This window comes from Indicator indicator, chromosome 3 (assembly GCF_027791375.1).
Source record: "Indicator indicator isolate 239-I01 chromosome 3, UM_Iind_1.1, whole genome shotgun sequence".
NCBI classification, from domain to species: Eukaryota; Metazoa; Chordata; class Aves; order Piciformes; family Indicatoridae; genus Indicator; species Indicator indicator.
This window is the reverse complement of record NC_072012.1, coordinates 29234586-29348923: the sequence shown is the minus strand read 5'-3', so window position 1 is coordinate 29348923 and position 114338 is coordinate 29234586. Positions and strand designations below refer to the sequence as shown.

Sequence of the window (114338 nt, the reverse complement as noted above, 5' to 3'; positions counted from 1 at the left end):
CTTCTTCGTAAATGCCAATACTCCAATGGGCATTTTCACTTCCCCCTCCTTTAGCTTTGGGGAAATCAAGCCCTAAAACCGTCCACTATTGGAGGTGAACTTTTTCCTCTCTTAACTTAGTATAGGAGAAACAACTAGCTCACAGGAGAATGACATATGAACAAAATCTTAGTTTTCCTAGAAGCTGTAAGAATACAGAACTCTTAAAACAACAGAAAAGAAGACCTTGATGCAGATGCCAGCAAAGACAGAGGCTCTTCTGTGCTGTTGAGTCAGCAGTCTGTAAGGTAAAATAACATGGAAAGTTTGTCACATCTTGGCATGATGTTGCTACAAAGAGTTTGAAATCTGTAGAAATGGCTCCAAACAGCAATAGAGATTATTGGTATAAATGGTTCAATAAAAGAAATGAGGTAAAAGCAGGAATACTTTGCATGGTAGGCAGCTTCTGCTTCAAAGGGAGAGAAGGTTTTATTACTGTTTTCTACTGGTGCTAAGCAACTCAGGATTAAGAACCCATTTTCTGTTTGCCTTAAAGAAAAATGTAAATACATTCTGCATGTACTTGAAATGTACTGTGACAAATAAAGTTTTAGGCTTGTTTTTTACACAATAATGGTCTTATTTTCCCCATGTGTATTCCCAAATGTATAATCACTCTTGAAAATAGTATTTTTGGAATAAAGGAACTGTATGAAACTTAATATTGAAGGTAGATTTCATGTAATATAAGGTGCTAATGTAGTTATTTTGCAAGTCTGTCAGATGATAGATGCTAAAATTTTCCCCATTTTCCAAACTTCAAGTCAGCCGTAGAGTTGATCTGATTGTTCTACTGACACCTCATTATTTCAGCATTTTGTGTTATTACAGCATTGGGTTTTACGAGACATCTCAGCTTTGTTCTGAAGGACAAAACTTCAGTCCGTAAGTGCAGTTGAATTCCTTAGCCTGATTTTAAAAGCCAAAGTCAGGTTGACAGTCATCAAGCACATACATTTTTAGTTAGGGAAGTTTGAGTTAAGAAAGCTCTAGGATATATGGGACCTTTGCGCTGAAAACCCATATGCCCCCTGACTGGTTTAGAGCAGGATTCTCCCCTTAAATATTATTCTTCATTACACTGAAGACTTACTGTTCCTGTTGCAGTGGTGTGGGCCAGACGTGGCTCACAATTTCACTTCTTATTTCCTGTTTTGGTTGGGTTGTTTTGGTGGTTTTTTGTTTGTTTGTTTGTTTTGGGTTTTTTTCAGGATAACACTGAGATGAGTAATACTATGTGTCCTGCCAAATGTGTCCAGAAGGTCTACTTTGTTCTTGATTCAAAACTAGCAGGCATATGCATTGGGTGGGATTCTAATCTGCTGTTCAGATACAAATACCAGATGCTTCTGGTCTGTTTCAGCTAAAGTTATCAGAGAATGAAGCATTTATATCATTCACTGGATCTTTGGATGAAATACTCATGTAGGGCTTTAGATGGTCCCTGCAAGTACCAGAGAAAGAATAGAAGTTGTTTAAGAACAACCTTGTTGTTGTTTAACAACACCTGTTGTTTCTGCTTATTAATTCTCCTGAATACACTGTAGGGCAGCTGGTTGTGTAAGTCAAATAAAACCAGAAGCAGTTTCATGGACTAAAGCACTCAAAATCTCCAAAGTATTTTTAAGAATCAGAAATGTGAGCTGGTGAAAGATTGAGGGAGGAGGACTTTCATCATACAGACACTCTTTAAAACTTCATGGACTACCAGTTAATGAGGAGCTCTCATACATAAACGTATTTGCAGCCCTTGGCACATAGCAACCACATGCAGCTCTCAGGCATGCTAATGATACATGCCTTTTAGCTACTGGGATCATCATCCCAGTGCAAGGAAGTATGTTTGGAAAAGGACAGGTGCTCAGGGATTCATTATGTATGTCTGCTGCTACCCTGCTCTGCAAATATTGCTCCTTTATGCATAACCTCATTACATTTCCATGCTGGAGTTTTCTAGTTCACTTCAGGGTCTGCTTCATCAGTGCATTTTTCAGCCAAGTCTGAGTGGTGCAGGCATGCAAGTCTTTGGCGTTTCACTGAAGTATTTTTAGCATGCTGTTATTTTTGAGAGGCAAAATAAGGCAACCAGTGAAGCAGTAGTGTAGCGAAAGAAATTACTCAGGTCTCGTTTGAGAATGCTCTCAGTTTTGCCACGCAGTGTCCTAGGGGCAGATTCTAGTCTGTAGAAGGAAATGTCTTGCTGTGTTTGCATGGTGCCTGCAGCAGCAAGGCTCTCACCTGAGTGACATCCGTAATACCAATGCAACCAAAGACTGCCACCTAATCCAATTCAGTCTGATCTTAATGGGAAATTCATTATTGCTATAACATTAATATTATCACAGGTTTTAACTATAAAATTATACTGCTTGGAAAACCATTTAGTTCCGTGAGGGCCTGGGCCAAGGAAGTTGGGGGTTTATAAGCCCTGTTTGTACATGACTTGCTTGTGCCCCCAAGTAGTACCACCTTGGCATGTGTCCAACCATTTTGCTGTTCCTAGGAAACTCCTTGTGTTTTGGGGTTTCAGTTAAGTTTTTATTTCCTTTTTGAAAAAAACATAGTGTGGAGTGAGATATATCTAAGAAGTATAACGAGAAAAACAGCTGAAGTTTTCTCTAAAGCAAACATCTCTCAAGATCTAGAGTACGTTATAAAATAAAGGTCAGTTACAAGGAATCAGAATTGCTACTTAGGAAAACTCCTGAGCCATGATTGGAATAACCAAGTATTTTTGGTTAGAATTTGAACTCTTAAAATTTGAGTCCCAAATGGAAGTATGACTGGTGCACACAAAATGTCTCCTAGTTGTGAAGCAGGGCACCTTTTTAAGAATAGATTTGTATCTTGACGAGGGAAGCACAACACTCAGAGAGCATCCTTCAGAAATTCAGATTCACGTAGAAACAAGTATGTTGTTCTATTTTGCTAGAATAAGATGATCAAATCAGGTAAATGTTTGATGCCATTTAAAGTATTACATTAAATATAAGGCATCTTCAGTGAGTATGTTAGCTAGGGTTCTTAATTCTAGGTTTACAAGCAAAAATGTAGCAATGGGAAAATTCATCTCAGGGGCTCATCATAGTCACAGCAGTCTCCATCTGTCCATATCATCAATACAGTTTACCTTGGTGATTGTGAGTTCTTTACCTATGTGTTTTATCACATAGGTTTATGTTCTTTTTCTTCATGTAGTATCACCTTCATTGAGGGCAGTGACTAAATCTTCTCCAGAATGCTGAACTTACACACAGCAAACTGCTCCAGCCATGGTTAATATAGTACCACAGACATGGCCACAGAGGTAACAGTGCCTAGAAAATGATGCTCACCCCCTAACTGATGGGTGCATATAACCACAATCTCTTTGTGCTCTTGTCCTCCAGCCATAAAATAATAAAAATCAGCCTTTGTGAAGGAGTTGTTCAGGAGAGTGTGGTGGCAAGCTTTGCTGTGAAGGTTGTGAGAAAATCCCTGGGGGATCCTGGAGGTTTGGCTGACAGGGTTAGGCACCAAGGAGCCAGTGCAGCCAAGGGCAGCCCTTCCCTGTGATGACCCTGGGGAGATGCTCCCAGACACTGCGGGGCCAAACCCTGGCCCGGGGTTCCGAGCTGAGGCTCTGACCTTGTGACTGCCTGAGCTGCAGCTCATTACTGCCCCCAAGCTGTGTGCCCAGCCATGGGTCACATGGAGCCACCACCAGCCACGGGCTCATCTCCCAGCCTGGCCTGTACCCATTCCTAGAAAGGTCCCCCACACACAGGGCTGGAGCTATTCCCAGCTGCCTTCTCCCTTTTGCAATGACCTGGACATGGTTTACATTAAATGAGGGTCCAATTGAAAAGATTTATTGGCAGTGCTCAAAATAAAATGGAAACAATATGTATTTTCCCTGCCATTCAGCAAATCTGCTATAAGTTGCTGTGAGCCTCACATTTGTTATTAACAGTATTTTGACCAAGTAAATGTCATGACAGCATTATTTGACCTACTAAAGTTTTTTATACATGATGTGTTTGTGCAAAAGGTAGTGATGTGATACAATGGAAAATACCAGCAAAGACACCACAGATTTCCTTCTAAAGAAATAAAAGACAACATAGAAGGATTTTTGAAGGCATTACTAATATCTTAAATAAGCAAGCTGACTTCTCAGAAAGGTAAAACAACAGAGTAAGAATAATGTGGATGCTGAGGCTGAGTCCTGCCTGCTGGCAGAACAGGAGGGCTAAGGCATCAGGGATACAAATATACTCACAGTCGCATGTCAGACTTTAAATATGACTTCCCCTCAACAGCTTCTAAACACTCCATTAACACTTTACAATCAGGTCAGCAAATTACTGGAACGGGTGTGAAATTATGACCAGATGTAAACAAGTCACTGTCTGGAGACTCTAAAACAAGTTTACTATAATTACTATAGCTACTCAGTATTGACATTTTAAGTTCCTAAAACAGTCCCTACATGATTTTTCTTTTTTTTATTTCTCAATGGGTTTTATAGCCTTTTGTGCTTTATGGGTGGATTAGTGGATTTGATCACCTGGATGTGACAAGATCATTGTTATGAACTTGCCCCATGTCTTCCAACTTCCAACAGCTACTCTTTGGCACCATTAAAGTACTTTAGGATACAAATAATTTATGTAAAGGGAAAACTCACTTTGCTCTGTAACCTCAAATCTAAACAGTGGATAAGCAAGACCACTTGTGAGAATATGCTCAGGAAAGGCTGAAGGGCCAAGCTGAGCATGCAGAGAGCACCATTACGGTCCAGAGGTTGACTTGCCTTAACATGCCAAGGGATATACCAGAGGATGCCTGAGGGCTTCCTTAGGATTAAGGAATTCTTCCCTAATGATTTGGCATCATCAGCTGGTCCATGCATCCTTTATGACAGTTAGTAGGTTAAAGAAGATCTGGGCTTGTCAGAAAGGCTGGTTATCAAGAGCCTGAAACAGAAACGGTCCATTCCTCTTAGAAAGAAGAAAAAATAAAATTTAGAAGTAGGCAGAATCTGAAGCAGTAGTTTCCCTCATTTTTCTGTGTTAATTTTATCTACTCAAGAAATGTTCTTACCAAATAAATCAAATGTCACTAGTCCTAAAAGATATTTAAAAAAAAAAAAAGTAACTAAGTGAATGTAATCATGCCTCTGGGCACAGATCCAAGCTAGCTTCTCCTATTGGAGTGAAGGCATTGGAATGCTGGTGTAAGGACTCCAGTAAGCACAGGGAGAGAAGTTGTTCTCTTTAAAGCTCAGCATATACACCTGCAGCGTCACTTTCTGGGGCCACGATATTAGGATGAAGATGTTTTACTCGGTTGGCTGGGCAGGGCAAAGTACCTGCCATACCAAATCCTTTTTTTAATATCACGTTCCCAAACCAAACTTTTTTATATAATCTGCTGAGAGATAATTTACCAAAAAGAGTGGAATGGATGGCCTGTTTTTGTTGGCCATCATTGTCGGTCTTTCTTACATCAACACATGCCAACTCCAGTACTTCTATTACATACTACTCTGCATAAGTGTGGATGGGAGAATCTCAGGCAATTGTTACAATTAATAGAAAAAAAGTAATAAATGCAGAACATTTACCCACACAGCCACATACTCAGGTACTCTCTGGATGTATTTTCTAAAAATATTTTTCTCTCTCAGCAAATAAAAAAGTATCTCCTGTCCTAGGACATTTAACAGTAGTAATGCTGTAGTAGAGATGCAGATTTAACACAGCAAGGCTTATAGGGAGTGGTGATAGCTTTTATCAGGCAGACTTTACCAGGGGACAAAAGCTAAGAAGCTTTTTTAAGCTGTCAGGAAAATATGCTCCTTTTAAGGTCTGGAAGTAGAGCTGCAATCACAAGTCTTTTGTCTCTGGATGCTCCTTAGTCTCATTTCAAAATACCTTCCCCTCTAAACTACTTGCTCCTTTATGGTTTCCATAATGAAAAGAGTCTCCTGTGGATACAGTTATCAATCTTTGGTCACTGCAACCAGCATGAAAACTTCAATAGTATTTAGAGAATGAAAATTGTTCCTAAGACACAAAAAAAAATCAGCCTCACCTGGTTAACCTTAAATTTAATTATCTCTGTGGTTCTGCCTCCCTGAGCTTCATAAACTAATTAGAAGTAAACCACAGTTTTCAAGATCATTTAAGTACTGTTTTATTTGGAGATATTTCTAAAGGATTGCCCTATAATTTTTTTGTTATTTATTCAGCTCCTGCTGTTGTATAGCTATTTAGGATGCATTCATCTCCATTTCATTTCCCGTTATCACCCCTGGAAGAAGAAGATTGCCCTGGGATGAGGGTAAAGGGTTGTGAAAGCCAAATGACTTGACATTCACAAGCAGGCCATGCGTGGTCTGCATGCTGATTAGCAAATCGTTGCTGGAGTCAGAGATCCTCTAATCCTGGTCTGCAGACTGAGGGCCTCTGCCTGGGTACTTAAATCCAAATAGAGTTTAATAATTAGGGTGGAGACTTCTTTATCAGTGAACTTTTCCTTGAGATAGGGTAGTAGAAACCAAATGTCTTTGATCTAAATAAAGGCAATGTGTGACACAAGCAACAGTGAAAAGGAATGAACCTGCCATCTGAACTTTGGGAGTCTGAAGACCCAAAGAAAGAAAAAACTTATTTTTTTCTCCATCACTTTTAAAGCGTGTTGCATCTATGCTATCTGTTTGAAGACTGTTTTGGTTTGGTTTTGTTTAACTGAATGACAATTGAATTGCAATTGAATTACAATTGAAGCACTAATACAAGGTGGGTGAGGAGTGGCTTGAGAGCAGTCTCAAGGAGAAGGACTTGGGGGTGTCAGCTGATGAAAAACTCAACAGAGTGAGAAATGTGTGCTTGCAACCCAGAAGGCCAACTGTGTCCTGGACTGCATCAAAAGAAGTGTGAATAGCAGGGCAAGGGAGGTGATTCCCCCCCTTCTACTCTGTTCTCATGAGACCCCATCTGGAGTACTGTGTCCAGTTCTGGTGCCCCCACCATAAGAAGGACATCAAATTGCTGGAGTGAGTCCAGTGGGGGGTGGGGGGGGGAGTGTTTCACGAAGAAGATCAGAGGGCTGAAGAACCTCCCCTATGGCAACAGGTTGCAAGAGCTGGAGCTTTTCAGCACGGAGAAAAGAAGGCTCTGGGGAGACCTTATTGCAGTCTTGCAGATCGTGAAGGTGGCCTGCGAGAAAGCTGTGGAGGGAATTTTTGCAAGGGCTTGTTGTGATAGGATGAGAGGGAATGGATTGAAGCTTGAAGAGGGTAGATTTAGACTAGGTATTAGAAATGTTTTACAACAAGGGTGGTGAGATAATGGAACAGACTGCCTGGGGAGGTTGTTGATGCCCCTCCTTTGGGGTATTCAAGGCCAGGTTGGATGAGGCCTTGAGCGACTTTGTCTAGTGGAAGGTGTCCCTGCCCGTGGCCCTGGGAGTTGGAACTAGATACTCTTTGAGGTCACTTCCAACCCAAATGATTCTATGAATCTATGAATTCTTTCCATTTGCAGAGGATTGAAAATCTGTTGTGAGTACCAGGGGGGCTTTTTTGAGGAGTGAGGATGGAGCAGTTGAGTTGACTCTCAGGCCTGCACTGGGAATTCCTATGGCAATGTGAATACTCTTGATAGGAGCAGTTGCTGAGCCTTTGCAGATTTGGAGGGCCTGGCATCACAGTGTCAGGAGAAGGCACTATGCAAGCCCACTAGGATGTATATAAAAGGCTTTAATCAGTGTGTAAGATGCAAAAACTACTTACTTTTACGTAATTGTTCTACTAGATGTCTTCTCAGGTGGACAAGAAGACTTACTATTTACAGGGACCTATTTACAGGGTACTATTTACCAACCTATATGATAACAAGGTTTGATTCCAAAAGCAGAAAGTAGATTAGTGACAGCTGTCAGAAAATGTGTCTTTTGGTAGAGTAGGAAAGTGCATTAAAGGCTCTAAAGGGTTGTCTTTTGTGGTAATCCTTTTTCAGGTGTGTGTAAGGAAATACCTAAAATGGGGAGAGTGAAAATAAGTAGAGAATATTCAGACTTTCAGCAAGTGTCTCTCCCCCTTTGACCACAGAGGGCAAGTAACAGAAGAGACAACTACTTACACAGCAGTCAGCAATAATATACCATGCACCTATGAATGGGAACAGATACTTACAAAGAAGCAGTTGTTCTCTTGAGTGATTTGTAATTGCCACAATTAAAAACATTTGTTCTTTTCTGTGAGTTCCAAAACAGTGTTTTGAATATTGACGCTTTAGTTAAACCACTCAAGTTTTAGTAGGCACATATGTCCTTGAATGAAAACGTTTGTAAATGTTTTTAGAAAAATATATATATTTTAAAAAATATTCTGACATATAGAAATAAAGATGAGGATTTGTCCAGAAAATATTCTTTCTTTTTGAAATTTTAAAATGTAAATCTACACTGATAAAAATAACGTTGAGTCAGAGCTTGGAGAGAAATTTATAACAACAACCACAAAAACAAACAAACAAAACAAACAAACCCACAAAACCCCCAAACATGACCAGAATCTGAATTTCATGTCTAGGATGTATCTCTGACTATTTCTTGACAAACGTTTGTTTTAATCTGAGTTTACAAAAACATTTGCAACAGGAGCAGGTTTTTTTTTATTGTCTAGGTTTAAATACATTTGCAATGCCTGGAAAGAGATTACATTTTACCATCATTATTCAAGAAAAGAGTACACTAATGCCAGAGAGAATTTTGCTTGAGAATATTTTTGCTTAGAGAGTATTTACCCATAACATCTAATTCAGATATTTGAGTCACATTTTATTTATTTGTAAAGCCTTACAGACACTATTTAATTTTGCTTAATCAGCAAGGCATTTAGGCTGAAGTTTGACTTTCAAACAGATGCTTCAGGTTCACTGACTCCTGCAGTGTTAAAAGAAGGTGTGCCTGGCCTGCCTTGACTGTTACAGCATCAGATGCTGAGAGCCTTTCCTCTGAGTAGCTAGGGTACATAGAAGTTAGATGCAAAATGCCATCAAGGGACTTAAAAGGGATGGACTGCAGGCATGCTGGAGTCAGTGGAGCACTCACCATCGGTTTTACTTAACTGATAGAGCTATCTCCAGTGACAGCCAGAAGCCAGACATAATTTTGAAGACTTAATGTTTCTGTCTTATCTTGATGATCAGGAGCTGGCTACAAGCCACAGACAAGGAAAGAATTGACAAGATGACCCTGTTTACTTTCTCAGTGGACTACAAATAGTTGGTATGTACTTGCTGTTTACTTGTAGCCCAAACAGCTGTTGTCCTGCCTTCCTATGGAACAGTCTTGAGATGATTTTTACTCTTGCTTGTGCACAAAGGGGTTTGGAAACAATTTGTGGCACTCTCTGCTTCTCCTTGCTTTTATTTCACTTGCAATTGCTTGCACAAATGCATAAATGTGGACTCAGATACAACAGAATTTTGATAGAGGGAAAACCAGCATCTGCCAGCTGCCAAAAGGCTGCAAAAACTGTTTAAGTCTAAAAGAAACATGACCTTTACTGTAGACTAAGAACTGTGTCTGAAAATTATGCCATTTGTCAAATGGTCCTTGTTCCATAAAATCAAACCAGAGCAAAACTAAATTGAAACTCAGTGAAACTGACTAAAAACAAAAAGCAAAATAAGCAGGATTAGTCAAACCAACTAACCAATACTAACCTTAAAACAAACAAACAAACAAAAAAAAAAAACCAATCGAAAAATCTAAGAAGTTTAGTTTTATTTTTACCTAGGGAAAACCAGGCTACTACTACTGGCTTTCTGTAGAAAGTGCTTATCTGGTACCTGATGAATAGTGTTGAAAGCTATATTCAGACAGACTGTGTTTTGCTCAGATCTGAAAGCCGTCATTCAGAATTTTCTTACCCATGGAGCAAAACCAAGCCTGCTGTGCTGCTTAGGACTGAAGAGCAAAATTCCACTTCCTTAGTGATAATCATTCTACCTTGAAAGCAAACTACGTCACACAGCATTTAACCAGTATGGTGTTCACTAAAAGGCCCTGCCATGAGGTGTGGCCTGAATGAAGTTTTGTGAGCCTACTGCTAAGTTAATACAAGATTTCAGTTCTTCCCCTAAAATCTCTTTATGTGGCTCGTCCTGCTCTTCAGTGACCAAAATACTGCTGGGCAGGAGACCCAGAATCCGAATAGGTCAATGCATACTGTGACTGCGAAGCTCAGAGTTGTTAGCCACTAGCTGGTTAGTAGGTTATGTAATCATATGTGTTTTTCCCATCCTTGACTTAGCTGGCCTACTTAGGAAATGCTACTTTCCCAGTTCTCATACAGTAATTCTACACCCTTGTGCCTTTAGGTGATACTGTTGTAATGTGTGTAGGTATTTACATGCTTCCTCCCACCCTTGTAATATCTGAATGCTTCATATTCAAACACATTTAATTTCCAACATCCTTCCCTCCCAGTACTGTTAACTGGGACAGTCAAAGTGCAGAGAACCACACAGCAAGGTTAAAGCTTCAGCAGGAAGTTTGTTGCAGTGAGAAGCTAAGTTTGGGACAATTAAAGGATCATTTTTCACTATCAAAACAAACTTTCCTCTCATTTAATCAAATGACAGTAATAAGGACAGAGCTCAGCATGCCAGGGTAGTGAGCCTTTAACAATTTGCATTACTGATTTTTTTAAAGAAATACAATATTTCTATCCTTAAAAAAATAAAGCAATGCTAAAGCCATTGTGACAAACTAATTAATGAGCCTTTTCAAAACCATCTATGACTCGTCCTCAGCTGTATTATAGATACTCTATGTGGCCTAATTTTTTGTTTTGTTTGTTTTTCATAACACAAGGGAAAATTTATGAAATAAATCCTGCCCCACAGAGTGAGGACATTGGTCCAGTAAAGCTGTCATCAGAATGAGGACCACAGTCACCTTTGGCAGCTCTGGGCACACAGTTACAAGCTTTGATCCTTGTCTGAGAGGCTTGGGTCTCTGCAGTTTGACTCCAGATAAAAATGACTCCAGACAAATATTGCAACAAATGTTTAGATTAAACTCCCAAATCCCTACATCTGCTAGCTTGTTCTCAAACCCCTAATTTCTTTGATGAAAAATTCAGTCCCATTTCTTACTGGGTCTGGTGGATGGCTCCTTGTTAATCTGTCTGTCTCCCTGGTTAACAAAGGAGACGACACAGAGGTGGGCAGGAAGGGAGCCTCCAGCTGCTGTTACTGTTATCAGGATCCATCAGCAGGTGGCTGTTACTCATATCCAGGAACCATAAATACAGACCGTGGCTAAGGGAACAATCACACAGCTTTCTTCAGAAGTCTCAAAGAGCGTTAGCTGGACTTCAGATTTCAAGGCAGAAATCTCTCTAAACCCTCAGGTTTTATAATTTATTCTGCCTGCTCAAAATGTATGCAAATACTGCCATTCCTATGACAGTTTGCCAAATTAATTATTTTTTTCTGTTTTAGACAGTCTTTATTCAAGCAACCTCTACACAAATATATGCAATTTCTACAATTAGAAATACTGTGCCCAAGCAATCTCTGAGAGTGCACAAGAGCCTGGTGATACTTGGGAGCCATTCAGATAGGCTGTGTAGTTGGGCTTGGTGTGAGGGTTTGTCCTCTCCCTGTGCTGAGCAACTTTGTGTTATTATGTTGCAAAACGGTAGCAAGAGCAGTTATTTGAAAGTGTGGCTCCCATAGATTTAGCAAGAATGGGACTTTTACTGAGTTTTAATAAGGCTCTTCAACTTCTTATGGAATGCATGGAACACCTGGCAAAAGGAGACTACCATCAGGCCTAAACCAGCCTGGCTGGGTATTCATTTTGCTGCTTTGATATGATGTAACAGATACAGAGAACCCATATTTATTGGAAAAAACACAGAGCTGGCAACAAAACATGAAAACCTGGTAATTCTTGTAAATGTCTCTAGTTCCTGGAACCTTGCATGCTGTCATTTTTTCTGAGTTACTTAAACAGATACTGTAATTTTCCCAGTCACTTGAAGAAGATAGCTGAGGAATCAATGGGGGTTTGTCATTGGTTTCAAGACACTAGGAATAATAATCTAACATTTAGGTATAAACAAATCATATGTAGCACATTGACTAAGTGTGCTGCATCCAGGTAAAAACATGAAAACCTTCTATTTCTGAAAAAATGTATTTCAATTAAGCATCAGTAATGATGATACACTATTATGAACATAGTCATTTTAGCCCTGTAATCAAACCAGATATTTTACAGTAGATTCACCTACTTATTATTAATGTCTAAACATTTCTGCTAATGCCCAATGTAATTTGAATTGGGAAAAAAAATAACACCTATAACTATTTGGGAAAATGTTTTAGTCAAACCAGAAATTTCCAAAAATTAAGTAATAATCTGACTTTTTCTATTCATAATAGGGAAGCTACATATTACACAGACCCTCTGTGACCTTAACTGATTCCTCAACTTCTCTACAGTGAAGAGCTGTTTATTAGGACTATACTAATAATGTACTCAGTAATGCTGTTAACTTAAGAAATTTAATGCTTTTTTTTTGTGCTACAAGCAGAACAAGTACATATCTGGTGTCATTTGCTTTCATGCAGCTTAATGCATTTACAATTTATTAGGTGAAATACTGCATTATTTGAGCAACCTTAAGTGTAGCCCACTTGATATGAAAAAATGTAAATGTTTCTTCATACATGTAACTGTCTTTTCACTCTGAATAAATATTGACAGCCACAACAGTCCTACAATATTAAATTCACCACTGAATTTGAGTAAATGAAAGATGCAAGTTCTGTAGCCATCTGATAAGAACATAATCCAATCAGTAAAACAATTCTGTATTTTCAGGTACCTATTAAAATTAATAGCAGTTAGGACCTCTAGCATGTCACAGCATAGGGTTCCAAATTTCCAGACAAAAATACTTGGTTAATAGTAGGAGGCTGTCACTTTTATAGGTCTTGAACAAAGAAAGTAGCTCTTCTACATTGTAAAACAGTGGAAGAGACAGGCAATTAGCACAAGCAAAACATTTTCACTTGATAAGTCAATCTGGGCTGTTTTTTCTGCCCTGTCAGCAGTGTCTGAAAACAAAGGAGACACAGCAGCCCCAGGAGACAGCTTGTCTGCCCAACCAGTTTTCCGTGGGATCTCTTAATTTCTTTTAGAAAGCACATAACAAACCTTCTAGGTGTCAAAATTTAATATGCCACATAGCATGCTGCAGCAACTGACATCCTGGGTCATGTGAAAGGCTATATCACATTGGAGTCTTTAGGGAACATACTTCTATACTTTGTATCCACCCCCTTGGTTATCACACCAATCCCTTGAATAGGCAATAAGACCTGGTCTTGTCTGAAGTGATTTGATAAGCAGTTGATACCCAACAGTTCATTAAGCTCTTGGGATATATAAGCCACAAGGCTTTCAGCAGGCCTCTGCACTCAGAGGGTTTGACAGATCCCTGCTCAGCAGCCTGGGAATCACTGGAAGATGTTCTTGACTGCAACAATACTTGGTTTTGCTGTGAGTGGTTTCCTGAAAGTGGCAATAGGCTTTGACATCGGATTATCCACAAAATGCGTAGTGATACCCAAGGAGATGGACATGTGCCACAAGATTGGATACTCTGAAATGAGACTTCCCAATCTGATGGGACATACAAGCATGGCAGAGGTTATCCTAAAATCCACCACCTGGCAGCACCTTGTGCACACAGACTGTCACCCCCATGTGAGGACATTCTTGTGCTCCTTGTTGGCACCCATCTGTTTAGATACGTAAGTACCACAGGATGGCATGAACTCCAGCATTTATTTGCCAGAATAGGGATCAAACAAATTGCATGTTTATTGTAATCTAAAGGTGATCTCCACTTTTTCTGAAATAATTGTTAAGATTTTTTTGTACTCATGAGAAAGAGAGGTACTGAAAACGTAAACTTTATTTTACCTTGGGAAAATGAATGCTGCTGTCAAAATATATCAGGTTTTATTTTGTTACAGTTGAAATTTAATTCTCTTTAATAAATTTGTAGTGGGAGCACCTATTGTGAATAGGATCAGGTTCATGCTGAAGTTTTTCTCAGGTTGGTTGTAATAAAGGCATTTTAAAAACTGTCACTTAATCTTGTAAACTCATCCCAGTCCATATGTAGACCAGTTGCATAGTTTGCACAGCTGCCACTTCTAGAATTATATTATTTTTGAAGGATGTTAAATACCAGTGAAGATGGTGTGCTTTGCACAGAAATCACTGTTGCAAGAGTTTCTGTTATCACTGAGTGAGTTTATCTGATTCAGTCTGGTATTTCCTCTGGCAACAGGTTTATCCATCCCTGTAGGAGCATGTGTGTTGCTGTCCGTGACAGCTGTGCCCCCATGCTCGCCTGCCATGGACACTCCTGGCCTGATGGTCTGGACTGCGATCGATTCCCTGCAGATGAGGACATGTGCCTGGCATCTCTTACAGAGGAATATAAATATTTGCATAAAGGTAGCTGGAAGATGGCAGGAGGGAGGGTGGTCATGCTCTGTGTTCCTGGGAATCAAGGAGATACAAGCACTGTTTTGAGACAGTCTGCATAAATGGAGTCATGTCTGTCTGTACTGCTTCACCTGGTTTGTGCAGATGGCAGGGGAAAGTGCCAACACTTGCAGTGTAAGATGCAGCAGGTATCAAATAGTGTAAAGCAGCATCACTTAAAAAAAAAAAAAAAAAAAAAAAAAGGTGATTATCACCCTGCACAGCTATGGACAGTATCATACCCACAACAGCACACTGTGGCTGGTCTATTTTGAGGTCTCTTTATGGGCATATCAATGGCCCGTATCATGGATAAACGTATGTATACAATGAACTGGCTCTCAGATCAGCTTAGAAAAGTTGGGACGATTTATTACCTGATTTTCCTTAGGGAAGCACAAGTTATCGTGACATTAATGTTCAAATTCTCAAATGCATTCAGGCTATTAACTTTGACAGGTCAGTTGCTGCTAGCACACTCAAACTCATGTATTCACAGTCCTAGCACAGCTGCACCCAGAGTCACTGACAGAATCAGCCACCTAACCTCTTTCCCACCCATCATAGCTGTGTGAAAAATAGTACTGTATTTGATGCTGATAATTGAACTTGTCAGACTGAACAAGAACTGAATGATGACACTCCTATACCTAGCCATGTTTTCAGAGAAGTGTGTAGGCTTTCTATATTATCACTGACTAATTGTGTGTTTTCTGTCATCTCTGTGGTTAAACAGTGGGTTCTCAGCTTTGACAGCGGAAAACCAAAACCAAAAGACTCTAAACAATAATGATGAGACTTTGTAATTTCTTATCAGTTCTACCAAAGCCTGCTTGCCAGACCTGCCCAGCAGTGGAGGAATTCCTTCCGCACAAAAGAATTCTAGAAGTTTTCTGTGACAGTAACTTTGGTAAGTCCTTGCTAATACAGGTGCCATTAAAGAGACTAACAACTCTTCTTCTAAAATGCTTTAAAATTGAGATTACAATAAGTGATGGTTTCTGATGGGATTTCAGAGGATTAGGAGTTTGGCTGCTGCTAACTTTCAGTTGTTTTGCAGAATATATTCTCTCTAATCAAAATATAAGGAGGATTTATTTTGCAGGAAAGATTTATTAATAGCTCTTTTATAGTTGGCTACATTGTAGTATAATATGTTTTAGAAAATACTTCTGGCAAAAACAGCCAAATAAGCAGGTTTGCCTTTTATTAGTGGTTAAACCCAAAGTAGATTTTTGGTGTTTTACCAATGAATAGCATATCCTTGTTACTTGCATGCGTGAGTTTTTTTGTGCTATATAGCTTACTGAAAAGGAGACACAGAAAATTATATCAGTTAAATAAATTCTTACTTTCTGTTGTCTTATTGGAGTGACAGGAAATACTTTTGAATTTGTCCTAGAAATGTCCCACAAAAACCTTTGGTGTCCATGCAGAGACTCCTTGCAATTTTTGATGGCTTTAGATCAAATGGTATAGAAAATTTCTTGCTAAAAAAATATTGGTGGAGTCAAGTGGGGTAGGTAGATGCCTATAATGAAAAGGGAGTATCTAAAATGGTGGTCTAAGTAGCAAGTATTACTGGCTATTTCTTCTGAGAAGTTCCTAACATGGACTCTATTAGCATAAATTATGACAGCACTTTTAAGGAATCATCCTGCTTTTATTGGTAATGTTTCTTTCTGTATTTAGGTAGAGTGACTTATATCTTTCCCCCTTTTTCCTCCCCTTAGCAGTGAAAGTAAAGCTGTCCAAGAAAAGAACAGCATTTGGTGACCAAGAGTATAATATTGAATGTCAAGTGGAATTCATTACCCAGGGGTCACTCTTGCCTTATGAAACTCAGAGTATGATAAAACAGTGGCTGCTTGTCAATGAAAACTGTACACAGAGGATGACTCCAACCCATCATCCCGTGGTGTACCTCCTTGTGGGCAATATTGAAGAAGACGTCATTTTAGTAAACCAGGTTTACCGTTGGCAGAAGAGGGACTCTCAGCTGACTTTGGCCACTCAGAAGTGGAGATACCATAAATGTTTGTAATTATTTATCATATTATTTGTAAAAAGATTATTATACTTATGCCCAATCTATGTTGTAAATAAGAATGTATTATAAGTGGAATGTAAAGTCTTAATTTCCTTTTAAATTGTATTATACGCTGAACTTAAACCAAAGGCCTCCCCTCTGTAGTGTTACAGCTATTCAGATCAAGTCTGAACTTGTCCAACCATGTATAAATGTTTGAGTTATTGAAAAACCCTCACATTTGTAATGTGTGCAAAAGCTGGCATAAAACAGTGCTAAGATGGCTGACTACTTTTAATTTATTTCTCTATACTATCCACTGTGCCATTACCTAAAATTTCCCTTGCTTAAGGATTTATTAATCCATCTCATTTTCTTCTATTAGAGTACTTTAAAAGAAGGCAGCCCTCTGCTGGTCGCTTTTGCCAGAATCACAGTGGAATACATATGAATAAGTAACTGTGGGCATGATATGATTTGCACCAGCTACAAGATCTCAGTGTAATAACTGAGAGCATGGGCTAAAGGCAATTCTAAAAACTTTTTATTCTTGCATGGTCATCTTGAACATAACATGATTCAACTGGAATCTAAATCAGGTCCCTACTACTGAAAGGTCCTTTTTCATTTTCAGACACATTACAAAAGTCAATGTATAAACTTTACCAGTTGTCTAAGTGGTCTGCATGGAACTAATGGAGTGATAATATTAAAGAAATGTGCAATATTACAGTGGCCACATGATTATCATTCTCATTGTGTGATACACTGACACTTAAGATCTCATGAAGATGGACAGAAATTAACTTTAGTTTTATAAACGTGTAATAAATGCAAGAAAAAGTAACTGATAATACATAAATTTGAAGCTACTTCAGTAATACAGTGTCTATTATGGTCACATTTTCTTGAAACAACCATAAGAAAAGTTTATGGTCAGTAGCATTCTGAAAGCCCCATCTGTAATGTGTGTTCTCACTATGTTCCCTTGAAGTGCAGTTTTGTATGCATGCTCCTGATGACACCTGCTCCATCACTTCCTAACTTGAACTGGAAAACGAGCAGAAGCGGGGTGGGGGGTGGGAAATTGAAAAAGACTGTATTCAGTGTATATTGTGTAATGAAATCACTGCTCAGGAAAAAGTAGGTTGTTCAAAAGGTCAGTTCATTTGATCCTGCTGAATCTGTGCTGGTCTCTGCAGGACGAGCCTGTGATTATTTTATTCATGCCAACTGCCCCAGGAGGGCTCCGAGGGAGGCTTCCCCAGGGACATGGGCAGCCCTGCAGCCAGTGACCCACTTAGGAGCGGCAGGAAAAGCTGGTGTGGAGGGAAGAGGCATCTGATGTTATCTGCTGAGATTAATGTCCTTGTTAGTCTGCAGAAATGAGGGAGCAATCGTTTTAGTGCGAATTTTTATTTACTTCTCTTTATATTAGAGGATACCATACAGTCCAGGGTTGTGAAGTTTGTTTGCTCTGAGATTTGTTGCATACTAAACAAATACCCGTGGTTGAACTTTCTTTGACGTGAAGACGTAATTCAAACGGTCAGGCCTACCACAGAGAGCTCTAGCAAAGTAAAAGTTTGTCTTGCTGTGCACTTTAAGGCCGATTATACACTAATGAAAGGTACAGCGGTATCAGTGCCGGCCCAAATTAAATGCAGGAATTTAAACTCCCCGCCGGCCGTAGGGCGGGGACTCCGCTCGGCAGTACCAGCGCCGCCGCCGCGGAAGCAGCGGGAGGGGCTGAAGGTGGGGCTGGGTAGTTGTGGAGTGCAGGCCTCCTGCTCTCGCCTGCCCGCGGACCCGCTCCGAGGCGCGGGACGCTGGCATCGGCTCACTCCGGGGACTAGGCCACGCCGTGTGAGGGCGTTTGGGGCTCTTCGGTTTCCCCGTTTGGCGGTAACGCGACCTCCGGCGGCTTCGGTGAGGCGGCGCGGCGGCTGGCTGCGCGCTGTAATCCTCTTGACTCGCATCCGTGTCTTTGTCTCAAATGCGTCTGTCTTGGGTTTTGAAAGAACGATCAAGTTTTGAACATGAGGGGTCCGTCTGACTGTTTTATCCGTGGTGTATATAATCCTGTCTTTAATGCTTTGTGGCTTTATAACAAGTTCTCACAAGCAGCTGTTTCCTTTCTCGCCAGTCGTGAAAAATAAGTATCTGTGTAGTGGCAGAGGGAGGAAGCCAATGCACAGATCCTTAACAGTCTTTCAAAGGCCCTGAGCATGGGCTAGAGACGAATGGGGAGCTGGCTTAGTCCTGTCACCTGAACTAGAAATGCCTGTGTCGAGGTTTTGAGAATTCAGGTAACAGTGAATCCTGCCAGTGTGCATCCAGTTTCAAGTTTTCTTACCTTACTTTCATACTGCTGCCTCTCTTTGCAGTCTTGTTGGGAGGAGTCCAAAAGTGCAAAGTGCAAAATTGTTGTGCAAGCAGATACCCTCTGTATGTATTTTCTCACTAGCTAATACAAGTTTGGTTTAAGATATATTTATTTATTGACTGATTATATGTCTGGATTTTTTGTTTTGTTCTGTCTGTAGCAATGGCTTCAGGAACAGCACTGATTTATGATGAGGAAATGACCACTCATAAACTACTTTGGAGTGAGTAAGTCACTGCTCCCCTTTTTATGAGCAGATTCTTATTTGGACTTCTGAGAGAAGTACTGAGTAAGCATAATAGGAAATAATCTGGTGATAGATACGCTGTTGCTTTCCTAGTACACAGGAAGTCTTTCCTTTTGGAGAAATTTTTAAAATTTTAGTTCAATTTGCATCCAAATGCCATAATGTTGATCTGAAGCTGCATTTGAGAAGCTGTAGGCCTCCAGTCTGGTAGGCCTTAACAAGAAGTATTAGCTTTAGGTGTGTTAGTAGCCCCCTATTTTGAGCTAATTAAATTGGTTATAAACCCCAAAGAATCATTGATCTTGGAAAAAATACTTAGATATACTCACTCAGCTGAAACCTGTCAGTTAAATTCATTTAGAAATGGATATATACCACTTGCTTAAATTGACATAAATAAGACCAGTACCTTTGCAGTGCTCAGGGTAACAGTCCTATGTTGTGCTGTCTCCCAAACCTGCATCACCCTTCACCTTTGTTGTAATCTACAGCTCTTCAGCATTCCTGGTTTTGTAGTTAAGGATTGCTACTTCCAATGGTGAGACATGGAACAAAAAATCATGCAATTGTGTTTCTCTTTCTTTTTTTCCTCTTTTTTACCTCTTTTTAAAAAATATTAAATTCTCTATTTTCATATTTTAGAACCATTTATTTGGCTCAATTCCAAACCAAAAAAACCCAACCAAACAAACAAACAACATTTGAAGATTTTGGTTTTCTTTTATTCTCATATGTCCCCTTTGAGTGTACTGACTCTTCTTACAATGGGAAGACATTAGGAAGTGCATTTGTTAGCTGTGCTGGTATGGTATTATAGTAATTTGATTATTGCTCATTTTTAGTCCTGTGTGTGATATTGAAGTGCCAGAAAGACTATCATCCTCCTATGAGCAGCTTAAATGTTACCATCTTGTGGAAAGATGTGTCCATGTGCCTGCCAGAGAAGGAAGTGAGGAGGAGATCCTGTTGGTTCACAGGTCTGAAATTTACTTTCATCACCATTTGGATTAGTTCAATGAAATAACAGTTCTCATACCTCCAGGTCATACATTGTTCTATTTTAAAAAGTTTGTTCCAAGCCTCTCAATGAGTTCTAGTAATTTCAATGAAAAATATGTCATGCTTTAAAGATAGACAAATAATGTTGAGTGTGGTGTAAGTGCTAAAGTATGAATTCCCATTCTCGCTTTTGGGCTCTTAGGCAATGAACACATAGGATTAAAAGTAAAAAATTGGACAAGACTTCTAAAACTATAGAAAAAAGGGTATTTATTTAGAAAGATAACTTCCTCTTTCTCCAAGTATCTTTGAGATAGAGCAAACTAAACAAAAAACTTGGCAGCTAATTCTAAATGGGGGGAGTTCAGAGGAGCAGCAACCTGCCTGCTTTGAAGTCATAGCAATGAAGTCTGCCTGGCATTTGTCACCTTGGTGTGATGATTCTGCAACCAGCTGCAGGTGATTGATTCTGAGTGTTACTTGTGTGCTCATTTGCTCTTGTCAGCCAGTGGCAAGCGGAGTCAAGTGCATAGCATGAAGATAGAGCAGCCAGAGCCTTCATTGGCAAGGGCACAATCACACAATAACCAAGCAAGGAGAGCAGCACAGGTCCGCTGAAGGTAACCAGATTCAGCCGTGAGTTTAGATTGCTCCACAAGGCTGTAGTATCCTGGCAGGTCTGAGGTCAAGGTGGAGAGTCAGTCCATGGGTCCAGATTACTAGTGTTCATGGCCAAACACAGACATGGCTGCACAACACAACTGCAGTGTAGTCAAGGGTGAGATACTTATCTTCAAAGCAAGTGCCAAGGGAAGTAGAGGGAGACCCCTTAGCAGAGATATTTGGAGGAAGCCTCCACTGAGGCTCCTTCTAGCTCTCTCTTTCAAGGTGACCACTGTACTACTATCTCTGCTCTTTCTGAACCCAGCAGCCCTAGGAGGGAAGGGATACACCCAGGGCCCTGACACGAGGACCATAGCTTGATCCCAAGGCATACTTAAGTTTTCAGATTGCTGTACATAATTTTTTCCTAAGAACATACTTGATTTTTAGAATGCAGTTAGTTCTGTGTATCAGTACAATTTATTTTCATAATGTCATGCTACAGGTAGATCCTGATGTCTGTCTGCCTCAGAGCCCAGGACTATTACTGGAACTATTTGATAAAATTAATGTTTGTGTCTACTTTCTCCAATGTCCTGATAAGGACTTGCTCTGATACATGTTCACAAAGTTAAAACAATCAAATGGTTTAGTTTATTAAAGTGACAGATAAAACAGATTCAGAATTGCCAGTGCTAAATACACTGACTGCAAGATGATCTCAGGACAATAAATCCCAAGGAACATCCCACACCATCAGAGATGCAAACCTTTGCTGTAGCTCTATGGAATAGAAATGCAGCAAAAGTTAAGCCATATATTGAAGGTGCAATTCTAACCAATAAGGATGTCCCTGTCTTGGGTGGAAGAAAAGTAGCACAGCCTACTGATTGTCCTCATCTCAGTCTTTCCCTCCCAGCTGTTGCTGTTTCTTCACCCACTGCTGCACCTCTTGCTGCTGCCCTCACTGCACCTCTGTTGTCCCCAGAAAGATGTTCTTCTCATGGGTATTATACTCTAGTCCTGGCTGGCTGTGCCTTCTAGGTGTCATTTAGTGTGATTTGGGTGGAGAGTTGATTAATAATCATATGTTCATCATGTATTTAGCTTGGCTCATTATCCTACTGAGGAGTGTCAACTTTAATATTAAAATTGTAGTTAATCAGGCAAAGGTCTTTGTTTGGGCACTCTGGCCTTCAGAATCTGTTTTGAAGTTGGGTGTTTGTTGTTTTAGCCAAAACAGGGCCATGTTACCCTCACAAGACTCCCTCCTTCAGCCACTTTTGCAGCTCAGATTCTTGGATCTTCATTTAACATAAGCATCTATTGCCTGTGAATGACTTTGGTCCCAAAGCACACTAAATTAACTTGCATTCCTGTCCCACAGTAAACTAGGCACTTATCCCATGTGTACTAAATACATTGCTGACTGGGAATGGAAGAGTGCCAATTGCTACTTCCACTTGAGTTGCTCCTGCTAGATGACTGGGGACAAATCACCAAGACTTGTCTTGGTTTCCATAGGGAATCTAGAGATAAAAGAGCTCTTTTTTTCTAAAACACTTTGATGTAAATGTTTTGTTTGTGTTCACAGTTAGGCACAAGGCTTATGTGGTCTTTAAATTCTTGGTAATGCCTTCATTTTGAAGGCATCATTTATCTTTATTTTCATTAGACAGCACTAGTGTGTCTTATTTTGTTGTGAAATTCTAGTTACTTTGGCATTGTCCACCTAGAGGACCACGTATATGGTCACTGTGTCCTAAATTAAGACACAGATGGGAGAGTAGGTGCCATCAACCTCCATTTCCAGCTCACTACACAAGGGCAGGAAAGCAATTACAGAGAACTGGGGGACACCGACACTAGTGCATTAGTCCTTATTACACTCTTGAACCAGTCAAAGATGGAGTTAATACACACCTGATAAAGGATTAATTCAAGTACTTGTTTTCCATAGAACAAGGGAGTGTTATAATTCACACTGATAACTGTCAGACTCCTAGTTCAGTTCTTGTTGGGGTACCATCTATATGTAGTGTGCATTGAAAAATAGATCAATACATGATGAACAAAGAACCTTTTCTGGAAAGCAAAACTATTGTCACCACTGCAAAAGGGAGAAGAATGTAGAATTCCTGAGACGTCCAATAACCCTTACTTTTATAGCACTCTTCTTTTTTTAATTTGTTTTCTTCCCTCTCTATATCCTGCAACTAATGTTCCAGAGTACAGATTAGACTTGTGAAGTCTCACAGAAAGTCTCTTTTAACATACGTTCTGTTACTTTTCCTTACACTTCACATTTAAGCAAATCTTTCTAGTTGTTTGAGTGTTGTGGTAATCTCTCTCTCCTCTGCAGTTCAGAACACTTGGAAGTGGCTAAAAGCACCCAGACTATGAATGAAGAGCAACTGAAAAGAGTCTCTGAAAATTATGATGCCTTTTTCTTTCATCCGGTGTGTAAGTTAAACTGCTTCCTCTGTTGGGAGTTACAAGTGTTTCTGTTTTTGCATCTGAGTGGCATGTTTCTTAGTAGGGGAAAATTGATGATACTTTTTTTTGCTATTTAAGTAGACTTATTTATGATATTATTGTTGCCTGTTTCAAGGTTATTATAATGCTGTAATTTGAGTGTCCTGTCATTTATTCTGTAATTATATTGTGCCAGTATAGCTCCGTGTTTGTAACTTACTGTCACTGTAGACCATTAGTGACCTGCAAATCATATTTTGATAACAACTGCTCTTACATTTTGTGCCAGGTAAAGCCTTTCACCTTTTGTTTCTGTAAGGTTTTATTCCTTATTTTCAAAGATGCTGGGTTATTCCACTAATCAGGTCAATATGTCCATCTCCTGTTTCTTAACTCCTCTAGAGAGACCATATTCATAAAGGATGTGGTGATCACAGGTAAACCTAGTAGAAAGCACACTGGAATTTGTGTTGTAAAATTCTGCCTTCAACTATCTGCATACATCCTCAGGCAGGTAGAATTGTGTTGAGACTGGTTGCTGTTGGGATGCAAAAACACATCATATGTGATTAGTTTAAAACAAGCTGATCAGTGAGTGATGACAGCTATGCATTTCTCTTTTCCAGAACACTTACCACTGTGCCAGGCTAGCAGTAGGAGCGACTTTGCAGCTGGTGGATGCTGTGATGTCAGGAAAAGTGTGCAATGGAATGGCATTAGTGAGGTAAGAATACACGTGAAAGTTTTAACTTCTTCCCAATATTTCTTTTGTTGTGAGTAACCTCATAAAACTTTGGTTTAGACCTCCAGGTCACCACAGTCAGAGAAATGCAGCTAATGGGTTCTGTTTATTCAACAATGTTGCTATTGCAGCAGAATATGCCAAACTGAAATATGGTCTACAGAGGTAAGTGCATTTTGAGAATAGTTGTTGTTGTAACATATTATTTTAATATCTAGAACTTTCTGGGTGTCATGTACCTTTTGGATCAGAAAAACATTATTCATCTGTTCCTTCTTTAGCTGAAGATGCTGTTGTTCTTCCACTGAATGTTTTCTTCTACTGTTCTATGCAGAATCCTAGTTGTTGACTGGGATGTGCACCACGGGCAAGGAATTCAATATATCTTTGAAGAGGATCCAAGGTTTGAAGGACATGTTATTTTCTTTTTGTTTAATGTTAGATGGTTAAAGGTTGTTTGCCTCTGTAGAGAATAAGATTTCTTAGATGTCTAATCCTAGAATCTTACAAAACACTCTTCTTGCTTTTTTTAGTCACTGTTTTTGACTTGTAATAAAATAGAGGGAAAAATCTGAAAACAGCAGCAACAAAAACCCAAAGTGAACAATATGATTACATTGGTTTACGAGTAGTAAGATCTCTTCATGCTAATATTCAGGCAATACTTATACCCTCTGATTTTGTGAATCTCTCAGTTGAAGTATTCATGTAGTAGTTGCATAAAATACTTGGGCTTCATACTGGTTTTGGAAGAGTCATAGAAACAGACTCTAGAAACAAGTCTGCTCTCCTAAAAATGCCCTGTCTTTAATCTGAAGAGAGTGCATGAATGCAAGAAATTTTTAGCAGGTTAATTTTGACATCAGGCCTGATGTACCAAGTTTCACAGTCGATGTCCATTAAGAGAACTAAGTAGAAAGGAGCATTCTATTTTTTTGCAAATACAAAATTAGTTCCAGAATCTTTTTGTCAAGTTCATTTTGGTTTTTGTACCTTTCAGTGTTTTGTATTTTTCCTGGCATCGCTATGAACATCAGGAATTCTGGCCGTCACTCAAAGAATCTGATTATGATGCTGTGGGTCTGGGAAAAGGAAAAGGTTTTAATGTAAATTTGCCTTGGAATAAGGTAAATGTTTTTGCAGTACAACAAAATAAGTGCCACAGCTTAGTATGTCATGCTTTATGTAACACTCTGAGAAGTGTACCTAATTGGCAGGTGTCTTAGCACAGTGTACCTCCTTCCTGGCGGCAGAATGTCTGCTAAAAATGGTGACTTAGAACGTGATCATGTCTAAATAAAAATCAAAAAAGAGGAAGAGAAAACCAAATGTGTGTTTTCTCTTGAATATCTTGCCTAGCCATCAAATTAGAAGGTATTTCAGGAGATGATTACATCCATCCTTGTTCAACAGAAAAGTGAAGCTCATTCTTAAGACTGAAAATGGTGGATATTTATGTATTTTACTTAAATAGAGTGTATTTTACTTGACCTCATAAGATTGCCTTGTCTTTAACTTTCTATCCTGTATTTCCCTGAAGTCTTGAAGAATCTTAGAAAATTTATTCCAACAGGAAAGTACAACCTATATTTCTCATATTCTGCAGATTGGGATGGAAAATTCAGATTATCTTGCTGCATTCTTTCATGTATTGCTTCCCATGGCTTTTGAGGTAATTTTTTTACTCCTCTGCTATTTGAATAGCAAACCCAAAGACTATTTATTAAGTACTTCTTAAGCAGGTACCGTTGAATATTTTTCTAGAGATGCAGTACTTGCCAGTAGCACAGTTAATACATTATTTCTTCTGATCAAGTGAATAGTATTTATGGAATATTAGTTTTTAAATATTGAATACAATGATCTGCAACTGCTCCAGCAGAACTTAAAATAGTGTGAAAGGATAATCTTAGTTTTTATTCAAGGAGAGTCTTCATTTGTGTTCATATGCTAGTTGAAATAATTGAATGGTTATTATAGTTGAAGCACAAAATTGAAAATGAAACATAAGAATATGCTACAACACTCTCTGTTTTCTAACAGTTTGATCCCCAACTGGTTCTTGTCTCTTCTGGATATGATTCTGGAATTGGGGACCCTGAAGTAAGTAGCTTGTGCCTTTGTGTTCTTAGTTATGAGCCTGTTCACAAAATATTCCTGTCTCCTGAATGTCCTGTGACTGCTAGGTGAAAGGCACTTTGACCAAGCTAAAAATACATGCTTGAGTCCTTAAGCTGACCCCAACCCACTAAATACTACAAGAAGACACGTAAAGACATTATCCCATGGGTGTAATTACTGTGGTGTTGGTTTTTGCACCTTCCTTTAAACCAGTTGTTTCAGCATTTTGTTAGATACAGCAAGAGGCAAGCGTTACAGTATTCCAGCTGGGACTTTTGTATTTCAGATTTATATGTATATATATTTTTTTTTAACAAGTGCTTTTGATACAGGGTTTTGTCTTTTACACTTTTTTCTTTTTTCATTTAGGGTCAAATGAATGCCACTCCTGAGGTTTTTGCCCACCTTACCCATTTCCTGAAGCAGTTAGCTAATGGAAAGCTGTGTGTTATCTTAGAGGTAAAGACTTCAGAAACATACTCCCAAGGGTAGGGTCTTTGTTTTGAAGCCATAGTGGGCGAGCTAGAAGCTAGGAATTGAAACTTCGTAATAAAATAATGTTTTCTTTTGATTTTTCTTTTGAGAATCAGGAATGCAAAAATGGTGAAAGTTTTGACAGTGTTCCTGTACGCTGCAAGAAACATGTGTCTTAAACGATTTTATTTCTTTTTGAAACAGAGAAGCCCTATGCTCATTCTTTAAAACAAGATATTGTCCACAGATACATTCAGTTCTTTTGCACAGTGATTAGTCTGCTGCTCCGGACAGTCCCAAACTCATTAAAATATATTTGATTAGTAAGCTGCATTACCAGTGTTTTTACAAGTATGTCTTACTCCAAGAGAGCATAAAAAACCCTTTAAACATACTCTAAATAATGGAGCTCTTCCTAACTTCCCTCTTTTTTGATTTAAGCCTCTGTGCAAGCTCTTTTTTGAAGAGCTGCTTTTAATTTTTTTTTAATCAAAAAATTGTTTCTTCCATTTGAAATCCAGATTTCAACTCCCTATTTCTGCAGCAGGTTAGAAAGATGGTGGCTTTTCAGATAAATAAGTGTATGGAAATAATTACTGCCAACAAGGTCTCCAAGAATGAACTTTTAATGAATTGACTCACATGACTTCTGTTTTGCTGACCTTTATTCCATCATCCTTTTCTCCACCAGATTATTACAGTTATTTCTGTCTACTAGATGAAGTGCAAATAAGCATGCTCTCCTAACATAAATGATGTAACTGCTCCACAGGTGGTATGCAGGAAGCAATCTGTCATCTGCAGTCTATCGGTCTTAAATATGTCTTCAGTTGTTCTCCAAATTCTGCCAAATCATTTGGACATCAATATCTCAAAAGGGTCAGACCATAGGAGATTTGCCTTGTACAGACATTTTAGAGGACAGTGATAGTATTTGCCTTCTAAAGAGTCTTCCACAAGAAAGATGGCATGTTATGGATAGGAATGGAGAAGGCACACGTTTCCAGGGTTTTCATGGCAACATCATGAATAGTTTATGAAGTTAATCAAATAATGATGAAGTGAATTGACTCATAGGATGCCAGTGAAGTTCAGAAGTAGCCTGTTTTCAGATGAAAAATTCTTGACTTGTGTGTACTTGTGTACCCTGTAAATTCAAATATATTTGGGAAAAAAATGTTCCTTAGGTGACACAAAATATTTTTTTTCTAGGGTGGATACCACTTAAAGTCATTGTCTGAATCAGTCTGCATGACTGTAAAAACTTTGCTTGGAGATCCTATACCTCAAATAACTGGAGAAATGGCACCTTGCCTGAGGTAAGCATATGAAGAATTTTAGAACAACCCATGTATCTGTCAGACTAAAGACATAAGTACGTTGAACATTTTGCTGAAGCAAGGTTTTAATATGATGCATTGTATTAATTTTTGCTTTGGATAACTTGCTTTCCAAAAAAGGTCATGCAAGGTACAGTCCTGTATACTTTTGTTCCAGGAAATTATGTCAAGTTGCAAGAACTTAATGGGTTATCATTTTGTGCTGGAACAGGTTGGCCAGGGAGGTGGGTGAGGCCCCATCCCTGGAGATACTCAAAGTGAGGCTCGACAAGGCTCTGGGCAACCTGGTCTAGTTGAGGATGCCCCTGCTTACTGCAGAGGAGGGGGTTGGACTAAGATAACCTTTGGAGGTCCCTTCCAACCCAGACCATTCTATGATTCTTTAGATCCCATATCCCTCCACCTGCCTTTTTCTTCTCTACAGACTCAGGATAGTATCTGTTTACTATCATCCTGGGTAATAGAGAGCTGATTACATATTTATTCATTATATCAGCCCAACTCCTGAAAGCCTTACAAGTAATCTCAAAGGTGATTTGTCCAGTATTAACATGATTTGAATTACGTTTTTATGATAGCTAATGTAACAGGACCATTTACCTGTAGTGCTGCAAATACCAGTGATAAAAAGAGGCTGTGATACAAAGAATATCAGGGAACATGATTTACTTGGTTCCTGAACAGATAATCTTGCTTTCATGTGACTTTCGTTGCATCTTTATATTTTGTAAATAAAATCTGTCAGAGTACAGAAAGACAGTGAAATTGTGCCTTTCCTGAAGGCAGGGGCAGGTGTGCTTCTTTCAACAGCAGGACTGGGATTTCACTCAATGTGTGTAAACATGTGCATGCCACGTGTTCACCACTTTTCTTTTGTAGACTCTTGAATCTAGTGCTTCCAAGCAATTTGACTATTAACTCTCATCTCTCTGCATTCTTGTTCATTTTCAGTTGGGTGTTTTGGTTTTGCTTTTTCATTGAGGTAAGCTAAGTTTCCTGTGTTTTTCAATAGTGCTGATACTGTTAATCCTGTTTCTTTTGTAGTGCTGTTGAATCTATTCAAAATGTGAGAGCAGCACATAAGCCCTACTGGAAATGGTTGATGTATGAAGGTAATTACTCTGCTCTTTCTTAAAGCAAATGTGATCGATAAATGGATTCATACAGCAATTCAAAATTATTGACACCAGTGGATTAAAATAACTGAACTACCAGTTATTAATCAAGTAACTATGAAGCATTGTGAGGCTTCATTCAAGGCCATGTCTTCAGCTGGTCTGAAGAGAACTTCTGAAGCTAGCAAACATCATGCCAAAAAGTAGCACTTTGAAGATTTAGTTTTCTGTGTTAAAAGTACGGGCATAAGATTTATTATCATAATGACCTTTTTCCACTTTAGAACAAATGTGGCAACACTGAAAAATAACACCTGTGGCAGTAAACAATGTAGCTAGTGCATGGAAATGGAAATAAATATGCATACTATAAATACAATGTAGTCCCGCTTGTTAATAAAGGTCACTAAATAGTAACACACTGCTCATGAATTAATACATATGAAACCCCTCTTTTTTTTCTAGATACGTCATTTTTACAAAACTTGAGTACCAAATCACACCTACTGAAGAAGGCTAATCCAAGTTCTTCCACAGACCATGAATCTGAGATAACTAACGTCAATGAAACTGCCCGAGTAGAAAGGTTTTTGGAAATGCACATGCAAAATACTCTGTTTCCAGTACCTCCTATCAAAACAGCAACAACTGACCCTAAAGGTTCAGCATATTTACACCCTGTTCATTTGGTGAAGGAAATGGACAAAACTGAAATGAAAGCTCTTGTCAGGTTGGTCCTATTCCTATCTAATTTTCCACGTAATTATGAGGATAAGAAGTCTCTATACAGACCCTTATCTAGCTTTGTCTCTGCCATGGTCATCTTTTAGGCTTTAGTCTACTCAATTATAGCCAGAGTTTCTTCCTTTGAAAAATGAAGACATTGGTGTTGGCTGTCACTCATGCCTTGAAGTCCTTTAAAGAATGGATAAGAATACTGTCAGAGAAAAGAGTTTCACTGGAGGTAGATCAAATAGTGCAAGCGTATTCATGTAGAGAGAGATTTTGCTAAAAACTGCCTTACAGCTCTGTGTTCACTTTTAGCTGGAAAAAAAAAAAACAAACAAAAAACCCAAAACCTGTTCTGATTGGAGAAGCTTTTTGTCTTAATCTAATTTTGACAGAACTTTATTTCCTAGATATTGTCAGATGTTTTTGTTTTCTTCCTAGTGCAGGATGGAGGCATACTTAGAGAGCTCAAGACTGTCAAGGCAGCAGTGTTGTAATCTTCATCATGTTAGAGCTAGGATTTTGAGAATCAATATGTAGCAACTATATGAAATGTAATTGTCAATGATAACTTGAAAGTAGCATTATCAGTGTCCCCAGTGAAAGCATTATTGCTTGTGACCTAGTTTTTCTTCATACAATTTATTTTACAGTGCTTTTTATGCAGACCTTGTGAAAGAGGACAAAACTTTGCTCTCTCTTGGCAGTATGTTGGCAATCCTAGATAAAATACTTAAGAAGGAGGTAATAAACTGCTATAATCTTGGGGAGTGGGGAGAGATTTGGATTCCTCTGATTTCTGCTTCTACTTTACTGTTATCCAGGTATTAGTTACTATGTAGTTCACAGCCTCACTAATCTCAGCTAGAATGTGATTAGCTACAAAAGTGAGTATGGAAGGTGAGAAAACATCTAGTGAGGGATCATTGTTAACCCTAAGATATCTTTTATAACAATCTTTGGCAAGACATTGTCCTGATTTTCTGCAGTTACAGTCTATTAGAAAGTGGGAACCTTCTCATCACTGTCAAAGAGGTGAGCCAGACATTCATTCTACCAGTCAAGGGCAGCAGAAGTTGGTATATCAAGCATCAGTGAGCAGCAATAAGATATCTGAACAGGAAACATCAAAAAATTGTCCTGCTTGCTGCACAATTTTACCTTTTGTCCTTAGGGCAGTTTACTTCTGCATTACTGTTCATTATGAGATGGCATGCTATGTGCAGCTGCATGCATTTACCATTATTTGTACAGCAGTTTACTCAGAGTAAATTTTGATTTTACAAACAGACACTGCAAGCACATTGCACATCCTGACCCCCTTCTCACTTTGGTGGAGCTGTATGCTGTGATTCCAGTTCAGCGTTTTGATTCTTCCAGGGTCAGGAACGTAAAGGCAGCAGGCTTGTGGGGTGCATGTGTGTATTTATGTATAAAAGCTTGGAGAAGCAAAGAGGAAAATCTGCAAACAAATGAAGAATATTACTTCATAATAAATAGTTTTCTCCCTCTGAGTGAAAAGCTCTCTTAAAGTACCAGGCCTGTGAGGAAGAGTAACTGCCAGAATGGCCTTTTACTTCTAAGCCATTTTCTTGCTGTTTGAAATCATATATGTAGATCTCAGATACTATTTTCTAATGTTTTAGGCTGTACATCCCTCTAGGACAACCTATAAATAGATCAGGGAAAAAAAAAGTTAGCTGGAAAAAAACCAAAACCTTTCATGAGTTGCAGATGCTAAGCTGAGCCTTTTTTTGTTGACATACAAAAAGGAGGATTGAGGAAATGGAGCATATGTTATCTTTTTTGTTAGCTTTCATGTCGAGTTCAAAGCATTACACAACACAAATGAAAACTGAAGTGCTGACTGAGTAATAATGTCATCGTATTTTCCAGAAAGGAATAGCTTTCCTAGGCTAAAAGAGTCAGAATCATAATTCAGGGACGACCTCTTTTTTCATAGGATGCATTTTCTGGTGCAATTTGCCTACTGTCACGCTGAATGTTATCCGATCTGCAGATGATCAAGAGAACCAGTGAGGAAGTCCTTCCCCTGCAAAAGCTATCTTTGCACTTGCCTTTCATCACAGAACCATACTTTAGATGTCATAGAACAGCTCTTGGTGTAATAATAAAACACGGCCTTTCTGTAGAAAATAGACTACAGTTTCTTAACCCTATGATACTAGATCATTAAGATCTCTTTCATACAGCTGTAGTTTTGTTTGAATGATACATGAAAACAAGTGAAAATACTATTGTTACAAATAAATTACATGATCTTGAAAAATATATTCTGCAGGTGTGCAATGGGATTACAGAATCACCCACAGCTGCTGTTTCTGTTGCTGTTGCACTAAGACATTCTGTTCATTTTGGATTTCAAAGGTGAATTTGTACCTTTTGCATTTGGGGCCCTTTGACAAAATATTAAGTGTGCGAAATATGACAAATTGCTTTTGAAACCTTAATTTTAAAACAAAATATCTCCATACACATAGCATTTTCAATTTGTAGTACAGACAATATTGTACATGCCAGCAAAAACTTTTGCCATCCCAAGGACAAAACATTTGTAAGGATGACTGCTGTGCTAGCCTACATTTTCTTTGTCAGATTGAAATTGGTTTTGGCCAGAGGACATTTTCTTTGGTTTTGGTTGGTTTGGGGTTTGTGGAGTATTTTCTTTCCAGTATTTGATGGGAGAAAAGACGTTCCCTTGAGCTGTCATAAATGTGTTTTCTTTATGCTTCCAATGGACCAGATTCAGTAACAATATACGTTCTTTTTATTTATCTAATCTACATGCAAACTTTTTGAGCAAGTTGCACTAATTGGAAAAAAAATTATTCGTGTATATTTTTCTTTGTTTTCTGCAGAGTGCTTTGTATATTTGTTGGAGACATGCAAATCATACCAAACACAGAAGACGGGTGAGATTTCCCTTTACCTTCCCTTTGCCTTCAGGCAAATTCCAGAGGCTTAATAAATGTTCATAAGTGTCCATATGTATGGTGAAATCTACATTAAGGAATCAGTCCTGTGCTGATGTTCACTGTTTAGCTTGAGACAAAATATCCCCAAATATATTTCAAAAGACAAATCACTATCTTCTAGTGCCACTTCATGAGTTTAGTGGTAGGTATAAAGTGTGATCCTTCTATATTCTTTGATATTTAGATTGTTACTGAAAATAGAATATGGAAAAAGTAATAAAGAAAGCAACTATTAGTTATGGGGTAGCCTCCTATAATTGAAGGGAGTACATACTACTGATCCTGAGTTCCTTGTTGAAAGTCATCTTTACTTTTCTGTAACTTTTTTGCCACTTTCCTTTTTTCCTTACAAGCAATTTGCTCATTGTGTTTAATGGTCTCTTAAAAAATACCTTAAGGAGGAATTAAGTGTTAATTGGTGTTTACATTATGTCATATAGTAATGAAAATAGTTATTTGCTCCTGTGTTACAAACTATTACTTGGAGAATGATGTAAGAGAAGGATATTTTATCTCAATTGAAGTTGTTGGTTAAATACTCAGATATGGGGTATTTTACAGAAAAATACTAATTATACATATTTGTGCGAAAGAACAGACTGGAAAGAGCAGCTCCAAACACTATATTTCTCTGAATTGGAAAGAGGTAAGGTTTATTTTCTGGAAAAACTTTTAACAGAAATGATATATTTATAAATTCATAAACTGTCATTGAGAATTATACCGCTCACTGCAGTTTTGACCTTTGAAAATATTTCCTTTTCTTGCCCTTGCCCAGGGTGTACTACTCCTTTACAGGTATTTAGAGTGTATTACAATGCATAGGTTTGAGGCAACCTTCAGTAGCTATTGCAGTTCATCTTCAAAAAGACAGTTACAGTATGAAGACTGTAAGATGAATAATCTGCATGTTTAATATCAACATTTCTGAAAAATGTGAAAATAGCTCAGTATCCTGTTGCCTAGATCAATCAAAAGCTTTTTGAGAATTGCCTTACTGTTTTGTTTCATATCTGGGGCTTTACATTCTTGCTAAACAGTTTCTCATTACTATTAAAGGATGCTGAAGGAAATGACTTCTTTTCTGCCGTACTTGGATTCATTCTTCCTGTAGCATATAGTTATCAACCGAACTTGACAGTAATAGCTGTTGGACCAAACAGGAGCCTTGGAATAAATGGGATTTCTCTACTTTTTGCTTTACTACAAGGGTTAGCAGAGTCTCGAATTTTTGCAGTGATTGAGGTAAGAAGTAGTGCTAAGTTGTGGTACCTCAGAGTGCCTGGGCAGAACTCAAACCAGTCAGCAGCATGCTTGGTATGAACAGCTTCAGGCTGTCTGATAGAAAATACTGACTGTATCTATACTGTCTTTGCTACCCCTGAGTTCATGATATCGATAACCCAAGTTTCTTTCTTTCCTGAGAACATGACAAGATGATACATACTGAGTTGTAGGCAGCCTGCATGACTGAGAAGCTGAGGCATAACCATGAAGCCCGTGGTTATGTCTATAGACAGTAGATGTTCTGGTAGTTTGCCACAGTTTGAGGATTAACTTCCCTTTCCACCTGAGATTCACAGCTCAGAGCCGTCTTCTGAAGAGAGACACTTACTGTCTGTTAATGATGTGGCCTCTTTCCATCAAATGTGATTGAAAGCAGCCCACTGTTAACATTTATTATAAAACACTAAATTTTCTTTCCCCCATGCTGTACTTTATCACACACAACTTCCTTCCTGAGGAAAGTAAATCCAAATAGCACATACCCTTTAAGGGTACTGAATTGCTATAATACATAACTGAAGACCAATCTACTCAAGCTTTGTGTTTCTGGTAAAGAATATGGGAAAGGAAATAAAGAATATGTGGATCTTCCGCCTAGTCCAGTGTTTCCATACACTACCACATGAAAGATTTCTGAATTTAGGAAGCTGGAGGTTGTATTCAGACCAGTGTGTGGTAAGTGCCAATGAGCATATCTTCCATGACTTTGTCTAATCTCTTAAAGAACTCAATGCTCTTGGCCTCTGCAGCATCCTGTGGCTGTGAGTGACAGTTTCTCTGTGTGCTCTGTAAAACAGTAATTCTTGATTGGTTTTGTGCTTTTTAGCTCTTCTTTAATGAGAACAACAAATAATTGTTTATGTGTCCAATTTTATTCTGCAAGTATCCAGTTAAAGCCATACTATTAATTAAGCTGACAATGAAGTAGGTTTTGACATACTTTATGCTGTTGTCTTCTCAAATGTTTTTTGTTTTACTGATACATAAATTGTCCAAGATAAAAATAATTTGTACAGGATATATAGTATACAGAAATAGTGTATTTGCACATTACTAATTAGGAGTATAAAATAGAAAGAATTATTGGTATTCTTAAGGGTAAACTGAGAAATAAAAAGGAATTTAGTCATGCATCTTCAAAACCAAAAAATGACTGATACTTTTATATTGGTACTCTGCAGGTAGCTCCATAACAGGATTATATGATGTGTGGGGATTTTCTAATGCATGTGTGACTTTTTAGAGTAATTGAAAAAAGTATTTTTATCTCTTAAAACAGAGGTACAGTCTTCCAAATGATAATCTTCATTTACTATCAATACTTTAGAATATAATTTATTTGAGTAAATGGTATTGATTTAGGCTGTCAGGAGTCAAAACAAGGCATTTCTAGATGAAGCAAAATATTTCACTGTTTTTTTTACCACAAAATATATCACTATTTTCTACCAATAGAAAGTAGATGATCCATAAAGTAAACAAGCTCCCCATCCCTCCTAACATTTCCTACCTCCTTCTTTTCAATTAGAAACAGAAAACTGAGATTTTCTCAATTTGAAAGAAACAAGTTTTACAGGAAATAAAATTTAACTTCTTCAGAAAAAAACTTCCCCGTTTTCACACATTTGAAAATGTAAAGTTGCTCATTTTTTGCTACTAATACTAGCAACTTAATTACAAAAGCTTTGTAATTAATACATATTCATGTAATACTGAAATAAAATTTAGTTTCTAGTAGTATTTTTTTTTCTTCTTAAATAGGACACACAGATAAATTTAATGCAAAGTGTAGCCAAAATATTACTTGGTGCTTCTATACCTCACTTTGGAGTTTATGTACCTCCTACCCAAGAGAAAGTAAATAAAATTAAAATATTAAGAGAGCAGTTTCAGGAGGAGTGGAAAATGCTTCAGTGCTCAGGTAAGTGGTCTATCTCTAGTTCTTATTAAAACATGCAAGTTTCTGAAAAGATGATAAAATGTAACTGGACCCTGTAAGTCAGTGGGATATTAAAGTCAGTGAGTACACATTGAACTAATGTGAAAAGGACAAACTCTGAATGCTTTAATTATGCTACTGGAGCCAGAAAGTACAAATTTCACAGCATAACAACTGTACCTATGGGAGCTTTGAATAAATGTTACTCCAAATATTATGTGCTTAAAGAATGGTTGATAAGAAGTGCACTGGCTGCGATTGCTAACATGTTTTCTGAGTGTAGTGCAAAATCAGGTGATATTTTTTAGGCATTTATCTTGTCCGCAGTGATTATTATCCTTAAAATACATTCACATATAGCTGAAACTTGGATGCTGCATTAGTACAGGAATCAAGATAGGCAGGTCTATATGCTTTCAAGAACACTTGTAAGGAAGCCTTTCTTTACTGAATAAGTTGATTTTTAACAGGAAAAGCAATGATAAAGGTAGGCATCTCTGAAAGAAACAGCCAAGAGCAGTGGTCTGGTTCCAATCAAAATATTCTTATGGGGTTGGGAATTGTGCTAACTATTTTTATTTATTGCTCTTTTCAGTGAAAGAGGGGATTTCAAGACATTGACTTCACTTCAGAATCATTTTACACAGCAGAAGAAAGAGTGTGTTGCTGTTCATGTTGCTTCAAGTCATCAGGAAAAGAGGTGGTCAATCCTATAAATAAGAGCCATTTGCAATTGTTTATAGTTTAAAAAATACTTAAAATTTGTATTTTCAGATAGAGAGCTTCCAAATCTTATACTGATATTAATTATGCAAGACTGAAACTTGAAAACAACTCCTGTACTTCATTCCTTAGGGCCTGTGGCATTGTAGTCTCAGGCATATGCAGTAGCTTGACTACATCAGTGTTGAAGAAGCCTGAAAGTTAGGCATCAGAGCAATCATAATAGCAAAAATATTATAATACTCAGTGTAATACAAAAGTGCTTGCAGTGCTGCTGCCACCAGTACTTTTTTTGGATTTTAAATTTAACAGATCCTTCAGATTAATGACATTTGGTTTCATAATCTGATTTAAAGGATTCACCTGATGTGGTCTGTTATTTTAATTTTTCTAATGAGTAACTGTCAGTTGCAAGAAGAAATAAATGCAGCTGAACATCAAATAGTGTATGCATTCCCCCATCACACCTGTGATACCTTATCCTTGAATATTTTGAAATGTTTCAAAATATAAAGCGCTGTCAAGCATTTTCACAAACAAGTTTTTGAAGAGTGTAAAGATACTCAATTTCTTTAAACTTAAATTCAAACTCCAAAACAAACTTAAAAATTGGAAACTTTGCCATGGTCACGCTTTAGCATCAAAACTTTCTGAAACAGGAGATAGGGGATTGTTCATCTCCCTCGCTTTTTTTTTTTTGACAATTCACCATTTTCAATGAAAAAGTTTCTCAGAATTCTCTGCTCCTTCCCTTTGTTCAAATGTATTTCTGCCACAACTGTTTGACTAATACCAGAGTTCTATTTTGAAATACATTTTTCGAAGATCTTGATCAAAAACTATTAAAGTGTTAATTAAGAAAATGCATACTCATGAAAATTCGTTTCCAGTTTTTGTCGGAAGGCTGACAGTAGAAGCATGGGGTTTCGCTTTCTGGTAGTAGTGTGTTATTTCTTGTAAACTGAGTGACAGCGTTAAAACTAACTATCGCAGGGATGCTTTACAAATCATTGATTGTCTAAACCGAAGTGTATGTACTATAAGCCAGGGCTAACGGCCGCCTTGCTGTGGACTCCCCTGCAGCGAGGGCGGGCGGGCAGCAGGGCCGGGCTGCCGGGGCGGGTCCCGCCTCTGTCTCTCCTCGCGGCGCCGTCGCGTTGGAATGACGTCGGTGGTGGTGCTGAGGGCAGGCGGCGTCTGTGGCCCCCTGTGCCCGCCGGTCCTGGGGGAACCACTTCAGGTACGGCAGGCTCGGTGTGGAGAGCCGGGGCGGGGACCGTGGCGTCCCCCTGGGCGGGAGAGGGGTGGAGGAGGCTGGGTTTGGGGGGGCAGCCCGGTAGGGTGCGGGGAATGGTGCCGATGCTGCCAGCGTGCCGTGGCGGGAGCGAGGAGCAGACTGGCAGGCGTGCTCGGCGGTGAAAGGGCTGGGCCCAGATTGATCCTTAGGGTAAGCCCCCGCCGCCGGGAGAGGTGTTCGCACCCCTTGCACCTTTTCGGTGTGTACTTAAGAACCTCACCGGGGATTGCCGGTGTTGTTGAGACGAGCCCTGGACTGCCTGGCACCAACCATCAGCATCCTTATCTCGACGTGGCTTCTGCTGCGGGCATTGCGCAGGTAAAAGGGAGGTGGCGGATGTCTCGTGGGAAAAGCTAAAGTGGTAAAGATTTTGGAGGTGTTTCCACATTAATCCTGTATTAGATCAGGACAGTCTTTTCTGTTTCAGTCTGCCAGCAAAATTGGATGTCTGAAATTAAGCTTGCACCACCATCGCTTTGCTTGTGATCAAAGTTGTGTTATTTTTATAGTTCATGTCCTAAATATATGCTAGGTCAGTTGTCTTCTCTCTCATTTTGGACTGTCTCAGTTTAAGTTAAAGCATACTCATAAATTTCTCATACGTATGTAATGAGCATTTCTTCCTTTTCTTGGTATTTTTCAGGTCTTCTCATGAAACCAGAGACCCAGACTGTAACTGCTGTAACCTGACAATTTAATTTGAAATGGAGAGTATCACACAGTTGTTCAATGATTTGTGTGAAGCTCACTTGACAGGTTTGCCATGGAAGGTTCACCTAGGCAGGCAGAAGATCAGCAAGAGAATGGCTAAGCAAAATCTGAAAAGGGTTGCTTATAATGCCCTATTTATAAACCTTTTTCAAGATGAGGCTTGTAAGCTGCAATCAAATGTTTCCAGGCTTCCAGTGAAAAACAAAATTTTGATGCTGTCTTTTAACTTGAGAGTTGGTGGCCTAGGTGCTCAAGCAGATAGACTGGAGAACCTAGTGGAGGAACTGGAAACAGCTGAATGCTTACCATTTACTGAAGTTAATTCTGTCTTGGATCTGTTAGTACAGCTTGCTGGAACAGGTCCTCCTCAGCTTGTACCACAAAAAAAGGACTATTTTCTGAACAACAAATATGTTGGAAGAAACGTCAAATATCAGGGTTATGATTATTATGATGTAACCGTGTTTGAAGCTGACATACAATCTCTGATAACAAATGAAGAATGCCAGTTCAATGACACAATTCAAAAGACACTGCAGATAATGGAGGCTGCGCCTGGCACTGGACTCCCTGCCATAGGGTTGTTCTCACAGAGCTATCCTGCTGGTGACAAGTTTGAGAGAGAAACACGGGTCTCGCTCTTTGGTGCTCTTGTCCATAGCCGTACATATGATATGGACATCAAGTTGGATTTACCACCAGTGCCTGACAATGCAGATTTGTCTGGACTTGCCATTAAAGTACGGTATAATTTGTCTTGGACTTAAAGAGTATATGCATGCTTTCAATATGCTACTTCAAAACTATAGTTTAAAATGTAGATAATATTTGAATTTGTAATGGAAACATTCACTATTGGAATTTAAGACAGAGCAGGGATCTGTTTCTTTGCTGAGAACCAGATAAGCTTTTTGGATGCAGAACCATATGATAACAAAACCCTTGGTCTTGTCCCATAACTGTAAAATCCCATCATGTGGCCAAAGACTTCATGAATTTAAGCCATCAGCTGTATCTGTGCGTTCCCCAGCCTAGTAATTCCTCTCCCTAGTAATCTCTTGTGTTCTTGCTTGCTTTGTATATCTGTAACTCCATTGTTGCTTGCTTGTTACTCTTCAGCCTGACTGCGTAAGTGTTCTTGTCTAAGTGTATGTGTTTTGCTGTTCAGATGTCATTACCTGACTACCTCTATTTTCTTCTTGGCTTGTTATATCTGAAAACATTATTTTTGTTGTTGTTGTTACTATATTTATTGAAGTTCCTGATGTCCTTTTACTGTTTCAGTGTGTACAATTTCTTCTTTTTTTTTCCTCCTTTTGCTGTCTATTCTGTTTATTTTTGGTATGTTTTATTCTCATAGGGGTACTAGGTAAACTTGTATTTTCATTTCTTCTAATTTTTACAGTGTGGAGATTGGGAGTTTATATTTCTGTACTTTTAACCCATGTGTTGTTTGTTGTTCCCTCTACTTAACATATGGATAACTCTGGCAGTTTCCTTAACTCAGGGTCTTACCTGACATTTAAAGTCAGATACATTAAAAAAGAAAACCCCCGTGCCTTTTGGTGTGCACATACAGATGTAAGTCATAATGGAGGGAAGGCAGAACCTTTTTGAGTAAGTACTGTATGCTTTCTATCAGACTGGAAAATCTGCGGTTTCTTGAAGAACATGCTGCTTTTAGTGTGGGTGTGATTGTCTTTTTACTAACACTCAGTACTCTTCTGCAGATACAACTAGCATAGAATCGTTTTGGTTGGAAAAGACCTTTAAGGTCCTCAAGTCTAACCATTATCTGACTACCAAGTCTGGTGCTTAACCATGTATCATAGTATCACTAAGTTTGGACACTTGCAGATTTCTTGCACATGGATCAAAACTAGGTTAATCGTAGTTAACAAGATGTTTACAAATGTGAGGAACTAAGGCCTGGGTCGTTTGCTCAAAACAAATACTAAGCAGTATGATTTTTTCATTGTTACATATCATTGAATATCTAGACCTCAGATTCTCAATTTTTAGAACTATATGCTTACCAAAGGAGTAAGTTTCAACTGCAGCACCAACAAACGTAGTAATTATTTTGAAGGCGATTGCTGTTTTATTGCAGGCATTAATACCTGCAGAGACTTAGCAAATGAAAAGAGTGCTTGCAGGAAAAGCTTAAAGTAGATCTACAGGCTGAGTCATGTAGAGTAATTTGTTGATGAATGATGCCACGTATTTATTAGCACGTTTCTTCAGTAAAATTTTTCATGTATAACCTTTGAATTCTTTCTGACAGGTTCCTCAAAGTATAGACCAGTCAGAAGATGAGGGATTCCAGTCAGCATCCAATCTGACTCCTGATTCTCAGTCAGAGCCAAGCATAACTCCAGACATAGACCTGTGGGATGCAGTGCTTACATATGGACCCAGCAAACGAAGATGTTGGGAAAGAATTGGATAGTATGTGTCTGATACTACTGTCAAACTTACTATGCATCATATGCAAATGTATGAAGGTGCATTTCATTTTAGTTCCAAATTCCCTTGGTATAAATAGTGAAATGCATATATTCACAGAATTCAGTGTATTGCATTAATGACTGAGAAAGGAATGAAGGTTGTACAGTTTCAACAAACAGGTTCTTAGATTGCAGCTGTTTCATAGGAAAAGAGAAAACAATTATTTTTGTCAAAAGCACTGAAGGGGTTATGGGAACTTACAACATTTTTCTAACTAATCTGACTTGCACTATGCAATTTATTTCAGTCTCAAATAATTCCATGTTTTCAGTTTCAAAAGTGAATGTAATAGTTGTAGAGCACAGTATTATAGTCTTTGTCCCTGTCTGTAACCAAAATTGAAATTATTGTAATAGATCTTTTGATCCTATAGTTAGACTCTTTCAGCTGCCGATTGGAAGATGCATCTGCTGAGAGAAGGTTTTATATAGTTCTGTTAAAGCTTCCTAGCTTTCCTAAAACAGAAGAAAAAAAAAAGACAGGTATGACAGATATATTTTTTTACATTCCTGATGGATAATGACATGCCTGATTCTTGGAGAAACTTGCTTCATATGCTTTCTGTAATTTTAATCAATAGTCCACTGCTGTGTCTGTGGCAATGTTATGCAGTGTTCTTTCCAACTCAGCCTGAGAAGCTCAGAAACACAGAAGTCCCCTAATCGAATTTTTTCAAAGCTCCGTAGCACACTCTAGCTTTGTTCCTAGTACAAGACAGATGATTTTCTTGCTACCATTTGAACTGTAAGGATCTTAAAAGTTGAATATGGGTGACAGCTTTCATGTGCTACTAGAATTCAGAATTTTTGGAAGACTTAGAAGGAGAAATTGTTTCGAGGGGATAGCAATCCTTACTGGGAAGAGCTCAGGTATGTTAATACAAGTCATTATAGCATTTTGAACAGACTGCTCTTTAACGTATTTGAATATCAGCATTGCACGACCTCTGGAAATGCAGTATTTTTCCTAAATTTCCTGGGTTTTCCAATGTGAACACTGCATCAGGGAAGGCCACAAAAGAAGCTGGTAATTCTGTCAAGATTTCTGTCTCTGAACTGATTTAAAATTATCTACCTGTTTCCTCATTGTACTGAGTTTGGGTTACAGTGTCATTGACTGTGCATTCCCTTGCAAATGCTCTATATTGCTAGTAACTTCTTCTGTCATCAGTACTGGCTGTGTGAAATTCCGAAATGCTATGTTTTTTTTCATTGCCTTCTTTTCATATAATTACCTTGTGATGTGTTTACTCTGACACAGCCCACCTGGTAAGAAAGAGGAACCATACCTTACTGAAGCTGGGAGAGAAGCTTTTGACAAATTTTACAGGCTTCGAGAAGTGGAATTGCAGCTGGTTAGTAACACTGTCCTTCAGATTCCGCAGCTTGTGCTGATGAAAGAACCTGAACTGGTGAAGGATGTCTTGAATGTCCTCATTGGTGTGGTATCCACTACATTTTCACTCAATCAGGTAGGGAGGATTTTTTAACTGTGCTTCTTAGTCACATTTTTTTTTTCTGTTGTAGAGGTTTCCTCTCCAATATATTTATTTCTTGCAGTTATGGATACTGTTCAAAAAGTTGAGTGTGACCTAATGGCTAAAAGGCAGTATTTATATAGTGCAATAATGATGTTATTGCAGTAAACTGAGAGTATTTGTAGTTAGGTTTATGAATACTTGGCAATAGATAAATAGTTTCGGAGATTGCATTTTCTTTAAGTGATTAAAGGAGTCTTATTCTGTGTATTTGAAAATGCCATTCAGACTTCTGAGATTCTGCTACAATGTTTATCATGATACCGTAACTCGACAGTTTCAGCCACCAGAGTATCTAAACTGAAAATTTGTCTTTCATGGGTTTTGTGGAAAATGTCTGCTATTTTAAATTGGAATACAGCTATGAAGTACTTGAGTCTGCCCTTTTTTTGCTCCCCATATTGTTTTAGGCTGCTCAGTCATTTGTGATAAAGGAGGGGGTATATCTATCTGGGACTTCACCAGAGACAATGCACAACCTGCTCTCTGAAGTTGCAGAGTACGGAACCTATTACACACGACTAAGTCGTTTTTCCCTTCAGCCAGTTATAGATTCTTCATACAGCAAAGGACTTGTGTTTCAGGTAAAATAATTGTATTAAATCATCTAGATTTAGTGAGCCAATTATCCTAGCTAGAGAAGGCAACTTTGATTTTGTGTAAAGCTGGAAATTTTGCATTCTGCAAAGCATTTTAAGGCTAATACTTGTGCCAGGTTGGCAACGAACAGTGCCACTGTGTTTAATGTGTGCCTGGGGCTTGCCTGCACTGAAATGCCTGGTAAAAGATTTTACTTACCTGAAGAGTGATTTATTCTGTCATGTTCTCTTCAGGACTAAAGCTTTATAATATTTAGATGGTTTTAAAGGATTTTGTATTAATACACCAAGTTGTATGAAATTTAAACACAATAACTTTCTTAATACAGTATGCATATATTACATAATTTAAAAAAAATCTACCTTTTCTCTGTTCTGAATTAAAAGCACGTTTTCCCTCCCTTCTGTATGTTGTGCTTAACTGTGCATACACTGTGTAATATCAGGTGATGTTAATCTCTTTCTAATACGTAGAATTATGTTACGATTGGTTATGAACACGTATTTCTTCTGAGTATTTTATTTGTAGCAGTGTTAATAAGAATGGAATAAAAAGATCTCTCTCCCTGTCTCATTAGAAAAAGTTCTAGACAAGCTTTTTCTGGTATCCCATTTAGTCATGAAAGTAAGGAAACAGATTTCCCTAGGGTCATACTATAGCTGTTATAGAAGGAGAAGCTCCTCAAAGGGAAATTTAAAGAACTAAAATGCTTTACTATACAGTGTATAGTATAGGCTCCTTGTGTTGGATATGTAAAGAGTATAGAGAAGTTTTCAGATGGCATGGACTCCATTGCACGGACTTTGACTTTCCTATTACTTTAGTATACAAGTGCCTCTAACCTGCACATGCAAACTAGTTTAGTAAAAGGTTTGTTTTCATGCTGATACAGTTGATGTGAAACACAGATAGACTCTTAACATCAAGGCTTTAAATATTTTCTGTTGATACCAGGCTTTCACAAGTGGACTGAGAAAGTACCTTCAATATTACCGAGCCTGTGTTTTGTCAACACCTCCTACTTTAAGTCTTCTAACAATCAGCTTTCTCTTCAGAAAACTAGGTCGTCAGTTGAGGTAAGAGAATAATATTAAATATTTAAGCTTTTTATTGCAGAAAAAAATGCAGTCTATTTCTTAAAGAGACAATATTACATAGGCATTTACATAGTCTTTCAGTATTTTTCCTCTATTTAATAGAAAGTTTTCTTTAAGCGTGTAAGGCGTTTGTGTTCAGTTTCTTTGTTATCTCTGTTATCATTCAGTAGAGTAAGGTCCTTGTATGATAGTCAGAAAAGTTCATCACTGATCTGAGAGCTTCTGGTTGGAATAGTTACATATGTTTTAATACTCTTTTTTTAGGTATTTAGCTGAACTTTGTGGAATAGGAACAGCAACTCTGGGGATCAGCAGTGGAGCTGGTGCTGCGTTTCCTACCGTAATAATTAATTTGCTGGTTTTATGTTTGGATTGGGTCACGATACTAATATTCTTCAAAATTAGGTAGAACTCCTTGTAAAATACTTAATTTTGGTCTTTCTGCTACGAAAGATATGGCCTTGGATCTCCAGTTAGAATGCCATAGTTCTTTTTCCAGATACTTTAAAATTTGGAATTTTGTCCTGTGTTTTCAATTCCTGAAGTAAAGAAAGGATTCAAAATAAACTTCTAGAGTGCATTTCATTTCATAATCAAGGAGATGTTTGTAGCAAGTCAAATGAATTCATAACATACCTGTTTCTATCCACTGACTGTAAAGTGAGCTTGAGGTAACTAGCTGAAATAAAGTCATCTTAACTGTAGATAGCTAGAGGAAGGGAGCCTTCTGTGCCAAGTGAAACATGTAAAGTTTGTATTTATCATTCTTTTCTTAATTAAAGCTGTATGGAAATTGTATGTTAGAATATTTTTTCAAATTTTTTAGGGTGTTAAATTGCTTTCATACCTTTACAAAGAGGCTCTCAACAACTGTAGCAATGAGCATTATCCAGTTCTTCTGTCTTTGTTGAAGACGAGCTGTGAGCCATATACAAGGTGCGTCTATACTGTTCTCTGCATAGCTGTATTTAAAAGCAGCTCTGAATTGGTAATCTAGTGAGTAACTCTGCTAAGTTAACCCTTGATTTTGACATTTTGAGAGAAAATATAAGATGTATCTCTGCAAATTATGTACTCAATTCATTTTGCTGAGTCCTTCTCTTTTCCAGCTCGGTAATAGCAGAAGGGTTTTACTTGTGACTAGAGTAAACAAATCCATGTAAATAAGACCTTTTTCTTGCTGCTGGTCCTGGAAATTCATACGGGAATATAAGGCTTGTTTTAAACTTCTATTTTTTTATTTTTCATACTTGTAGTAAAATCCTGAAACTGGAATATTCATGTTTATTTCCCCTGTCTTACTTTTTTTCATTAACTAAAAAAAAAAAACAAACAAACCACAAACCTGTTTTTCATTTAGTAGACATAACTAACAGTAGGAATTAGGATGTTTTGGATGGCAACAGTTTTGTTAAGCACAGCACATCAATTTAGAAACCAGTAGTTTACAGACTGCTGAAGAGGCACTAAATTTTTTAAAATAGCTCTTTATAGGAATATTAGAAATGTATACAGGGATTATAGTTGTAGTCCATCATCAGTTTACAGTGATACTTATGAGATAAAATGAGACTATAAAGCGAAAACCATTCCTCCTACTATTATTTTTTTTCCTTCTAGATAGAATATTCTTCAGAAAAAAATAATTTCAGATTTATCAGAAGACTTATTGAAATATCTTCACAACTCTTGCCCTGCAATTTATAGAAGGTAGTCAGATTTCTGAAATGCCACAGGCAGGATGTCATGGCATCACAAGGAACCCTAAAAATATGAAAGTTTGTAGATCTCTATCAAAACAGCAATCATATACGAGGGCTGCTTTGGAAGGAGGCCTCCATTATCTGCAGAAAGTGTCATTCCATTCATTTATTAATCTGAAAGAAATTAAATAACAGGAGTTGTTGCTCAAGTTTAAGTCATAGGAACATCAGATTTAACACTGTGAAAGTTCTTAACTTTTTATGCAGAACCATAAAATTGAACAGTGGTCCCTGTGCTAAATGCTTTCTGTTTGTTGTACTGACCCAGAAACAGCTTTGGTATTGCAATTAGTAAGAAAAGATAAGCTTCAAAGTGCTCCGAGCCTTTTTATCTCTAGCTTTAGATTTTTTTGTTTAATTTCATCAAAAGTTTGGTTTCACACATAGGAAATATGAAAAAGCATGAATAAATATTCCAAAATAGTAGTTCTTGTTATTGTGCATAAAAATGTCTCTAGGTCTGGGAAAAGAAGTGCTTAGTATTGCATCTTTCCTGCTGACTTTTCAGTTTCTCCTTGCTGCAGTTACCTCTCTTTAAAATGAATCCTTCCTGCTTATTGCTCCCTGTGGTTTTTGTGTGCTGCAAAGATTTCTGTTATTTTTCATATGTTTTTAGTAAATTAATAAGCAGAAATAAAAATATTGTATTAATTAAGGCAGTATTCTTTTAATCTTAACTAATTATCACTGAAATATTCTATATAAACATGGTTTCAAAATGGAGAGGCACAATCCTGTGTGTATCTTTAAGTCTCAGTGTGGTGGTACCTAATTGTTGGGTTTTGTCCAGCCTATAGCTTGTGTGTTTTGATCTTTTAAAGAATACGATTACTGTCTGGTTGTAATAAAATTGAGAAGCCAAGGGGATTGGTTTTCAATATTATGCAATTTTTTTTTTAGGTTTATCTATGATTGGGTATACAGTGGTGTGTTCAGAGATGTTTATGGAGAATTTATGATCCAAGTGAATGAGGATTATCTTTGTTTCAGAGGTACAGTATGTATATAGGGAGCATTTGTAATTGACATAATTGTACTGTTAATTAAACAACTAAAATACATATACTTTCATCTTTTTATTTGATACGTAGATAAACATTACTGGACTCATGGTTATGTTTTGATTTCAAAAGAAGTAGAAGATTGTGTCCCCGTATTTCTTAAACATATTGCTAATGATGTATACATATGCGGGAAAACCATAAACTTACTGAAATTGTGCTGTCCTAGGGTAAGTTTTGGTTTAGTTCCTTCCTATTACATTGGGAAAATCATGTCTCTTCAGAGCAAGTTTATAGGTTTTTAGCAAGCTCACTCCTTTACTGAAAACTGGTATTGTGTAAGTAGCATGTTGATTGGTGAAAGACAGCTACTGACTCTCAGATGCTTGTGAGCTAATTGTCCCCTCTGCTTGCTAACACTTTTATGCAGAAATATAAATTTTTAAGTGTTAGATTTATCGTATCCAATGTACATGCTGTATTTCTTACTTTTCTTTGTATTGAAAGCAGAAATGTTTTAGGCTCCCAAGCCTTACATTTTTCACACAACTTTCTGGTTTAAAGACGCCTCACTTACCAGTTCTGCAGAGCTCTTGTGTGGCAGCTCTGCTCTATCACTACATTTCCAAGTGCTTAAGAAGTTCTATTTATTAATATTTTGCAGAATGAGTCTTGTTCTTGATAAGAGAAACATGTTAAACTGTTTTGTGTCTTCCCTCTTCCTTTATCTATGTCTAACAATGAAACACCCATTGATGTTTCTAGAGTCTACACGCACTCTTTCCCAAGTAACTAGTATTCTCTTTAAGATCAGAGCTACCTAGTCTTGACACAGCTGAGCAGCTGTGTGTCAGATATGTGATGTAAAGTGAGATGACCCCCCTGCTACTTTTCCTGAGATGCTCTGACAAGCATTCTCACACCGTGATTCAGATGTGCCAGTAGTACCAAGCTTTTATGAAACGGTGTCAGCCTTTATTTCCATCATACATGACAGTTTTATCAGTTGCTAACACAGTATCTGAATAGACAGAGCATTCCCTCAGTATTGTGGGGCACACAGGTTCAATCATTCTCCATCTGTCTGAGAGTGCCAGTAACATCTCATCCCTTTCCATGATAATGCCCTGAACAGCTGGCTCTTCCCTTTTGCTTAGGCTAACACAGTCCCAGGAGCACAGCTTTGGGCATCGTCTTCTGGCTTTTACCAGAATGCTCTGACTGTGGAATCCAGTGTGAGCATGCTTGTGTATTCTTTTTATAAGGCTCACTTAGCCTCTTTTCTGAACTGAGTAGAAGAGCTTCTAAGATTTGGGCAGGTTGAGGTGGAGAAGAAAGACCTAAGATACTTGAGAGAATAGGTACCCTGTGATGTGCACTGGCCATATTTTTGGGAGTTGTATAGAGCTCTCCAGTGGGTCTGTGTTAGTTACATTTCAGACAGTTCCTATTAAGTGGGGATCTGGGGGGGTTATAAGTGAACAAAACCTGACTTTCGATAGTAGGCATGCATTCAGTGCTGAGTTACTTGGGCTCAGTTAATTTGGATACTCACAAAAGCAAAATTTTAGGGATTTAGAACATGACTATTATAAATGTATGTATCAGATTTTATATTACTGTCCAATGCAGTGAGAAAGAGGGAACCTTGAGAATTTGGCCTGTGATCCATGTTCTAGAACATTATCCCTCTGTCTCCTTTGAATGGTATAAATACTACATCTGCTGATCCTGTTTGGCAGCTTGTTACAGTATCTTGAAGCTTGTTGAAGTATCTTGATAAGTTGAAAAAGTACATAATGTGATTTCATAATGCAATGTTTTGCAACTTAAAAATGTATTTAAAAGGAAATGTCTCCTTTTTTCAGCATTATATATGTTGGTCTGATATTCCTGTTCCCCGGATTTCAGTCATTTTTTCACTGGAAGAGCTCAAAGAAATAGAGAGAGATTGTGCAGTGTATGTAGGTCGAATGGAAAGAATTGCCCGATACAGTTCCATAAGCAAGGAGGAAAAGGTAAATGAATAGAAGAATAAATACCATGCTCTTGGGATGTTTTTTCTAAATACTAATTTTTAATTTTTGTTGTAACTTTAAAAGAATTTGTATTCATGGTCAGGTTGTTTTCATTGGTCAGTTGCTGTTTGCATTGTTATTGCAGCAAACAAGCTTACTTAATGTAACTTCTGAAAGTATAGGTGGTACACTGGCATTTGTTGGCATTTTCATACATTACATGAGTTTTAGACTTCCATCTCAAGTTGTTTGCTGCAGCAGATTTGCCTTCCTGTTGAAGAGTACTGAAAAGATTGTTGCACAGAGAGGTTGTGGAGTGTCCTTCTCTAGAGATGTTTAAAACCCACCTGGATGTGTTCCTGTGTGACCTGCCCTAAGTGGTCCTGCTTTGCAGTGGGGTTGGACTTGATCTGTGAAGGTCCCTTCCAACTGGTAGCATTCTATGATTCTAAGTTAACAAATGTGACAAGCTAATTAGTAAACAGATTCTTTTTATACTTGGTATAGCCAACTGGGTTTTTTTAGAACTCTTTGTTACAGATGCCTTCAATTTAGTGCATATGTCAGATGGATTTTGTTTGATTTAAGGTCTGGAGTATTAACTTTCAATGTTAGTTTATAGACGTTTAATTGCTTCATTCATATTTCTGTACTGCAATCATATATTAAAAAGCAATGTAAAGTGTCTTTGCAGCAGTGTATTTTCAAGTCTAAATCGACAGAAAAAATTCCCATCTGTATTTTTGTGGGTTTTTTAGGATTTACGCATGGAAATAGCCAAACAAGAATTAATTGTTCATGCTCGAGAAACTGCTAGCAAAGTACTAAAAGCCATTAATGGTGAGTTGCAGTGGTGTTCTCTGTGTTTTCCAGGGGCTTGTTAATGTAAACTGACAGTATCTTTACTGTAATACAGATCGACAGGTATCGGAACGGATGGCTTTGGATGCAAGGAAACGGGAACAGTTTCAGAAGCTGAAAGAGCAATTTGCAAAAGACCAAGAGGTATTTCTCAGTGTGTTTCTAAAGGCTAACTGTATTTTTTAGGCAAATAATTGAATGGATGTCTTGATTTATTGTACTGAGTTGAATTAGTAGCTCATGGGGTACGACTAAGAACTTTTTGCAGATGTGTACATTACAGCTCATACTGAGAGCGGCTTTTAAAAGTGTGAAATATTTACGCAGCGTCGCCTTGCGATAAAGCAAGAGGAGATTGATGATGATTTCAGCTATGCTCGAGAGATCAGAGAGAGAGAGAAAAGACTGAAAGCTTTAGAAGAAGAACTGGAAAAAAAAGCAAGGTAAATGTATCTGAGTAGGCTCCCGAAGCTTAGATACTCCAAAGCCATCATAAAGACCTAAGGAAAGATTATTGTATATTAAAGTTTATGATACTAGCAGTTCCTAAACATTTCTTTACAAAAGTAATGTTTGCGTGTAAAAGATAGATTGTCAAAAATCCTTACATCCATGAGAAATTTAGGAATGGTTAATGGGGACTCACTGATTTGCACCAACCCTGTCTAACCTATTTTTTGTTATGGTCAAAAAAGTTAACTATGTCTTGAAGTTAAAATCCGAGCCCACAGCAAAAACGGTGACTGGTGTGTCAAAGCAGAAGTAAAAAGCAGAGAAGTTAGATTGATAATTATTTGACTTGTGCATGCAGTTGTATTTCAATTCTGTTGTGCATGCAGTTGTACTTCACTTTGTTATGTCTAAAAATACTTAAGATAAATGAGTGACCTACTAAAAAGAGTTACTGAAATACTCACTCTTGTTTTCTACACCTGTTTGTTTTCTATGATTGAAGCCTCTGATACCTAGGTCTTAAAAATTGCTTCTCAGTTCTGAAGTGCTAAAAGGTCTTACTCTTTAGAAGAGAAAAATCATTATGAAAAAATCTGTAACTTACCTTTATTTTTTGCCTTCATTTAGGCAGGAATTAATTGACCATTATAGCAAACTTTCTGATGATGCAGCCCGTAGGGAGCAAAGAGCATTATGGAAAATCCAGCGGCACAAGCTGGAAACAGCTCGTCTTAAGTTTCTATTAGAAGATCAAAAACGCATTGAGGTATCTTCTGAAAAAGAGTTAACAAATGTAATTTTAGGAATTTGGTAATTGCTACATAAAGACCTTGGGTTTTCTCATTTTTACTTACAGGAAATGCTTGAAAAACTTCCAGATGGAAACTATAGGAGAAAATTAGATACTATTCCTTATAAAGAGTGCCAGTTGGCTTTAGATGAAAAACCTGTTGTGAAAGATCCACATTCACAGGTGAGTTTATTTTCTTACATAAACTCCAGGTTGCTGTTCCAAGTTTCCCTCAAGGGAGTTAATTTCATGGTTAATTTCATTTCAGTAAACACAAGGTTCACTATAACTGCAGGCTGAGTAGTTCTCACATTATTTGTAGTACATCTGAAAATCTGGAACATTTTAAATCTTGTAATAAAGTGGCACCCTAATAAGTGGCTTGATTAGGTGAATACTGTGTAATCATTACTTCCTTTTTAGATGCCTTCTGTGAAACCTCTGCATTCTTATGAGACAGATGGCAGAAAAGAATCTGACCGTGGACTGCAAGATGCTGCTTCTGCCAACAAAGCACTGCCCATGCCTGAGCCAACAAATAATAATGCTGATCAGCATTTGCGGCCTAAAGCAGCAGGATCTGAAAGCAGTCCCCAAATTTCTGAGAAAGCATGCAGTTCTCTGTGCAGTGCTGATTCTTTGCCTGAGTCCAGTGTTAATATAGACGATTTCTTATTGAAGCCACAAGATGAGCAACCTGTTGCCATTAGTGTACAAGGATCATTGCTAGATGAAGCATTCCAAAACATTAACTCAGATCTTTCTGAGACTTCTCAAGTAAGTGAAAATCAACCCGTCTTGAGAGGAGCCCTGGAAGGAGAAGACAATGCACCACTGCATCAGCAAAATGAGTATGATTTTAATACAGTTCTCAGACCATCTGCAGCTTGGCAGGGACATGTTAGAGTTGGAGAAAATGTATTTGATGTGGAGTACAGAAGGCCTTGTTGGAATACTCATGGGCATGCATCTGATGCCAGCATTAGAGTGGCAGAATATGTACCTCAGGTGGACACTTACCAGCCATGCTCAAGTCCTTATGGGCATTCTTCAGACTCCCATATAGAAATCAGCAGCTATATTTCTGAAGTTGAATCTAGCCGACCCCGATGGAATATTCATGGGCATATTTCTGAAGGTCATATTAAAACTGGGGAATATGCTTCAGAGGTAGAGCCTTCAAGGCCTAGGTGGAACATTCATGGCCACGCTTCGGAAGCCAACATAAAGATTGGAGAGTATGTGTCAAATGTAGCTCCAACAAGGCCTCGATGGAACATCCATGGTCATGCATCTGATGCCAATATCAAGATTGGTGAAAATGTGTCAGAGGTGGTGTCAGCTAGACCTCGTTGGAACATCCATGGACATGCTTCACAGTCACACATCAAAATTGGAGAACTGGTTTCAGATACAGAGCCCTTGAAATCTCGTTGGAGCCCATTTGGTCATGCATCCCAGTCAAGCATCCAAATAGGGGAGTGGGCTCCATCTACAGAGGATGATCCAATACCTCATCGTAGAACCATTTCAGGTCCTTCATGTGACTCCACAGTTCAGATGCTTCTGTACAGTGAAGAGTTATCTCCTGCTGAAGGGAGCAGAAAGGATGCAAAAACCTCACAAGCTGAGGAAAAGTCTTTACCACAGGCAGAATCATCTGACAGTGTTCCAGTCTTTACTGATGTTAATATTAAAGATGACAAAAAAGAAAATACAATGGAAGCAAAGCGAGAAGGTAAAATAAATTTAGTCAGCATTTAAGGGCACGTGACAGTAACTGTAAATGTTTTATGTTCAAAATGGGTACTTGATACTTAATCCTTGCATAACTTTTTGGACACTTAGAGTACGGGAAAGAATTTGAGCTTAGTCTTGTCTCCTGTATACAAGAAAGAGCGCATGAAAAGAATTCTAGTCTTAAACTTGAAGAAACTGAATCTTGTGTGATCATGAGTAAAAAACACACATAAAACTGCCTGGGTGAGACTATGGGAAGGGCTGTTAACTGGAGTGGTTGTTTCTGTGATAGTTTGTAGAGAAATTGTGAAGAAGATGGAGCAGATCTGAAGTGTGCACTAAGTACTCTAAGCAGGGCTAAGTAAATGCTGTCTTTAATTTGCAGTAATTGCAAATGTGGTCAACAAGGACCCTTCTCCAGATTCCTCACAGAAGTTACAGGTAAGAAACAAAGTAGCTGTGGAGAAGGCTTCCTTTTCCTTCAAAGGATCAAACATGCTGGTAATTAAGGTAATGTTTCCATGCTAATCAATCTTATTTTTGCATGCCAGGTGAGTAAGCTCTCATAACAGCTAGCCAGTTACCTGTAAGAACACAAAGTGTGCATAGACAAAGACAGCATCTCTCCAAAAATTTGTCCATTTTTTTGTTTTAGGCAGAAGAACCTGAAAAAACAGTTACAGTGGATACTGTGCCTCCCAGGGCTAAGGAGGAAGAAGGGGAAGAGGAAGATGCATGGAAGAAAGAACAAGCTTATTTGAAAGCCTTGTCGAATCAGTACTGTATTGAAAAATATCAAGATAGTTATGATTTAATGTGTGAGTAGAACTGATGGAAATACTGGATCAATAGAGGATGTGGTAAACTTCAACAAGAAGGCTGAGTGCCAGAAAAAAAAATACCTGAAAATACCAGTAAATTCCCAGTTCTGTGAACTGCAGTAGCCAAACAAGTTACTTCTAGGTATAAAGATGAGACATACATTTTGACACATTGTGATTTTCTAACCTAGAGAAGTTTTGTAGAGTTTAATATTAACAGATTATCAAATTGCTCAAGTATAATAACTTACAGTGGTTGGGGTTTTTTTCTTAATTTAGCAGAACTACCAGTTTCCCATCTCTTGCATCATGTGATACCAAGATCTTACACTTTTCCGGTGGATCCTGTGGTACAATCAGCAACAGATGAAACGGCTGTACAGCTGAGTGAGCTCTTGTCTCTGCCAGTGCTGATGAAACGTTCTATTACAGCTCCACTTGTATCTCAGTGAGTGTTTGTTAGAAACAGTGACTTGATAATTTAGCAATTAATGTGTTCTTTATTAGTTCTATTTTAACACAAGAGTTGTGCATAGATATGTTCTGTTCTATTTTCTGTTTCTTTTTAGAAGTGGATCAGTTCATTACTAACTAAAAAGTTCAGGTTTACATTAATAACACGATCTTATATTATTATGTGTAAATTAAAATTTTGAAGGCCTTTTGGAAATTGCTCTTGGACTTGTGGGTTATGCAGCAGTGGTTTTAACATCATTGGTTTCCTTGACCTTTTAAAAAGCAGATATGTTTTTTATAATGTTTATCCTAGTTTTTATTTGGCAGGCATACGATAAGGAGAAAATGAAAAGTATTTTGATTATGTGAAAGTTTGTGATCGGGATATATTTCATGTTTCTATGGGAACTCCAGCTTCAAGGCTGTCTATAAGTTTAACAGAAGCTGTCTTGTTACTATTGACATATTTAAGGGAGCCACATATATGTTGGAACACTTTATTAATGTATCTAATGGCATTTTAAAGAAAAGTTAATTATGAACAAGATTGACGTCTGTCATGAAAACAGATGTGTCAAAATGCTTCCTATTACTGAATATACTTTCTTGTAAGCTTGGATTTCCATTTACTAACTGAGTATGCTGTACTGAAAGTTTGGCACAATGTAGAAAGAAGTAATTAGCCTTAGTTTTAAACATCCAGTTTGGCTACCAGAAGGATCTGTGTACAGATTCAGGTATTCAACAAAGCAAAGTAAATGAGCCCAAGTTGCATGCTGGCAAAATTAGACTCTCCCTAATATGCAAGTTAAATTATTTAAAGCTAGTTTACTGCAAACTGTAATATAGACCTGCCCTCAATATGTACTGTCACAGCTTTATCAATTAGGATATTCTTCTCAGGGATTTAATAGGCTTTCTTAATCTGTTTGTATAGGTGACAGAGATAAACCAAAAGCTATTGATAAAGTGTTGCTCCAGGCCCAGTAGCACATTTTAAAGGCTACTGATTATATGCAGCCAGTCTTACAAAGTACTTACCAATGCTATTCAAAACCCAGTTATCGGGAAGTGGTGGGTTTTAATTGTGGTTATATTCTGGATGGAGATTTTTTTGTTTTTCCCCCCCCCCCTTTTTTTTTTTTTCTTATGTGAATATCATCCTGGTTTAGATACTTGAGTTAGGGACTGGAGCATTAATCTGATGTAGCCACAGCTGAATGTTAACAGTAAGGAATGAAGTGCTTGTAAGAATAATACCTTTTCGGTGTTTTGAATCTTAGTGTTTCTCTTGTGAACAAAGCAATAGTGGATTACTACTTTGTGGAACTGAATGTAGAGAAGCATTTTGAAGCACTGAGACATTTTTTGTTAATGGAAGATGGGGAGTTTGCTCAGTCACTCAGCGACCTGCTGTTTGAGAAGGTATTTTGCTTTGTTGTCTTAAACCGTTGCTGTGGGTTTTCTGCTTTAGCTTGACACCTCTGGATTGATTTGCATGGGAGTGAGGCAATGGGGTGAATTAGAGTCCTGTCTTGTGCTATTTTCTTTTTTTTTTTTTGTGGTGCTGTGTTGTGAGAAGTCTTGTAGCAAGAAACTCTGGTAACTTTGTAAGGACAGAAGCAGAAAGTCTCTGCTTGGAGAGGATGCCCAAAGAAGTCCCAAGGAAGAGAATAATATTTTCTACTGCTAATTCCAGCAGTAGAGTACAATGATTTGGCACATTGAGAATAATAATTTCAGACTTTGACAGATAAGCAGGCATAGAAAGATGCTTCGTTCTTTCCTGTGAAAACTGCTGCACTACTGCTCTGTCCTCTCACATCTTCCAGCAGCAAGGCTGGAAGAGCCTGTTGCCATTTGATAAAATCCCATGGAAAGGCCTGTGTTGCATGATATCTCCTCTTATTTCAAATATCCTGTAGAGGGGAGGTCTTCTGAAGAAAGTGCTGAGCCCTCTGATGAGACAGTATTTTCACAATTTATCCTAGTGTTTGTGAGGAAGAGGACAGGGTAGGAGGGGATATCCTGAGTTAATGTAGCTGGTTGCCAGTGGAGATACATGACTGTAGGATAGTTATTGCATTTCTCATGAGTCTTATGAATGCTTTAAACCCAACTAGAGAAAACACTTGGGGATGTGTTTAGGGGATGTATTAGCTGTATTTGTAGACTTCTGAGGGTGCTGAGCTGATGAGAGGCAGACGGGAGTCAGATGCTAGTTCCAGTCCTGTTGCTGACATTCTGCCCCACTAAGGCTTAAAGGCTGTACACCCTGTAGTAAGGATGTGTAGCAGCTCCTGAGTGACAGCAAACTGCAGTCCAGCATGTCAGTCTCAGGTACAAGATTACCTTCATGCTGTGTACAGCAAAAAGCTAAGAAGTTGCTTCCTGCGCTGCTGATAAGTAGAAATGTCCAACCAGAATGGTGAAGCAAGGCAGGAAATTCACCTCTTTACCATACTACTTTGATTCATCTGTGTTCAGGAGCCAAAACTTTATTGCTACTGTATAATTCCTTTTTTTGTTGTTGTTTTTTAACACCTAGCTTGGATCAGGACAAACACCTGGTGAACTGCTGAATCCGCTGGTTCTTAATTCCATCTTAAATAAAGCATTACAGTACAGTCTTCATGGTGACACCCAGCTTGCTTCCAATCTTTCTTTTGCCCTCAAGTTTCTTCCAGAAGTGTTCCAGCCCAATGCACCTGATGCTCTGAGTTGCTTAGAGCTAAGGTACAAGGTAAAAGATCATGGAGAAAGGTAGAATACTGCAATTATACCATGGTGGAGTGAATGTCTTCTCAAAAATGGAATACCTTTAAGAATGGAGTAAAAAACTGTGTAATGGCAATGACAGGATTTACTTAGCCCTGGCCATTGCATTACATTGTTTAAAAAAATACGTATTAACTTATTCATCCCTGAGATAGTATCTGAAATATTCTTATAATTTCTAACACAAAAATGTAGTCTGATCAGCCCTGTTATTTCTTTTAGGTTGACTGGCCTCTGAACATTGTCATTACTGAGAGCTGTATGAATAAATATAACAAGATCTTCTCCTTTTTGCTTCAGCTGAAGCACATGGTGTGGACTCTCAAGGATATTTGGTTTCACTTAAAACGCACTGGCAAGTATAACAAGTGAACTAGTTTCCTCTTCAAAATGCTTTTAGCATCCAGTGCTAGACAATTGTTTTATAAACAATCATGGCAAGCTTCAAAAGCCACTATAAAAGAAATTTCCTTGGCATTTTAAACAGACTCTACTAACAGAAACCTTTATTCCTTTAAAAATTCTGATTTTACATGGTCTTTGTGGGTTCTGATAATAATATATTCCTTGTTTTGTTTTCAGCTTTAGTGAGTCATGCATCAAATTCCGTTCAGTTTCGACAGCTCCAGCTGTATAAACATGAAATGCAGCATTTTGTGAAAGTTATTCAAGGTTACATTGCTAATCAGATTCTTCACGTTACATGGTGTGAATTTGGAAACAAACTGTCTTCAGTAGGCAACCTGGAAGAAATTCACAGAACACATGCTGAATACCTCAACAAAGCAATCTTCAGGCAAGCTACCATACTTACTTTTACTTCAGCTATTTAATTTAATGGAATGACCAGTCTAGCCTAACCTCTTCGTGCAAAAATTACTTCTTCCTGGTACACCAAGAAGTGTTTACATATGAAAGTATTCTTCTGTAAGGGAGACAAACTTAATGGCATGTTATGAGGTCTATACTTGGATGCTTTTCTTCAGCTACCCATCCTCTTCATTTCCCCAGACTCCTTGGAGTTGACTCCAGCTCCTATTCACCATGCCTCTGCAAGCTTCAAGTCTACTTAGGACAGCTCTAACCTGACAGCTAAGGACACACTTGGCACAGTTCCGTTTTCTTTTCATTCCATCCTTGTCATAGCCTTTGTAAATGAATGTTGTTTCGTTCAGCCTGCATAATGTGCACAAGTAACTAGCTGAAAGATTGTGAAATGCTTCTTCTGTGCCTTGTATGTACCTTTTATACATGGGCAATGACCAGAACTGGACCTTGAAAGAACAAATGTGGCCTGATGCCTCTGGCCAGATTTATGATCAGTGTCTTTTAGGAATCACAAGCTTTTCACCCTTTTCTTACTGTATGAGGCAGAAGAGTGGTGTGAGTAAGAGAAGAGCTAGGGTTTATTTGATTTCTACTTAAAGAGTATACACAGGAATGATGAAGTGGGGAGATGGAGAGAGAAGAGATGATAAAGAAGAGAAATTATAAACAAGAAAAAGCAACAAAGCAACCTGCCCTGTCGTGTCTTTTTCAGTTTTAATTAGATACAACTTGCGTAATGCTGCTGTTCGGATACCAGGTAATGGGATGAGATTAAGGAGACTCAGAGCAATGTTTTAAATATCATCTCTGTGGCAAATTCAGATGTCATTCTAGAAATTGGATACACCAGTACAAATATGAGGCTCACAGAAGAGCAAACACACTATGTTAGCTTTAGGCCCTTTTTAAAAAATCAACACTATGGCTGGCTGCAGTCTTGTGGAATTTTATTAAGTAACTGAAGAGGAACCCTGTAGGATTGTCACCCATTTGTATTTTTCATCCTGCAACCAATAAATTGTTTTTGCTCCCCTAGGGGTCTGTTGACAGAGAAGGCAGCCCCTGTGATGAACATTATACATAGCATCTTCAGCCTTATTTTGAAGTTCCGCAGCCAGCTGATCTCTCAGTCATGGAGCTTTGATGCAGGCAAGCAAATGGCTGTTCATCCCAACTTTGGTCTGATGCAGCAGTCGTACAATACTTTCAAGTTTTATTCCCACTTCTTATTCAAAGGTAAGAAATTGCATAAATTCTAAATAAAAAAAAAAAAGGTCAACTGCCAACTGATAAAATGATGTAGAGGCTTTGGAAATACAGTGTGAAAACAGGAAGATGTGTGTACTTAGCCTGTGTTAGAAAAGGGAGTTCCCAAAGGAAAACTGCATTGTTGTGGTTTGCAAAGATCTGTGTATCCATCAATTAAAATGCCCACAAGGAATCTTAACAGATGCCCTGAAACTGACCATAATTTTTTGCTATTTTTCAAAACGAGTATTAGCATTAAGAGATTTGAAAATACCAATTCCCATGCTGGTCTAAAGCTCAGAGAGCCTCTTAGCACTCTTTGGAGTTTATATCCAGTGCTCCAGGCAAGTGTTTTTCAGCTGTATAGATTATTTGCCAAATGTTCTTTCCTTTAATATGATTTCTTCTTGCTTTCAGCTTAGTCTGTAAGGTGAAGAAGTAGTTACCTGTCTTTCCACTTCTCTTTCAGATCTTGCTTGTGGTTTTTAAAACAAGTTAGTTATCCTTCCCATTAGTACAAAGGTGGTTCATGGGTTTGGGGGTTTTTTTTGTTGTTGTTGAGAAAACTCTTAAGTCCTAAAGGAAGTGCAACTGTTTTCCTCAGATCTGTTTTTCTAGAATATTTTCCAGTCAGACTGTAGTCTTCAGGAAATGAGCTGCCCTTTTTATTCTTTAAGGGTGTCCAAAAGTGGTGTCAAAGGACCAAAGACAGGTATTTCAGGATGAGTTAGAATGGCTGCTTCCAGATCCTACAGGAAGTCAGAACACCTCTGGGAGCCACCTAAGTCCATACTACGAGATCTATGGTTGCTTCATGGACAGAGATTAATAGACCATTCCGTAAGGAAATTTGCTGAGTGACCTAGTTCTTTACACCCTCTTTATTAAGCACTACAAAACAAACCTGTGCTTGTTCCTCTACACTTGTACTTTCAGTCACTGTGCATTGTAAAATGCTCTCTTTCACAATGGGGTGATCCAGAATCCATTGAAAGCCAATGCAAAGTAGTCTGGACTTCAATGGCTTTGGCTCAGGCCCTCATTTCTAACTGTACACTTGCCCTTCTTCCTTGCATGTTACTACTGCTTGCTGCTTCCTTTTGTATGAGTGCATGGGATGCTTATGAGCTTAGGGAGTTTTTATTGCCTTTTATCCTGTGTCGTTAAGGATGTTTAGAGCAGTCAGTTGTTCATTCATAGAGCTTGAAGGGTCTGTCCCAGGAACTTCTCCTTGATCTTCACTCTTACAATGGACTTCGGTCAAGAAAACTTCAGCAGAACTTCTTCTTTCACAGAGGTCACAAGAGGACCTAAACATGCTTTCTGGGTAGTTGTATGTATGAGAAGAATGAACACATCTGGTTATTGTGAAAATACCTAGAGAAAGCATTTCCTTATTAGAAGAACACAGTTTCGCTTAGACCTGATGTGTAATCTTATTTTTGCATCTTACTTGAAGTACTTTCTAATTCTGGAAAGAGATACTGCACCTTTCTTACACAAAAATATGTTTCTGCTGTCTTCAGATGGCTCCATTAGGCTTTTTGTTGTGGTCGCTAAATTAAAATGCAGAGATACTGTGCCAAGGCTGACTTTAGAATATTAATCTTAGTTGAAGTTTATTTTATTTTTTGTTCCAGTGGTAACAAAGCTTGTAAATAGAGGATACCAGCCACATCTGGAGGACTTTCTACTGCGCATCAATTTCAATAACTACTACAAGGATAACTGAACTTTGTAGAGTAAGCATCACTGATAGCATGGTAAAGCAGAAACAGATACATTTATATGCTTGTGATTATGGAAGCTTATGTAAATGCCATAGAAGTAGCATTTTTCTTCAGTGAAATAACCCACCATCTAATAGCTTGAAGAATTTAACCACCATGTGCAGAGAGTGCTTCTTAAAATCTACCACACCTGCCTGAGAATTGATGCTGTCATTACTGCAGGGAGAGAAGAGCTGAGAGCCTGCCCTTCATGGGGGTGAGTGCAAAGCTGTATATCTGTGAATGTGTAAATGTTGTATTTTCAGTGTTGTGAATTTCCTCCCATGTAAATACATGTATGTGAAATAAATCAACAGATGCTTTCTAAAACTGATGAGAGTATGATGTACTAATGTTTAGAGATCTCTAATTACCTACTTGGTATGTTTTAGTTTCAAACTGATATTAATTCTCAATCTAAACATAACTGATTTCTTTAAAAATTAGCTGTTCGCTACACTGGAAGAAGGCATGACAAAAACACGTCCTGATAAGCAGGCCTGCTAGGAGATACAGTATTGGACTAAGCACCTGGTAACTGTTGGATCACTTGTGCCAAAGTTAGTTTCCTTTTCCCTGTTTTAAGCTATACACCTTTGTGGTGATTATGTGAAAACACCTAGAGCAGAAATTCAGAATCACAGAAATAAAACAAAGCTCTGCTGCCTAGTGTATTCCAACTGCTTTCAACTGGAGAATCCCAGTTTCAGTTTGCTAATAATTTTCCTTTTCCCTAGTTGTTGGGTTTTGGGTTTTGTTTCCTGTATTGTGAAAAGAGACAACTGAACGTATAAAATGTCATGGTATGAGACTGTCTCTCAGAACCTTTGGGCTACAACCTGCTGTTCAGGAATGCCCTGTTTGACCTTACAGGAAAGACGGTAGAGTGTGGGAGGAGGGTGACTTGCTTCCTTCAAAGTTCTGTATTAATGGCGTTTCAGTGCAGATTTTGGGGGGGAGAAGTTGGTTGCCATTATTGCCACACCAGCAAAAAAACAAAAAAAAAAAATTTTTTTCTGTGGTTAGCTATGACTTAGCTTTCTGAACTTTCTAAAGGACTCTGTTGCTGGTTCAGATACCTGAAATCTTGGGGAAAGTTTGGTTTAATGCAAATGTTTCTCTCTTCCAAAGAGACCACTGTGAGTTAAGGGTACTCTAGTAATTTCTTCCTCCACTGCTGCAGAAGCTTGGTATTAGCTGAGGTTGAACTGTGCTCTTTTAAGTCTTCCTCAAAATATGAGCTATCAATAAACAGGGATAATGGTTGGGTTAATGCTTATGTATCTGCACTAATAGTAATCAGTTTGTCCTCCTTGCTGCCACAGTAAATAGATGATGCTTTGAATGTAAACTTTTGTTCTTTCTTGCCTTTGACCTGGTGAAACTGATGCCAGATAATGAATTTGAAGCAAAATAGAATTTCTGGCAAATGTGGAGCTTTCTGTGACATTTTGGAGTCCTTATGGAAAAGGACGAACTTGAAGGTGTATTTTCCTAGTCCATGGAAGACTGGCATAGTTGAAAGAGGAAGTACATTGAAGAAGCAGGCAACAAGTAATGCTAGCTGGTACAGCTGGTCATCTGCTAGAAATAAGCCATTTTTGTAGGAGCTGAGACTTTTGTTGGGTATTATCCTTCCTCTGAATTTAGGGATACTATAGCAAAGGCCTTTAGTGGAGACATTAACAGAAAGTTAGTAGTGGGTAAAAAGGACTGCACCAGGGAGAGGAAGTGTGCTGGTGACTGGAAAGAGTTTTCAAACATACCCCTGACAAATCTGCAGGACAAGTGGTCTCTTATGGTATGCCTGGTACAGAAGGGGAAGTTGTTCCAAGCTGATCAGCATAACTCTATGCTGATTTTGTTTCTCAGTTTATACCTTTCCTTTTGGGAGGCAGAGAAGAACAGCGTTTTGGAGCTCTGACCAAGCTTTTGGCTTAACAAAATGGTCAAAAGAGTAATGATTTTGCACCATACCTGAAGGAATAAGTTTGGTGTGTGGGTTTTTTTTTTTTTTTTTTTTACAGCATTCCGATATTAATTTGGGGTTTTCAATAGATCTCTATTAGCGGCATGGAGAAGGCAAATGATGTTATAACTGTTTGGATGGAGGGGAACTAAACTAAACCATTTTGCATATAAAGATACAAATTATTTTGTACCTATAATGCCAAAATCATGAAGAGAGAGAGAGGCTTTTAAATAATTTTACTAAATATTTACATGTGGTATGCAAACATACTGAACCTGAATAAAATTCACCACCAAGATTTTTCAAGTGCAAATGTATACAGTCTCCCTTAATTCTGCTTTTTAATATATTAAAAAAAAACAAAATTCAAGTGCTCCCTCACAAACCCTGACCTGTACTAGTTCTCTGAAAATAGTTAATGATTAAATATCAATCTGAAGGTTCACAAGAAATGAACTACTTAATCAAATGAAACATAGCTTCAAACAAGCAACACTGAATCTATTCCTCCATTAAAGAGGACAAAAAGTCCCTGCATAGAGAAAGAAGTAAATAAATGTTAGAAGTACTATTAGTTAAGACATCAGACAAAAACAAATCAGATTCCTGACTTGCTGCTTTTGTCGTCACACAACAACTCCATTTGGATGTTTGAAACTCAGCCTCAACATAAATATTGCTTTCTACTTGCAGCGTGCAACGATTAAAGGAAATACTTTCAGTCTCAGAACGTGTAAATTAATGATGTATATGGACTGTCAAGTTGTCATTGGCTTGTTCCAATGATCCATGACTGCTGCAAATTAAGCACAGCTTAACACTGTTGCAGATGCATCCAAATGTAGAGTTGTTTCAATAACTTAATAGCACTTAGTTTGCCTTGCTGAATTCTTCACTGCTGAATGAGGATCAGTCTTCAGTTTACAGTGAAAAACAAAACAAGGCAGTTATGAAGATCATGTAACACAGAGCTCTGAAGCCCAGAGTGGAGGTTTACTGCAATATGGTAGTCTGCTTCTGGTCTCTTGAGCACAAGCAGCTGCTGCGGCACTTGCTCCCGCCTCTTCTGCACTTTCTTTTACCTCCTCAAAATCTTCTGCTTCTTGGAATGGACTCTCCAAGAGTTTCAGGACCTTTCTTACCTAGAAAGAGAATACTATGGTTATGAGAATTTAGAAAGTAAAGGCAAAATGATGTAGAGAAGAACTTCACACCAAATAACAATGGAGGATATTGTATTTAATACACAGATTCCAGAGAACCAAAATATTAATAAGTAGACTAACAATGTGCATATCAAATAAGATGAAAACTAAAATCTTAACTGGCTGAGTTTGTACCTGTATGGAACTCAAGCTCAAGTAACGCAAAATGCAAGTATCAAATAACAGCTCTTATGTAATTTATCAAAATAATTTAATTTTCCCATATTCTGCATGTAACAATCATGCTGAATAATCCATGATCCATATGCTGAAATCCACAGGTGAAAGACATTAAGTTTCAAAAGATAATACTCGGCACAGCAAGGAACAAGTATAAATTAATCCCAAACTGCCTCTCAAGGCAAACACTATTCTGAAGACAGAAAAAGCATGGGCAATATCTTGTCCTAGGATCAGCCTACAAAAGTTGGTGAAGTTCAGATTCGTATTTTCAATTACCTTCTTTGTTCTGCAGTCATTAAAATTGTATCTCCCTCAAAAATGATACAGATCTGAAAATTAAATTCCATCCAAGATGCCAGAATGAACCTCATCTAGCACAATGTCAGTCATCAACAGCACCACTAGACCCATGCAAACCTAGAGACATTTAGTAATAGCATACCTCTGAGAAATCCCCATTTTCAGCTGCTTCTATGGCATTCTGGGCAATGTAATTTCTCAAGATGTATTTTGGATTGTTTGAATTCATGACTTTCACACGATCAGTGTTCCAGGCATCAGCATCACTAATGCTTTCTATTTCTTTTTGCAAACGGACTCTGAAATTAAGCAAGTGAAACCAACTGGTTTGAATCAAGAATCACATGGTTAAAAGCTGACATGTTTCCTTGCCTTGGGATCCTTATTCTGCAGTTCTCAAAAATGTTACATAACCTACAATCCTCCCAGTTTTAAAATGCAGTACAACAACAAAACCAGCAAAAAACAACAAAAAAGCAGCATTACAGACCATCAGCAGGTCCTGACAAGTAGCACACCTTGCATATTCACTGAAAAGCCAGACTGAGACACTGGTGCACAGTCTGTTCTGCACTGCTCTGGAAAACCCATCAGCCACAGATCCTGTCTTTTAAGTACTTGTGTATTTGTTTGTTATTTAAAGCTTCTGATATTCCGACAGAAGTAAAAGGATGCAGTACAGCTGAGGCAATTTGACCTACCTTTTACTAGGAATACTTGCTACAACTCTCAGCCTCACTGGAGAACAAGATCACAGGCAGCCAGGTGAGGGCAGGAGTCCTGACCTAATCCACGCAGCAGAAGCAACTAATGCGCTAGTAAAGGGGGTTTCTTGATAAAATCTGCCAACACCTGTATTTTAAATCTTTTAAGCTATGCCTATTATAATAGTCTGGACATTTTTTCCTGGCCATGTTGCCTTTTACAGTTACTCTTTGATTAAGAATACTTATCATTCACTTTCTGTATCATGACATTGTTTTTTCTTTCAGAAAATTATTTTAAAGGATAAAATGCTTAGTCAGTTGTACTTACTGGGCTCACAACCAAAGTGAGCCTCTGCTATAATCAACATCAATATTCTTGAAGCACTTTTAAGACTAGATTTGATGCTAGATAATTTCTATACCCCTACCCCTTCCCAAAATTTAGTAAACAAAATACAAAGATGCTCTTGAACTTTCACAGCAACACAGATACCGACCTCAGATAAAACACACTGCTATGAAGGCAGAGAAACCTTACCTGTATTTTTCCAGCCATTCTTTCCAGTGCCTTTTATTTCTGCTGAGTAAATCAGCTGCAGTTAACTGCTGCAGTTTAGAGAATTGCTCAATCCGTTCTAATTCTTTATTTATATTGGCTTTTGTTCCAATTAATGCAAACAGCTGAGGATTAGACTGAGCCAGCATTAGCATCATTGACAGTTGCCTGGGAACAAAACACATTTGATGTCAAAGTTGAACCACCTATCAAGCACCATCTTTTTGCAACTATAAAGTAGATGTGAGAATATTCACAATAACCTAGGATTTCACTAGAACAGTTAAATAACTAGAGAGGTGCTTCATAACTAGCAGGGTTTTTTTTATTATAAATTATGATAATTTCACTGTTCCATCTTTGATGTATTTAATTCACATTCACAGACAATAGGTTTTCAGAATTACCAGTTTGGTTTAGATGCATAACTCACCACAACATCCTGGGAACTTTGAAATTAATTCAGAGTAAGGACCTTACTTAGGTATCACAATACAGAATCCATAGGTGTTTGGGGTTTTTTTCCATTTCTTTTCCTAACATTAATACTGTATCAGCATGCATAATAAGGATCTAACACCCACTAATTTTACCAGTACTAATAAAAACCCAGATTGCAGGGGGGAAGATACCTCATTTAAATCATATGAAACAACTGATTCTTTAACTTTTTTTTAGTTAGCCAATCTAAATCCCAGAATGAGATCTGTGTTGTGGTAATAAATTCCTAGCAATATTCAGGCTATTTTGCTGCAAGTTTGACTAGGATTTATCTTTTTACATTAGGTTGTGTTAGCTGGTGCTGTACAATAGTTTCACCTTCTTTTTTTTATGCCTTGTTAGCTAAATTTTATTTTTCCATGATTAATAACTGCCCTACAGCATAAAGCAAAACAAACAACCCCAGAGTGTAAGGTGCAGTATATCAAAAATCAGTAAATCATTTTACTTCTTTCTGTGAATGCATTTATAAACAAAAGAGAAAAGAAACATTATTCCCTGGCCTCAAAACTGACAACTATGATATCAGATTACATTTTCCTACTTTTATTAAGCACAGATAACATAGGTGCTTTGATTTCTGACTTTTCCCTAATCTGATTTACATATCTGACATGCTTAGCTCTAGGATACCCAAGTGCTGCAATAAGAAAGCCAGTTTTGCACTCGCTTTAACACTGTACTATTCCTCTCCAAAGCTTTATATCCTTATCATGATGATTTAGATCTACTTTTCACATTCCTCTAAGGCTGAATGCAATGTTTAAAAAAAATATTGTCTCATGTCTATCACATGCGCCACCTTCGTATCACGTATCTGCTTACAATTTTAAAGTACCTGAAACATACTAAAACAGCAGTATCCACCAACTTATTTACCTTTCATTTTAATATATCACCACAAAAAACTTAAATAACCAGTAATGTCTCCAGAATAATAAATGGCTATAACCAACCATCTTGGCTTAACATTGAACTTGAATGAACAAGTTTCACACCAGTCCATTTTCTCAAAATCCTGCTTTCATGAGTTAACTGTGATACTCACTCACAGAAAAAGCTAAAGATTTGGGAAGTTGGTTACCTTCACAGAACACTTATTAAACAGAAAGAGAGGAAAAAACACACCCAAAATACCCCCACTGGGAAGACACTAGAAAAAAAAGACAAAGTAACAGGTCACACTCATTCCCTGCCTTCCACTGATCCAAAAACTGAAAAACTGCTGCAGTCACTGTTATAAGCAGCAGTTGAACAAAACTTACTACTTTTCCACGCTAGGAGTAGTTGGAACTGCAGACTATGGCCCATCAAATGGGACATGGACAGCACCACACAGTTTTCAGAGCCTGAAGGCTCTGCATTTAGGTTATGCTTAGCCAAAATGTTGGTCACTGAAAGTGACTGTTTGCTAAGAGTATACTGACAGAACACAGTAGCACTATTGTTCAAATTCATTTCTTCTATAACATTTTTCTGTATCACTTCATTATCGGGCACATGTTGCCTTAGTCTGCACAGACAGTGGGGAGAGAAAAAAAATAAAACAAGGACCAATTGAAAACTCAGACTTTGGCCCAAGAGCCAACTGCTGCAGGTCACTGCTGAGCATGCGCCAGTCACAAAGCTCAAGAATTTGCACTGTTGTAGATCATTATGCATCTACTTAGCAATGGCATTTCCAAATTTAACATTAGTCAAATACTACATAGCATACAGAGTTGGTTATAATGAAACTAAAAGTACAAACCAAAAACACTTAAGTAAAAGAGAGTATTACCTTGGATCCATCTGTGGCTTGAAAGCAACTTTTAGTTCTTCCACAGAAGCACATTGATTTGTAAGCTTTTCTAAAAAATCTTCCAAGTTTGAAGGATCAGAGTCTACTGAGAATGAGCTCAGCAAGTAGAAAATATTTGTGAAATCTCCACCTGAAAAAGTGAATTACATGAGTAATGCAACTAATAAATCATCAGGAAAACAAGTCCCATACCTTCCTCCTAACTTCCTTCACAGTAGTACAGGTCACCACTCTGAAGAGGCAAATAAACTGCATCCTCAGAGTGAGACTAAAAACGTCCTGTAAAAGCAACAATTGCCCCACAGTTCAGGAGCAGGTAATTTTTTTTCTGTCTTTTGTTCTTTTCTCAGATGACGATGTAGTTGCACAAGGCAGCTTGTAAGGTCAAGGTATAAACTACATTTTGGTTTGATTATAGATACTGATGGGCTATGAAATAATAACCTACTGTGCTCTTCACCAACCTGTGACATGCATGGTTTCGAAGAGTTCAGACACCAGCTTACTATCTTCTTCTAATTCCAGATGGATTAGACCTAGTTTTTTCCTCATCTTCTGCAAATAATGTTTCTCAAATTCTGCATCATACTCCTCTTCCAGAATGAGTTCACTTATCTCCAAGGGCAGCTCTGGAACTAGAGCTTCAGCAAGCTTCCCCAGATTCCACTTGCAAATCTCTGGCTGCTTGTTGTAAGCATAGCGCCCTGTGTTATCAGACCCATTGCAGATGTGCTCAGGGTCGTACCTACAAATGAAGAAAGCAGCATTCTTCTAATTATCTAAACACCAATATTGTGAGAAGTATTATTTTTATTATCTTAGTCTCCTCTAGGAAACCAAAACCAAGCAAACTAAAATATCAAAAGAACACTCCTCCTTGATGCCCTTCCTGAATTTATCTCATTAGCTATTTTCCTGCCCCCTCCAACACTGAGAAACCCCACAAGAAGAGTGTAAGTGTTGTGAATACAGATATATAGAGAAGCTGAAAAGAAGAATTACAGGACAACCAGAATTCAAGCTACTTTGCCATAAAGAAGATGCGTAAGTCTACTTTAGAGTTAAAATATTAAAGCAACCATGAATATCTGGACTGTTCTACAAAGCAAACACATATGCACATTTCAAATCTATGCCACACTGACCTGTCCATAAACCCAAAAGGGCCGTAGTCGATGGTCAGCCCAACTATGCTCATGTTATCTGTATTCAGCACGCCATGGCAAAACCCAACACACTGCCACTCTGCAACCAACCTCGCTGTCCGTTTTGTTATCTGAAAGAGAAGTTTATTTCCATTTTTCAACACAATGCATTGCCAACACACAAACATGCTCACACACATTTCCTAGTCTGAACTGGTATTTCTGCAGCTCAGGCAGAAGCAGGTTCTGGCAGTATGCCCTACCCACAGATCTTATGGATCTTATGGAGAACTTCCCTCTCTCCTCTGTTACCAACAGCCCTGTTCTCAGTCTCCCATTTCTGTTTGCCTCTTCTTCTTTCCTTCCACGCTCAGCTTTAATGCTGTCCAGTTTAAAATGTCCTGGAGACAGAATGCTGAAATAAGGTAAACTGTTGACACCAGACTTTCATACTATTCTACATCATACAAATATACTCTTTTACTTGCTACTAATTTTAAAGACTCTTTAACTACAGGCAGAAGAAAACATATGCCAAGTCTAAGAAATAAAATTAACCATATGCAACAAAGCTGAACATAAAGTTAGTCTCTTACAGTGAGTTACAGGAAGGTTAGGTTTCCTTACTGACAAGTTGCAGCACTGGTAAGAGCTTCCCTCAATTTCCTGAGAGCAGAAAAAAGCTGTGAGGTTAAGCAAAAATATTCTAAGAATGACAACTTCATTTAAATGCAGTTCTTCACTGAGTGAAAGCTTCACCGGTTTTTCTGTTGCTTAACTGAAAGTTACTGTTATGCAACTCTTGACTGCAATCACTGAATGTGCCTCACTGTTCAAATAAGTAGAGTAATATTTTTAATAGTTTTAGTTTCTTAAAGTAGACCATCTATCAACTAGATATGACCTATGAAACCTGAAATTCAGGAAGGTAACCTGACTTTTAAAAAAAACCCTGCTATTTCCAAGGACTTCACTGAATTGCTATAAAAAAAATTGAACTTAAAAAGAAATCAGTAGCCATTAGCTAAAACTTTTAAGTCTTAGCTATCTTCATAGTCAAAATCACTCACCTTCCCAAACTGCTATCAATGTACAGGAATTTAAATCTCCAGGCTGCAGTGTAAGTGTGTTTTATTAAGGTTTAATAAAGGATCTAGTTAACAGAGGAAATTTTAGTTTTATGCCTCTGTCTTCAAACCCACAATGTTTCCATTTTCCTTTTCTTAAAAACATGCAGTCAGGTGAAGACAAAAAAATCTTGTCCTGGGATAGTGTGACAGACAGTAAAAACCACAAATGATGCTTGGAACAGAAGCTTTTAGTTCACTTTGAGACCCCATGCCTCTAACTTTTCACAATAGTCTTGTGTTAGGTACTTTATGCATTTTTGCTGCTTCATGTGCCAATTGGCAAGCAGCTCCGTATGTCCAAACCCGATTACTGGCACACCATAAACCAGTAACGGAGGCACACCCTGTATAATGGCTTTGTGCCAGGATGACAGTAAAACTTGAAAAAAAAAATAATTCTGTCTGCCAGGTTGGGATCAAAGTATCCAGGGAGCAAGGCAGTTCATGACTGCTGGATGTCTGTGTGTGGATGCATCACATACTGGCAGTGTTCTGGTAAAAGAAGAAATTCCAGTGATGGGAGCATCTGAAATCAGATAAAGCTTGGGCACTACTTGAAGATGGGTATATGGATTAGAAAGAGATGGCTTTGCGCTCATTTCAACCATTATTCTTTTTGATCACATTTTTCTACTGCTAAGCCACACTGGAAAACAAGTCTGGCGTATATATAAATAAGAGTGCTCTCTCAAGGACATGCCCATTTAAATTTAAACAACACCTACAAATTATCTGAGTAGTGCAGATAATGGTTCTTGCTTTGTAGACAGTGATGCCAAAGGCAGATTTTTTCTTTATTTATTCCACAGCGCAAAACAAAAGATAAAAAAATTGAGTTGAGCTGACAGCACTTGTCTGCCATTGAAACAGACAGATGTGTTTGCCTAAATAAGGGACTAGAGCGCTTTTCAGGTGGAGAAACCTGCAACAGTCTCCACTAAGAAGAAGAGAAAATATGAAAAATTAATACTATCACAGCCAGCCACAGGCAGGAGAAGCATGACAAACAAACTAAAAAACAAATGGAGTCGGGGCAAAAAAGAAAGGATACCAGGATGGGAATGAGGAAACCAGCAGTAAGTTAGTCAGGAAGAGAAGCCAAAACCAGAAAGAGACAGGACTGGGCACACGCTCATCCACAAAGATCTCCAAATCCCATGACTTTTCTCCCATCAGAAAGTATTTCACCAGCTACAGAACTAGATATGCACACAGTGGGTGACAAGCATAGTTCTCCTCACAGACTCCAATCTTTTAAATACAAAAGGCCTGTTAACTGACGATAAACTCTTTGCCATCCAGTGGTGGACCAAGCCACAGCGTGGTTTTGAAGAGCCAATGCAAGTCAGCACAGGTTGTGTTAGAGCAAAAAACCCAAACCACCACCACCACCAAAAAAACCACAGAAGTCCAACCTCAAAACCCCCAAAAAAACAAACCCAAACCAAAACAAACTCCACAAATTTAAGAGAATGTCACATTTTAATAGAGCCTGCCTTTTGACTTCTTATTGGTCTATTGTGAACATGCATCATGTGGCAGCCAGTTCCTACCAGATCATTGCAGATTTCAAAACACCATGACTGCTTTTACGTAGACTAGTCAAGTCTATTAAACTGTGGTATTTTTTAATTATTCTGTATACTGGGTAGTTATCACGTTCTTATTAGAGCTGTAACATTAACTGAACTTAAATACTCTGAATTGAAGCCTTTATTACAGTTCTCCATTGATTTCAAACTGGATCCCCTCTGCAAGGACAGCATTACTATATACTGAGCACTAAAACATGAACAGAAGCACCTTATTCCCATACCCCAAATTCTTTCTTTGCTCACCAAAACAAATGCATACAGTACTAGAAATTCAGTGTTAAGAACAGCAATACAATATCAACAATGAGGCAAAAGGTATATTCAGCAGATAAAGTTACTTATTAGTTATGTTTTACTTGAGAAATAGAGCAATTCTACATTTACTAGAGTTCCAATTTTTATTATGCATCTCCAGTATTTTTTAAATGTATACAGTAATTGAAAACAGGTTCAAAATGAGTCTCTGAGAAGACACACAGCTTCTCCTCCATGCCACTGCAGAATGACCTAACACTACACCACATCTAAGGCATGTTTATCTCACCTTATCTTACCACTTCTGAAGCTGGAGGGTTTGCTGCTGCTTCTGGCAAGCCCTTGCAGCGCTTGACTGCTATTAAACATTTCAATTCTACAGCCCAAAGTTAAAGTGATTTGCGGTCAACGTTCCTGTTTTTAACGTGAAAAGTGAAAGACAGGAAGCAACTTGACATTCTCAGTATTTTACAAGAGGATATCTTGCAAATGATATTTCCACACTGTCAACTCGCCATCTCAGTCAGGACCAGAATTTATCCTTGCAGTCTAAACAAAGAGAGACAAGCCTCAGGAAGCTTTCCCAGAGCAGAGAACTCACAATTAACTATTAAAAAGGTTAAATCACCTGCACTGGCTTGATCACTATCAAACCTGCTTTCATCAATAAGCAGTTCTAGTAAGAGTGTTTTCTTCAAAGAAAGTAAGAATTGAGGCAGTCAGATGGTAAACGCCATTAACTGACTCAAGTCATCTGTGCTTGTAGATGAAGTTTCTAAAGATGACAGCTATAGATTTATGAAGAGAATATGATCTTTCTTACCTCTCTGAAGAAAGCAGCATTCCTCTGAATGTTGCTGTCTGAATGAGCCTCCTGGATTTCTGGATAGAAAGTGCTAATCACATAGTCAAGCATCTGTATTCGAATATCATTTCGGTTAACACTGGGACCCTTGCGTCCTGTGTATTCATCGGGAGGTTTAAAAATTTCAAAGGAGCCAAATCTGTTTTAAAATAATAAAAACATGGTTTAGTATTATCTGATACCATTCACTTCAAATTACATGCAGTAAAAACATTTACTTTTGTTGCAGCAACACATCAAGAACACCAGTTCTTAACTGACAGAAAAGACCCACAAAGATTCCTACATAGAACCTAGCAAGGCTCAGTGACTCAACTCAAGGAACTCTGTAACTAAACTGACAGATCAAGACCTTAGCCACTACTGAAGATCAGCTTGTTAAAGTTTCTTACAACCACACCTACAGAGTAATTGTTATCCTGACTAAATATACAGCAATAGGACTTATTTAAAGTACGAGACTGTACACCAAGGATTTTTCCACACACACACATATGTATGTACACATGCACACCTTATGCCTCACCTTCCTCTATTGCTCTGTTACCTTACAAGAAGCAATGCAACGTCCTGAAACTCTTAATGTTTTGAGCTGGAGTAGGAACCTCATACACTTCCCCTCTGTCAGGGAAAGTACATCCCAAGTACTACACTAGAATAGCTTTGGAATTAAGGATAGAGCTCTAATTCACCACTACTACCAACATGAAAAAAAAACATATATTTTGTGCAGGTATAAACATGACAAATCTCTTCTGCAGCGCTTAGTTCTTTCTACCAGGCTAGCATCTTTAGTATTAATCTGTGTGTAAAAGACACTGGCACATCCCATCTCCCGGACAAGAAGAGCAGCTTCCTACAGGCCAGCAAAAGAGCTCCAAAACTCCAGAACAAGAAACACACAAATGGCACTCTTATGGAAATACACTCAGAATGGTATTTTAAAAGACTGCTGTGCTCAGTTTAAAAAAGAAAAAGAAAAAAAAACTCCACTAAAGTAGGCTTCTAACCTTATGAACGTAGATGCTATTCTCAGAACAACTGTACACCTTTCATTTTTTGGATTCCCATCATAAAATATGTCACGGACAACTTTTGAGTCAGATGTGACGCAAGTCCCAGCCCTCGTTGTTGGTATTCCTAGGTGAAACATAGCCTCACTGCACAGGAACTCCCGTATACTTGAGCGCAGGACCTTCCGACCATCAGCTTGTCTGTAACAAGAAGACACAGTTTTCAGGCTATAAAAGCAGGAACTCTCATTTCTCTCTTAGCAGTGGAGAAAAAAAAAGGCTAGAAGTGATGTGCCCTGTCCACAAGCACATAACAAAGTAGTGGCAGATCTGAGAAAAAAGCTGGGCCTTCAAACTTCTGTTAAAGCTCGATTAATTAGATGGACACAACACACTTTCAATGACCATATAATGGAAGAAAACAAAACTCCTCGTTACACATATCCCTTCTAATCATTAACTCTGCTGTTATTATTGACATGAGATTTTTTGACAGGTATAGCTATTTTATAGTAAGTCACTCATTTCCTCTTAATAAAATGGTGAGTGTTATACTTCTGGAAAGAATAGTGCTATTTTGGATCTTTCTGAGTAAGTAATCTAGAAATAAGGTGTTAAATATGGTCATGCATGGCAGATTTAAAAAACCAACCAACCAAACAAACACAAACGACCAGCAAATTGCAAAGTAGCTTATTTAATAGATACTCAGTGAAACAGCCCACACTCCCAATACTTCAGAAGCCACTGGCAAGCAGGACAGCTGTGCAAGTCTGACCTACAATGCTACCATCATGTCTAGAATTTCACTATGCTTTTCTTAACCTTCAAAGACCTGAGGGCGGCCCTCATTGCACCACATATACGAAACTAAGGTGCTACTGAGCTTATGCACAGCGGGAACACAAAACAGAGAAAACGTGTAGAAAAAATGAGGCCTGAAAGACCTAAAGCAGTGCAGGCTAAACGGACTAACAAAGACATCCCTCCCTTGCAGGGATTTGGTCGGTATGTCATTCCTGGGGCTTTTTCACCATTCCCTCTTACAGTCGGGAACATGGAGGAAAGGCACTGCTGGCAGCAGGTAGAAGGACCGGGAACACAAACAAAACACCCACATTTTAAAGACCCTTTTTGCCACAGGCCAGTGGGTACTACACAATGCTGTCTCAACTTTCATCACAGTCTGCATCCTCTTAACAGGGGAAAAAAAACCTCAGAGGAACATAAACAGGGACTGAAGTAACGCCCCACTTAAAGGAGACGCAATCGTAGTCTTATTTTCCAGAGAAAAACATTGCCACCTTGTGAATTGGCATTTAAGCGCCACACTTGCAGCAGTGAAAGTAAAAAAAACCCGTAAATTCCAAAACCACAAGTGCTTAAGTGATGAGGTCTGCCTCAGGGAATAACCCACTGCACAGGATCAGCTGGGGAAGCACCTCGCTAATGCAATTAGCGGGCAGAGAAGCCCGGCCCCGTTCCCGCTCTTCTCCTACACGGTGAGCTCGCCGCGCAAGGGGCTTCGTGCGAGCTTCACCAGGCTATTCCGACAACACCACCGCCCCGTTCCCCTCCAACCCAGGCTGGGCCGGGTCAGGCCGCCCCGCGGGGCCTTACCGGGAGAAGGGAGTGAGGCCGGCGCCCTTCAGCTGAATCTCCCAGCGCTCGCCCTGAGGGCTCAGCACCTCGCCTAGGTACATGGCAGCGCCATCGCCCAGCTGCCCTGCGAAGCTGCCGAACTGGTGGCCACAGTAGCAGTGGGCTGCCGGCTCCGAGCCCGCCAGCAACCGGTTCCCGCTGAAGTACAGCGCCGCTTCGGCCTCCGCCGCCTCCGGATCGTCCGCCGGCGCCTTCAGCCCCAGTAGCGCCAGCGCCGGCAGCGACATGGCCACCAGCCGCGGGTTCTGCAGAGGGCTAGGCTGCACCCGGGAGAAGCAGGCACCGGGTACGGCCCGCGGCCCACTGTCCTCTGAGGTGTCCACTGGCAACGAACGCAGCGCCAGGTTGTCGAACTGCAGCGAGTCCAGCCAGCCCCCGCCGCCCGCCTGCGCGCCGCCCTTGGAGCCGTCTGGCCGCGCCGGGAGAGCGGCGGGCTGCCGCATGGCTGCACTCAGAAACTCGAGACGACCCGGGCCCGCCACCGTTGCTGCCGGCAGCAGCAGCGAAGGGAATCTACTACGCAGGGCCGCGGCCATCCGCCTGCCTGAAGGGCGGGGCAGCAGCCGCCTAGCTGCTGGGCGCCCGGCCCGCCGCTCGACGAGGGGCGGGGCGGCAGCGGACCTGGTTCCTGTGGGCGTTTGGGCCGGGCCCCGGTAGGGTGGCACAGGCCAAGGGCCCGGCACCAGGACAGTGGCGGGGTGGGGGGCAGGGAAGGACACGACACTGGTATAAAAACCGGCCTCGGGTGGCGGCAGTCTCAGCCTGCCAGGAGGCGTCCAGAGAGGTAGCCGGCTGGAGCCGTCACCAGGTCGCGCGGGAAGGGGCGCGGCGTGTGCGGTGGTGCTTTGCCGGTTTTCTGGAGTCGCGATCGCTGTCCAGGGCAAAGTCCGTTTGCCTCAGTTGCCTTTCGGGCATCGCGTCTGAAGAGGCAGAGCCTCGGAGGGTCGGGACGTGTGGGATTGCCCGAGGTTATCCCGACGCGGTGCTTGCCGCAGGCTAGCTGGCGTGAAGATGTCCTGGCTAACGAGGGGAGGGAAATCAAAGGAGAAAGAGCAGGAAAGCTTCACGAGCCCGGAGGAGAGGGGTCTGCTGATGCAGGCCATGCTAGAGCACGGTGGGGACCCGTGGGACTTTAAAGTGGTTGAACAGGACCCCACGCTGAAAGCTGCGGAAAGGCACTGGCTGAATTACGTGTCCATCTACCATCCCAAGGGGGAGAAGAAGTGCTCGGCCCTTCAGTGGCTGCTGTTCGATCTGGCCCGGGTCTTGCAGGCGGCGGTGGAGGAGAAGGATCAGTGTATCCAGAGCCTGCAAAGCAATTTGCAGGTGGCTCGCAACGAAGTCCTGGCGCTGCGGTGCGATGGTTCGCTGCTGAACGAGCAGGCCGAGCAGCTGCGCAAGCTGAGAGACGAGCTGAGAGCTGAGGCGGCCGAGAACGCCCGGCTGAGGAGAAAGGTGCAGTGCTTGGGCACCTTGCTGTCCTTGGGGAAGGGTCTGGATCAGAGGAAGGTGGCGGCTCTCAGTAAGGCAGACTGGGACCCGGAGATGTGGGACGGGGACAGCTGGAGTTCAGAGGCACAGGAAGACTCGTCGTTGCCGGAGGCGGGTGCCGCGGGCGCTTGGAAGGTAAAGCCAGCGGAGGCAGAGAGAGGCCGGGGAGCGGGGGATATGTCCAGCAAAGAGAAAGTTTGGAAGAAGCAGGAGGAGGGATGGCCCATGTGGGTAAACCGAATGTGGACATTGGAACAGTGCACTTCTTTCACACATGAGGCAGCAAAGCAGGTGGTGACCACCATCGGGCTGCCCTGGCCCAAGGTAGGGGCGATTATCAGAGCCCTGCCTGCCGAGGAGATGTCGGGGGGTGAGATCTTGAGGCTGGTGGTCAGAAATCTGGGCGAGTATGAGCCTCTCAAAGATAACACAGAGGGAGCACCCTGGAGAGATGTCCAAGAAGCATCAGCCTACGTGTGTGGCAATGTCTTGCTGCGGGTGTTAAAGCAGAGGGAGAAACCAGTGACCCCTGACTTTGACGTCTTTGGGGTGAACGTGGAGCAGGGGGACGTGGGGGTGTTGGCCTGCCGTGCTTCTGAGAAGCACAAGGAGTTTTTCATCAGCCTGGGATCTACTTTAATTGGCCGCCCTCTTGGTGAATGCATGGCTGCTTTGGAGAACATGGGAACCCTGATGGGACCCGAGGGGAAAGGGGTGGTGAAGGAGGATGAGACAGGGGCAAAGTGGAGGAAATACATTCCTAGAGGGACAATTTGGAGATATTTAATCAGCCAAGGAGTGAATAAAGAAGAGCTAGATAGTCAGCCCACCAGAGTTTTACTTGCCAAAATGAAGAAAATTCTTCAGGAAAAAGGGGTGAAGCAAGAGGAGATTTGGGAAAAACTGAAGCGGATGAGTTTATCAGCTCCTCCGCCTTTCTCAAAGAGAAAGCTATATCCACCCTTAGGGGACATTAAAGACTAGAAGCCCCAGCCTCTGGTATCAGTGGGATTAACTTCCACCACACCTGGTATACAGAGGGAAGAGTCTGTGTGTCAGTTGAAGGGGGAGTGAGAAATTAATTGCTGTGGGATCAGACAATGTAATTAGATTATCAGGGCACTCCATTTCTGGTTATATCTGTCTGAATATTGGGAGTGGGAAGGGGTAAAAAGGGAAAAGCAGAAACCCAGTTGTTGGTAGGTGAGGATAATGGGCTGAGGATAATGGGTAGATGGGCTGATAATGCTAGTAAAGGGAGGAGGTGAGGGGGAAGAGGGGATTTGGGCAAATATTTTAGGAATTGATTTCCTGTCTGAGTTTGAGGTAGATCTGTCAAAGGGAAAATTGTATTGTGCTACTGCCTCAAAGGGTGAAGCATTTGCAGGAGTCCCCAAGTCAGTGAAGTGCCAGTATGAGAGTAAACCAGAAACAGGAGTATGAGGTGATTCCAGCCAGAGACCCCAGTACTACAGGAGTATGAGGTGATTCCAGCCAGAGACCCTCTCTTCCTGTCCCAGTACTGATATGGTGCTGAAGCACAGAAGGGTCATATTAAGGAGTTACAGACTCATTAAGGTTGGAAAAGACCTCCAAGATCATTGAGTACAACTGTTTACCTAACACTGTCAAGTCCACCGCTAAACCAGGTTCCTAAGCATCATGTCTACGTGTTTTTTGAACACTTCCAGGAACAGTGATTCCATCACTTCCCCAGGCAGCCTGTTTCAATGCTTAACCATGCATTCAGTGAACAAAATTTTCCTAATGTCCAATCTAAATCCCCCCTGATATGACTTGAGGCTGTTTCCTGTCATACTGTCACTTGTTACCTGGGAGAAGAGACTGGTCCCCACAAAGGAAGAAGAGAGGCCTAAGGGGTCAAAGAAAACTAATAGACTGAGATTGAAAATTTGTATTCACAGTTTCTGTGGATGTGAAATATGTGGATGGTGTAAATCTCTTGCAAGGGTGGGGATTGGACTAGACAATCTTTAAAGGTTCCTTCCAACCCAGACAGTTCTGTGATTGTAAATCCACAATAGGGGTATGCCTTTGACCACTGAGAGTGGCAAATTGATTATGTGAGCCCCTTCAACAGGCTGAAGGAGGGTCTGTATCAATTTATGTTTGTTGCCATTGACAGAACAGCAAAATGGACAGAAACAGTGGCAGCATGTGATGCTACTGCTAACACCACAATTTGGTGTTTATGTGAAGTATTGAATAGATATGATCCTCCAATCATAACTGATTCAGGTAAAGGAAACCACTTTATAGATACAGCAATCCAAATGTTCCTGGCAAGGAAGTTAACTCACTTCCTACCATCAGTTAACTCACATTTACTTCCACCCACAGTTCCTCCAGGCTGCTAGATCCCATCAAAGTGAGATTGGAGTTAATTGCCTGACAGAGAACCATGTCTTTTGAGGTGCTCATCCTTGTGTCAAGACAACATCAGGGATATTGTTAAAGCGTTACAGGCTCTGTTCAGTGTGTTCTGCTGGCTTCCAGTTGTAAGAGCAATAGTTTGGACGTAGAACACTACTAACAATTTTATTTCTTTCAGGAAAGTTGTCAAAAGAATTATAATGAGACCTGGAGATGGTAGGAGTGATCTCAGCTGTTTGGTTTCCCAGTAGGAAGCATTTGTTAGTAGTCCTTCACCTGTAAGAGGATGGAGTGGACAAAAAGGATGGAACTAATAAATTAGATGTTCAGCTTACATTCCAATATGGATCAGCCACAGAAATTGCATGGGGTACAAATGATACCTCTGCAACCAATGTAATAATAGGGGGATGTAGTTGTATCACCTCATGTTCTTAATTCAGATGGTGCAGATTTAGTTTTGACCATGGAGCATATGCAAAACTAAAATCACACCATCCACAAGGATCTAAAATCCTGTAGAATAGTATCAATATTAATCCTGTAAACTGGTGAAAGAGATGGGAAATTCCTATGTGAGGCATGAACTTTTTTAAAATGCACCCAGAGTGTGACCTGTCTGTACATGTGTTAGGCATCTCTTATAAATGTAAAGTCTCCATCCTTGGAGATACTCAAAACTATCTGGAGACAGCCCTGGGCAGCTGGCTCTAGATGCCTCTGCTTGAGCCAGAGGTTGGACCAGACAGCCTCAAGAGGTCGGACCAGACAGCCTCAAGAGGTCCCCTGTTCTGTGATTCATTCTATGAAAATTACTTCAGACTGTTTGATGCAACAGCAATGAAAACTACCTGGGATAACCAAACATGGTGGTTGCTTTTACCCCATGCTAAGTTGAAAAAGCAGACTGAAGAAAGCTATGAGGTGAAATGCAGTAAGATCTCTAGCTATTGTACACAGGCTCGACTGTTACTATTAAAACAGCTTTTTCAGATGGATTAGCTCTGCTGTTATGGGTAGCACAACAAAGGTATCCTGTGCTACAAAGGATGTTTCACCAATTGCTCTTGCAAATGGAGAACTAAATGAAGTACATGGACTAGTTCTGTACAGATGGCTGCGGACCACAGGATATTGTCACATCAGTGGAGCAACTCAGCGTGGGAACGCTGGTGGTATTTGGTAACAACGCAGGCTGTGTATGCATCATCTCCCCTCTAATGGGAGAGCAGGAGGATGACATGACCTCTGTGGCTCCAAGAAAAAAAAAAAAAAGACCAGAGATGTGGCATTACATCTGTTGGTGGTATACATCCATTTGTCTGTTCTCAAAAGCAGAGTTTTGTTCCACACTGAGGGCCTAATGATGTGTGGGAGCTGAGATGAGGTGTTGAGACAACATAAAAAAGGGAGCTGAGAAAACAGAGAGCAGACAAGTTGCAAGCCTGAGGACCACTTTGGTGAATAAGGAACTTAACAGAACCAGAGACTGAACCTGTGAACTGTACAGCAATGGTGTGATATATCCATGAGTTGGTTTCCAAAAGCTGCTACTATGCAGCACTTAATACACTTAATCCTGAACTTGTTATTAGTTATGAGGGAAGTCATGTTGTTATTTTTCTATGTATGCTTTGCTTGTTTCAGGAGTGTGCTCATGCACCTGGTTGAACAGCTTATGGCCATTGCTGGTCTAACAGTTTTGGTGGCTTCCAGCTGGAATGGATTGTGCTTACAAGCACACGAGTAGTTTGAATGTCCTTGGAGGAAATCAGACCGGGGGGGGCTTGTGAGCAAGACGTCCTGCTGGAGCTCACAGCAGTGCTAGGAGAAGGGTTTGAAAAGCAAGTGCCTCTGCTGCTACTGTCTGGTATGTAAACTGCCAGATAAGGTCCTGCTAGTGCTTGGCCGTCTTGCACAGGGATCAAGGTTAACAAGGAATAGTCACAGCTGTAATCACAGGAGGTGATTCTGATTCTTTGTAACTTAAACCCAACAGGACAGCCATGGGGAAGTTGTGGAGAGCCAGGCTGCCCATGGTGGGTATCCTTGGTAGTAACACCATGTAAAACTGCCTGGGTAACTGGCATCAGAAATACCACAGTTAAGTAGAGCTATAGCAAAACCAGGACCAATGGGGAAGACATAATCAGGGGCAGGTTGCTTATATGGATGGAAGAGAGGAGGTGGTAAAAAGGTGGGCCTGATGCTGAAGAAGGAAGTCCACTGATGATGACCAGAGTTTCTGCTGATGGTGGTGTGGATGCTGAGGGCCAGTAGCAACACCAAACTGTAGACTGAAACCCTGGGAGACTGGAAGGCAAGGCATGGGATAATCTACTGGGCTCACTCCATTACATCTCTGGCTGTCTATCAAAGTATTGAGGGATGAACTTGCACCTCAGTCACTAAGTATTGGCTATGTGTGACTCCCTAGATTTGAGATGGAGAGCTCTTAACATCATAGCTTTACAGTATGCATAAATGTGTAACTTCATTAGTGATCTGGTATTTCAGTCATTGATTATTTTTGTTTTTTTCTAGTTTAACCATAGCATGTTCATCAGCTAATAAAGAGTCTTGGGTTACTGGTCCTAGGAGGGGAGCCACACCTCAGCACAGACACTCATACCATGGGAGTGCTGCCTGCCATAAGCATTTCTCTGACAGGCCTAAGCAGTCCCAAAGATCATATGCAGGACAAGGTCTGACCACCACATCCCAGTAACACCAGTACTAGCCTGCCTGTCCAGTCAGTTAAAAAGCTGTGTGTGTAGTGGCCAAGGAGGAACTGGTGATAATTGCAATGAACTATCCCTGCTATTGTGGGTTCCCCAAGTCCTCCTGCTATGGCCCAAGTTAAAGAGCAGTACCAAGAGTCTACCAGGGTGGTCACAGTAGATGTAGTTTTGTGTGAAGCCCAGTGATTCTCCAGCTGCCTTGTAAGAGCAGCAGTCCCCCAATGCAACAGATAAGAGTACGTTAAGCTTTTAGCAGAATGAGAGCACAGGTCTGCTGAAGTTGGGTGTTCCATAATGGGCAAATTGAATCTCCCTGTGAAATGTTACCAATGAAGCAATCCACCCTGACTTAATTCATTTTAAAACCACGTTTCTTACAAAAGACTAAAATTAAGGTTTAATAAAGACATTGTTCTCTAGTAATGCAATTCTGTATTTTCCACAAAGTGCACTAGAAGCAACATAATCACGCTTTTGGGGAGATATGTAACTCTTTGACATGACGATTAATACATTATTGCCAATTCAACAAGAATCTGCCCCTCAAGCATTAATACAATCACAGAAAGAAGAAAGATAAATGGGCACAGTACAAGTCAGGAATTATTCAGGATCCTTCTATTTTGTGCTGTTTCAGTTAATATCAGCTACCACAGTGGTGAGTCAAAACCCAAAGAGTTCAAAGGCACACACACTTACCTTCTTTTCTGAAGAATTGCCTCAGGGTCTGGTAGACACCTCCACTTAAAACCAGACATACCAGGTAAACCATCTGTGGTCAGTAGATGGCACTAAATTATTAGTACTGTATTTTCTAGCTAAATCAGCTCAGTGGTCTCAGCTCCAAAGAACATTGGCTGTAATCATGAGGTGAGAGACAATATGGGGATGGAAGCAGGGACGGAGATGCAGGGAGGTGAAGGTGCTTGCTGGCAAGTGGTCACACCTGGAAACCTGCTGCACCAACTGGAAGATAAAGCACTGAGTGGTCCTGCCAGCCCTGGTCACACACAGGTCCAGGGACTGTACAAATTCTCCTGCTGGCCCCGATGATGGCAGGTGCATAGCTCAGTCGCTGCAGACACATGAATGTGCTAATAACCACCATGCTCATACCAAAAAGTCACTCTCACAAACTGGGCAAAATAAATCATCTCTGTAGCCAAAAGCAGGGACATTTTACACTGAAAGAATGTCACTTACCTGGGAGGAGACAAAACTGAAAAAAGTGTAACAGAGTTGGGTCATCATGGTTTGGTTTTTTGTTTTTTTTTTTTTAAGTCTGATGACATAGCAGCAGATACTAGCTTGTAGGAAGCAAGTGTGAAAGTGGCAGCATCTTTTCCTTGCTCAGATGAACACCACTAGAACTTCCCTGTATGGTACTAAATGAACCAATATTAAAAGACCAAACAAGCAAAAGGGAATGTTTCCTCATGTTGCACCACAGCCACCCCAGCAGAGCTACCAGACAGGGAACCAGAAGCACCCAAGAGGGAGCCAGAGCCAGGTGACAGAATCCAAGGGCAAGGTCTTGCAATGGAAAAAGAGCACACATGACCCCATTTCCACCCTTTTCGCTACGGGGAGTGAGGGTAAGGCTATCCCCATCTTTCCTGCTGCCACCTCCCCAGAATACAGAAAGCTGTACCCTGGGGAGGTTTGGTAGGACTGCAGCACATAGAAGACAAGCGGCATGGGAGAGGATAATTAGACAACTTCCCACCCAGCGTCTTCAGCTGGGACCTGCTGAATAGCTGCTTAGGCCCCTTCACACACAGACAGACACAAAAGATCTGCTGCTGTGGGGACATGCAGTGCTTTTTTTTTTTTACCTGAATGCTCAGTAGACTGACTTGAGCTTTGTATCATTAGAGCCACTTGCGTCCTGTGGTTCATGTCTTCCATGCACGTTTTCCACAGCCAGCTGAAATGGCTCACTGAAGTCTGTCAGTCAGGGCTGGGAATGACTGTTCTCCTGCAAATACTTAAAAAATCCCAAATCTTGCAATAAAAATCAGTCTTAAAGTACTCAAGTCTAAAAGTTTATTTCTATTTTAGAAAGAAACAAGAAAACATATACATGAGTATCTTAGAGCTACACAAGTGACAGTGTGTCATTTCCTTTCCACCCACAGTTCCCACTACTGCTTGGCACTTTCGAGGTAACTTCATACACTTCTCAGTGCCTTTCAGATGTTTTACAATACACACAAGACAAACAGCTTTCCGTGGAAATCCAGGTAGTATTAATCCACCTCAAAAATATTTTTTGATTCAGTATAGAAAAGACATCAGAAATATGACTTAGGCCAGCAGCATGCATGGAATGCTGGTGAAGAATATACTCTGAAAGCAGGCAGCTGCCTTCTGTCTGTGCGGGTGGGCAAACAGGCTGCCTGACAGCTCATGTGTTGTGCAGCACGTCCTCTGCCAGTCCCATGGACAGGATTTGACTACAGTATTCCAAATATTTTTCTTCCACTTAAATGGCTTACCCAGCACTTTGCAGATGCAGCTCCATTTGCAGCCAAAGAGAACTTTGCCTCAAGGAAAACAGGACTGCATTTTGCTTCACACATGTACAATCAAAAAGTATGTACACTCTGTCAATCAGTGGTCCAATCAGCAGACTGTTTAGCTGGTATATTATCTGTATGTACTTACTTTTGGTATGAATACAGATCCCTTTTTTCAAAAAAGTAATGGTTATATTGATTTACCTGGCTCAATTTGAAGAATTAAATTCTTTTTTTCACTAATTCAACACATTTTCACTTGAATGGCTTTTAAATTCTCCTATAAAGGACAGTACTGTAAGCACAAGTGACTGTGCCTGATGTTGGACTTGTGTTTGAGCACTTTGCTGGACTGGGACTAAGGCCTTCAGCTCCTTGCATGACTAAGCACTGGAGAGACATTAAAAGAAAAGCAACAACAAAAGTCCACTCACCATGCCTAACTATGGACTTTGGGCTTAGGTACTCACTTTGAGAAGTCAGTCTCCCTGCATGTGCAGTAGGGGCAGGGAAACTCATCTCCTCCCTTAAAATGGTTACAAATGGTAGGTGGAGAAACTGGTTTCCATACCTCAGCATTACACTCAAAAGCCCTTGCAGCAGGAGGTATTGACTACAACTGACATTCTTATTCAGAAAAAATGTGTTACATAGTGAAATTCTACAATACTGGATCTAGCCAACCAGTATTTGTTCTCAATAAAGATACATGCTTTCAACAGAAATTGTGGTTAAAATATTTTATTTTTTATATCATAGAACATATGGTTGTTCACTTGAAATCACTTTAAAGGCACACGTTGTTAAAAAATACTTAAAATTTACATCACATGTACAAATGCATAAAACAGATGTACATGTCACCAAAAAATACAATATGGCTTTGTAAGGTTGAGGCGGGGCTGGGACAATTCAATGTATTTAAACTTTACAGGATGCTCTTAACACCGAAAGGACTGACTGAGACAGAAAAGAATAGACCTAAAACACTGATTATGCTACATAAACAGTAAAAGACATTGAATATACAACATTGAGCATTCATGTATGGATTCATAGGACTGTTCTGCAAATTCATCAGCCTTTCCAGTGCCACTGAGTAAACAGTCCGTGTGTATGGACCTGCCAGTTTGCAATAGGGGGAAGAGAAATTGCAAATTCTGTCCAAAAACAGCCTCCTGAAAGAATCTGCTGATATGTTTGTCAAAAGGAGTGAAACAATAGACTTAAGGTATTAATTAATTGAAGACAATAATTGAATAATGAATGGACAACTTACACGGCAATCACTTCTGCCTAAAGGCATAAAATATTAAGTCTGCAAGAATGCTCCATGACAATCATTTAGCATTAGTCCCACCCAAGTTTAAGGCTCATATCTAAAATTTACCTTAGATTTGATTTCATTTGTGTAAAATTACCTGAGCATAGATATCAAAGATCTACAGAGCTTTAAAAATATCTGCAGATACCTTAAAAATCTGTAGATAACTTAAAGCAAAAACATCAATATATTGAATTCTACCAGCTAAAAATTCTCAAAAAATCCCAAAAACCAAACAGTATTTTGGTAGGTCAGTAAAGCCAGGAGCAGAATGAGCTTAAGCTTTCGCTTTCATCTTTTAAAAATGTGCATAAAATATAACAGAATTATTCAAACAGGATTGCTTAATTGTAAACACATGAAACCTCGAAAAGAAATAATAAAAAAAAGATCAGGAATCAAAATTCAGGCAGTCACTAATCTACAAATTGTTTACAAATACTACTTTTCCTCTTGCCAGAGATGGCTGGTGGTTTCTTAAGCACTGATAGATAGAAAATAAAAGGACCTGCCTCCATTGTATTCTGTATTATCATTTACACTTCATGTCCAAGCAGTGTGAACTGCTGCCATTTTAATTTCTAAGGTTTTACTTCCTGCACAATTGCAAAGACCAGACCCTGAAAATCACCTAGCACCATCTTAAGAGCTATGCAGGATCGGGTTAGATTTAATAGGTTTTAAGATAAAACATGCACTTACACACTTTTCTGCACTGGGATTCACAAAATTTTCAAAGTGCAAGGCAGAAAGCAACAGGTTGCATGGCCAGATCAACTCCCAGCAAAATCAATACCATCACAGAGAGCAGCATTAGACCCTTAATTTCCTTTAAAAAGCTTGAAAAAGAAAATACTGCACAGAAGATACATGTACATACTTCCAGCATATACAAGACTCTGTGGGGCAATTTCCAGTGCAAGGCTTCGGAAACACACCCTACTAAAAGCAGTTTGTTGGTTTTACTAAACCAAAACAACAAACACAAAACACAACATCACCTCTTTTTCTACTGCCTCACACACTGGTTCCTAGCTTTCATTCCCAAAATAAATTAATACAGATAAAAACTTCACTTTTAAGTTGATAAGGAGCAAATACATCAGGTTAAAACTCTGATATGACAATTACAGTTCTCTGTGTTGTTGAATTGGGACTGGCTGATTGCAGAGGGCGCTTTACAATCATTGACAATCCTGTATAAAGGGCATCCAAAAATTCCTATGAAATATGAACCTAGAGTTAAAGAAAAACAAACAAACAAAAAAGAAGAATAGATTGATGATGGATGGCTGTCCTGGATAATTAAGAAAGAAAGTCACAGCAGTCTGAAGTACCCATAGTTCTGTGTATAAATAGCAGGAAATCCAAATAAAATGCTACAGCTAGTTTGAAAAACAAAATCGAACACTGCTTTTCTATTAAATAGGTTAAAATATTAATTCATTGAGAAATTATATTGATAAATAAAGTATTTTCATGTATGAAAAATGAGGGGCAGGTACTATTAATTCCAGACTTTTTTTGCCCTAATAATGAATGGTCCGAGAAACAAAAGTAAATTGTACAGTAGTTCTAGTCTCTTAGATTTACAATACTGAATCCAGCAGGATTTGGCTAAATAATAGTTTAAATAAGCTAATCTAAAGGAACAGAGTGTCCTGTAAACATCTGACACAAACCACATTGCATTCTGATGGTGTGGCTATACCTTCTCTACGCAGGAGAAAGATGGTTCAACTGGTGGTGGTAACAACGGATGCAATCTAAAGGCAACATTCCTGTTCTTCCGTAAGGCTTGTAAAAAAATTTGCGCAGTGTACGTATGACAGCCTGTACAATTCTGACATTTTTTGAAAGCTCAAGTTTAAAAAAAGCCTAAATGTTTTCAGTATAAAAAACACATGTTGAGAAGACGTCTTTCTAAATTATGTGTAAAAGCGTCTGGCACCAGAAATGACCACTAGGTATTATTATACCTATGGAAAAAAAAAAAAAAAAAACAAACCAACAAAGAATCACTCAAGACAAATTTCCCTGAACTTTGGAGTAGATGCAGCCAATTAGGTTACTTCATATTGTTCTATTCCTCTGGAAAAGAAGTCATGAACATACGCTCATTAAGCTGTCTATACTACATCACCAGTAGTATGTATATTATATATACAGTATGCATATATAATATATTTGTGTACATTTCTTTTACCTCAATCTGGAATCACATGGTTTCATGCAACACACTTACCAGGAATCAAACCTATTCATTAGAACATAGCTGGTGTAACTTTAGTATCAAATCTTTTATCATACAGTGATTCAGTGTTGCTCAGCATCAATCATCTCTCTGACTAGAGCTCTCATCTCACCCTCCTTTCATTCCAGTTCTCACTTGTTGCCTCTATCACCCTTTTTCAGCCATCTTCTTCACAGTGCCTCCACTCGATGTTCAATGTTGAGATCTTATTTCTGTCAGGTTCTGAAGATAGCTCTGTGCTGCTGGCATTGAGAGGATAAATTGAACTGTCCTTTGACCTATTCGATAGCAGCCATATCCCATCAGTCCAAAAACTGTTGCTTTTATGACAAATTTGAAAATCTTACTTGAAGCTGATGGAGGAGGCACACTGAAGCAAAAGATATAAAAGCAATGTTAACATCCACACAGCTGGAAAGAACAGGCATCTTCCAACCCAAACATGAATTTTTACTCCCCTGCCCCCTTACAGTGCAGGAAACATGCAGGTAACAGATATGGCATGAACAAACAACACACTTTCATGCTTAAGGGCTGCAACCAAATTAAACAATAAAAACAAAAACAAAAAAATTAAAGCCTTTTCTACTTATGTACAGTGCCACTCTTAATGGCTACAGACCTTGACTTTCCCATCGCACTGTCAAAATAATTAAGAGAACATCAAGACTTCTGAAAGAACACTAGAAGTTAACGCTTTGTCAACCTGTTTATGATATTACTATTGCACATCTCTGAGAAGTGCCACTATTTGAAAGGCTCTATTATCCTAAACTGCTGCAGAGACAGAAGAAACATAGGACACAGCCTAAGACCAACACCTGTACAGTCAATCCGCTGTCATTCAGGGTGGTGGAGGGAAAGAGAGCTTAGATACTCTGGATAACATGTCAGGACCTGATTAGGTTTTCACAGCCTGAAGGGCTAAGTCTGGAGCTGGGTTGGCCCTTGCACAGATTTGGTAGGGTGTTTCAGCAAGGTGTACCCCAGGGATGCCAGGATTACTAGCCTAACTGCAGCTCCCAGCATAAGCGTGTTGAGGGCAAGTCTCTGCAGTGCTCTCAGCCTATGAATCCCTACAGATGACAGTGCAGACAAATCAGAGGCTTTGCATGAAGCTGTCTCCACTCTGGTAAGTTTTGGGGGCTTCGAGACCTTCACAGAACAACGTGGAAGCCTGCACTGGGCTCCTGGAAGCAGCAGGGCAGAGGGCAACAGGCACAATGCCTGCCTTAAAGTAATCTTATTGAGTTAGCGTATGTAGAAAACCGTTAATATGACCTCAAGGTAAAATGGTCTCGGAAAGCACAGCCACATGCACACGTAGTCCTACACCTTCACTAATAGGCTCTGCAGCACCTCATTTGGCCCTGCACCCACAGCATGCCTACCCTGCAACTAAGACGCTCCTCTCACAGGGTCTCTGCATGTCTTTTCAAAGAAGCCACAACTTCTCATTTATTTCGCACAGCAGTGCAAAAACGTGGTGGGCATATTCAAATCAGGTTAGGTGTGCTGAGATTAGTATAAACCAGACTAAGTTTAGATCCAAGGGCTCAAACTAGGGCAAAGTTATTACTGGTAACATTTTGATAATTAAGGGAACATACAGGAAGAGCATATACACTGAACAAATGATGGGATAAAGTCATCCCTTTACACCTCCTTATATGTTTTCTATCTATTGTTTCTCAATTTCCATCCCTTAGTGCGATTAAGGAAAAAAAAAAAATCAGTTCATAACAATTGAAAGCAGACAGTAAAGTCTGCTGAGAGTTAAATGCATGAACTTGAAGGGAAGGCTGAGAAAAGATTACTTTGCAACTTGTAAAACCTAACTAAATACCTGCAAAAATCTTTAAAACCCCCAAAACTTTCACTTAAGAGAGGTGACAACCACTAATGCACAAAAAAAACCAACCTGTAGCTGCTCAGCAGCTGCAGAACAATAGCATGAGGGGTAAAAGTGTAACAAGAAATTAGTCTCAAATGTAGTAACCTTATGAACATCATTTGGTTTATACTATTTTAGGAAGTCAAGTTAAAGCAATATTCATGTGTTATAGAAGATACTGGCAACAATTCCACTTAGCTATGGCACTACCACAGTAAAGACAATCAAGTCAGAGTCTAAACTTCGATGAAAAATGCCCTCTATGTAAGCTTGGAGGACACACAATTAGGCTTTTGGCTATCCAGTTCTGTAATGTCCATGATGTTAACCAACATTACCCACACAAATATGGATTTGGACAACCTCACTTCAGGCATTACTCGAGAGGATGCAGAGTAGTACGGAGATCTGGTTTGTGACTCCAGGTGAGCCTCAGCTTTGAAACAGACTTTTAAAGGGCTAGGCGGGGCTTCTGTACATTGCATTCTTGGATCCAGACACCAGAAGCCTCTCTAAATCATATTTTAGATGCCTAAATACACTTCCATTAAGGCACAGTCTCTTCTGCTTTTCAGAGTCTCTAAAGAGATGGGTGAGATGCTCACAAAAACACAGCAAATCGGTATGTTAAGATAGAATGCCAATATTTCAAAAGCTATATTTGCCTAAACCACCACAGACCAGTACTACCAGGTGATACTATAAGCCATCCTACATTTCTGAAGTCCTGACCTTTGTGGCTATATAGCATACACAGATTGAACATTTCGGTTCTTTAATTCCTTCCTTTACAAAGCACATAGCACATGCATCTTCTTTAACAGGCACTTTGGAGCAAAAGTTCACCAAGTATGTAGCTTTTATCAGCCCATATGCACATTAAAATGTGTTATTAGTTATATATGTACAGACTATGAGCAACCACGATAATAAGCTTGCCAGAAACAGCAGTGTCCTGACAACAGAAACTTTTATATTTACCGAAGCTACACTATAAGCCTGGTTTTGTTTTTACCATCTTCTGTAGCCCTTATTTGAATTATTGCTTTAAACACCTTAAGTGTGGATCAGTCAATTTTCTTTCTAGACAAGGGCATCTTCTCATCTCTATTTCCTTCAATAGCCAACTATTTACTTTTTTGCTTTGGCATTTTCTTTTCCTTTGCTGTAAGTACAATCTGCAAGCACAGCAAATCAGTGAGCTAACAGAGCAAATATGACAGCAGTGATGCTTCTTCAAGCTGTCTTTTATCGATTTGTCAATTATTGTTGTCTTTTATCAACAGAGGATGTTACATGAGCAATGTTTACCTCATTATTTCCTGGATGTTTAAGTCAGAGTTCCAGTTCTTTTCAATTCCAGGTACATGACCCATCCCAACAACACCAACTACAACAGCTGGGATGTATTTTCTAGGTTCAGCTGAAAAAGAGATGGAGTGAAATAAACACATCAGGAAAGGAACTGATTTCTAAGCTATACATATATAGGTAATGTGTGAGATCACAAAACTGAAATTTCCAAGAGTTAAAGACTCTTACTACTAGACATTAAAACTCTGTTACATACTAGAAGTTAATACTCATCTCACCTATGGCATCTCATGCTGAAAGTCTGAAAAAAATAATTAAAAAAAAAAAATCAGCAAGGTTTCCAAATTTTTGGAAATAGTTGTTTCAGTACATAGACCTGGCCAGCGCTCATAATCCAGGCTCAGGGTAGGAGGTTCATCAGATGCAACCTAAATTAAATTCATTCCTTCTTTGTGTGAGCCAAGTTTCTGCACTGCATATTAAGAACAGCCATGGTCTTTGTTGTCTTCTGAGCAGAGACCTTTCTCCACCACTTTGGACAGTGGCAGTCAGTGCACATATGAACTGTGACAAGACCTGAGCTAAAAAGCAGAATGAACAATTGGAGAATAGCACTTGAAATCACAACTGCTCCTGTTAGATTTACTGCTACAGAGATGGCCTCAACAAGTGACAGCAAAAGAAGCACCATTTCTGTATAGCAGGTAGCCAGTCACCATGCAACATCTGCTAGCTCCCATCTACTATCCAAATTCCACAATGCAGTGGAAATTAAAATGTTGTTCCTGAAAGTTTTGGGATTCTCTTTCCCCTGCTAAAAATATGTATCATGTGACAACAAAAATAATTCACAGAAAACTTTAAGTAGTGGTAATTAAGCTGCTTTCCTATATGGGGAAGATTATACTTAAATATATTATATAAATATAAAACGTGAGCAAGTTCCACTGTCTTGCTTTAAAATACCCACACTTGACTGTTCCACGAGTAAGTAAGAAGAAAAAATTTAAAACAGCTTTCCCTAAAATGGAACCTGACTGTATTGAAAACACTAGAACTACTACACACCTTTTCAAAATTGTTTCTTTGGACTTGCCTTTTCTCAGTCTATTCTAGGGTTGCTCTAAATCTGAGCTGTAGTTACAACAGCGGCAGAGCACAGCACCACAGCAGAATGGGCTGTCCATAGCACATCACATCATCTGTATGTTCCTGTCTCCTGCTGGGCAGGATTCAAAGATGACATCAGTAAGGTTTAAAGCCCTGCCTGAATCTTAGTCCTGGAAGAAACTTTTATCCTTCTCTCAGAATGTTTTGTATGGAGTAAAGATAGAATGAAAAACCGAATGTGAACATTTCATCTGCCAGCTGTTTGGAAAAGTTCACTCAGGCAAATATTCAAAGGCTAGCAATAAAGCTAGTTTAAGAATACATCAGACCAGAAGTGTATTTCAGTCCTAAAAACAGTATTCAGAAATTGCCCCTTACAATGTCTCTACAACAGGAAATGATTGGGCAATGGTGATGATGCCCTATTTCTGCTCATTTGAACTGTGGGGTTTTATACTTTGCTTATAAATCTTAAGTATATAATTTGCCTTCCCCCCCCTTTTTCTTTTTGCCTCTCATGAGCATGAATGAACAGTAGAACATATTATATGCATATATAGTATAAACTGCACAGCTTTTAAACAAAACTCTTTGGTATTGTCTCTTCTTTATAAGAGACTGAGACACATGACTAGGAGTCAGGTAGTCACTCACATTCTTGTCTTTTTTTGGTCCCAACCTCTATTTTAAGTCCTTCATAATGCATGTATACCCCTTTCAGTTTCAAAGGCATTCACCAAAACAGTGACCCAGAGACTGAGCTCTTAAGAAGGTAAATTTAAAGCAGTAGATTCCTTTTGTGGCTGATAATCCATCCAGGATCAACAATAGAACTAAACTTTCAGCCTGCGCCTTGGACAAAGTAACTGAATGCACCTGTGTCTCTTTCAGCCTTATCAACTGCACTTGCAGAAAATACTATGTGTTAGAACAAACTTTATGAAGGCCACACAGAGATATTATTAGGCAAGTGAGAGACAAGAAAATAAGTGCAATCCCCTCAATATTTTTTCAGTCACAAGACAGTGCCAGTCTCTGACTGCAAAAAGTTATCTTAAGATAGCAAAAGTATGTCTATGTATAGGAAGGGCATGCAGACCACATTTGGCAGAAAAATACTTCCAAAGGCTGCAGAAAAGCAACCATTCTGTATGCCTATGCCTTGCTGAAACATGCAGAGTCACATGACTCATTATCATTGTGACATCAGGGTTCCTAGCAGCCCAATTTATATTAGACACAATATGAAAAACATTGACATTAGAGGTAATGTATTTAGCAAGAAATGCATCATCACTAGCTGCTCAGGAATAATACCGTGTAAGATAACACCGTGTAAGTGAGACAGATGACATAAGCCTAGACTGTCCCATGCTGTACTGTAATCCCAGGTGCCTTCCTTTATCAAAAGTAATTCCTATTTTCCAGTTTGAAATAGCACAATGAAAAAGAAGTTGTAATTTGGAGTCTACTGATCTAGTTGGTTGCAATTTTTTAAGCACTGTGATTTTATGTTACATGTGGCAGACAAGAACAGAACATCCCATGCTTCCTGAGAAGAGCTGAAATTTGGATTAGTATACAAAGAACACCTTGCTGGTTATACATGCTTTAAAACAATTACTTTCTGAAGCTCGAGGTAGTTCAATCTGCTTTGCTGCTTGCTTCAGCATGTAGGTCAAGTAAATGTCTCGTTCTGAGACAATCGTTCGATGAAGATCAGGGAATTCTCCAATCATTTCTGCCATCATCTGCTCCAGTAAATCCTTCTGTTTGCATTTCTCCACATCATCTTTACTGAAAGAAAGGAGAGCTTTCTCAGTGTTTGTTATGCTTTTAAAGCCCAATACAAACCAATGAATAAAAACAATTCAGTGTTATATGTATTCAGCAACCTACTCTACACTTGTCCCCCAGTTCTTCTCTCCAAGAGCAAAACAACCTCCACAAACCTGAAAAACTAGATACCTAACAATGCCTCTACAGTAAGGGAAAGAAGAGATGTCACCTGCCTATAGGCAGTGCAACTCTTCCCAGTCTGAAAGCTGGTAAGTCAACAGAGAAAAAGCACTAGGGCTTCAACGAAAATACGTTCTCACAGTGTCCCATTTTCAATGTATATTAATAAGCTCAGAAGAGGCAACATAGAGCACTCCTGAAACAGCAGATCTGAACACAGAGAGGCTCTATTTAAAGGACAATAAAAGAACACCATAAGGCACAGTTTTAGGAGACAGAAAGAGTTCTGCAGGTTCCTAGTGTCAATCACAGGTCTTCAGCAGGGAAGTCAAAGTTATAAATCAGTTCCCTGAAGAATGGGAAATTGGCAGGAAATACATAAAAACTGCAGGAGTACATGCAATGATTTTTTTTTATAGGTGCTGTTAATCTTTTGTTTGTATCTACAGAACTGGTTTTGCATCACTGTCTACTGAAGAATGATGCCAAACGTGCTTTCTTTGGTTTTCAAGATCAAAAGGATGCTACAAATGGCAACAGGGATGACCAAAAGAAGAAATGCATTGCTCCTTCCAACAAATCATAGAAAAGCTACCAGACTTACACAAATTTGATACTGAATTATGTGACTTTGTACAGAATCTCATGCTGATAGCTGGGTGCACAATATCCCCCTCTTCCCAACAACTTCCAATTCATGTTATTAAAAAAAAAAAAAAAAATCAGTTGTATGACAACTGAGATTTTTGTGTCCAAGCTTCAGTGGAAAGCTAGTGTGCATATACTGTAATTATCTTAATATTGCAGTTGAAAACTGCAATGTTCCTAGGATGGATAAAAGAATGCAAAGAAATAGATCCTCCAATGCCCTCAAAAGCCTGCACGTAGCTTCATGCTGGTATCAGGCTAGTGAAAATATTTCAAAGCTTCACTGCACCAGGCTGGGTAGGACGACTGAACAATTCACCCCGATAAACATATGGGATGCTTATTCATACCTGATTGGGTCAGATAAGAAGCAAAGGCCCCAGGCAAGCTTGACTTTTTGCCAGAAAGAAAGTGCAGCAATTGCTCTCTTAAATGTAACAGGGATGGGTCGGTCTCCAAGATGGAATTTACAAAAAGGTACCTTGCTGGCCTGAAGGAGAAAATGCAAATCACTAGTCAGTTCAGCATTTTATACTCATTAAGAGAATGCTTTAATGTTACACAAGGTATCTTGAAAAAGAGTAAGCAGTGCCATACTGCAACATAAAAAGAACCAATTGTCTTTACTGTAAATACAATGTTCAAAATACTCATCAGCTGCAAGATACAGTAAGCATTACAGTGAAAATATTAAATTGCAATGCCATCCTTTTCAGATTACTTTTATCTCAGACTGACAAATTTTAGCACAGCACAAAATTTCTAGAAAATTATTTCCTATGCACACCTGTCTGTTTAAAGATTTCAAAACAACCCCTTTAGAACAGGACAGAGGTAATACACAGATATCTTCTTTTCTTTCCTCCTTAAAATGGAAAACACCTAAGAATTTTCCCTCTGTTCTGGAATGCTCAGGAAAATAAGCCTTGAAATAGTTTTCTTTTTGTTAAGGATAAATACATCAAATTATTCCAGATTCTGTAACAGCTCTGTTCTCATATTTCCTTTCCCAGGTAAAAAAAAAAAAAAAAAAGACACACATACACACACCAAAAAACCCCAAAACAAAAAACCCAACCAAAACCCAAAAGCAAAAGAACCCAAAGAGTAACTGTGACACACAGCTGAAGTTCAGCCACAATTTACTTCCCAGTATCACAGGTCTAAGTAGTACAAAACAGAACATCAAAAGACCAGAGAGGATTAACAGACCAGTAAGAAATTTCACTTCCCCAAATAATCTTTTTAGAGCTATGTGTTAAGTGTCATTAATGCTTTAGAGATGGTTTTCACAGCCTGAAACCCTGACAGTACCAACAGTGGGACCACAATCCATATCCAGAGTTCAAAAGCAATTGTTTAACAGGAACCAAATAAATTAGCCATCAAATGAAAACAGTATCAGGAAAACCTTTTATCATTTGAAGCTTTTTTGGAGTTGCTTTCATGCCACTTAGGGGTACAAACCTCTATACCTTCAAGTACATTTTGAAATTGAAGATACTACTTCATAGGCACAACTATGGCCAGAGTGCTCCTTTCTAGTCAATAACAAATGGTTTTATTTAGTTTGACTCTGGGAGCAAAAGGATAGTAATCTGACCTCAGAAAAAACATTTCAAGTTCACACCTCTTTGAAAGCCTCCCTGAATTCTCCTCCTGGGGCCATTCCCAGCTGTTCTGTGATGTGAGCAGAAACTTTCAGAAGCAGCATTTGCATCAATCCAGACATGACTCCATTCTGGCAGAAGAGGGAAATAAAACAAAAACACAAAAAAAATCAAAAAGCTGTGTGAATTTCTCAGAACAAGAATACACTGTTCACACTCATGGAAAAAAAAAAAAAAAAAGAAGCACATTAATTGTCATAGTGAAGAAGCACCACCAAGGCTCCCTGTCTTTTATTTCAGTTTGTGTTGTGAAATATCTTTTCACTTCAGCGTGTGGCCAGAGTAGTCTCCCTTTTCAAAAAAACATATGACAGAGTTAAGAAAACAAAGGAGGACAGACAGACTTATTTCACAATATATTTACACCATTTGGTCAAAGACAGTGTCTACACAACTGAATGGTAAAACAGCTCACACTATGAATTTAACTTTTCCTGCTCTGATTACAAAAAAAAATGGACCAGGAAAGTATAATCCATTGAATGTGCAGTGAATGCCATGTTACAGGGATACTGAAAGGGAAATAGGTAGTAGTCTAATCTTAAGTGCACTTCCAGAATTCTGGGCAACACTGAGCTGGGTTCTGGTTAGGTTAACAGACACAGAAACAGAGAATCTGGAGTTGCACAATAAATTGCTTGCATGACTTCAACACATAAGACGTTAGAGAAGGCCTTACTGTCCTGAGTATGACTCACTCCCATAAGCAGAGACTGAAGGCCTCTCCTCACACAGTCCATTACTTTCTGAACAGACTTCCAATCACTCATGGTATGGATACAGTGGAAACAGGAAGCCAGGAGAAAAGACAACATAAAACCTGTCTTACTGGTTTGGTTTAAGTCAGCTCTTACCATGCATCTTTAAGCAACCTGCATTTGAGCCAGGTACCAGTCTGCAATGTCGCTTTGCTTAATGGAAAGCAGTAAGGTAGTTCTCTGCAAACAACTGTTTTGAAATATAAGGAAGGGCTGGAGGAAGGTTGTTTTTAACCTGCAATATTTCCTTGATAAGATGTGAATACTACCACTCCTTGCAAGCATGTCACAGTTTCATACTAACACTCTCCTCAGTATCCAACTTCAGAGCAATGAAATGCAATTTTACTGCTTAAGATTTGTACAAGTGATTATAAAAAGATGCTAAGGGATGAAAGTCACGAACAGTTCCAAGTTCTGGTGTAACTTCTGGGCCTGAATGCATACTCCAATAAGACAGGACAAGTGAAGCATGACTAAGCCACTTTTACCATTTGAGAGAGACAAAGATGCTGTAATTTATCACAAGAAAGTGGCTTTTCCTGGTTTTCCTTATATAAGCCATGCTGCTACTGAATCAAAGGGGGCAGGTTGGGAGGTTTGTTATGTGTTTGGGTTGTGGGTTTTTGTGGTTGTTGTTTGTGTCAAGTTTTTGGGGTTATTTTTATGGTGTTCTTTGTTGTTGTTTTGGGGGTTTTGTTGTTTTTATGGTGTTCTTTGTTGTTGGGTTTTGTTATTGTTTTATGGTGTTCTTTGTTGTTGAGTAAGTCAGAAAATACCCAGCACTGCTGATCTGGCTGTTGTGAACATACATCCTTTCGGCTACATACATCGGAACTAGACATTGTACCTAAAAGATGGATGCAGTAATTCATGCAGTATGCAAATGTTTTGCAATGTTATTTCATTTGACAGGACATAAATAAAGAGGAAACACTTTATTGCCTAACTCTGAGTCAGAAAGCCTGCACTCAGACATTATGTGCACAAACACATTAGTAGACTAGCCCCTAGCCACTGCACTTATGCATGAATGCAGATTAACATTCTTATGAGGGGTGCAACCCTAGAAATTCCCTCAATTACTTCAATAAAACAATTCCAATATATAATTACCACACAACCACAATAACAACCTATTAATCTGTCCAATCAACTGCACACTGGAAACTGTTTTTATTATTGACCATATACTGCCATTCTAATCAAATGCCCTATCATTTTTAAGTCAACTTTGTGCTGTTTCACTGTGTCTAGCTTAAAATTATTTAAGGGCAAACTAACCTGACAAAACTGAAAAAATATAGAAGAACACACCCCACACATCAAAACTGCCAGAGTAGTTAAAATTTGAATCAAATCCCCCACTTATCAGCCCAAACCTTTCAAAAACCTCCCTCAAGGCCTACTGTCAATTAGAAACTACTCAAAAAAAGTGTGAGAATGTTTAAAAAGAGCAACACACTAGGATGATGAAGGAACGCTGCAGCTAAACAGATCATGACATAAAAATTAAGAGATCCATAAATAGCTGTGATACAGATTTCCCTAATAATAATAGTAATAATATCTTAGCGAAGTACTACAATGACAGAGTTAGACTTGTGTCTTGTGAATGGACTAAGTGTTAAACCCAGGAGGATTCCTGCCAAGGCCAACAACTGCCCAAGCAATATTGCCGTGGAACAGAAGGACTCAGTACTTCAGCTGAAATAAAGTTTGCCACTGTAATGGTACTCTCTCCTAGGTGAACAGTATTATGCTCCCAACTGGTGGGAACACTGGTTTTGGTTGCAACTTGACAAACTGCTCTTAACAAAAACTTTTGCATTCTCACTGTGGGAATAATACCTGCTTTATAGCTTGTTGAAGTTTTTCCAGATTTATTTCTTTGGCTTCTTTTAGTAATGTCTTTTCATCCATTTTTAACATGGAAACTCTGTACTGGCATAGTTCCACCACAACTACATCTGGCTGTACTTCTTGTATTGTCTGAAAAAAAGATAATTTACACCAGTTTAGGAAGGATTAAACAGAAATGCAGCCAACACAAATACTTTCATGAGAAAAGGGACTTAATAAAAGCACATTACAGGAATCATTTCCAATTAAAAGAACCAAGAAAAAGCAAATAATGCTTCTCTAAATAGCTACGTATTGAGAAAAACATTAAGAAAAAAAGACAGTGAAGTGCTTTAGTTATTGGATGTTTTGGAACAGAAACACTGAGAACACATTGTGCTGGGAAGAGGTGGGAAAAAAGTGATGTTAAGACTATTCACGTTTCATGAAGTTCCTTTTGACCACTCTGTGTGGTCAAAACAGTGCACTCTGTGCACACTCTGTGTGCATCATTTGCAGGCTGAGTTGGAATATGCTTTTAAAAAACATGGTTGATGGTTCTTGCACAAGATTCTTCCTCCGCCTCTAGCTCCTAGATTATAAAGCCACTCTAAACTGCAGATTTTGGATAAAGTACAGTATGAAATAGTTTCTGCTTTCACTAGAGCTTTGGAGCTATTTCCATCTTGAGAATGGAATCAAGTTTGGGAAGGTATAGTTTTACAGCTCAGTATTATACACCGTGGGCACAGATAAGCTGTAAACTGCAGGTTTTGTTCTAGGCTTTGCATCTTAGCACATCCTGATCACAGTGAGAATACAATTACCACAGTACACACTAGGTGCAACACTGTTATTGTGACAGGCAAGGTAATCTTCATTAGTAAGACTTCCAACACTGGCACTGTATCTGCACTGCTTGTTTAAGGACAAATAAAAATAATTGATACAGGAGAGCAATATATTATATCAAAAAATTAAATTACTATGCCTGCCTCAGCTCATCCCACAGGGCTATTAGCCCTCTAAGAGTCAACGAGAAAAAGAGTCTGGAGCTGGACTGAACTGAGCCAGGGAGCTGGACTTCATTCTACTTCATGATAAGTTCTAAACATGCTGCTGAAGGGCTTCCACTTAATATTTACCTTCACTACATCCTTTTTGCTGCTGTCACTGAAGTGGGCTGTCCCAACCACGTATACTTTAGAACCATCCTCAGTGCCAAGCTCAGTCACAGTGCTTGGTAAAGCAGGCTTCTTCTGCCTCTTCTTCATCTTCATCTCCAAGAGAATTTTAAATGCATCTGCATCAGCTGTACATGTAAAGAAAAATAGAAAAGCACACATGACTATAAAGTGCAGGTAAGTAAAACAGAAAATAAAAATGTCACCACTAAACATCAGAGTGGAACTAAAATGCCATTGATTTATCACTGTAATCTTACATTCAATTCTGAGGCTACATCATTGAGAGTGCCACCACTGGAGAGGCTGCCTCCAAGCATGGGTCTCAGTCCAGGTTTCCTACCCTGTGGACACTGGGACAGGTTGTCCACGCAGTTCAGTAAGGGAAAGAGAAGCTGTGTGGCAGGTGACGTGGACAGAGAAGCAAAGAATACTTAGAAAAGGTATACACTAAATTTAAAGGGGAAAAAATAAAATAGCATGTTTTAAATTCTAAAGCAAAAGCATCCTCTGGGGGATTTTATCTGTATGAACGATAGCAACACATGTACACTGGTGTGAGTACCCTGGTAAAGTCACCTACACATACTGGCACATATAGTACACCTACAGTACCAGTCTTAGCCTTTTCTGTGGTTAACATACTAGGGATAAATATGCAATTGAAAATTAAACCTTAAGAGGTATTCAGGTCAGGAAACCAATCACTCCTCCTCTAGTTTCAACAACAAACTATTTGAGACTAAATGGTACAACATGAGTTTAGCCTATCTATGTTAAACTTGCCATGGAAAATTGGAAGGTCTGTCAGTTCCATCACAGTTGCTTGTTAAATGCCAGAAAGCCTCATTAACTGAGATAGAGAAGCTTCAGTTTTACATAGAAAAAAACAGTAACTGCATCATCTTTAATTTGTAATGTATCTTAGGAAAAAACGAAAAAAGCATCAAGCAGGAAAGCAGAGTTTTGTTTCCAACCAACTCTCTTTGGCAAGCTGCTGCACAAGTTAGCAGAGGTCTCAAGTGGTCCAGAAGCCTGGAATAGGATCATAATCCCAGGAAAGAGAAAATAGGTTAGTGAACAGTTTGCAGGCAGGATGTCAAAGATGCAGATAAATTACAGCTTCCTACCATACATTTGTTTCACCGATCTGGTTGAACTGCATGGCTCTGGCCCCAGATCTGTCCCACAAATACTTATCTCACAAGATTTTATGTCAAAAAAACCACAAAATACCCAGTAAAAATGCCACCCTCTATCATCCTTCTTAGTTAAGATTTTAGCAGCATACTACTTCATGGTCAATACCCAAGAACATGGTGTGCTGCAGTCAGTATGGTCTGATCTAAGACCATGTTGCTGCCAAAACAGACGGTGATGCTAAGGTGGGGAGGTGGAGTGGGGAAAACACGACTGTAAAAGGAAGAAAAGGAGGTCAGACTGTTGCATTTGTAGCACTCTCAGTCACACAATCCTAAAAGCAACCACAGTACAGGAGCTGAAATCTACTTGGGTGTCTAATGAAGAATATAAGAAATGGAGAAGCATAAATCATACCTTCCCCAAATATTCTCCCAATCCAGAGCCATTTATAGCACAGACACCCTACTTTAAAGTAGTTTCTATCTATTCCCCAAATACTCTTAAAGAATTTAATGTCTATTAATTTTTCAAGCCTTCACCTCACACATATATTCAGAACTCGACTGAACAATGTTTCATATGAAGAAAAATTGCTGCAGTATTGGAATAAAATATGTTATTATTTAAGGGCATAATCAAGTTAAACATTCTCAGGAGTGGCTATAGTTTTTATTAAACCAACTTCTCTATCTGGAGAAAAAAGCAACGTAAAGAAGAGTTAATCTGTTTCTTTAGGCCTGAATGCTTTTCCCATAGTTTTAGTCAAGGCTCTGTTTGCTCCCATGACTGTTATTTCTGAAATTTGTGATCCCTAGGGATTATTCAGCAACTTCAGCATTAAAGTAATGTTACTCTTACCTGCTAATTTGCCCTAAGGTGGTTCAGAGCCTATTTTGCCAGAAGGCACAGTCTGAATGCTCCTGTTGTTCTAAAGGAGCATCATATACATTAACATCACAATGGTATAAAAATAAACACAAGGTAAACCCTAAGAAGCCTTTCTTTCTCAGAGGGAGAAAGAAAGGTAGGGACTGATATTTTTCCCAGTTTTTCCTGGAATACTTCCATTCCCACACGCTGCAGCCTTGGCTTCCGTATCAAATGATTATCATCCTAGTGTGAGCAAGTATTCCATTTGGGACAACTGATTCAACATCACAACACCAGATGCCAGAAGTCAAAGCAAATGTTTGTGCATCTCTGGCTTAGAGAGCAACAACCAAGCATAAAACAATAGCCAAGTAGATCTATTAAATCAAAACCCATTTTTTTTTTTAAACATGAGCACATCAAACTGAAATTTGACAATTTAGTTTATGCAACTGGGTTCTTCTACAAATCATGAACAGTTTAATCAGATGTGACCTTATTCACATCTCCCTTTTGTGCTAACAACTATAATTCTTAATAGGTAAGGAAAAGGCATGGACCTTTAGCTTAATATACTTCCAAAATTATATACCCGCCCCAATCAAAACAGAAACATACAGATATTCTGTGATACACTTGATGTTTCCTTTGGGCCATCTTCTGGTGCATCAGAGGAAGGCATTGGATCTGCAGCAGCCTGTGTGAAACAAATTCAAAAGGAGGCTGGGAATTATAATGAAATGTTTTAATACCTCTTTCCCCTTGTAAGTTTTCTCAAGATGAACCTACGTATAATATTCAAGCAAGTAAATAATGTAAACACAGTGTCAGCAGTTCAAAATGTCTGTGGTTTCAGAACTTTTTCTCCTAGTTGGGTGAGTCTGAGAAAGATCATGAAAACAACTACTTCATACTTATCTTAAAAGGTAATGTTTATACCTTACATGGAATTAAAAAAAAAATCTGATTCTAGAATAAAAATAATACATTTATTTCTAACACTAGCATTTTCTGTATGAGAAATTAAAACATGCACCAGTTATTATAATAACATTGCCATTTATTAGATGGTACATTTGATTCAACTATCAGCCAGGATTAGTCTGCCAGGAGTCAACACTCATAAGTATACACACATCCGTTTCAGAAGACTCCATTTAAGTATTTTGTTCTCTTGAAATAACAAAATAAGCCAACCCAAACTGATTAAGTTTGTGTTTGTTCACTTTATAAACATTAGAATTTAAAGTCAAAAGGATACAAAGCACCTGCACAATTTTATTCTCTAAATCAGAAGAAAATGTTCCCAAAAACTGCCTTTAAGATATTATCATTAGAGGTATATGAGGCAGGTCTTCGGTTAACAAAATCTTTAACTAGCAGGCAAATTTCAAAACCTATGCATAGAATTCAAACAATCCCAGTCTGTATCATGCTAGCCAAAGAGATGCAGTTAGTGCATAAAAGAGACTTGAGAACCAGGGAAAGCTCAACTATAAACTATCCTTAGGCAACTACATTAATTTGAGGTTGAATGAGGTTGATTATTGGTAGAATTTGGAATTCTTGAACCACATTAAATCAAAAATTAGAGAAAGTAGCTTTCAAATGAAAGGCAGTATCAATGAGTCAGCAAGCAGGCAGCAAAGCTTTCCTGAAGGGTGTCAGCTTCTTAGTTAGAATGACTGGTTTATTTACTTTGTACTTAACCTGGCAAGATTTAAAACAGGACTGTACAAAGCACATCCAATTGTTAAGAGCTTTCAACAAGAATGATTAATTTCTTCTTGCATTCCATTATGCCAAACAGTAATTTTCAGATAATAAATACTGGGCGTCATACTTTGGCCCCAAGGAAGGTAAGGCAAAAATTACCATAGATTTCATGGAGTGAGACTAGAAAGTACAACAATTTTATAGTGCAAAGCTTAAAACATTCACAGTAACATATCATTCTTTCACTACAAAGCAAAAGTCTGTTCATTGACAACTGCAAACTGTAATAACACAACAAATTGCAATTACATTCACAAATCTAATTTAACACCAGCTCAGCTTTTGATCACAACATATGGTTTGACTCTCCTGCTTGCACATGCAACTCTAGTCACAAAAATATTTGGGAAAAATATATCCTTCTGTAACATAAGGAATTAATCCCGTCATTACAACATTGTAGCCATTTTTATTTTCCTTTTTTGTTTGTTTTGTAATTAACTAACAGGACACGTAACTCACAAAGAAACCCATTTCCTTAGCTTCACTTATTACATCAGAAAAAGGGTTTGAGATATTTGTATACCAAAGGAGAAAAGGAACATAAAGAGTAGAAAAAAGTGCCTGGCATTTAACTTGGCAAGATACTTAACAGCGACATCATTTGCACACAATCAACTTGTGTAATTTACTCACACGACATTTTTTCCTCCTAAAGGTTTAAGCTCATAGGTTAGGCTACTTTCTGCAATTCCTCAAGTGCAAATAAATTAATATAATTTTTAGCTTTCATCATTGCACGGAAAAGAACTCTGAAAAGAACCCAAATGCAGCCTAAAAGGTGTGCTCAGCGCCCGCTATTCCTCTATTTTAAAAGGGGCCTCACATTGGTCATCTTGACCTTATGACTTTGCAGACCTTCCCTCAGTATACTGAGTAGAAGAACCTGGCTGATTCAGTCTTGACCTTTCCTGCAATTCTACTGAGATAAACACCATTTCAGCTCCAAGCCCTACCTCAGGCTGTTGCTCCTCTTGCATCTGTGCAGCGTAGGCTTATTTTCACCAACCACACAAGAACTGCAAGAAGCAGAAAAAATGGAAGGGAATTAAAATTTAATGGCATAACCCAGAATATTTCAGAACTGTAAGGGGGAGGAGAGGGGCTGTGGGGTGGGGGGAAATGAAGAGGTGTCTCTATAATCTCTAACAAAAGGTGAAAGTAACAGAAATGGTAAATTGACTATGCATAAATGCTAACTTTTCAACTCTGCTGCTGTTAAAAAAAAAAATCTGAACAACAAAAATCCCCCAATACACTCCCCCTACATCATTAGGTTAAAACTAGCCTGTTCCAATCCAGTTCTTGCATTAGCTCTGGCAAAGAAAGGTGGAATCACATGTGGAACCAAGAAACTGCCTTTTTTGCCGTCTTAAGAATCCGCAAAAGTGCCCTTTTCCAGATCACTCAATCATGGAATCAGATCACAGAATACCAGGTTGGAAGGGAACTCAAGGGTCTTCTGGTCCAACCTTTCTTGGCAAAAGCATGGTCTAGACAAGATGGCCCAAAACCATCTCCAGATGAATTTTAAAAGGGTCCAGTGTTGGGGAACCCACCACTTTCCCGGGAAGATTACTCCAGTGTTCTCACTGTTAAAAATGTTCCTCTTGTGTCCAATTGGAATCTCTCTCAGAATAACCTGCATCCATTACCCCTTGTCTTTTCCAGGTGACTCCTTGTAAAAAGGGAGCCTCCATGTCCTTTGTAGCCAACCTTTAAATACTGGAATACAGTGATAAGGTCACTCTACAGCTCTCCTTCCTCACTGCTGAGCAAACCCATTTCTCTCAGCCTTTTCTCATATCAAAGGATTTGTAGTCCTTTGATCAGCTTCGTGGCCCTTCTCTGGACCCTTTCCAATCTGTCGACATCTCTTTTGTATAGCACAAGCAAAACTGGACATAGTATTCCAGGTGTGGCCTGACAAGTGCTGAGTGGGATCTCTGCTGGAGATGGCCTTGTTGATGTAAGCCAGTGTCCTATTGGCTTTCTTTGCACAGTGTTCATTCATATTGAGCTTGTTGTCTACCAGGACCCACAGGTCCCTTTCCACAGAGCTTCTCTCCAGACAGGTACTGTGCTGCACTCCTGAATTATGTTTTCCCAAGCACAAAAGAGAATCACAGAATGACAGGGTTTGAAAGGGGCCTCTGGAGATCATCTAGTCCAACTCCCTCCAAGAAGGTTCACCTAGAGAAGGTTGCAAAGGACAGAATCCACACAGGTTTTGAATTACTCCACAGATGGACACTCTACCACCTCTCTAGGAAGCCTGTTCCAAGTGCTCTACCAAGTAAAGAGCTTCCTTCTGATGTTTAGGTGGAGCTTACTATGTTCAAGTTTCTGCCTGTTATCTCTTGTCCTTTTACTGGCACCACTGAAAGAAGACTGGCCCCATTGTGAAAAGATCCTCTCTCAGTCAAGTCTCTCAGCCTTTCCTCATAAAAGAGATGTTCTTGTCCCCTAATCGTCTTCATAACCTGTTGCTGTACCCTCTTAAACAGTTCCCTGTCCTTCTTGAACTGAGGAGCCCAGGACTGGACTCTTCCATATAGCCTGGCTATATGGCTTTCCCAGCAGATACCAGGGTAACTGAAGATTCCCATGAGAAACAAGGCCTGTGACTGTGTGGCTACTTTCATCTCTCTGCAGAAGGCAAGGCATTTGTCTTTGTTGAATTTCGTAACATTCTTGTTAGTCCACTCTGAGTCTATCCATGTCTTTCTGCAGGGTGACTCTCCCTTCCCAAAGTGTACACTTCCCCACTCAGTTTGCTATCATCAGCAAACTTCATCAGGGTACACCTGATCCCATCATCCAAATCACTTAAGAGATACTAAACAGCATTAGGTCCAATAGCAATTCCTGTGGGACCCCACTTGTGACAGGTCACCAGGTTGAAAAGGAGCCATTTACCACTGCCCTCTGGGTGTGGCCAGATACAAGAGGCTGCCAAAAAGGTTTCAGCAACAGAAAAAAAATCTTGTGCAACCAGAGCAGTAGTTCTGTTTGATCCAAACAAACCAAATGAAGACAGATTTTAGGCAAAGTTTAGGAATCATTTCTATTTCTAGGACTTCACTGCTACAAAGAAAAAGAGAACAGTCATGGTCTTAACATTCAACTAAAAAGCCAAACACATTGTTATCTGATCTGCATCATGTCATTGTATATATTTACAAATATGTCAGGGTCAGAACATCAAGATCTTATCTGTGTGAAAAACCCAGGGAAACAGGCTTTCAAACCCTTAGTTAATGAGTTCCATGTCTTAAGTTTTATGATTTCTTCTGTCCATGTAGTTCAAGTCTAAAGGTTTTCCCTGAAGCTGGCAGAGTACCGTAACAGTACTCTAACAGAATTGCAGAAGACACTGAATACATGACTAGTGCTCACACTGCTTACTCTTTCTGTAATACCACTAAAATTGATGCACTCCTTCATTATAACATTTTGGGTTACCTGACACATGAACTGTATTTTACTTTATTAGGGTGGAAAGCAGTCTTGACCAACTTACTCATACAACATGTTTGCAGCCCTGCTCTGAGGAGCAGAAGGACACTTTAGACTTCTGTAATACTCTCAGGTGAGCCCGAAGGAAACCTGGTGGGCACCTGGGTAACAGCATATTCCAGCACACAAACGTGACGGCAAAAGTGCCTCCTGGCACAACAGCCACCTTGAATCTGAGGAGCACTCTGCATCCTGGTTTTTAGCCTTTGCTTTCACATAAGTTGTTCTGGTTTCCAGCTTTGCTTTAAATATGTTTCTAACAAAATGAGTGTTTGCCTGGGCAGAATCAGGTGTGTAATGTAATTCAGACACCAGCCTAGGGAGGGACTTCAGCAATTCATACTGTTGTGCTGTCCAATGCTAGTGGTTGGTCAGTGAACCAGAGACGACAGCCACAGGCTGGACAAGAAAAATACACAAGTGGCCAAGAGCCTGGCTTCTCTGTGCTTTCTCGGACAAAATCCTGATGAAACCAAATAAAGTCCCATTTCCTGATCAGCCAACAGATACAGACATTGCTACTGAGCTGCAAGGCAAAACCTTGTTAAAACAGAAAACTACACACTGCAAACAGTCCAAGAGGTTCAGTAACACACTATTCAAAAAAGATGTAAGAAGTCTGCACAAGAATTGGGAGTACTCTATTGTTTCTGCTACAACGCATAATATAAAACCATGGCCATGCCTTCCCCTTTTCCAAAGAAGCAACTGAAGAAAACTTGGGTTTCAGAGTAAACTGAAATGGCAAGTGAAGCTGAACTGCTCTTTCCTGCTTAAGTGTTTCCACAACTTAGATGCAGTGTTGTCTCCTCTAATTAAGCACAGCAGAAGGAAAACCTTATCCTGAGAGCCACGACCTGAACAAGGACATGCCAGCCCATTGACACCCTCACACTGGACAGCCTGGCTGGAGTTGTCTGGTGATGTTGTGTACTTAAACAAATTCAGCACCCGTTTTTACCCTGTCCTCTCGTTTAACTACTCATAGATTTGTGCAGTAAACCCAACTGAAGTGCAGATTCAGGTTAAAAACCAACGATTTTCCCCCCACCCTACCAAGGGTGTCCAAGCAGCTGCAGAAACTACTGCAGCAGCAAAACTGAAGAGACAGTATGGAACGGAGATGCTGAAACCAACACTGCCCTCTGAAAAAAAAAAAAAATTAAAAAATTGTCCAACCTGTATCAGTTAGGAGCATACCACTGTTCTGATGATCAGCTCTGGGTTTGATCCACAGTTGGTTAATGTGCCAAATAGTAGTGTTTTTCTGACAGTGCATCAGCTGGCCCTAAATACAAACTAAAGTTCTAAGATTGGCTGAGGCTCATCAGGGTTTGAAAATATGCCTCTTACCTATGGAAGCACTCTTAAAAATAACAAACTGCCAAGTTTCAGTTACTTTTTCTATACAGAAGCACCCTCCCCAATCAAGTGACATTTTAGAACATCTCATCCCATTCTCAGCACTAGGTGAATGATTTGTCTGATATGGGAAAAAGAGAGAGATCTTCTCTGAGCTTTACTTATGCTAACTAGCACTACTTTTTATGTGATCTGTGCCACCTTTGGAGAAAGCAAAACTTTATTCAGTGTGGTTCCCAGCTCCACCACAGCATAGGTTCCTTGACGTTATACAGATAAGGAACTGAAAGATTCCAGCAACAGCATGAAAAGGTGCTGATTCAAATCCTGGCAAGCATACAGGCAATTTAAACCCAAGCATTTCCAAATTTCTGAGATCTTGATTTTTTGACTTTGTGGAGTTTTGTGACTTATTTTTTTCCTTCACTTGGGTTTTTAAAATTGTTTGCTTTGTCATTTTTTTGTAGGAAAGTTTGACTTCTCGGTAACAAGGCACAGCTTATTTGTCTGTGCTTGATAACCCATAGGTGAATTGTAAACAAACTTGACAGGGAGATAGAAGTCCCACAGCCATTTAAGGGTAAAACCCACAGCACTTCTCCTCCGGGAAAGAAAGATTACTGAAGATTACAGGGAGTGGGGTGTGTACACGTGAAAAAGGAGGTTGGCAGAACCTGTCAGAGAACAGAAGGAAATTTGACCCCAAGTTGTAAAGCCACAGGCAAAAGAAGCTGCTTCAGACAGATGTTTATTGCATTCCATAATATGTATACCACAACATCTCATAACCTCAGGTTCTTCTACTCACCATGGGATTTGGCACAAACATGTGAAAGCAATCAAATATCTCTCCTCCAGCTACTTCAAAGGCCCACAAGAGTCCCTCATGAGAAAAATCACATACTGAAAATCTCAGATATGACAGTATATTTCTTTCAGAAAAAAAAATAGGAGATGTAGCTTCTAGGCACTCACACAAATCAGAGATTAGAAAGCATTTCTGTTCTCTTATTTTACAGGAGACTTAATCTGGGATTCATTCCTCCTGCTGAGATTACCACCAAGAAAATTCCTGGAGTGAGAACAAACAGGAAGGAGTCTGATCTAGCTCCTTATGATCCAGCAATACTGGGATTTGCTTCGGGAATTTTCTAGAGATTACTCCTTGATGAATGAATCCCTGATTCAACCCTCAATTCAACAGCCTTTTTTCTCCAACAAGTGGAATTCCTATACTTTTTTCATTTTTGCTAATCCATGTGCTACTCACATGGCAATTATAAATAGTTCTTGTTTCATATATATATAAAAAATGTTTTGAAAAATAAAATATATATACACATATGCATGCATATGAACAAAGCCTTTTCCCCAACTCTTAAGACACCTGGGCAATCTAAATAGATGTACTACTACTTTCAATAGTTACCATATTCACTAGCATTGAAGAATGTATCCACATCTTGCAGTACTTGGAAGTATTAATCCTTCAGCCTCTGAGATGGGATTATACATATCCTCCATGTTTTACCAATACGGAACTGAGGTGTTTGAAAACTTAGACCTACAAACCTGACCTCTGATATCTAAGCAAGCAGTCAGGAGGCTACTGGAACTTTCAAATCATTTAAGTTTTGCAGGGCGGTTTTTTCTTTGGTTTTAATCACTGGCCCTTTGGAAGAAGATTCCTCCCACATCACCTGGGATTGCACTTCCTCACAGTAACATGCCAACATCACTCCTCCTTGTTCTTCTGCAGTCATTGTGGGAAAGATGAGAGAGAGGCTAAGTAAGCTGTCAAACAATAAAGTAGGTGTTCTCCAATGAAAATATAGCACATCTCACACAGGTCATGCTGTAACCGAGTCAGAACTGACCTGAGCTGGATGTAATCCATGGACACACACAAACACCTATTTCATGAATAGCCTCCTGATCCAGTCCTCAAATACCAGTAACCCTGCCTCAATCTGCTCAGCACCAGATGCAGCAACAACCATGTATTAACATCTACATGCGCTAATTGTGCCACGCTCCTTGCTACCACTAGCAACAGATACCTGATTTAGCTGATACAGCCCATGCACTTGAGATTAGTATTACACACTGCATCACATTTGAATGCTGCTATCCATTAACAAGAATACTTATTTTATGCAAACAGAAGTGTATCAATACTTCAGAAGATACAGACAACTTTTCTCCCACTGACAAACCACTGCACTCATTACTTGCTCTTAGGAATACTTAACAATGTACCTTCTTTGCATAACACTTCATCTACTAAGAAGGCAAAACTAAATCAACAGATAGCCAGTTTATGCCTCAGCACAATCCCCTGCAATGGAAACAGAGTATTTAAGATTGATGAGAGTGATCAGGCTTTTTCCATGCTTGTGCACAGAAATATTACAAATGTTTACAAACCAACTATCATCAGCTCCAAATGGTGTCTATTCTCCACTGATGGACTGCTCATACTCTGAAGGACACATCATCTGAAGCCTGACTGCAAATTACTGCAACTGCCGCAAATTCAGTAATTGGAATGTATTTCAAAACCATCACCAAGGTGACCTACTCTACATATTGCATGTACCTCTTTGACACAGCCCATGTCTCTGAAAGTTAACTGAGCAATTGGTTCTGTCATCACAGATGGCTGCATATGGCAGCTCTGGCTTCACATGACTCAGAATTTCATAGATTTCAAAACACAGATTTTTATCCTCTGAGCATCAATGGGATGTTCCTGCAACACTGTGCTGATGTAAGCTGCCTAAATTCAGGTACCTGCACATTGAAGCCAATATGCATTTTCATACTTTGGAAGCTAAAATTCACAGACAACTACAAACAATTTTGTTTGAAGGGAGGTGTTGAAACATAAGAATGTCTATCCTGGGACACTAATGCACTGAAAACACGTTTATATATTTTGTGTTTTTACAAATTATTGCTATTACACTGACTACGGCTATGAGATTAAGAAATCAAGCGATGAATCCAGATGCTAATGCAAAGCAGAATTGAGAACAAACAACAGGCCAAACTCTTGCTGTTTTAAGAGCTTTCTGAATTTAAAGCATGGGACAGAAAGACCAAAGGGTCATGGTCCAAGTCTGGCCAGCCTTTCAGAAATTCACACTGTCTCAGAGCCTACATATCTACCTGAGACACCTTCCTATTTTATTCCAATACGAATCATGTGAATTCAGGGAAGATTTGGAACCAAAATAATTTTATTAGGTTCTTCTGTCATCAGCAAATTGGGCAAAGATACCCACTCAGCGCATCTCCTCCCTCCAGGCTATTCAAAGCTATAAACCAAGCGATACTTCATATTCTGGGAAACCCTCTGCAAAACACTCCCCAGCAGAGCAACAGGAAAAGAGCACAGCTGCTGCATGCACAGTTTCTATGGAGTTCTACAAGAAGCAAATTTTCCACTCTCTGTTCAGTATCTACAAACAGACAGCAAAGGAGATGAGTAGGCAAGTTCTCCAGACAACTAACTAGTGGTCTGGAAGATACTTGACTTAGGCTGTAAAATTGCTGCAGAAGTCTTCTCTAACACTACATATGTATTTATTCAATATGTCAGTGGCTGTCTGCTGATATACAGAGAAGCTGGATTGCAAGAGTACTGGCAGACACTCACATTCATTCATTTTCTTATGAACTATTTTAAATGCAATCATTATGAGGGTAGAATTAGGATTTTGAAGGACAAAATTTTGTCCAGCTGCCAAACATTCTCAGTGCTCTGCCTGTCCCTTCCATTTGAGTCTCTGAACAGTAAGTGGGAACAAACTAATCTCTCTTCCAAAATCACAAAAGCTGAAGACATTGTTACATGACATGGTCCCAGATGCTGGCAAAAAGCAAAGACACATAGCTCTACTGTGGCAGGGAACTGAAGAAAGAGGGTCAGGTTTCAAGACACATGTAAGAGAGACAAAGCTCCAAGAAAACAAGCTAATTCCAGCCTGCAGACAGGAGCCCCACATGCTGGCACTAACCATTCAGTACTACAGACACAGTCTCGCTAACCTGGGAGATCACTATGCACCACTCATTCAATGTGTTCAGTTACTAACACCAGACAAGCTCAGTAGATGCAAAAAAGACCTCTTGCAGAATACCTGTTTCCATTTCTATCTGCTGCCTTTCAAAGAAATTATAATCACAGGATATCTTTGTTGGATGAAACCATCAAGATCATCTACTCCAACCTTCAACCCAGCACTGCAAGGTCACCACTAAACCACTAGGTCCACACACCACTGTTTAAACACCTCATGGGATGGTGACTTCACCACTGCCCTGGGCAGACAATTCCAATGTTTGATAACCCTTTCAGTGAAGAAATATTTCCTAGTACCTAGCATAAACCTCCCTTGGTGCAGCTTGTATCCATTTCCTCTAGTCCCGTCACTTGACACTAGGGAGAAGAGGCTGTCCACCTCCTTGCTCCAATCTCCTTTTGGGTCACTAAATTCGTTCCTCACACCTCACAGCCTTCTTTATTGGTTAGCCTGTAACTAGCTGTCTTACTGTCCTTCTGAAGGATAGCTCC

At 39.3% G+C, this 114338-nt stretch overlaps 5 protein-coding genes across 5 annotated transcripts; 3 read left to right on the top strand and 2 right to left on the bottom strand.

Annotated features, from left to right (window-relative positions):
- Positions 1–13584: 13584 nt before the first annotated feature.
- LOC128981182 (secreted frizzled-related protein 2-like) lies at positions 13585–16660 on the top strand. Its single transcript, XM_054399854.1, has 4 exons — positions 13585–13871; positions 14417–14586; positions 15434–15526; positions 16350–16660. Exons 1-4 carry the CDS (start codon positions 13585–13587, stop codon positions 16658–16660), a joined length of 861 nt encoding a protein of 286 aa, XP_054255829.1.
- Positions 16661–19178: 2518 nt separating this feature from the next.
- HDAC10 (histone deacetylase 10) lies at positions 19179–36836 on the top strand. The gene is made up of 20 exons (XM_054399703.1): positions 19179–19258; positions 20121–20255; positions 23243–23339; positions 23982–24079; positions 24158–24262; positions 24432–24500; positions 25098–25224; positions 25704–25769; positions 26141–26200; positions 26588–26677; positions 27905–28011; positions 29077–29144; positions 29613–29877; positions 30530–30620; positions 32179–32264; positions 32756–32809; positions 33434–33518; positions 33932–34117; positions 35921–36080; positions 36694–36836. The coding sequence occupies exons 1-20, from the start codon at positions 19194–19196 to the stop codon at positions 36717–36719; spliced, it is 2040 nt and encodes a 679-aa protein (XP_054255678.1). The 5' UTR covers positions 19179–19193; the 3' UTR covers positions 36720–36836.
- Positions 36837–38822: 1986 nt separating this feature from the next.
- Positions 38823–60157, top strand: TUBGCP6 (tubulin gamma complex associated protein 6). The gene is made up of 25 exons (XM_054399500.1): positions 38823–39569; positions 41114–41277; positions 42598–42808; positions 43285–43458; positions 44429–44550; positions 44836–44911; positions 45398–45507; positions 47235–47326; positions 47426–47565; positions 49204–49353; positions 50112–50193; positions 50270–50358; positions 50542–50657; positions 51295–51433; positions 51524–51640; positions 51881–53195; positions 53583–53638; positions 53853–54015; positions 54298–54466; positions 55758–55899; positions 57023–57217; positions 57475–57607; positions 57835–58048; positions 59117–59316; positions 60006–60157. The coding sequence occupies exons 1-25, from the start codon at positions 38823–38825 to the stop codon at positions 60155–60157; spliced, it is 5268 nt and encodes a 1755-aa protein (XP_054255475.1).
- A 3358-nt stretch (positions 60158–63515) lies between these two features.
- Positions 63516–76902, bottom strand: SELENOO (selenoprotein O). Its single transcript, XM_054399976.1, has 10 exons — positions 76793–76902; positions 75946–76749; positions 74323–74526; positions 73271–73451; positions 69468–69598; positions 68787–69067; positions 68302–68452; positions 66003–66188; positions 64900–65056; positions 63516–64211 (listed from the first exon to the last, which is right to left on the bottom strand). Exons 1-10 carry the CDS (start codon positions 76900–76902, stop codon positions 64017–64019), a joined length of 2400 nt encoding a protein of 799 aa, XP_054255951.1. The 3' UTR covers positions 63516–64016.
- An 11992-nt stretch (positions 76903–88894) lies between these two features.
- Positions 88895–105858, bottom strand: TRABD (TraB domain containing). The gene is made up of 9 exons (XM_054399811.1): positions 105835–105858; positions 103721–103799; positions 101051–101217; positions 99915–100055; positions 97266–97376; positions 95986–96125; positions 94653–94825; positions 91916–92027; positions 88895–89080 (listed from the first exon to the last, which is right to left on the bottom strand). Exons 1-9 carry the CDS (start codon positions 105856–105858, stop codon positions 88903–88905), a joined length of 1125 nt encoding a protein of 374 aa, XP_054255786.1. The 3' UTR covers positions 88895–88902.
- Positions 105859–114338: the final 8480 nt, after the last annotated feature.

Coding starts and splice junctions, on each gene's coding strand:
- LOC128981182 (XM_054399854.1), top strand. CDS start 13,585: ATGTTCTTGACTGCAACAATACTTGGTTTTGCTGTGAGTGGTTTCCTG. Junction 13,872..14,416: donor GCACCCATCTGTTTAGATAC/GTAAGTACCACA, acceptor CTCTGGCAACAG/GTTTATCCATCCCTGTAGGA. Junction 14,587..15,433: donor ATATAAATATTTGCATAAAG/GTAGCTGGAAGA, acceptor ATTTCTTATCAG/TTCTACCAAAGCCTGCTTGC.
- HDAC10 (XM_054399703.1), top strand. CDS start 19,194: ATGGCTTCAGGAACAGCACTGATTTATGATGAGGAAATGACCACTCAT. Junction 25,770..26,140: donor TGCTTCCCATGGCTTTTGAG/GTAATTTTTTTA, acceptor GTTTTCTAACAG/TTTGATCCCCAACTGGTTCT. Junction 28,012..29,076: donor GAAATGGCACCTTGCCTGAG/GTAAGCATATGA, acceptor TTTCTTTTGTAG/TGCTGTTGAATCTATTCAAA.
- TUBGCP6 (XM_054399500.1), top strand. CDS start 38,823: ATGGAGAGTATCACACAGTTGTTCAATGATTTGTGTGAAGCTCACTTG. Junction 49,354..50,111: donor CCATAAGCAAGGAGGAAAAG/GTAAATGAATAG, acceptor TGGGTTTTTTAG/GATTTACGCATGGAAATAGC. Junction 57,218..57,474: donor GCTTAGAGCTAAGGTACAAG/GTAAAAGATCAT, acceptor TATTTCTTTTAG/GTTGACTGGCCTCTGAACAT.
- TRABD (XM_054399811.1), bottom strand. CDS start 105,858: ATGCAAGAGGAGCAACAGCCTGAG. Junction 103,800..105,834: donor AAGAGGAGCAACAGCCTGAG/GTAGGGCTTGGA, acceptor TGTTTCACACAG/GCTGCTGCAGATCCAATGCC. Junction 101,218..103,720: donor AAGTGTATCACAGAATATCT/GTATGTTTCTGT, acceptor TTACATGTACAG/CTGATGCAGATGCATTTAAA.